Here is a 143,804-nt window from a genome sequence, read left to right as displayed (position 1 = left end):
AAAGGCATCAACATAGAGTTTACAGGAAAAAAAACGAGGCCTTCAAAGAAAAGAACACGGTCCCCACAGTCAAACATGGCGGAGGTTCCCTGATGTTTTGGGGTTGCTTTGCTGCCTCTGGCACTGGACTGCTTGACCGTGTGCATGGCATTATGAAGTTTGAAGACTACCAACAAATTTTGCAGCGTAATGTAGGGCCCAGTGTGAGAAAGCTGGGTCTCCCTCAGAGGTCATGGGTCTTCCAGCAGGACAATGACCCAAAGCACACTTCAAAAAGCACTAGAAAATGGTTTGAGGGAAAGCACTGGAGACTTCTAAAGTGGCCAGCAATGAGTCCAGACCTGAATCCCATAGAACACTTGTGGAGAGATCTGAAAATGGCAGTTTGGAGAAGGCACCCTTCAAATCTCAGGGAGCTGGAGCAGTTTGCCAAAGAAGAATGGTCTAAAATTCCAGCAGAGCATTGTAAGAAACTCACTGATGGATACCGGAAGCGGTTGTTCGCAGTTATTTTGTCCAAAGGTTGTGCTACCAAGTATTAGGCTGAGGGTGCCAATACTTTTGTCCGGTCCATTTTTGGAGTTTTGTGTAAAATGATAATTGATTTAATTTTTTTTTCATTGTCTTTTGTGTTTTTTCATTGCAAGCAAAATAAATGAAGATATTACTACCAAAACATTTGTAATTGCAATCATTTTCTGGGAGAAATTGAGCATTATCTGACAGAATTGCAGGGGTGCCAATACTTTTGGCCAGCACTGTATTTTTCAATTAAATGTTTCTCTAGAATTAAAGTATTGACAGAGTGCCCTTTTATGATTGAACATTAGCCTATCTAATCATGAAAATGAATCACAATTAGTCACAATTCACATTAGTCATATTGTTGAACTCTCTGTTAAAAGCAGCTGATCTTTTTTTTCTGTTTGTCAGAATGTGACATCCATAGCCTTAGAGGAAGATGGTGATTCTGCTGGACATCATACGATCAGTTCTACTGGCTAAAATGTAATCTCTAATGTGTGATGAAGTCAATTCCTGAGAATTTGTTCTCTTATTTTTGCAATATTTATTGACACTATCATATACAACAACGTCTGGCACATATTCGTACAAATGCAATGAGGATGACGGAAGTGTCACGTATCTGCAGTGATGGGGCAGGCAGTCTGCAAGTTAAATCAAACATATGCCACTGGCATTTCTGCTCATGTCCTGAATATTCTTGTGCCTTCCTCCATAAAGCAAAACGGAAAGTTTGTCTTTGTGTAACCACCCATTTATCAGACTGTGTAACTTCTCTTTCTGTACTGCAAAAACAACGTAAACATTCACACATCATACAACATGACATGTATTACATGTACTACATGAACATGGATATATTCTTTTTTTTTTTTTTTTACACAAACACATAATTTGAAGAAGTCTGCTGTTTGATCAGGTATTGCAGGTATTGTATTTGGGGTTAGGCTTCAGGATTCTGCCATATCTGGAACGGGGGGGGGGGGGGGGCTCTCTGGAGTGGCAAGGTGAGTGTTCAGTGTGTGGGGGGGCTGTCCCTCCGGGGATGCTGCGACGCTGGGTATACTCTGGATGTTTTCATTTACAGGTTGTGGATTTGCCGATGATGACAGATCATTTTCTGTAGGCAGTGGCAGTGGTTCTGCCACAGGCAGCAGGTGTTGCCGGTTCCTGCGGTACTCTCTGCCTCGACCAGGTAAGACTTTTGACAATGCCTATTCTGTCATGTCCTTTCTCTCTTTGCAGACGGACTACCTGGGAGTTGAACAGTGGAGTGAGTGACCGGCTGCCACGATTGTAGAATCTTTTCTGTCCTTTTCTCTTCTTTGACAGACGGGTGTGGATTGTCCCGGAGTTCATTGGCTTCGGCTTGAGTAGATGTTTGCTTGCAGGCATGTTGGTGCGCGTTACCCTGGACATCAATCGTTGTGCAGGTGAGCCCAGTGTGGTGTCTCGTGGCACATTCCTGATGTTCAGCAGATTCAGGAACATGTCGGTTCCATCTCTTTTACATGTTTCAAGCAGGCGCTTTGCACTTCACACTGCTCTCTCTGCCAACCCATTTGCTTGATGGTACTCTAGGCTGCTGGTGACGTGAGTGAAGTCCCTATCTTTGGCGAAGTCCCGAAAAGTCTGACTCATGAACTGTGTGCCACAATCAGACAACAACTTGTGGGGAATTCCATGAACAGAGAAATGCCATTTCAGCTTGTTAATTACACACTGTGATGTGATTTTCTTGAGTGGATCAAGCTCAAACCATCTTGATTAGGAGTCTACTAACACAAGGTAGTGACGACCGTTCCATTCAAACAGATCTGTTGCCACTGTTGGCCATGGTAGTTCTGGGACCTCATGTAGCTGTAACGGCTCCTTTTGTTGATGTGGTTTCAAGGCGTTACAGGTGCTACATGATTGTACAAAGCTGTCAATGTCTTCTGTCATTGTTGTCCAAAATACCACATTGCATGCTCGTCGTTTGGTTGCCTCTGCACCTGGATGTCCTTTGTGTAGCATAAGGCATTCTTTGTGCAGCGTTTGTGGAATTACTGTTCATTATGATTCCATCTTCTATGGAGAGCTCATCTCGAAATCTGGCCATCCGTGTCTGATGATGTTGCACAAGATCTGCAAAGAAGCATCTTCTAAAGTGTGGTCACGGAGTTCATCTCACAGACTGGATGAGATGTGCTGTACAGTCATCACTTCAAAGTCCTCCTGCTCTGTGAGGTGTTGTGCTGTACTCTCCCTTGGTGCACGTGACAACGTGTCTGCCAGGTGCAGCTCCTTTCCTTTCTTGTAGACCAGCGTCAGATTGAACTTGTGAAGCTTCAGCATCATGTGTTGTAGGCATGCCGGTGCTGTGTGAAGAGGCTTTTTCAGGATTGAGATCAGGGGTTGATGGTCCGTCTCGATGACCACTGGTTTTCCGTATATGTAACCATAGAATTTGAAGCAAGCAAACACTACAGCAAGCAGCTCTTTTTCAATTTGTGCATACCTCTTCTCTGTTTCAGTGATTTCAGGTACGGGAGGCGTAAGCCACAGGACTGCCGTCCTGGAAACACGCACAGCCAAGGCCATACTGTGAAGCATCACGCGTGAGAATGATGGGTTTGTGCACATCGTAGTACCTCAGCACAGGTGGTGACGTCACGCATTTCTTCAGTATGTCGAATGCATTTTGTTGGTGTTCTGTCCAGGTCCATGCTACGTCATTGTGCAGGAGCTGATGGAGAGGTGCTGCAATGTTGCTGTGGTTGGGAATGAACTTGGCAAGATAGTTTATCATGCCAAGGAAACGTTGCAGTGCAGCTTTATCCTCAGGTGGCAGGATGTCTGTTATTGCCTGAATCTTTGCTGGATCCGGTTTCAGCCCATGTTTGGTGAAAATGTGTCCAACGTAGCGTACTTCCTTCAGTTGGAATTTGCATTTCTGTGGATTCAGCCTCAGCTTGACTTTATGTGCCCTGTCTAGCACTTTCCGCAGGTTTTTGTCATGCTCCTTGAGGTCTCTTCCACCAACAATGATGTCATCAACAATTATGGCACATGGGAGGCCCGCGAATATCTGCTCCATGGATCTCTGAAATGCCTCTGATGCCGCACTGATACCATATGGCATTCTCGAGTAGCGATATCGCCCAAATGGAGTGGCGAAAGTGGTGCGGGATGAGGAATCTTGGTCCAATTTGATTTGCCAAAATGAGCTCTTGGCATCTAGCACTGAAAACACAGTTGGACCTGACATTTGCGTGGCCACCTCCTCAACAGTACGCATGGGGTGATGGGGGCGCATTATTGCTTGATTTAAATCTCTTGGGTCAATGCAAACACGGATTTTGTCAGTGTCTTTTCTGTTGTATGTGGCTACCATTGAGGAGACCCATTCTGTTGGCTCTGAGATGGGTGTTATGACCCCTTGTCTCACCATGTTCTCTAACTCCATTTTCACTTTGTCCATCATAGCTACCGGAATGCGACGAGGTAGGCGGATAACAGGAGTGATGTTTGGATCCAGTTTCATGTGGTATGTTACTGGAAGTGAGCCCAGCTCATCATTGAACAAGTCAGCATAGTCTTTGAACCACTTGTGGGGTGAATTTTGTCTTTCTTGACAGTCTACTTGAAAAACCTCATTTTTCAGAGTTATTAGGTTCATTTTCAAACAGTCAGGCAGCTCTAGTAGAGGTTGGACATTTCCTTTTACCACATGGAATTGTAAGGTGTAGAATCTGTGGTTGTCTGATTGACACTCCAGCAATACAGTTCCTTCAGTGTTCATCACTGTGCCTCCATATGCCACGAGCTTCACCCTCATGTTTTTGTTGATTTTTTCTCCATTTCTCACCCGCTTCAGTGCATCAGCTGAAATGACACTGCACTTTGCGCCAGTGTCAACTTTCAGTTCAAGTGCCTTGCCGTTGACTGTTACGCGGCAGTGCAATTCATCTTTGTTGTTCATGTCATTTGCACTCAGTGGATTTATTTCACTACAATCTAGTGACAGTCCATCTATGTCAAATGACTCCGACTCCTCACTGCTGCTGTCTGAGTTTGTGTGGGCTGTCTGATTTACAGCAGCTAGGTCTTTCTGTTGCTTGCTGGTACCAGACTTGGGCGCCTTCTTGTTATGGCGCGCCTCATCAGCGCTCAGAGATGAGCTGCGCGGCGCTGCTGTTAGTGTTCTGGTGCGCTGTTCAGTTAGCTCGTTGATTTGACAGATTTTGATAGCTTTTGCTAACATTAAGTCACATTCTCTTAACAGTATCTTTCTTACACTGTCAGAGCTAATGCCACAAACAAGCCTGTCTCTGATTAAATCATCTTGTAGCGCTCCAAAGTCACACGTTTTTGCCTTGTTCCTAAGTGCATTTAAATATGATTCGATGGTCTCACCAGGCTTTTGGTTTCTCGTGTTGAAAGAATGCCTCTCCATTATAATATTTGTTTGAGGACTGCAAATCTCTCTGAACTTCCGTTTCAGGCACTCCAGATCTTCCCGTGATTCTGCTGGACGGATTACATCGCCCTCGTCATTCATCAGAGCTGGAGCATAACTGAAAGTCCTTTCTCTCTCGATTGCCTCGCTTCCTGCTAGATTGAGGAGTATGTAGGCTTTTGTTCGATCTGGCTTGTCACTGTGGGCAGCAGCTATGAAAATGTCATATTCTTGTTCAAATACTTGCCAGTTCTCCACAATTTTGTCGTCAAATACTAGCGGATCCGGTCGATGAAATCCATCAGCCATGTTCTCCTCTCTTGTGTTCACAGGGCACAGCCAATTTCTCTCAAACGATGTTCACGGTCTAACTCAAGTAAATACTTACCTAACTATGTAGAATACGAAATAAACTCTTTACTTCTGACACCATGTAGAATAATTTGTTCAGAGGCCTTATTTATGAATTTGTATTTAACAGCTCAAGTGCTGGCTAACATTCAGTGTCCAGTACTCAGTACCCACAGGCCAGCGGGGGAGCCACACGTTCACGTGATGACGTAACTGACTAGAACACATTTCACGCATTATTCTACATGTATTTTGCTGAAATGAGGCTTAAAGTCTCTTAATACTGTATTAGGTAGACCAACCCATTTTCCAAGATGACCTGTTGCACTCATTAGTATCAAAATTTGGATTCAGACTTAAAAGAATAACATTAGATGCACACTAAAGTCAACACTGAATGGAAGGTCATTGAGCACCATAATCAAATGCGGTAAGGCATTGTGATTTGCATGAAAGCCTGTTTTTAAATTTCTTTAAAACTGACTGGAAGAAGGATGGGCTTTGTTGACCCCCTCCTTACGATTAGTCCAGTCTGGTGCTTGAGACAGGGGTGGTGAGCACATAGCTGATCTTCCAGGGACTTTCAGGGCAGAAATGCCAACCTGCACTACTGTATTTTAAGTCAGGGATGAACGCTGTTTCCCCCACAGCGATGTACATCTCTAAGGACTCGCCTTTCATTAACTTGCAGGAGTGCTCTACATCCAAGTTAAAATCACTGTTACCATGAGCAGAGTTCATCTGAGTAGTTGTTGATGAACCTGTGGGGGACAGATGACAGTGGGTCCTTGGCAGACAAGGCCAGATACATTGAGGAATTTGAAAGGCCACCAGCTCTTTTTGAGGCTTAGTGAGACTGGCTTCACTCTGCCAAGGATAAGGGTGCCTTGGTCCCCTTGTTGATCCGCCCTCGACACTCTGGGAGTCACGTGGGCACCTGAGTTACTCACATAGTGTCAAGAGGATGCAGCTGCCCTCTTCTCATTTGCCTTCTGGTGCATTGTAGTGTGAAAGATAGACACAGTAAGTGTGCATATGTATAGGAGGATTACACGTGGCTCGCCTCACACTCCTACAGTCAGTGGATGCCACTGTGGAAGTGGTGAGCCTAAATGCATAACTGGTGACAACTAATGTTGAGTGAAATGGGGGAAAATGCAAAAATGTGAATAACAAAAAAAAAAACATGGGACATTCTAGCAGAATAAGTTAGTAAATACCAGTAAATAACAAAAAGATAGCGTAACAAAAATAGGTAAATACAGTTAAAATTGTAAATTCAGGTGAAGTCTGTTCACAGTGTGATTTGTTCATTACTAAACCTCTGCTATTTTGTGCGATAACAATAAAAATGAAGTACTTCAAAACTGATCATTGCAGACCATTGCAGTGTGTTTTGGACATATGAGGCTTTTTTTCAACAAAATAAAATATATCAAATACACCTACTGCTACAAGTGCTGACACAGACAGAATCAGAGACAGGAATAAAAATCAACAGTAAACTCTAAGACCCACCTGTTTTGTCCACAAGGTGGAGAACTTTCCTAACAATCAGAAAAGCATTCAAGAGTTGCTTAGTCCATCTTCAGACAACCTCAAATGTGTCCTTCCAAAGTGAATTTATAACTAAAACATATGCTCCTGTATCAAAACTTGTTTCTGTATTCCTGTATTGTAGAAGTGTAATGTTCAGTCTGTGTTTTTTCCTGACAAAACATCATGTCTTAAAAAACTAAAATAAAGCATAAAATACTATGTAGACATCGGGATGTAAGGACACAACTGGGGGTGCACTGAGGTCCATCTGGGGGTGCAATGCACCCCTAATTACCGCCATAGCGGAGGCCCTGTATAACAGTGACCTTAGTGTTATCTGTACTTTCATTTTTATAATTGCAATGCTCAGTGTGAAGTGCTAATACAGCACTGAGTGGCAGTGTAATGTAGTGGTGAGGAGCAGGGCTTCTAGCCTGGTTCGCTTCCCCGCTGGGGTACTGTTACATGGGTAACATGTCAAAATTGCAGACTGTAAGTTGCTCTGGATAAGAGCATCTAATTGACAATGTAATGTAACATAGGACTACAACTAAATAGCTGCTCTCCCTGTGTTTCTGTATTTCAACTAATTGTTATATAGTACCCCTGTTTAACAATGCTATACATAAAACTTTTTTTGATTGAGGAAAAAGGCCTCAAATATCTGCTCATACTTCATCAGTAGCCACCTTGTCCATTTAGTCAGAGTGCAGTGTTTGAATGATGTAAGGAAAATGAGATCACTGTCATGCTGAAATAAACTCCCTTTCCCCAGTGAGAACAAAGTTATCTTTCACTCAGGTTCACTTCAAAGTGAACTGTGATCGGTTCTTTATAAGATAACTACCATGTGAAAATATTTGCCTAACCGTGTTACTTTCCTGAGCAGTTCCAAAATTTAATTCAACATACAAATACATAATCACTGCATTCCTTAACAGCTTTTTTATTGTTTAACTTTTAATACTTCCTGAGGAGATTACACAATATAAAGTATTTTCTCTCAACATGACTTTGAATAAATGAAATAAATTCCTAAGTTTAATATGGATTGCTTCCTTATTATTTAAAACAGGAGAATCTAATGTCATGCATAGTCTGTGCATTGGATTTAGGTCAGACTACGTTCATAATCAATGACTTGATTTCATGCTTTCATGTACTCCACGCGATCTTGATACATTTGATTTTTGCATTACTCCCTTACCATTATAAGAAGGCATTTTCACATATTAAATTGAGCTTACTGAGTAGAGTGCTTTATACAAAGGTAGGGTTACAGTCAGATGAACATTCCTTTGGAAAATCCACAGAGGAAGTCCTTACATGGGTCTCCGTGTGGGCGGGCAGTGAGTGCGCACGAGAGAGGAAGCAGCCAGGCTCACTATAACAGCGAGACCTGCATGCTTCACTCACATTTCACAGCAACACCATGGCCCTGCAGAGCGTCTGGGACTTTATCCGAGCACAAGAGGCATACATGCGGTCGCCTTTTTTCCCTGTGCTGTTTTCCCTCACCGTCTACCTGAGCTTCTGTCTGCCTTTCGTGGTGCTGGACCTCCTTTCTTCCAGAGTGGAACTGGTGAGGAAATACAGAATACAGCAGAAGAGTCATGTTACCTGGAGCATGCTGTGGAACTGCCTGGCGCAGTCCCTCTACAACCACGTTGTGTATATTTTCCCTCTGACGGTACTGCACTGGTACTGGAGGCCTGTCAGCTACCCTGCTCAGGCTCCGGGGCTCTTCCGCCTGGTATGGGACATTGCCGCCTGCCTCCTGCTCTTCGACTTCCAGTATTTTATCTGGCACCTGCTGCACCACAAGGTGCCTTGGCTGTACCAGACCTTCCACAAGGTCCACCACAAGTACACGTCCACGTTCGCCCTGACCACCGAGTACTCGGGAGCCTGGGAGACGCTGTCCCTGGGCTTCTTCGCCGCGGTAAACCCCATGCTACTGGGCTGCCACCCCATGACGGAGATGCTCTTCTTCATTGTGAACATCTGGCTGTCCGTGGAGGACCACTCGGGCTACGACTTCCCCTGGTCTACCCACAGGCTGGTGCCCTTTGGACTGTTTGGAGGTGCGCCGCATCATGACCTACACCACCTGAAGTTCAAGACCAACTACGCCCCCTACTTCACCCATTGGGACAGGCTGTTTGGCACACTGCACTCCGAGTGAGCAGCAGCGCCGAGGCAAATCGGGACTGTGATATGAAGGTTATAGCAATGAACTGCATGTTATAGCAAGTCACTGCTGGTAGTAACTGTACTGTTCTCTTCCTTCACCCAATGGGCCAGCTCTTTGGCACCTTGCACTTTGGCTGAACAGCCACACCAAGGCATATCGGAAATCCAATATGAATTTTAGTATTATAAACAGCATAAAGGTCTGTTGTCTCCAGCTATCAGTAACTCTGTCCTGTTTTCTGTATTTGTTTTAATTATCACTGTGAGAGATACTTTAATTGTTGCAGAACTGTTACAGAGGTATATTATGTGCAAACACTTGGATTCATTTTCTTTTATATTAAAAGGTAAAAACGCACAACACAGCTCTGACACTGTTTAAGCTGTTATTTATAACTTCACTTAATGTGTTTATTAAATTATTTAAGTTATTTGAATAAAATATTTTCCTCGTAAATGGAATGTCTGAGCTAATTTTTCCAAGATTCATTGTTGATGTGCCATAATTCATGTACAAGAATATTACTGGGAATAACTGTTTTCTTAGATATCAAAACATGAGATCAGACATAGTACTTGCAACAACTATTTGTAAAGTGTTTAAAATTGGAATATGAAATTCAGTAATTACCATATTAGTATTTTGCATACATATTTATTCAGAGACAATCACTGAATGTCTTTATACTTTTTTACTTATCATATCATATATCAGAAACACCAATTTGTCATCCTTTTCTGTTGAAAGAAAAAAAATGCACTGTGATCAGATAAGCAATTATTTTTCAATTAAATGTTTCTCTAGAATTAAAGTATTGACAGAGTGCCCTTTTATGATTGAACATTAGCCTATCTAATCATGAAAATGAATCGCAATTAGTCACAATTCACATTAGTCATATTGTTGAACTCTCTGTTAAAAGCAGCTGATCTTTTTTTTCTGTTTGTCAGAATGTGACATCCATAGCCTTAGAGGAAGATGGTGATTCTGCTGGACGATCAATTCTACTGGCTGAAATGTAATCACTAATGTGTGATGAAGTCAATTCCTGAGAATTTGTTCTCTTATTTTTGCAATATTTATTGACACTATCATATACAACAACGTCTGGCACATATTCGTACAAATGCAATGAGGATGACGGAAGTGTCACGTATCTGCAGTGATGGGGCAGGCAGTCTGCAAGTTAAATCAAACATACAGTGCTGGCCAAAAGTATTGGCACCCCTGCAATTCTGTCAGATAATGCTCAATTTCTCCCAGAAAATGATTGCAATTACAAATGTTTTGGTAGTAATATCTTCATTTATTTTGCTTGCAATAAAAAAAACACAAAAGAGAAAGAAAAAAAAGTCAAATCAAGTATCAATTTACACAAAACTCCAAAAATGGGCCGGACAAAAGTATTGGCACCCTTTGAAAAATCATGTGATGCTTCTCTAATTTGTGTAATTAACAGCACCTGTTACTTACCTGTGACACATAACAGGTGGTGGCAATCACTAAATCACACTTGCAGCCAGTTAAAATGGATTAAAGTTGACTCAACCTCTGTCCTGTGTCCTTGTGTGTACCACATTGAGTATGGAGAAAAGAAAGAAGACCAAAGAACTGTCTGAGGACTTGAGAAGCAAAATTGTGAGGAAGCATGGGCAATCTCAAGGCTACAAGTCCATCTCCAAAGACCTGAATGTTCCTGTGTCTACCGTGCGCAGTGTCATCAATAGGTTTAAAGCCCATGGCACTGTGGCTAACCTCCCTAGATGTGGACGGAAAAGAAAAATTGACGAGAGATTTCAACGAAAGATTGTGCGGATGGTGGATAAAGAACCTCGACTAACATCCAGACAAGTTCAAGCTGTCCTGCAGTCCGAGGGTACAACAGTGTCAACCCGTACTATCCGTCGGTGTCTGAATGAAAAGGGACTCTATGGTAGGATACCCAGGAAGACTCCACTTCTGACCCAGAGACATAAAAAAGCCAGGCTGGAGTTTGCTAAAACTTACCTGAGAAAGCCAAAAACATTTTGGAAGAATGTTCTCTGGTCAGATGAGACAAAAGTAGAGCTTTTTGGGAAAAGGCATCAACATAGAGTTTACAGGAAAAAAAACGAGGCCTTCAAAGAAAAGAACACGGTCCCCACAGTCAAACATGGCGGAGGTTCCCTGATGTTTTGGGGTTGCTTTGCTGCCTCTGGCACTGGACTGCTTGACCGTGTGCATGGCATTATGAAGTTTGAAGACTACCAACAAATTTTGCAGCGTAATGTAGGGCCCAGTGTGAGAAAGCTGGGTCTCCCTCAGAGGTCATGGGTCTTCCAGCAGGACAATGACCCAAAGCACACTTCAAAAAGCACTAGAAAATGGTTTGAGGGAAAGCACTGGAGACTTCTAAAGTGGCCAGCAATGAGTCCAGACCTGAATCCCATAGAACACTTGTGGAGAGATCTGAAAATGGCAGTTTGGAGAAGGCACCCTTCAAATCTCAGGGAGCTGGAGCAGTTTGCCAAAGAAGAATGGTCTAAAATTCCAGCAGAGCATTGTAAGAAACTCACTGATGGATACCGGAAGCGGTTGTTCGCAGTTATTTTGTCCAAAGGTTGTGCTACCAAGTATTAGGCTGAGGGTGCCAATACTTTTGTCCGGTCCATTTTTGGAGTTTTGTGTAAAATGATAATTGATTTAATTTTTTTTTCATTGTCTTTTGTGTTTTTTCATTGCAAGCAAAATAAATGAAGATATTACTACCAAAACATTTGTAATTGCAATCATTTTCTGGGAGAAATTGAGCATTATCTGACAGAATTGCAGGGGTGCCAATACTTTTGGCCAGCACTGTATGCCACTGGCATTTCTGCTCATGTCCTGAATATTCTTGTGCCTTCCTCCATAAAGCAAAACGGAAATGAAATGAAAATCAAATCTATGCTGGATAATTCAACAACAACTGACACGTTCATGCTACAGCATGCCCCACACCAACAGTCCTTTTTCAAGGCTCAACGAAGGTAATTGTATGGTATTTTACTTTCAGTGGAAAGTGTGATTGAATTAACAATAATGTGCATTAAAATGTATTTGTCTGTTGGGCGCGTTCAAGCAAATAATTGGTTGCCACAAATCACTGTCCACTATACTTATAATTCCAGCTGTTACATTACGCCACATTACGCTATCAAAAATAAAAAAACAACAAATCAAAAATAATCTGCAAGAAATAACTTACCAGGATCCAAGTGCAAACGCAGGCTGTATTATGATTTTGGTATACTGGACTACTACTATACTACAACAACCTGTAAAATATGCTTATTCAACAGAGCTACCATTTGATTGGCCATTAGTACATGCAAATGAACATATACACATAACTCCACAGAGAGATTAAAACCAAGAACGTTCCTTGCTGTGCATCCCATGATAGCCATGTTGATTAACACTGCAGCATTTTAATTTTATTTACCGTAAAAAGCTCAGGTCTTGTGTGAGAATAAATCATTTTCTATAAAGGACTATAAAGACATGGTTTGATGAGTTCAGTGTGGGAGAACTTGACTGGCCCGCACAGAGCCCTGACCTCAACCCCATCAAGCACCTTTGGAATGAACTGGAACGGAGATTGCGAGCCAGGCCTTCTCGTCCAACATCAGTGCCTGACCTCATAAATGTCCTACAGAATGAATGGGCACAAATTCCCACAGAAACACTCCAAATTCTTGTGGAAAGCCTTCCAAGAAGAGTGGAAGCTGTTATAGCTGCAAAAGGGCGACCGACTCCATATTAAAGTATATGTATTTGAATACGATGTCATTACAATGTAATGGTCAGGCGTCCGAATACTTTTGTCCACATAGTATATTTCTGATGTAAGGCCGACATTTAAACAGTAGGTTTCATGGTGCGTCCATATAGGCTATACTGTCTTATATTTGTACAAAGACAGTAACACGCTGACTTGTTAGGTTGCCCTCAAGCTATTTTAGCAACATGGCCTGCTTGATCACTTGCAAGTTGATAACATTGCTGGTTTCCTTGCAAGCAAACTAGTCAATGAAGTCTTGGGCTTGCTTGCTTTGCATTTTGATTGATTGCACATGAAGGTGAAGTAGAGAACTGACAAAACATGTTTGTGCTTGTTAGCAAGCAATACCAGTTAGCCAGCCAAGTTAAGGTTTGTTATGTGTTTTATAAGCAAAAGATCTTATTTGGGAAAGGCTCACGTCACGCTTACTTATTTTACAGGCAGGACTAAAAATGACTAAAATAATCTAGATTAAGTACCATCAAATGCCCATCTGAGATTCAAACCCTCTACTATCTGGTAAAAAAAAACAGCTCCCTAAACATCAATCCACAGTCTTCCAAAACCACCAATCCACAGTGCTGTACTCTGGCAACTGCAGTTTTCTTATATGACTGTCCTGTTCTAATTTCAAGCTCAGTATGGAAAACAGCTTCACTGGAGAGTCTACACCACTAGGAGAGTTGAAATGTTCTTTGGTATGACTGACTGGTGTACAAGTGTAGGCATGACTGTCTCTTTCACTCAAAAATTTACACATGACAACATGTTTTTAATGACATATGTTTTCAGGCTTTTGCTACAAAGAAAAACAAAAAAATCTCATTCATGGATTTACGGAAAACTGATTTATGGATTAGGGCTCTGTGGCTTCAGAATGGAAAGTGATTCAGTGCCCACAGAGCATGATGAAAACCCCGCAAAATTCCCGGTAATAATTAAGACTTGGACCCGTGCTGATTAAGGGAAGCAGACGTTTCCTGACCTTGCACAGTGGGGTGAAATCTGGCACAAGCTAGCGTGTTCTGAGCTCAAAATAAGGCAGACACAGTCTGAGGGGAATTCCCGCCAGAGCATCAAACAGCACAAAAGAACTGGATACATGTACAAGGTCCCTACGGCTGTGAGTCACTTTTAGTGCTAAGGGCAGTAAAATATATATATAAATATATATGTATAAAATCAGTTCACCTGATAAAAAATTACGCTGGATGGGGCGCTGGATTAGACAAACATAGGGAAATTTCCTGTGCCTCTCCTCTGATTCATTCCCTTCACCAGACAGATACGGAAAGACTGCAAATGGGTAATTCTGTGAACACTATTATAAACAAACACCATTTAAGACAAAATAGGCCTTTACAGGAAAGGAAACATCGTGGGGGGAGCTGCCTCCCCACATAATGCACGACAAGCACATTCTTTTTCCTACTCTACCCTGAAAAAAAAAATCCATCTCAATGAGACTACCTGGTTGAGGAATGAAACATAAAAACAGAAATACAAAAGCTGTTCCAGAACCGATTATGCATACATTTGCCAATTCAGTTTATCCACAAAACCAGCGCTGATAAGGTCCAGCTGCTGTCAGTGTTGCAATGTTGACTTACTGTGGGATTTCCTTCAAAGTCCTGAAGCTGTGGATCCTGCAGTGTGGTGCATTCAAAGGAACCACTATACAACTGTTCAATGCCCTGAATCACCACAACTTTATTGACACATGCATTTTAATCTCTAACATGCCTGTGAGATACAAAAAAAACAACCTCCTGTCCAACAACCCTTGGCTGATGTTGGCAAACAGATGAAATAAAAAAAAAAAACTATTTGGAAGGAAGCCAAGCAGGGACTTAGGTTGCAGTGATTCACAGCTCTTGGCTTTGCTACAGGGTAAGGGAGTAAACTCGAGGACTTCAGGTCAGAGGAGGCATGCGTTCCCTGTCAGAATGTGTCCATCCTGTAGCGTAGTGGTGGAGGAGCAGAACTCGTAACAGAAAGGTTGCCGGTTTGATTCCCTGCTGGGGTACCGCTGCTGTACCCTTGGGCAAGGTACTTAACCAAGAAAGGCCTCAGTAAGTACCCAGCTGTATCCATGGATAACATAACAATTGTAACCTATGTAAGTCGCTCTGGATAAGATCATCTGCTAAATGGCATTAACGTAATGTAATGTAATCTGGTTAAGGGAATAAAGCATGCTGGCAGTGGCTGCTCTGTCTTAGCTGTGTCCCTCTCCTCTGGTCTGCCATAGCTGTGGTCACCCAGCATTGTCAGAGTTTCCCTCCTCACTGCAGCATTGGACTGACATGGCAAAACAGGGGCTCAGTCATAGTGCTGTGCTAACAGCAAATAGTACCACACTGAGTAATGCTGGAATCTACCTTCATCAGACATTACTTGCTCATGCCGCCATGGTAGAGGTGGTGCAGAAACCTGTCTGGACTTATCTCTGTAAACAACTTTCACACACCAGAATTTCAAGATCAACCCAATATAACTCATACCATTTTGAACACGTGAGATTCAATACTGTGGACATTTTCAAAGACATTTGTCATGGAAAGGCTAGCTTGTTTAACTTTTGGAGATAAAGGAAGTAAAGGCATGCTGTTGTTGTTGATAAGAAAGGGTCACATCAAACCTTATCAAAATTTTGTTTATCTCCAATGTGATAGTGAAGATTAGGGGTTACCCCCCCACTTCGGAGATATTTGCGGTTTGGCAGGGGGACAGGCCCAGTGGTGTGAGAAACAAATTCCTTATAAATACAACTGGAGCACATCACTGAACACCACAGACCAAAAAACCCTGTTTCTTCATTCTTTATTCTAAATTTTGAGGGGAAATTCTTGATAGTGCTTCATTTTCCAACACTCAGAACAGGAAACCACAGAAACAAGACTTAGCTGATTGATGTAGGCATACAGTCGAACTCATAAACGGACAAAAACACAGGACCTAAAAATAGCATCATCAGATGAGTAAACATGCACTAATTTATTTTTACTCATGTTGTAAAGGACTACGCCTTACCGTTCCTACTGTTCTACTTCCTACTGTTCAACGTATTAAAAACTATGTTGTATGCTAATTTGGGTATAGCGTACACACTCTTCCACTGATATGGCTGACCCCATGTATCACTTGATCACCTCCAAGAAGTGTGGGTGAGCTGAGTACCTTTTTCAAGGTAACTGGAATTGACTGAATCAGCATTGCTTTACTGAGAGTGCAGTTACCAAAATTACTGTAAGGCACACCTTTCTGAATTACTTAAATGAGATACTCATTACTGGGAGAAATGCTATGATACAAAGTATAACCTCAGTTTCACAGACATCCATCATATACAATAAACAATATTGTTCAAACTATTTATGATTTGGAGTCAGATCCATGTCATTGATGAATTGAATTGGAATTGAATTGGTTTGTATTTGTATTGCTTAAACAACTCTATATTATGATGACTGGTGAAAACAGTGGTCTGAAGTACCTGAAACTTAACAATAACAATGAACTGAACAATATTTTTAGCATATTGTGCACATTTGCGCACAAAATGCCTGGAGACTATTAGCCAATGGAAACCGTTACCTCACTGGGTGCTGTTTCCAACAAAACACATATCAGTGTGAAGGAGAAGCCTTCACTTGTCCCCAAAAACTGCTCCAATTTGAAAGGTTTTGATTAGCAATATTCTAACCTGCATATAGTACTGTGAATGTCAACATGCTAGGGGATCCTCAGCTGTTTTTCATTTGTCCTATTCACAGTTTGTTCCATCGGGTTCATCTCAGATTGGATTATTGTAATTTCTGTTATGTGCCTGTATGGAATTTGTGTGGGTGTGAGGTGTAAGAAACCATGTCATAAACATATTAAAAATGTTAATTTACCTGTGATTAAATACAAGTGTGTGGATGGTGAACTGGGAAGATTTGAGTATTTGGGCCTTTTACAAGGTACTGAGAGTGAATGAATGAATGAATGAACGAACGAATGAATGAATGAATGAATGAATGAATGAATGAATGAATGAATGAAATGTATTTTTCAACATTTAAGCAACATTCCAGTTGTTTTTCAGGGATGTGCATCAGTACACAGCATTCGGTATCAATGTCATCTGATTAATATATTGATAGTAACAGATTATGAAATTTAAGAACAATATATTAGTAGTAATAATGAACTACTGTTTCTTGATTTGTGGCATTGAGATTTGCTCTACCTTTTTCTCTTTTTACTGAAAAAGCAAAATTTCTGAAAGGCAATTACTTCAGTATGGCCAATATATCTTTTTTTCATAACTTGCCTACAAAGTAAATGCAAATCCGACCTGAGTCTCAAGCAACTTTTTGTAACTCCACTCAATACACATAGTCAAGGCAAAAGATGGGGATTCTATAGAAGGTGTATAACTTTAGAACACATTTGCCAGGGGGTAACTGATAACTGAGAGTTGATGTTTTTTTCCATGCTGTTTGGTTTGTCACTGTTATTTTCATGTAGATGTGGAAATACCCTTGTTTAAAAGGTCACACATCTGTGTCCAAAGGTTGGAGATCTACTGTACGTGCTTACAGATAGGTCAGCACACAGAACGTGCATTGAGAAAATGGGAACTTGCAAACAGAAAAGGAAATTTCTGTCAGGTGATGCAAACCGAAGAGGTGGAAACTTGAGCAGCGAGGGCTGAGACTGAGAATCTCTGCTCTGCAGTCACAGAGGGACAAAAGATGGAGAAAACATTCTTCTTAATTTGTCTAATTTTTGTGCGTTTATCCATATCTCCCCCATCGATCCTGAACCTGGAGGATGTGGGACCTGTAGATTGTGGTCACACACCCATGCACACGTACGCAAATACCCTCATTAAACACATGACAGAATTCAAAACAAAGCCACAAATGGGAAGTGGTCAAATTAACAATTGTTTATAATATTATCAAATTTACAAATATTTCTCTCTATTTTATTTTACTATCATGAAAAAGGAAAAAGAAACAGGTCGTATGCAGGCAAAGCATTCAGTCAGGGATTAACATGTGTTAACAATCTGTGATCTTCGGTTTACAGGACCAACACCTTACCACTTGGCTAGCATTGCCTGCCCTCTGCACCCTTACTCTACCTGAGGCTAGAGAAACAAAGGAGGTGTGTTTGTGTCTGTGCGTGCATGCTGGGTATCTGACCATTAGGGTGCAGGTGTAAAGCCCGAGCGGAGAAACTGTTGTTTCCTTTGTAGCCTCGAGAGTTATACTTGAACTGAACTGCCTCAATGATTATCCAGCCCTATACATTGATAACATTTAAGTTGTCCTGGATAACAGTATCTAATGTAATGTGAGTGCAGTTGACAATCCTGTACTACTGTATATTCATACAAGGTTGTGGTATGACGCAGAGCATCCGAATCTGCAAGATCCCAGTCAAGAATATATGACGGCAGGCATGCTGGCAATACAGAACGGAAATATGTGTTGTGCAACCAACACTTGACATGTAATGAAGCAACACATACCAGCCACACTACAAATCCTGTAGGCTGTCGGAAGTGTCACCACACCAAGACAGGAGTGTTCTAAGATTAACAGCATCATCACATCCTTTCAATGCTGAGGGCGCAATGCTTAAGATCTGAAATGAAATGTGTAAAAACACTGAAGCACTCTAATATGCTAAGAATTAAATGTTCATGTTTGGAAACAACATTGTCACGGTTATTTGAAAATATTTTTTAAAAATCGCAATGTACTGCATGTAAAGTACCAGTCAGAAGTTTGGACAAACTTTTCTCTCTTTATTTTTAGTGTTTTCCACATTCTAGAGTAATAGTAAAGACGTCACAACTACGAAATAACACAACTGGAATTATGCAGTGACTAAAACAATCTTATATTTTATATTCTTCAAAATAGTCAAAAAATATTTTTTAAAATTAAAACTTTTTATGGAAAGAAATTCATACATAGACATCAATTTCACAATTTATATTCGTCTAAGGAATATATTTCAAGTATTTAAGGAAGAGCCTTTTGATCAAAATGTCTTTGAATTCGTGTTTCCCATTATCTCAATTATGTGTGTCAAAATTTTTTGACTGGTATTACAAGCATGTCTGACAGATGAAGACGGCATGACTGGTGGCATCTGGAAAAGCTTTGGTTATATTCGTCAGTATGGTTCATTATGATGACAGCATAGATGGGCCTCAGGGTTCCTCAATATTCGAGGCACCCTGCGAATGCAGCTAGTTACAAGGATTTACGGTAACCTCATTCTTTCCAAGGAAAAAAGAGCCAATTCTGAAAACACTCTAAATGGCAAGAGAGAAAACTTCATATGGTGTCCATGTTACGAAACACGTGAGCCACAGACATTTCACAAGTTCTCAGGAAGGCGTGAACATTTTGTTAGTAAGGCTGAGTAAGACCATACTAGCTCAATGTAGCCTAGGAATGCTGATGAACCTGGGGCTGGTGTTAAACTCACCAGATCCAGTCAAGATCTGGTTTCATTTTAGCACATTAACACAAAACAGGGAGCAGCCAGTTGGCCCTTAACCCATCAGCAGCTGTTCCTGGTTCAGAAAGCTTCAGCCCAGCGTCAATGAGCACTCGATACTAATTCATCCGTGAAGCATTGTTTCATTTCACACGATCAACAGCCTCTACAAATATTTGCATGCACTAAATGGTGCGCATTCAGACTCACTTCATGTTGAATGAAATTTTAAAATGGTAAAATAAAATTGCTCTTCCAAGAAGTGTGATAATTTGGAGATACTCTGTTTATTTCACTCTCACTGAACAAAAAGAGACACAACTGGCCTCATGACCAATGCAATACATTAATGGGTGATGCTGGTATATCATGCTCAAATGCAAAGTATGAAACAAACACAGTTTTCTCTTTGAATGAACATGCTGTAACTTTGACCTGTGTCACATACCCTCAAGCAATACTGATTGGCTTGCAACAACTCGTTCTCCCCTATATCTGTTCCCACCTGTACTTTTTTCCCAAAAGCATTCATATCTCATTATTGCCACATACCTGAACACTAAAAAGAACTTGTTTCAAGCATGGCCATAAAATAGACAGACACTCACTCACTAAAAAGGTAAGCATGTCTGACAAACATTTAAATATAAAAGTATATGCAGGGACATGTGTTGTCAATTTCCAAACATAATTACCTTGAAAAAAATTGTGATTATCTGGAGATACAACACTTTTATTCCATGTTTAATGGGGAAAGAATAAATTCATGCTGTGTGTCTTATCAAGGAGGAATCAGTCCTTTCTCCTGGAAGTATAAAGGCATATGAACAAATTTCATTTATATATGAGAAGCCGCCTATACTTTTCAAATAAATGTACTAGCATGCATTTTTTTTTACCCACACAATATTATTAAATTCAAGAAATTAAAAAATTCTAATCAAACAGACGTGCATATTTTGAAATATGTGTCAACTGGTGAAGTTTGACCTGATTTACATTACACAAACGCATTATTCAATGGGTGGAATTCACTGTAATTACATTTAGCCGGGGCTATACTGTTGTGGTTGTGACATTCATGTTGCAAGATATGAAAAATTCATGAGGAACAAAGAGCTTTTTTATTTTGTTCCTCTGAGTGGAAAGTTTCGTACTAAATTACTTTCATGGTCATGAGTAAGGTCCACACATTTGTCATGATCTATCAGGAGAGGAACTACAACTCATCAGCTGGAGCAAATTGGAGCATGAGAGCTCTGAAATTCACTTGTGGTTGCTTATTTTTAGCGTATTGCATGGTTAGTGTAAGTATGGCTTTACTATCAGGTAGTGAATGGGTCAACTGAATGATACGTACTTTGTCATACAAGCTTGCAAAAAATGTTTCCCTGAAACTCTTCCAATGAGATTCATCTTTTGTGTGGGCTGTGGGTAGGTTGTGCACAGGAGGTTTTGTAATTTTGTGAACTTTATGACTGGCCTTTCAACAGCTCATCTTCACAGTTTGATGGAATAATACAACTAGAGAACTGTTGATATGCACACAGAAAGGGATTTTGAGTAGGCAGAGTTTTCTATGGGTTATCCATTACATATCTTGATACTGAGCAGACTTAAAAGAAAAAGAGACATTTACAGTAGGTGACCTTTGCTCACCAGCAATGGAAAAACATCAAAATAAAGAGTAAAATGTCTAAATAAGGACTAAAGAAATAAAGCCCACGGCATATTTCCTACTGTACATGCGTTCAGTCAGTTCATGATGGGAAAGCATGCAACACTTGGGGCAGAGCAGAGGAAATAAGCAAAAAGTAGAACAAATAAACTGAAAGAGAGCGTTCGAGAGACCTAACTCATCATCCCAGCATGGTTCCTGGGACCTAGTGACCACCTGACACAGCAAGATACTGCAAATTGCTCAGCTTTATGAATCCATGGCTCAGACATGCAATACAAGCAAAACAGACATTTGTTTAACATTGCCGAGACAGATTTTTAGAAAAAACAAGCAAAGCAGAGAAGAGCAGGGCTTTGAGCTATCTGTCTTGAAATAACAACTGCTTAGACATCAACACCCGTTACAAGAAGTGAAAGGGATCAGGACATATACAGCTGCCAGGACTGTTCTAAATTATCTGTAGGAGGAAGCCCCTCACAGCATTTCTTGCCCAGACATCCGGTCTGGGAAAGTGAAATTAATGTTCCTGTTCCTTGAGTCAGTTCCCCTAAGATGCTGGGCTCCCATAACAAGGAAAGCAAAAGCAAAAATTATTTTTCAGAAACACATCATCTCACTTTTCATTGTGTCTCTGCCCCTGTGAAACTCAACAAGACAGGCTGTCGCCTTAAAAGGGAGAAAATCTGAACCTATCTGAAAAAAAATGGAACCGCCCAGTCATGGATTATGCCGAAAGTAGAACTCAGGCTTCATCTTGCCCTGATGAAATGATTTAAGTTTTGCTTTTCCGAGTTCTGCAGAGCATGGCTGTTTAGCATTAGGGTTATTCTGTGTGAAAATGTCCATGGCATTTTGAATATTCCTGAAATGTAGTACATACAAAAGTCGTTTTGATATTTCACATGTGGTAGCCTTTAATATCTAAAAACATTATTGAGAAATAATCATATTTTGCAATTTCATGCCAGTTTGCAACTGTCCAACTGTCCAAGACACTGTGACATTTGATCTATACATGCCACAAACAGAATCTTCATAGTCATACTTTTGTTTTGCAAGATGTAAATGTGAGTTAATTATACAATTATGATAAATGATGTATTAATGAATGACAATTAATTTTACAAAAGTACCTCCTTGAATTTTGTTCATTTTTTAAATTGTGTGGTATGGACTGGAGGGGTGTTTTTTAGGTCTTTTTGATACATTGCACATGGCCACAATTAGGGGTGCATACAGGAAAGTGAGACTCGATCATCATGTGAGCCTGACTCAGAGGTCGCTTTAACACTCTGTCATTTTCCTTGTGCCTTTTCTACAAAATACTTTTCTACAAAATTCACTGGCAGAGGAGTTTTCCGGTATGCTGTTCAGGATTCTTTCTGTGTTGTGTTATTGTGCAACTTGGCTGTGGCTTGATCCATGTTTTCTTTTCACATATGATACATCCTCCCTTTTCAATGTTAGGGGGGTCTGCTTTTGTCAAAACATGCCCCTAAGGTATAACTAGAATGCCATCACCTCTTGGGTATGAGGATGAGAGAGCTGGTTGAGCTGAATGGGGGAAGCTTCCTCTTACCCCTGATGCATCATTGTGAATTTCCAGAGCACAACCAAGCCACCATTTTTCATCATAATCAACAGCAGCAAAGCCCTCAATGTCCTCTGTGGCTTCCTACTCTGAATCATTTGAGAAAACCCACACATAATGACAGTTTGAATAAGCCTCAACCTGCAGCCTTGACCTTTTGATGCTTGGACAAATGAGCATAACCTTCAAATGTTAGTGATTGTCTTGGCAGCGCGGAGCCTGTCCCTCAACTACACATTCTCATCCTCCCACCCGGCCACTGTGGAATACAACAACCGTACCCCAGATAAGCTGTCTCTTACAAAATCAAACAGCTGTCTCACTGTTCACATCTGGCCCTTGTAATCCCGCTGAAGACCTGCCATTGCTGCTGATGTCATAATGGTCCCCCCGATACCATTACATTCATTTATTCGGTGGAATGAGGAAATGGATTGCCACAGCTTTCATCCTACTATCTTCATCACGGTTACATAAACTGATGATGTTCTTACAGTGTCTGTACTGTGAAGCTGCTCCATCTGAGACATGGATTATTCACTTGTTCCAGTGAAAACATTGGGCTTGAAGGATAAATCATTATTTTGGGAAAAATTGGCAAATACAAGGTATTAGTCTCAAAGATTTCCTGAGTGCCTTTCAATGTCTGCAGTGTTGACTTGTCTGTCAATGTCCCTTACTTGAACTGTATTTCTTCAGATTCAGATTCACATCCAAACTGCTCTAAAGTGTCTCTTCTATAGTGGATGCCTTGTCTTTAAAACCCTCACATTCTCCAATATGGAACTTTGGCAGAGCTTTGTGGCACAATGCAACTGTAATACTGTAATGTGAAGTACACAGCATTTCTGAACCACGACTTTCCTGTTTGGACCCCCCCGGATACATTTGTCATGACTCAAAAAGTCCCTGAGATACCACTCTGGACCTTTATGGCTCTGCACAATACAACTCATACCACAACATTCCAAACACGAAAAAAATTCAAGATGGTACTCTTGTAATAGTAAGTTTCATCATTTTTTTCATAATCATATTATTAATACACATTGACATATTGCAGAATTGAAATGTTACCTGTTTCTTAGAACACAGCATGAGGTTTAAAATGAAATCAGTTTGTATCATTGTGTCTGTGGCAGGTGTAGATCAAAGATTAAAGTGCCTTGTAGTGACCCTGGGTATAGCCACAATAACATGAAAATGCTAGCTTTAATAAAGGATTTCTCAAGAATGCTTTTCAATATGAAAACCAAACATAGGTCAAAAATTCTTTACCCAAAGGATGTTTCTGTGTACTCGGTTTCAGGAAAATCCATTGTAGGGGTCTTAGACTTCCTCTCAAGGGGCACCAATTATGTAGGGAATATCACTATCCCCATAGTAGCACTGGTCATTTGATGAGAATAGCTAAGATTCCTCAACGAATATAAAAATTAATAAAATGAGGTCTTTTAAGCCTGTTAGAGCCCAGTGTGCCAGTACAAAATGAGGCAACAACATAATCAATATAACGAGTTTATTAACACTGCACAGACAAACACTGACAAAATGAAATTAAATAAACTAGTACAGCTAACTAAACAGACGACGACAAAAATGAAATTAATCAGTGAACAAATAATGAAAAAGGTCATTGAAGAACAAAACAACACAAAAAGGGAAGTGGAAGTGTGAGGGTTGGATTGGACTTTCAGCAGCTGAATCAAACTACACAAGATCATGAAGTGATAACCATAGTTTGAAGTGCACTGGCAAAAAATCAATTAAACATGTGTCTAACCATACAAGTTAACTATCTGTAAGCTAATATAATCAGTCTCATCATGTAATTGTAACGGGGTAAAAACTATCATTGTACGAATGACGGATGTGTCTAACATCTTGTACAAGATGAAATTAGCTAAGCTACTAACGATGCCAGTATTAAACAATAAAACTCAATATTTATTGAGGAGGGCCAGTCCATTAGATCTGAGGGGATGGCAGCTCATTTGCTATAGGCCTAGGTCTTGCTAGGTCTTCACTGACAGCCTGTGGCTTTGTGTTGGGTCACACTTATGCATAAGGAAAGGCTACATATTACCCACAGCTAGGTCTTCTGAAGTCCTTTCCAGGTAGAAATGTCATCGACACAGGGGAATGACGAAGAGACACGGCCGTCTTCACATTCAGTTAGATAGCTGTCCTTACTGACAGCCTCCAACTTCACATTGGGTCATTTAGGTCTCCAAGGATGTGTTGATTGTCAAGGGTTGTGGATTCATAATGGAGCATGCTGGAAAAAGCTTGGCCTCCAGAGCTGGAGATCAGTTCAGGGCACATTGATGGTTTAGGATTCTTCCCCTTCCAGAGCTAGCTGAGTAAAAAAAATTAGGTGCATCTGTTTCAGGGGGGGAGAACTCAGAAAGCAACGAGGGGTCCTCTGGCAGAGCAAGCTGAGGTACCACGTCATCAGAGATGGGCTGAGAGGAACCACAGACATTGTTCTTGCTGCACTTACAAAGGGCCACTTCAAAGGTTTACACATGGGCACATGTTCGGTAATTAGTAGCAAACCTGTGCCTCCAATTGGCGTGTGATCTGAAAGGACAATGGGGGCCCATGTAGATGTTGCATGAACTCTGGGTGACCCTCGTTGGAGCTCTCCTTTGAAGTGCCAGGCACAGAGGGGTCACCTACCACACATGCAGGGCTGCGCCAAGATTTTTGTGTTTGTCTTAAATCAAGAGCAGTGTCACAAGTCCAATTATAAATGGTTGTTTTATGGCCTAAAAAGGGTGACAAATCATGCCAAGCACTGTCCCCTCCTTACCAGATGGCCAGGGTCATATACCATAGATTTTGAAGATGCCAAGAGTAAGCATAGTAATAAACTTGGTTTCGGTTGAAAATACGTGTTCATATCCCCCTACGTCATATTCACATGAAATGCCCCTATGTGTATTTGAGTTTCAGAGCACTTCCACATTTGCTATCAGAATTCTGACGCAGTTTCATTTTTGCACATAATGCGCAAGTTCCAGGGAAATGAATGGCATGATTATTTTTCTGCTGTAATCTAACCTGATTCAAGCTCTTGCTGTTAATGATTGGTAAACTCCTGTGGGTGTGTATTTCCTGAATGATAAAGTGGATGACTTTTGGACAGGGAGAGAATAAATTTGGTGAGTATAAGATAAGGTCGTGTGGTTATATGTTGTAGGAGTATTCATGATACACTACATGGGTGAGAGTCCTCCCCATACTCACAAGGGTGGAGGATGAAGGATGGAGAACCACGGAAGGAAAGGGCTGTGTCAGAAAAGCAAAGTGGGTGATCAGATCTTGGCCTATGACGTAAAAAAAATAGCAGAAGTGTATAGTGTGTAAACGTGAAAGACTTCCAAATCTGTTGTGGTTATGTTGAAACTTGCTGCAGATTCTTGGTAAAATGCATGATATTTATTTCTTGTTTTTAATCTGTGATTGGTGTCATATAGATTTTAGTATTGTTTTTTACCTTCAGGATTCTGGGCACACTTCAAGGAGTGACATAAATGGCACATTGAGGAAGATACATCATGGACACTGGGAATAATCGAAAATCAATTCTGGTGTGTTCTGTGCATAAGAATCAATTGCAGGCAAAAATGATAACAAGCTGATGCCTCAGTGATCATAGGTAACAACGAGCGCGCTTAAAAAAAATTCTGAGCAGAGAAAGGAGGGATGGGAGTAAAGATGATGTTTGGCTTGGCAAGAGTTTTCTGCAGCTTAAGGACCACGCTGCTCTTTAGCAATAATGCCAATAACCTGACTGGCCTGTGTCATAACATGTCAGGGCCTCCTTTGATTTTCCTAAGAGGCCCATCGAAGCATGCGATGCAAGAGTCAGGGATTGTAGACTGAATGGTGCCTTAATGAAATGACAGATGTGGTCCTTATCCACCATTAATAGTTTGAGCGTCTAAACAAAACACAAATGCTTACTGTCAATGTCTTTTCTCAGGTCTGTGTCTCCATAATTTCCATGCGTTTTTTTGCATGTTTAACAAAACAACATCATTCCTGTTTTTGAAAAATGAATCAATCTCCTGTGCTTTCCTCACATTTCAAACCAGATTATGATTCACACGCCATTTGATAAAAAGAGTTGTGTAAGACTCGGGCATTTGTTTTTTCTTTTTTTCCCAGTGCTAGTTGTAATGCAGCCAACACACTCTTACAGTGAGTCTGGAATACACTGGAACTCATTGTTTTCTCATAGAGGGAAGCACTAAGGTGTCTTTTGTTGACCTGAGACTGAAACTTGGTGCCAGTATGTGGGCTTACAGTATGAATGTACTGTACACATTATCCTGGCTATATAGCTAAGATATATTGTTAATTATCTATATGGCTATACTATACACTCAGTGACCACTTTATTAGGTACACCTCTCTGATATTGGGTAGGACCCCTCTTTGCCCCCAGAACAGCCTGAATTCTTCGTGGCATGGATTAAACAAGGTGCTGGAAACATTCCTTAGAGATTCTGCTCCATGCTGACATGATAGCATCACACAGTTGCTGCAGATTTGTCAGCTGCATATTCATGCTGTGAATGTCCCGTTCCACCACATCCAAAACGTGCTCTATTGGATTGAGATCTGGTGACTGTGGAGGCCATTGGAGTACACTGAACTGAACTGTCATGTTCCTGGAACCAGTCTGAGATGACATGTGCTTTGTGACATGGCGCGTTATTCTGCTGGAAGTAGCCATTAGAAGATGGGTAGACCATGGTCATAAAGGGATGCACATGGTCAGCAATGATACTCAGGTAGGCTGTGGCATTTAAACGATGCTCAATTGGTATTAAGGCGCCTAATGTGTGCCAAGAAAATGTTCCCCACACCATTACACCACCACCTCCACCCTGAACCGTTGACACAAGGCAGGATGGATCCATGGATTCATGTTGTTTATGCCAAATTCTGACCCTACCATCTGCATGTCACAGCAGAAATCGAGATTCGTTAGACCAGGCAATGTTTTTCCAAACGTCTACTGTCCAGTTTTGGTGAACCTGTGCCCACTGTAGCCTCAGTTTCCTGTTCTTAGCTGACAGGAGTGGTACCCGGAGGGGTCTTCTGCTGCTGTAGCCCATCCACCTCAATGTTCAACGTGTTGTCTGTTCAGAAATGCTTTTCTGCATAGCACTGTTGTAACGTGTGGCTATTTGGGTTACTGTCGTCTTCCTGTCAGCTTGGACCAGTCTGGCCATTCTCCTCTGACCTCTGTCATTAACAAGGCGTTTTCGCCCACAGAACTGCCGCTCGCTGGATGTTTTTTGTTTTTTGCACCATTCTCTATACACTGTAGAGACTGTTGTGCGTGAAAATCCCAGATCAGCAGTTTCTGAGATACTCAAACCACCCCGTCTGGCACCAGCAATCATCCCACTGTCAAAGTCACTTAAATCAAATTTCCTACCCATTCCGATGTGTGGTCTGAACAGCAAATGAACCTCTTGACTATGTCTTATGTGATTTTATGCATTGAGTTGCTGCCAGATGATTGGCTGATATCAGCATCAACGAGCAGGTGCACAGGTGTACCTAATAAAGTGGTCACTGAGTGTTTATTAGCTGTATGGATGTGTGTGTGTGTGTGTGTGTGTGCGCGTGTGTGCGTGTGTGTGTGTGTGTGTGTGTGTGTGTATGCTAGGGCAGTGCAAGGTGCACTTATAAATTGCAGTAATACATTTCCAATGAGAATATTTTAAAGTATTTAGTCGAAGACTTTGACATTTTAAATTTTATTCCTACGGATAATGAGCCACTGAGTAAAACAGTGACAGTCACGTCTCCGCAGTGTACAATCACCTTCTTTTTAGGACGTTATCCAAGGGCCTGTCATTACAAATATCAAGTGATGTTGACAGACCATGTTCTGTCACAGCTGGTAATATCTTAGTTTTTCTCAGAAGAAGTGACTCTGGGAACTTACACAGACATGATAAATGTTCAAATCTGTCCAAATTAAGCAACACACCTTCAGCTGTTTTATTGAACATGGAGAAGGCATTCAACTGGATCAAATAACCACTTTTTGACTATTTGGGGTTTTGAAAAAAAATCTTTATTAATTAGAACAGAACCCTGTATACCTCACCCACAATATGCAAACCCTTCATACCGGTCTGTGGTACAAGGCAAGGTTGCCCACTATCACCATCTCTAGTCACATAGAGCCATTTGTCCTTGCTGTTTGTCAGAACAATACAGTTCATGGTATCCATGTTGTTTCAAATAACCACATGATCAGCCTTTATGCTTATGACGTACTACTACATGTCCAATACCCACACGCATCCCTACTACTTGTCCTCAGACTTATAAATAACTTGGGGAAAATGTCTTGATACAAAATGAACCAAATCTGAAAATCCACCCCTAACTGACATACAGTATATCAAGGTGCATGCCTTAGCACAGAACATCCCTTTGAAATGGATCACATGCGTTTCAGAATAACTTGGTAACCAAGTATCCCCCAATTTTGATGATCTGCATAAGCCTATATAAACTACCTCCCGGTCCCCAAAAGCAATTTGGTTCGATGAAAAACGTCTCTTTAATGGGTCATATCTCAACCATCAGGATGACAAATTTACCAAAAAAAAAGTAATATACCTTTGCCTCCCTGACCCCTCAAATCTAAAAATCTGACTGATTTAAATAATTGGACAAATCTGTGAAAACTTTCTATTATAAAGTCAAAACCCTTCAGAAATGTAAGGAATGTGGCAGTTTTTGTTCCCCCAATGTCTTCTGTGCTGCACGTCCTTCCATCTTCTGTTTCCAATTAGATGGAACCCACTGCATACCATTAATATTGGCCTGGATCACTGCAGAGTAGTCAATTTCTTCTTTAAAAATCTGTTCTTCACAGCGGGAAAGAACAACATTCCTTCCATGATATAAAGTCCCTGTGCTGCATGCACAATTGAGGTATAATGAAAAACTAACACAATCATTTGGCACAAAATGACCCCATGTAATGTAACTCCCATCTGGCAAAACCCTGTCTTCACTCTTAATGATAACCCACTTATTTTCAGGTCCTGGCACCACAGGGAAATAACCCATTTAAAACATTTTTCAACAGTATCTTTTTCTTATCATTCCAGGGGTTGTGGGATAAGTACCTCATAACCAATATGACTCACATCTAATAATAATATGACTCATATCTAAGTCAATTAACCTGAACATCAAGAACCCAGCTCCCACTCTCTTGTCCTCCTGCAGTTATTTAAAATATCTAAACAAAAAACAAATGCCTCAAAGATTTATAATTAACTCATGAATAATACAATAATACACTCCCTTCAACTGACCAAGTTGTATCCTTCCAAATGGATACACGCATTAAGGACATGAAAATAAATGATACTTCCACCCACTCCGGTAAGATCTGCAATAACATTGCTCATCCGAGTACAATTTCTTTCAGAATTCATTATGTACAGCAAATGAGACTCACCGACGTTTAGCGATGCAAGCACTCATTAACATCTAGCAGTGAATTATACAGTCATTCTTTTTACTGCTGTCCACCTGTTACCACCTTGTGACAACCAGCCTGCCGTCCTGTGTCTCGGTATCCCGTCCACACCCTCCCTCTGCCTCTTCGGCAGCCTGGAAAGTAATAATAATCTGCTTTGTTTTGGAAAAGCAAAACCAACACCCTCATCAACCAATGGTAATAAATCACCAACATGAGTAATTTTCACAAGCTAATTAATTCATTTCCACATGTAAACATGGCAGTCTGTGAGGCTTGCAGATTAGAAAAACAAAAAAAAGAAAACTAACAGTTGGAAAAATAGGTCTGCCAGTTAAAGTATTGGTGCCAAAATAAGCCAAGCTATACTTAACAATGTGGGTAACATGATCTTACAAAACACTGTATAAACAGTATTCCAAAGAAAATGTTTCATAAATTTTTCAGTGCAACTTGGTCCTGTGTCTATTTCATTTTCACAGCCGAAACGACAACGGTCTTCAAGTGTCTCAAAGGCAAAAAGTATCAGGATATCATGTACTGCTGTCATAAAACTCCAGAAACTTCATAATAGTCTTACACAGCAATAGACAGACATGAAATTCCTTCATGACCATGTGACCACGAAGAGTCGTCACTGCAAGGATGGAAGCCAACTGACCAAAAATTGATGGTGAGGGAGCACTGCTTTTCAGATTGAATAATATGATGCATATAGGAACTTATTTTATCTGTACAAATATACATGTATGCATGTATGTGTGTGCGTGTGTGTACATGTGTGTTTTGTATAGTGAAAATACAGCACAACTTTTTTTTATTTGTCTTTTCATGCAATACTGTTGAACCTTTCCCTTGTAATCTTATCATTTTTGTTGCTGCACAGATACTTTTTTTTCAATAGGATTTCTTTATCAAATACATGGCTTACACTTAATGATGATGATTTAAAACATTTAGATGTTTTTTACTCATGGCAAGTGCAGAAAAAATATATGCAAATGCAGAAAAAAATCTCAAAATTTTAAGTGACTCCTGCTTGTAATACCGTAAAACTAAATACAATTCAAACCACTGCCTCAGGAAAATTAGTGCATTGCACGTTTGACTGAAATGATGCTTTGTACTTATATGTAAGACTGTCAAAACAGGGCAGAAGATTTCATATTTAAAAAATCCTAAATCCTCTGAAATGTACTTTATGAACTTTTTATGTACTTTATTACTTTTATGTAATTTGTATAAAACAATAAAATGGTACTATTTCTGATCTTGGCCATAAGGTCAAAGTGATACCACTCCCATGAGGCAAGCTTTGGAAAGTCCATGACTTTCCATTATCAGCAAAAGTCAGGTTTTCAATGGCTACAAAGGAAAGGAAACATAGACAGGAATGTTGAGGATAAACAGAAGCTTTTTCTTTAAACTACCAACCCAAACAGGAGATGACATCATCAGGAAGTGACAGAGCCTCATGACTGCTCTGATTGTCTGATAGGGACCGTGTTCACAAGGACTCTCAGGATCTGCACGCATTCACTGATCTTCATTTCACTTGGATGGTCTTGCAATAGGCACATCATGGGAAGAGCCTATCTGGATAACATGAAGGTCATTAAGTCTGCACACATCCCAGCGGAATGAGGCCTCGTGAACACACACAGAAAATTATTATGCAACAGCAGGAAAGTCCCATGCGCTATAGAGAGAGCTTCACATCTTTAAATAGCAGGAAAATATCCACTTTCCACTTTCCAAAGATGGCATAATGCAACATTCTGAAACTGAAATATATTTGGCACTCAATTCTGAATTCTTAATGATTTATGCTATTAGCATTACACATTTTGAATCTTTATTTTTGACATAGGCTTGTGAACTTGTCAAACTTCCAGCAAAACATAATCTTAATGATTCTAAACCTTTGGATCCTGAGGTTCATGCAGTCTATATGCTCCACAATGATCTGTTTTGAATCTGACAGTAATGTCTAACACTCAGGGTGTAGCAGAGCTAGATGTCCCTTCTTGACCCTGTTCAACACAGGTGACAAGATTCACTCCCTCCCTGAGTTAATCTCCTATTTGTGCAAATTCTGGAGAAACTAGAACCACTGCTCAAAAACAGAAATTAATTGCGAGGCACCAGCCACACCTAAAAATGTGTCTAAAGCTTGCTGGACATTACACATTTCATACACACCCATATCTAGTGCAGATGAATTTTATACAGAATTAACAATTACAGCACGAATTGACCAACAACGTCAATAAAGCTAGCTGGCAAAAGCCGAGGACAATAAATACAAGTAAAATGCATGCATACATTTCCATGCTGTTACAGGTAAATTTAGTCACGAAACACCACCTTAATATATGAGAGACAGTGGCTCTGAGCCTGAAAAACACCACCTCTAACTGAAAAAGAGGTACTTGTGTGGGCTTCCCCATTTTGCATGGGTGCTGTTGCAATGGCAGACGTTTAATGGGGCTGTAACCACATAAGGAAGTGCCAGGCTTTTGTCACACCCTAATAAAAAGGTGGGAAATCACCGCCTCCGAGACTTTGGCCTTTGTAGTCGGTCACCGATACTCTCCATTGTCTGAAGGGCTTGTCAGAAGAGCCGCCAACGTTCAAGGCCCTTTTATCAATCCAGTTGTTGTGATCACTGACAATAATTCCCAGAACCTGGACCCGCCCTAATCCTAGTACACAGAACCTGATCACTCCTTCAGCTGCGAATACAGTAGCATTGCGTTCAACTTCTTGCCTTACTGCAGTTCAAACTATTCTGTAACCATGTTCTTGTTGCCCCTGTCATATGTATGTAATGTATCATGCTCAGTGAAACCTGTAAGCCACTCTGGAAATGAGCACATGCCAAATAATAACAATAGCAGTTACTATTATCGTTAATACCCAGTCTGTTCCTGAGTGTATACAAATCTAAGCTTGAATAATCTTCAAGGGGCCATACAAGATCTGGTACCAAACACTTACCCTACGCTTAAATTTCAAAATGACTTTTTTTCATAAAACAGCAAGTTGATTTCAAAAATATATTACATTCAAATACAATATTCATTTTGGATAGGAATATAAAGGTCAAGATTATATTCCCAGTGATTGGATTTAAATGAAGCTGCTTGGCAGGCTGGTTGGCAGTTCCTCAGATTGACAGTGAACCCGATGGGCGCTGGTGCTTTTGCAGCGGTCACATGCAAACAGCAGTTAGGATGTGTGCCAGTTTGGAAAAAAATGTCACACATTATTTTAAACTTTTTCCAGAATTTTCTTCTGCAATTTGTCAGCGATCTTGTTTTTGCCCAATTTACGCAATTCTCTGATCAAATTTGGAAAGGCGTTCTCAAGACCTTGCTGCTCGGTCCAGTCCTTCAGTACGTTGTAGTATTGCTCTGTAGAGTTGTTTTGATTGTTTGTCATGTGAAAGTCGATTCTGGCCTCGGTCATTCCACTGCTGATGGCCAGCTGCTTCGTGAGGTGTGGCCCAAGTTCATCCACAATTTTATAAAGGTGGGGACTGAGGTCAATGCCTGTGAAAGAGAGAATGCATGCCTTAGAGGACTGCTATTGAAATGAGAGTCAAATAAACATACACTCAGGAAATTCACAGCAGTAAATGGTTGCGCAGATTCGTCTTTAACTTCAGCAGCATTACACTAACAAATGCTGTGTGGTCCTTTGTACTGTGCTGTTCTTTGCGACCCAGTAAAAATGGCTTAGGACACTTACGCAAGTAATCAAAAACCAGTCTGGAGGGAAAAGCACATTATAACAAAAGCCAAATTTCATTATTTTCCAACTCATTGGGGAAAAAATGTTTTGAAAGATGTGATGTCCCCTTGTTCGTATGCACAGAAGTGGGGTTAAGAACAGGATTCATCTGTACCGGAAGTGGTTAAATATAATAATAATAATAATAATAATAATAATAAAATACAAAAGTTACAGTTTCAGTTTTGTTACGTCCTGGGACGAAGACGTAGACTATCGTTTGTGTGTCTGCTCCCGCTCTCGCGCCCTCCGTTTTCTTTTTTTTTCTGCAGATTGGCACCCCGCTGTGATTGGGTGAGGAACGAGCGGGAGGATTTAAAAGGAGGAAACGTCGGGATGGAGGGATGGCTTCCCCTCAGATAGATGATGCGCGTTTGTGTGCGTGCGCTCTGTTTTTGTATATATTTGTAATATAATGTAAATACTTTTACCCACAGTTGCCTCAGTAAATATCCAGCTGTATAAATGGATAACATTGTAAAGAACTGTAACCTATGTAAGTCGCTTTGGATAAAAGCGTCTGCCAAATGAATAAATGTAAATGTAAATGTACTTTGTTTTTTTTTTCCTTTTCTCCTGTTTTCGGATAGTTAGGGAGTCAGGGAAGAGATTGTATTTTGTTTTCTTATTTTCTTTGGTTAGGTCATTTATTCCCTTTCTCCTCAGCAAGTTATGATTGTTATTTTGGCCTTGCCCACCCCCCCAAGTTTTGTGTTAATAAAAGAACCCTGGCTTTATTTACAGTGTCTGTGTTCTGGACTGGAGACAAGAAAGCGGGTGGCCACACATTTTATTTTATGTTGCACCTCACCCTAGACGGGGTCGTAACAGTTTCATATAGCAAAAATTAAAGCTGGAGTCACAGAAAGCAATTAATAAAGAAAAAAACTGCTTAATAATGTGAAAATACATACCTTTAAGTGGGGTGTTTTCAGAGATGTCCACATTGACCTGGAATAGGTACAAAAATATAGTGATATTTATACTTTAAACTTGATTTTAGATTATAGTGGTAAAAAAACAACGTTGGTATCCCAAAGGTTGTTTAATTCTCCGGTGGGACAATGTTGTACTTGGGGAAGTTACTTAACCTGCACTACTCCAATAAATACCTAGCTGTATGAGTCTATAACAAGTAAAAGCTGCTATGTAAGTCACTCTAGATAAAAGTGTTAGCTGAGGAACTGCAATGTATTGCAATGCCAGACTGAAATCAGAAGAAGACAGAGGAAAATTGATAATTTCATGAGAAACATATACATGCACTGCACATTCCCGCTAACGGACACTGACACAATTGCAGCCAAACAGGCATAGTAGGGATTTGGCACCATCTAGTGGCTTTTTTATGTATTTAATTTTATGTAGTTGCAGTGGTTTGGAGGTTGTTCAAGAACCATGAGTCAAAATGTTTTTCTCTCTAAACAGCAAAGCATAGTGTGAACTCTTCGTGCGAAAAAATTCTGAGAATGAAGGCATGTAAGCATATCAGCAGGATTACCAGGACAATAAAATTAGCAGGATGGCACAGATAGGACAGCAGTGTAACAAGAACAGCCTGATAATGGATGATGCACTAGTTTGTAATTCTTAAGCTTCACTTCTTGTAATATATACTTCTTCTAATATATATATATATATATATACAGTACTGTGCAAACGTCTTAGGCACGTAAGATTTTTCACAAAACATTTGTCTTAAAACAGTTCTTTTCTATCTTGTCCATTAGTGTGTCAATAATAAATATCGTATTTTAGGTTTCCGAACATTTCTTTTGAAAATAGTGAAATGTGCCACTAAGACTAAATAAAGAAAGAAAGTGGCAAACAAAACCTTCCAGACCCCCCAAACCTTTTTTGTAGGCATATACTCCAATGCATGATAAAACAACTATACCGAACAACTAAACAAAACAGGTGGTAATCATTAGCAACATAAGCAGGTTTAACCACAATTATTAACTGAAACAGAAACACCTGTGTAGAGGGAATAAAACTGGGTGAGGATCAGCCACACTGAAAAGGTGAGGTCGCTGAACAGATTGCTAATCTTACACCATGACAAGGGTGAGCATAGAGACACGACACAAGGTGGTCATCCTGCATCAGCAAGGTCGATCACAAGCAGAAATTTCGAGGCAGACAGGTGTTTCCAGATGTGCTATCCAAGCTCTTCTAAAGAAGCACAAAGAAACAGGCAAGGTTGAGGACCGGTAACAGAGTCGTCGGCCAAGGAAACTTAGTTCAGCAGATGAAAGACACATCAAGTTGACGTCCCTCCGCAATCGGAAGCTGTCAAGCAGTGCCATCAGCACAGAGCTGGCAGCAACCACAGGGACCCTGGTACACCCATCTACAGTCCGGAGAAGTCTGGTCAGAAGTGGTCTGAAGGGAAGACCTGCAGCCAAAAAGCCATTCCTCAGATGTGGAAAAAAGCCAAATGACTCATCTATGCACGAAAACACAAGACCTGGGATGCAGCACAATGGCAGCAGGTGCTCTGGACCAATGAGTCCAAATGTGAAATATTTGGCGCTAGAAAAAGGCAGTTCGTTCGTCGAAGGGCTGGAGAACGCTATAAGGATGAGTGTCTGCAGGACACAGTAAAGCATGGTGGAGGTTCCTTGCAGGTTTGGGGCTGCATTGCTGCAAATGTAGTTGGGGATTTGGTCAGAATTAGTGGTCTCCTCAAATGCTGAGAAATACAAGCATTCTTATCCATCATGCAATACCATCAGGGAGGCGTCTGATTGGTCCTAAATTCATTCTGCAGCATGACAATGACCCCAAACAGCCAGAGTGATAAAAAAACGACCTTCACCAAAAAGAGGAACAAGGGGTCCTGCAACAGATGGCGTGGCCCCCACAAAGCCCTGATCTCAACATCATCGAGTCAGTCTGGGATTACATGAAGAGACAGAAAGAACTGAAACAGCCAAAATCCATAGACGAACTGTGGCAAGTTCTTCAAGATGATTGAAAAAACCTACCTGCCGAGCACCTTACAAAACTGTGCACAAGTATACCTAAGCGAATCAATGTTTTGAAAGGGTGGTCATACCAAATATTGATTTAACTATTGATTTTTCTGTTTCGTGCACTTTGTATGTTGTTAATACATACATTAAAAACTATTTATTTCATTATTTTGAAAGCATTCTGAATTTACATCACTTTTTCACAAGTGCCTAAAACGTTTTCACAGTACTGTATATATATATATACATATATACACATATATATATGTACATGTAGTGTACCATCTCTACTGCATCTATTCTTCTCTGTGACCGGAAATGGAGTGGATTAATTGTTACTTGACACTACAGCAAAAACACAAATAATGCACATACACACATACCATAAATCTACAGCGAAATCACACAATTATAATATTACTTATCCATAAACATCAAATTGAGCCATTTACAGTGTGGAAGTAAGCATTTACCACCACTAGAGGGCGAGAGAGTAGCAGGCACAAATGGGTGGGAAAAATCTGATCTGTTTATCCATATCTCTCTCTGCCTTAATTCTGTTGTATATTTCTGTCAGCCTGCCTATTGTAGGAAGTATTTAAAAGCCTCTTATTTTGGGTACTATACATCAGTACTTTAATTTTGCTCTTGCATGTATGGATATGCGTATTTTATTGCTCATATATCACTTTTTATCATATAATGAATGTTTTTGATTTTCTAAAAAGCAATTTTGTGAAAGGAACATACATACCCCAGGTGAGTCGGTAGGATGAGCTCTGCCTGTTAGGAAAAATTGAGAACTTTATTTAAGATGTTCTCCAATAAAGGGATTGGACTTAGGTATTTAAACACTTCAGTTGCTGAACTACTTACCAAAGCAGTATTTCCTCTTCTTCTTTAGGAAGTAAAGAACACCAACACCAACGCCAGCAGCAATTATTAACGTAATGAAGACTACCCACAAAAGGTCACCTGCATCTAACAAAGACAAAGATCACTTTAACTTATAATAAAGTATGTTGCTCATTCAATTAACTGGTAAGTGTGGAGAAGAATTACCTTAGGTCAACTAAGACCTCTGGGTGATATCTGTAATGAGTTACTGTATGACATGAGTTATGTGCAGTTCCTATTATGACCAGCAGAAGCCATGACATGAGAATGTACTGTTCATTATCATAAGACATAGGTTCGCTAGCCACCTCAGGAATCATACCTACAGTGAGAATATTCTATTTATTTTCAGTCCAATGCATGCAATTTAACTGGGTTTTCATTTTTACCTTTTTTTCGGCAGATGGTATCTTTGGTGGGTGTGCACTCAGTTTCAACAACAGAGCCATCTTCACATCTTTTGTACACATTTTAAAAAGTAATAAAAGTAATTAACCAGCATGTTTAGGAAAATAATTTTAGCAAAAAAAGGATCTCAAACTGCAAATCTCAAAGAAAATATAATACCATGGTTAACTCTAAGATTAAAAATGCTTACAATGAAACCACTTCCCTAGACACATTGTGATTATGCATTAATAAGGATGATTCTTCATTGTGCTGTGATATGTTTATCTACATACACTGAACTATCAATTCATAGTTTATACATTTTAAGCCATTGTTTAAATGGATGCACATACGTTTTGCAGAGATGGCAGGCTTTGCACCCCTCCGATTCACAGTAGTGGCCCTTCTGGCATTTGCACTTTGTGTTGGTACGTGGACTGCAGGCCGATTCCACTTCAAGATTTGCTGAATGAGTGTCAGAAAAAAAAAAAAAAAAAAAAATATATATATATATATATATATATATTTGATGCATCACTCTCTCAACTCAAATAATTGTAATATATATCTGCAATGAGTTTCACCTCATCAGACTGAAAGACAGCTACATCATATTTGTTATGGATATCATCTATAAGGCAATTGTTCCTACTAATCCTCTAGAGATCCATCATTATCTTATAGATGTTTCCTTATTTACGGAGGCAGTTAAAAAGTGATTCTCTGAGTCAGTTTAAAGGTAGCCAAAATATGGATCAAAAGAGAATGAAAAAGCATTTCCTTATTTCAATTTCATCTTTGTGAAAAGGTGCACACCTTTGCTGTCACAGAGCCCGCATGGCTCGCAGGTCATTTCCACATTTTTGTGTTCGTTGAATGTTCCACTCTGACATTCTTCACAGATGGTGTCAGATATGTTTCCAATGCACTTCTTTACAACATGAAAACCTTAAAGAAACAGTTTAATACAATTAGTATCAGCATTCCACCCACAGCTGCACCCCCAACAACGTCTTTCAGCTTTCTACAGCCAAGGATGACCACAACCACAGGAACTTTAAATGGGGGGGTGGGGGGGGTGGGTCTCACAAGTGTCACAGTTTGCGGGTTTATGGGTTGGCAGTGTAACACAGTGATAAAGAGCAGAGCTAGTAACCAAAAGGTTGCTGGTTCGATTTCCTGCTGGGGCACTGCAGCTGTAACCTTGGGCAAGGTATTTAGTCCACAATTGCCTCAGTGAATATAGATCTGTATAAATGGATAAAATGTTCAACATATGTAAGTCACTCTGGATAACAGCATCTGCTAAATGACAAAAATATAACGCATAATTATACTTATATAGTTTCAGCATATGCAGACGTCTGGAAGAGACACCTCCATTTCTCCACCTCACAGGACCCACAAACATAACAGGGCCCACTGTGTTTTATCAAATGGCCTTTTTTAGGAACCCCACTCATTTTATTCAGTATTTGGCAAACTACTTTCCATGCAATGTGAACAAACCACCACTAGGTTGTGTACATGAAGCAATGCATGCATGACCTTGCGAGACATTGAACTGGGAAATAAATAAAGTTCAAATATGTTTGAATGACTCCTGTTGGTATTCACCTTGTACAAAATGGCTCATCTGTCTATACCAGTCTATACTGGTTTTTTTGAGCTCTGTACAATATTTGCACCATCACTTAAACAACTCAGTGTGTATATTTCTTTAAGGGCAATGACCTAAATATTCTGAATTGCAAAACAGTGGTGAGCACATCACTGAAAAAATCATGGTGACACTGTGACCTCCCAGATACAATAAATGAAGAAACGGTAAATTTCATTATAAAGTTAAAAACGCAGAAGGTGGTCACTTTTGGCTAGGCTGAATTTCAGAATACTGCTCGGGTTCACAAACTCTCTGGCTCGTTGATGTGACCGCACCATACAGTCACTCGCTCACACTCAGAAATTGTAATGTAACTTCCTGTTTACCACACTGTCACGGTAACGTCATTGGTACGTTAATGAGTCTTTGTAAACTGCTGGTGTGGTTTCACCATAAAAAACTTTCCTGTTTCCTGCTCTGTCTCCTGCAAAGGCAAAGTGACTTTGGGCATGCTGACATGGCTCAGCGGGCATTAAGACCAACACCAAAATCAGAGAGGTGAGAAATGCCAAATTACACAGAGTAAAGCCCACTTGTTCAGGCGCACAGTGTCATGGCTCTGATAGTATAATACTGTGAAACAACACAAAATAGAATTAAATCAGAATTATTGCAGGGGCATCTCTGTTTCACTTTGCAGATGATCTGTAATATTTGTGTATGGTAAACAGAAAAGGCTTGGATGAGTTATCCTGTCGTGGGCCTCTGCCCGGCATAAAATGAACAATTAAGAGGATTCATACCGGATGGACAAAAACAACACCCTGTGAGCGAATCATATCCCTCCTGGCAGATCTCTCTTTTTACCCGATGTCTGTCTTCAGCAGTGTTGATTGTGACTGCTCTTTTCACTAAACTTGAACTCGCCACATATGTGACAAACTGCAAAAGAATGGGAATATGTTAGGTACTTGTTAGTATTCATCTCTTATACGATGCCTTTAGGAAGAATCATATCGAAAGAAGAAAAAACGACCTGTTTTTCATCTTATCTACGTGTTCCACAGTCAATTGCCTTTTATAATAATTGTACGTTTTCATGTAATGTTATGTTTTACATATTTGACACAATCGTAGCGAATGGAAGACTTTGAAAAGGTTACTCAGAAAATGAAACTAACTCAAACAAACAAGAAATATATCTTTTTGATGTTTTATTTAAATTGTTGACATGTATTTAGGGTTTATGGATCATATTGTTATATTAGTGAAGTGATAATGACTGTGCAGCTAAATAGACGAGATGGTAAAACAGAGACCAAATCCGGCTATGGAACTTACAGTAGGTCTACGGCACAGTAAGTTTGCTGACTGTAACAACATAGACTAAGACTAATCACTCTGACATACCACATAAATATAAGTTATATTTAGTACCATAACGTTATCTACTTACCAAAATACACGCTAAAGGTAGGCAAAAAGAAGTTTTCATTTTCAAGCAGTGACTACACCTTCATAACACACGGCAAGGACTGTCTATACGTTTCCTGTTTGTCACGCGTCTCTGCGAGAAGGCCACGCCCCCGTTTCCACGGTGACTGTGTTGACTCATCTCATGCGTGCTATTCAGTTGATATCTTTTATCAATTCAAGTCACTCGTGAGAAATTTGCGTGAATTGTATGGTGGGACCACTTGGACATTTAGTGCTGCTAAACTAATACATGACTAAACAAAAGTATGACTGAAAATAAAAATGGCGACACGTGAAGTCGTGATCCAAAACTGTACGGTGATTAGTTCAAGAGGTCAATTTCGAGCTCATTTTTAACACAGGCTGTGAACATACAAACTTTAAAAATATTACAAATTTGTAAATTAACCAAATGTGCTCAGAACAGCAGTGAATACAGTCCATGGTACTAACAGCTGTCTTGCACTCAGAACTCGCACACAGTTGTACGCTGTGGTTAGCTGATTCACCCCAGAATACAATCATTTTAATTACCAGAGAACATTATTCTGTGGCTGGTGAGGTCAGATGAAACATTGGTATACCACCGTGCAGTGAAGTTACTGTAAAACACGTAATTTCTTTTCATTTGCTCTAGCAGTGAAGAGTGGGGATTCCCTTCCTCTTTTAAGTCCTGACAGTATACGGGTGCAGCAGGAGGCATGATCGTTCCAACACGACAGGCAGGAAGTGAAAGCGCCCAGACACCGCTCTGCAGCCCGGGAGTCGGCGCAGCATTCCAGGGCTGGTTTTTTTTTTTTTTTTTTTTTGCAGATGCCTGTTGATGCTAGATATCCAATGAGACAGAGGCTGGAGGAGTCCTACTACAGCACAGCTGCCTTGCCATTTTCGGTCAAAGCACATGCCAATTGGGCAGGGGTTCATCAAGCACTCCTCTGCACGGACCACTTAACCTCCCCGACTGGCTCCTAATGTCTCCAACTGAGCTGCTTTGGACTTTTAAAAAGCTGAATTGAAATTACCATTAATGCAAGGCATGATAAGAATAGGCTTTTGGTCCACAGAGTAGGAAATTAATTTAAAACACATTTACATTTTTTTGTTGAAGTGGTTTTGAATCTGGTAGAAAGAATGATCTCCTCTCATGAGTACTTGGACAAATCTATTAAGTAACAGCAATACAAAATCTTAATAATAGCATTGGGTTTTTTATGACTGCGTTAAAAGTGAATTGCCTGAAAGCACTTGTAGCCAGCCACCATCAATTGGAGTTTCAGATATTTTAGGTATGTTATATGAGAAATATTTGATGAGGCATATTCATGTGGATACAGAATATATTTGGCGCTGCGTGTCTTTTAAAAATGAAAATAAAGGCCCCATAGTACTGATACATGACTTGTAATTTTCACATGAAAAGTATTAATAATAATTCAAATGCAATCCTCATCAAATAATGGTTGAAATGTTTACACCCAAAGAAAACTTTTCGTTTCACAAGTAGAATTCATTCAAGAGATCAATGTTGTATGTATCATGCTTTTTATTATATAAAATTATTTTAAGAAAAAGTGCACCCCCCACCCCCCAAAAATTCTGGCAATACAGGAGTGTGTTTCGCCATGTATAAAGTGAATCCCTCTGAGACAAAACTTCCACACACAAAAAAAAGTTTGGATATAGGACGGATTCACAACATCGGAGTGCAACTAAACATGGTCAAAAAGTGCAGAGTGACATATTCCTGTGAAGAATTTCATCAGCCGGGTGTTCTGAACGTAGCGTAAATCGGCGGATCGGAGGAGAACGGGGGAAGCAGGCGCTCTGTACCCGGAGTCGCAGGCTGTTTTCCCAGACCGCGCCTCTGAGGGGGGCGCGCTCTTCCCTTACATGCCTTGAAGAAAAGCAGGCTGCCAAGCCTCTCCTTATTTACTGAACCGCTCCTTTTTTGGTCTGTGCGCACGATGTACGACGGGGTGGAAAAAAAGCTTTCAGCTTCCTTGAATGTGCTAAGATGAACTTTAATGTATTTTGTGTTTTCCGCCAAAGGATTTTGCTCCCAGAAATCATTTGTAAACATAAGGACATTCCTTTTGATTTTTCCTTTTTTTCATGTATCGAAGATGAAAAATAAATGGAGGAGGTTATAACAGATCCAGCATCTTTTTTATTTGTTCTCTTTGGAATGCGACAATCTTAATCTGAGAAAGAATAATTATCATGACATTATCATGTTTTATTGGAAAATGCCATGTGCATGTGTGGAAAAAGTCATGAGGCTAACAGAGGACCATCGTCATCCTTGAAGTTCTAACACTGGGTGAAAAGTAGAGCCTCCCTCAAGGGATTATTGCTCTGATCTGACAGAGAGACAGACAGACAGACAGACAGACCTGTGATGAGCTCAGAGGTGCAATGTAAAGCAATACAGGCCTTTGAATTTCTGGGGACAATGAAGCCAGGTTGTGATTTGCAGCCACAGGTTATAAGCCATGTCATATGTGAGAGTGACCAAAGCTGTGAACACAACCACTGTTGTCCATCTTACAGTATTTCTTTAGTTAATTGCCTTGAAATTTGCCTTCCGAACATGTGCAAACAAGAGAGATTAGTTGATAACACAGTAACCTCTCTAAACACAGGGAGGTCTAAGACACGCAAAATTTGTCTTACAAAAAACAATGAGCATTCCACAAATTTTTCCATGCCACAGTTTTACAGTATGATGTACCAATGGAGAAGACACAAATACCAGATGCCATTTGCTTATGTGTAGACAATATAAAGAACAGGCAGACATACATTCAGAGATATGCTCAAAATGTGGGCTAGCTGCAAAGCATGAAGATGCATTATAGGAGAAGCCTCTTACCAAAAGATGAGCTCATGTGTTTGCATTACTCAGCCTACTGTAAATCATTGCTGTCCTGCAATGAAGTCAGACCTAAACATTTCTCCTACCTGTAGCTTGAATTTGGTTTGTGACCCTAGTTGAGTTTAGTTAAATGTGCCCACGTTTCCTTTTTAGCACATGTAATAGGCCTCGGTCGCAGCCTTTTGCCATTAGTGATAGAGACTAACTCCTCCTAACGCATGGGTTGTGTCAGAGAGTTAGCCACAACTTCATTCATGCTCAGACCAGAAGCAGCTCTGCTATCAGGGACTTCTCATCGTGAGAGTCATTGTGAGATCATTCAGTGAAAGTGAGCTCGATTAACATACATAAAATATAACATACTGTAGTGTATCACACAGTAATAATGTAACTCACAGATGACATTAGGGAAATTAGGGAAAACCTCCATCAGGGTTTAACGTTTGGACTTGTTTCATTTTAAAACTGAAAGTCACAACAACCGGAGACACGCAAATAGGGACAAATAGAATTTTTAAAACATCCCCCTTTATTGTTGAGTGGAATGATACGTAGAAGGAAATGAGCATTTCTTTATTAGAAACTGGGTGTGGTAGTTGCTTTATCTTAAAAGACAGAACTGGGTGCTCGGATGTGTCAAAAACGAAAGTGCAGAGGACTGAAATCTGAACTGTGAACCAAAAAGGAGAGGATGTGCGCACTGACAAAAATACACCACTCTTTCAAATTGAAAGGAAATCTGCGTTTCACCATCTTGTTGAACAACAGGTTTGAATGCTTTGTCCGGATATGAATCACAATGTATTTATAGGGAAATAATCTGTGGAAAATTTAACAGATTATTAACAGAAAATTAAAATGATTGATATGATGCAGCAGTATTGTAGTATTTTTCACAGTCATGTGTCATCCACAATGTGCATTTGTGTATACTAAAGTAGACCCCCGCAACATCCAACACTACATTACATATTTAGTGAGCAGATGAGCAGACATGGTGTTATCCAGGTTTCATTTCATGTGGTCCCATTTATATAAGGTAAATACCTTCCCCAAGGGTGCCATTGTGTCCCCCACCTGGGAATGGAATCCTCAGATCTTCGTACTATAAGCACAGCTCCCTAACCACTGTGCCCTTGAGTGCCCTTGCCTACAGACAAGGTAGTTTTACTGATATGATGCTCACTCGTTGCTGGTGGATGCAATGGGTTCTCAGGCTGGCTGAATGAGGAGTGTCTGCAAGATGTGGGCACGCGTGTCAGCGGATGCTACTCTGTGTTTATGTTCCAGGATGGTGAGGCCTCTGGCTCCTGCGGAGGATGGCCCCTGGAATGCCCCGCATCAGACAGGGGCCTCTGCCGCCCGCCCGGATTGGACTTTTTTCTGCAACCAGCCCTAAAAGGCAGTGCTGGAGTGAGGCAGGGGACAGCCTGAGGCCCTGGCTCCTTGTTTGGGATGTGGGAGGGGGAAGAGCTGGCCGGGGAGCTACATAAACGCTCCCCTGGCAGACGTGTAGTACACCATCCCCGAGCGGCAAACCCCGGCCAGGCGCTGTCAGGGTAAGTGAGACGCACCTTAATCCCGCCGCTTGCCTCGCCACCGCCAAGCGCTGGCTCGCTGTCTGATAATCTCCCGCTAATCTGACCCGGGCAGAATCAGGGTCATCTCAACAACATCACAGCAGCAACTTCAAATCAGAGTGCCAAATAATCTCTAGTGTCTTAGATTTGTGTTATCTGACATGTGCATGCTAATGCAAGACAGGTATATGAGCTAATCTTAAATAGACTAGTACAAGTCTTTGGCTTTATGTTGTTGAAATGTTTTTGAAATGTTTTCATCTGCATGTTTTGTGGCTTCATTCCCCTGTTGGAAGTAGCTGAGGTGAATTGTTTGTGGCATAGCTGGAGAAAGAGTTTGAATTGACATGCAGTTAAAGGAACTGTAATCTATACCCTAATTTCATGATGCATATAAAAGGTTGTTGCTGAGGGATCTCTAATAGGGGATATCTAATAATAGTATCTCTAATAAGGGATGATACAATGCTACCTGCTGCCTCCTATTGTTTTTTAGTAATTTCATCATCATATGCTTGGTGATGCAAGTTGCTAGTTTGATGATATGACAAAAGTGGATGGCTAAAACTAACTCATTTCAATTGCACAATTTTGCTTATGGCAAACAATTCCAATTTCTATCTGAGAAATTGAGATTTGGACTTTGCATCGGTGCATGTGACTGGCAGCTGTTTTAGGGGGTGTGTGCTCTGTCAGAACTTCTAAAATGACTGTCAGAATCCCTCTTGAGGTGGACTGTTCACTGGGGGCTATCTGCGCTGGAGTGTGAAAGAGGGCAGGAGGTGTCCTGCCTAATAGAGTCTTGGCAAAGAGAACGTCAGGGCAGCTGCTCTGGGGGACTTTTCGGTCAGGCTGGAACTCTGGCTTGAGCAGCGTGATTCCTTTGAGTTTTAAGGTTTATTACTAAATATGGTCCTCCAGGATTCCAGCGGAGGCTACGTAGTAACTGCCCTCTCCCCTCTCTCATCCATCCTCTTCTCTTTTTTTTTGGCTGCTGGAGGCAGGCAGGGCCAGGGAGAGGGAGCGTGCTTGCAGCCATAGACAGACATCATTCCACATCATTTCCTAATTAGGAAGTTTTCCCATGATACAACATCCATTCACCAGGGAGAGTAGTACGATCCACTTGATGGTAGTAGCTTTCGGAAAGCACTTTTTTTCCTGGCATGTATTCTTTGCCATGGTATTCTTATCATTTAAACTCAAAGGGATTTTTTTTCATGCCATAATCAATGACAATTTTTAAGCTAAGCAAAGCTATGCTAAGCAAAAATAAAAATCCTTCCTTTCTCATCATTTTTTACTATTTTGAATGTCAAATAAGTTTTGCCATAGTTTTGCAATATTGCAAATTTGCAGTTGTAAAGGATTATATTTTTGCCTTTCAAAGCTAAAAGTGATGAAAATTTTTAAAAAAAATCCTTTTCCACAGGAAATCCACAAGAATAACCTGCAGCATCATTTTCAACCTTAAGGACATTTTTTTTTCAATCATTGAATGAATTCTGCATTCTAAGCTAGACGGGTGTGGTTCCTTCAAAGACAGATGACACATGTGCAGGCACACACACACTTGCTCAAACACACACATACACACACACACACACACATATATATATATATATATATATATATATATATATATATATATATACATACGCACACACACATACACATCCACATACACACATGCACACACACCAAATTTAACCTGATGAAATATTATAGGCACTGCAGCAAGTGTCCTGTGTCTTGTCTTTGTGGCCCAGAGGAACAGAGGCTCATGCATGGCACAGTTTGTTAGATCAGGTGGTGAGTGTGGGGCTGTATAGAGGCACAGAGGTGTATTCATGGCACAGTCTGATAGATCAGGTGGTGAGTGTGGGCGCTCTACTTGCAGTGATTGTTTCCTGTCTGAGTGAAGAAGGCGAAGAGAACCGACAATGTGCGACGAGGAAGAGAGCACTGCCCTCGTGTGTGACAATGGATCAGGTCTCTGTAAGGCAGGCTTCGCCGGGGACGACGCCCCCAGAGCTGTGTTCCCTTCCATCGTGGGCCGTCCCAGACACCAGGTGAGAAGCCATTCGACCCCCGGAGTGGAACGCTGGAATAAACTACCACCTCGTGGGACAACATAAAGCTTAACCTTTGACCTTGCAGATGCAGAAGGAGGACTGACAACAGTTTTTCTCTCATATACAACTGTGGTGTTCACCTTCCCTTTCACTTGTATAAGGATTTATCTCATACTGAATCAGCCTTCATGGTATTGATGTTTTATTTCATTGTTCCACAGAGATACTGATTGCAGTGCTGAATACTGTGCTGCACATGCTTTGCTCGGTTATAGAGAACATGTCTGTTACTCACCACTGCTTCACATTCTCCTGCTACCAGGGCGTGATGGTGGGAATGGGCCAGAAGGACAGTTATGTAGGCGACGAGGCACAGAGCAAGAGAGGTATCCTGACCCTGAAGTACCCCATTGAACATGGCATCATCACCAACTGGGATGACATGGAAAAGGTGAGGACTCTAATCCAGTTACTGCATGCATTTGGCAGGCTCCTTGTGGTCAGGCTTCAGTTGAGGCATGATACTGACATACCATACAGTCAAATAGAGAGAGCTGCCGGAATTCACCTAAAAGAAACTGACATGGGAGAGGTCAAGCGGAACACGGAAATGGGGAAATGAACAGAGCAAGCGAATAAACAAGCTAATGATCGACATCGACCATTAGAGCTAAGGGATTGTGACATGTTGTAGATGCTACCCAAACCCTTGCCACCAAAGTTCTTAGATTGTTTATGATAAGTCACGGCCCTTATCTTACTTCATTGAAAGCCACGGGAGGTTGTGAAAAAGTTTCTAATCAGGTTTATTAAACTGGAATCAACACCATTTGACTTTCCATGACTCAGTCCTGATGACTAAGAGTGAAACACATGTTGTGCAACCTCGTCCAAGTACAGCCAGTTATGCCTCACCAGATGGTACTACAGATGGTTTGGTCTAGTTATCTTTTTACCGTTTTAATATTTATGTTGCGGTTGCACAATATTTTCATGTTGAGCTCTGCAAAGCCCTCTGCCGTAATTCTATTGTGGACGTGCAATAATACATGAAACCCATCTGACTGATCACTCACTTGTATCCTTGGATTCACTCGTTTGTGTTGCTCATCAGATCTGGCATCACTCATTCTACAACGAGCTGCGCGTGGCCCCAGAGGAGCATCCTACTCTGCTGACCGAGGCTCCCCTAAACCCCAAAGCCAACAGGGAGAAGATGACCCAGGTGATGCTCGCACAGACCCAATGCATAGCATGGCTGGGAACTCACTGTACTCAATCACAGGGTCCAATGAAAAGAACTCTGCGTTCACTAAAATGAAAGTAAAGGTTCAATCGCACACATATGAGAAACTGTGCAGCTGGATTAATGTGTGAAAAATCAAGATCACAAATGTTGCTATTGGCAAGAGAATTTTATGTGTTGGGTTGATTGTTCTTTAAGTTAAAATCGCAGCTGTGTTGAGGATAACTGGTCTGTACCAGCCACTCGTGAATAGTTTAATTGTCTCCTCATTTTAGATCATGTTCGAGACCTTCAATGTACCGGCCATGTATGTGGCCATCCAGGCAGTGCTGTCCCTGTACGCTTCTGGCCGCACCACAGGTTAGTTCACCTATGGCCTTGTGACATTGTATCTCACTGGCCACTCAGACAGGTGTGTAACCCAGTGCTCCACTCGGTAGGAATCGTCCTTGACTCCGGTGATGGTGTCACCCACAACGTGCCCATTTATGAGGGCTACGCCCTGCCCCACGCCATCATGCGCTTGGACCTGGCTGGCCGCGATCTCACAGACTACCTCATGAAGATCCTGACCGAGAGGGGCTACTCCTTTGTCACGACTGGTGAGTAGAGCCCAGCAGTACATTGAGTGCGTGGCTAATGTTCTTTACAGCCAAGTCCACATGCTGTAGAACCAAGGGCTAGCAGCTGCTCAGAGTCACAGGCTCTGTCAGTAGAATCATGGTATTGGCCTCTGTATGGTTTACAGTGAAAAGTATGCCCCTTCAATTGTTAAACCAAACCTTTGCTCCTCAGGACTCCTTAGTTCAAAGATTCAGACAGCAGCCAAACAGCTTACACAATGCGTGGTCTCATTACTGAGAAACAGTTTCTTTCAGTACATCACTAGAATCATCAGGTCTTTCATATCAGTAGCTGGACCTGAAACACTCATACATTAGAGTTTCCTGGACTTCATGTGAGTACCTCACTGCTTTCATCTCCCGCCTACAGCTGAAAGAGAAATTGTCCGTGACATCAAGGAGAAGCTGTGCTATGTTGCCCTGGACTTTGAGAATGAGATGGCCACCGCCGCCTCCTCCTCCTCTTTAGAGAAGAGCTACGAGCTCCCCGATGGCCAGGTCATAACCATTGGCAACGAGAGGTTCCGCTGCCCTGAGACCCTCTTCCAGCCCTCCTTTATCGGTACTTTTATTCCACCACCTGTGCTCTTTTAAATACATTCACATTAAGTCATGATCTCTGTCCACTGAACTTCAGACTTAAGCCATGTTGATGATTTACAACACATGCTTGACATCCATGGTAAATGACAGATTGTTGTCATTGACCTACAGTGTGTGTGAACTGCCCTCTTCACAGTTTCTCCTTGGGAACCTATTTCTGGATGACTTGACAATCTCTTGTGATCCCCAGGTATGGAATCTGCTGGCATTCATGAAACCACCTACAACAGCATCATGAAGTGTGACATTGACATCCGTAAGGATCTCTATGCCAACAACGTCCTGTCTGGAGGCACCACCATGTACCCTGGGATTGCTGACAGAATGCAGAAGGAGATCACAGCTTTGGCCCCAAGCACCATGAAGATCAAGGTGTGTATTCAAACACTGGGATGACGACCCTTCCCAAACCTTGATAATGTGCTTGAAATATGTCTTTTTCACATTTGAAATAATTTTTTAAAGACTCACCAAGCAGTAGTCTAAACAATTGTGTCTCATGGGAGGGAAGCCAGCCAATCCTTTTATTGAAACAGTTTGTGAAGCCCTGTTGTGATGATGCAAGCCTTTTTAACACAACCGAGTTATCCTGCTGGCTTATTTTTTGTTGCGTTTATGAATGAAAAGCACGATCAAGAACAAAAGTTTACAGAATTATTAGAGAGCACTGACCTTTAATCTGACTTTCCATGACACATTCTTACACATTCCCAGATCATCGCACCACCCGAGCGCAAGTATTCCGTCTGGATCGGAGGCTCCATCCTGGCCTCCCTCTCCACCTTCCAGCAGATGTGGATCAGCAAGCAGGAGTATGATGAAGCCGGCCCTTCCATTGTTCACCGCAAATGTTTCTAAAAGCCCCCCTCCCCAACCTCTCACTGTCTTGCTTCTTTGCCTGTAAACTGTGAATGTATCTTTTCCCTCTCCTTCCATCTTTGCACTGCCAACTACTGAGTGAATGGTTTGTTTTGTTTTTTTTTTTTCCCTCTTCCGGAATGAATAAAGCTTGAATGTTCTGCCATTGTAAACAGCTGGGGAAGTTTCTGTAGGGAAAGTTAAAAGAGTTCCACCCTGCTGGAAACTCCCAGACCGATGCTGGCACTGTGTCCTCACCTGTTGCAAGAACACAGATCACAGTCTCCCTCTTGTGTTCAAATGCAGTAAATGTCCCTGGATTCTGCAAGTATTGCATGAGTTCAATCACCGCTGTATGCTTTCCATAACAGTTTTTAAAGGATGGTTACATTGTGAACACTCCAGGAAGGAATAAAGCTCTTCAAAAATGATCTGTGCTTCTGACCAGTATGTTTAATTTTATAAATTTTGTATGAATCTCAGTAAAAATCTTAATTTCATCAAAAAACACAATTCTATATGTGTGGTACCTCAAGTTTTACTAAAAAAATATTCTATGTATAAGAGAAAATTCTATGCATACCAGTAGTCACTAATTCAGTATGGAATAACTCAACTCAAATGATGACTCATTTGGAAGCATAAACCCCCCATCAATGTCATCACAAGACCAATCATTTAACTAGCAAGATGTTCTCCTTCATTTGTCTGTGTTACAACCAGCCTCTTCACAGTCTGTTATTATTCCCATTTGACAAGTAGTATCCAAGGCACTCGGGCAGACATTTCATCAAAATTCCACACATTTTTTCATTTTAATTGTACAGCATTCCTTCCCATGTGTGAGGGAAACAGGCCCCAATGGAAACCATGCACTGTGAATGAGGCAAAATAGTCCATGCCCCACATTCCTGACAGACAGGTTCTGCCATTGTAACCTGTTTTCAATGTGCATCTTCCTTCTCACACATGGCCAGTGCTCTCTACCCCTAACAGGCAGATTAAGCATTAATCTTAATGTCAAACTCCATTTATACAACCGTGTTCATTGCACTTAAGTAACTAAACAATGTTACCCAACTTCTGTGTTGTGGCACATGTATACAGGAAATTGCTAGGCAACAAAAGTGTTCCTAAGACACTTTTCACTGTGAGTTCAACAGACAGACAAGAAGACAAGATGTAAGTTATTATTTATTATTAAAACAGCAGTAAAACCAGTGAACTGTAACTGTAAACCTGCGAACTCGGATCTGACTATGTATGTCATCAGTTTTCACTTTCACACAACGCCACGACAATGGTGTATTGCATGTATTCGGCTATGCCACTGGGTCAGTTTACAGCAGTTAGCCAAACAACACACCGCACGACTGGATTAAAAAACAAAAAACAAAAACAGAGGCTAGAGCCACTTCCTGGAGCGCTGGGTGGAGCTACAAGCAAGGAGCAGGGTTTGGTAGAGGGCTTCCGGTTTCACACAGGCCCACGGTGAAAATGGCAGCTTGTTTTCAGCATGGGGCGAAGAGAGTGGAGGCAAACGTTGATGTGTCAGGACGTGAAATGTGGGTTCATACCTGAGCTGTTTGTGGCTGCCGAGGGCCTACTGCCAGGGGGAAAGCACTCTTCCACTGTAAGGCTTCTTGGGTTTCTTTGCTTGTGACATTCTAAGCACTTTGGTTTAGATTCCCCATCCTAAACAAGCCACTCTCAAGGCTATTCCTGGGCCCTTTTTCACCTCCTCCTCAAATCACTAAAAAGGTCAAGTTACCCACGTTAAGTCTGGAATGACTCACATGAGATTTTACACTTAATTTCCAAAAATGTGACACGCTACTGGCTAAAAAAAAAAAAAAAAACCTGTAATAGATACTGGATAGCAATCTGAAAATATCCTAAACCAACCAATATGAAGAGAAACAAAAATGGTTTAGATCATTTTGCGTTTGTATAATGTTAGCTGATTTTTTTTCTTCAGTAGAATGCACAACTACTGACATGATCAATCAAACCTCTCCACAGAACCTTTGCATATTATTAGAATGATAAAACTCTAGTTAGCTAGTCTTGCTTCCAGTAACATCTAATGTCCTTTCAGGAAAGCAAGAACCTTTCACTTTTACGTCTGAAAACACCTGCCTGACTGAGAAGAGAAGCCGCAGGTGGTCTTTCCTGGTGCTAACACTGTGACACCGTACTCTGAACACGTATGCATTACATACAAGTACATGAATGCTGATACCCGGTATTGTTTAAAAACTGCAAATTTATCAATCTATTTTTTTTTGAAAGGTTTAAACATTTCCCATTTATGTAGGGTGGGCCACTTTACCATCATTTACAATCCACATATACCTTCTCATGCTAAATCTTTTCATCTGAAGGGTTTTCTATTTAAAAAAAAAAAAAAACCTGTTGGGCTGATAAAACATGACCACGGGGAAAAAAATATCTCAAGCTCCCCTCTGCCATGATAGAGAGAACAAGCCACTAAAAACCAAGCTGATAATAAAGGTAGAGAAGGAAAGCCAGAGAACACCACCGTTTTAGCAATTCCACAGCTTCACAACGAACGTTCACATCATTCTGTGCAGCAAAGCAATATTAATTCACAGTACCTTTGTTTTTTTCTTTTAAAAATAAATAAATACAAAAAACCCTTCAAGTAAACAAAGATATAAATAAAAACTCTGGTCTGTGAGAAGTGTCTCAGTGGATTTGGAGGTCCCCCGCGGTCGACTGTCACCTGAGATCCAGAACCATCGTTTTCGTGTCCTTCACGACAACATGCCTACAGACCTGCAGACAGAGGGCAAGGGGGGGGGTCACTGCCTGAACTGCTGCGTTCCACATGCATCTGAACAGGGTTGCCAAATTTTCAGATTGTCTGTGCAGGGTTTTGAAAACTCATGCCAGGCAGTGCTGTCCCCAGCTGCACTCTTTGTAGAGAGCGCAGCGTTGATGCCTGTGCTTGTGCATCCGTTTCACATATTACACGTGTTTATTCAAATTCTTCATGAATAAACATACTCATTCTTCTAATCCCACTATTACATTGTATGTGTTTTTTTTTTCAGGAACAAATCCCCTTTCTGTATAAGTTTATTATCAGTACAGTACAGTATCCTCAGATATCCCCATTGGTGGGGATCCCAAGAAAATATCCCCCTTGAAAGGAAGGGGTCTCCTGTCTATCAAATCACTCTTTCCCTGTCCCACACGGGGTAACAGGCTAATCACGGTTCACGCTGCTGGTCACTTACACTGAACAATGGAGGGTCCTTGGAGTGGGGGTGAAAGCCCTTCATTCGGCAGCCTGCCACCTCTCCCATACCCGAGCTGGTCAACCTGAAGACCCCAGTGCTAAAGGCCACAGACAGGAGAACATTGAGTCACACACACACACACACACAGTGCAATTCAGCACACGGCGGTGGTCTACCGCTTTGTGGCTGAGCTGTTGTTGCTCCTAGACACTTCCACTTGACAATAATAGCACTTACAGTTGACCGGGGCAGATCTAGCAGGGCAGAAATTTCACGAACTGACTTGTGGCAAAGATGGCATCCTATGACAGTGCCACGTTTAAAGTCGCTGAGCTCTCCAGTACGACCCATTCTACTTCCAGGGTTTGTCTATGGAGATTGCACGGCTATGTGCTTTATTTTATGCACCTGTTAACAATTGGTGTGGCTGCAACACCTGAACTCAATAATTAGGAGGGGTATCCATATACTTTTGGCCATGTAGTGTATGTCTTAATATCCCTGCATGACAGGAAGAATGCTGATCCCAATAAAAATCAACTAAATATGATGTAACACTGGCGGTCCAGAAAAAGGAGCATCTCATAGGGCAATAGGATTCCTATGGCAAGACCTATGGGTGACCAGATGTAGTCATGCATTAAATTCTAGATGTCCTGCATTGCTTTGAGGAAAATCAGGAGTAGGATGTTACTGTCCTTTAGTGGCAAATGTCACTGAAGCCAGAAAATCTCCAAATACAGCTCTGCACATCACCAAGGTATCTGAGTTTCATACATTGAATTTTAACAAGTGTTACTATTTTATTTCTTACAGTTTTGAGTTTTTCATTGCATGCTATAATACGTTGATGCCATAATAATAATACTTAAATAATTGAAAAAATGTAACACTTGTTTAAATTTGTTATTGAAAATTAAGGACAAAACCGCACTGCAGTTAGATTGAATTTAGGCCTTTATGTTCCTAAGTTTAGCTGTATGGCAGCTGGGAGATGTTTATGTCTCCCATGCAGATTACTCTGTACTTCTCTGAGAAGCTCATTTAGACCTGAACTGCAGTGTTAGGTGTCCTGTTAAACACGCACACTGTCTGGGCCATGCACCCGGGACGGCCCTGTTTCTTGCAGAGCAGGTGCGACCGGAAACAGACAGGGGGGTCGGACTCACTCGTTGTGCTTGGGAGAGCACACAATGGCGATGGCCTCGGGCAGCATGAGCTGATAGGAGCAGTGTGTGTGAAGATCCACGCTGGAGAGGAACGCTGTCTGCGTCGGGTGCGTCTGTTGGGGGACCACAATGACGTCTCTCGTTACACTCTCAGACCCGCGCCTAGTACTTCTCAGACTACACTATGAGTGTTCCGTGGGCTACCAGCAGTGCTATGAATAACTGAACTATTGTATCCATTTGAAGTCGGTTGCCATAGTGAACGCTTTACAAATAATGCACCACAGCCAGGTGAAGATTTGATTATACAAACACAGGAGCAACTCTCAGCACCATGTTCCAACCATTTCAACAATGCAGACAAACCTCTCTTCTTCTTAACACCTGTGCTGCGTGCTTCTCTATGTCTAAAATCACGTACTTACAATATTGACCTACACATCCACTGTGATTCTTCTTTTCTTACATTACGGAGGTCATACATCTTCTACATAACATCAGATAATTCAGAGGAGCAAACAATAAATACTTTCTGCAGTCAAAAAGGCAGTTTCTCAGGTCACCGCTATGAACGTGCAGCCTGGGCTGGAGGCGGTTCTTTTCTGTGCTCAGACAGGCCGGAGGAAGACGACTCACGTGAATCCAGCCCAGGGTCAGAAGGTCATGCTGGTCCTGGAAGCTGAAAAGCTCCTCCACATTCTCCATGTCGCAGTAGTCTGGGCCGGCAGTTTGCTTGGGCACGATCACGTGGGTCAGCACAAACTCGTTATGGGTCTGCGAAAACCAAAACAACAGCTGCTCGGTTTTTGTTTTTCAAATAAAGTCCTCCCACTCCCCTTCCCTCAGGGACCCATATTCTATTCCACAATACACAATACCCAGCAAGAGGAAAAATCACCACCTTCCCCAAGCCATCCTATTCCCTCCCGCTAGCATTACAGCTCACAGGATACATTTACAGAGAGCAAGTCCTCCCACCCACACGTATACTATAATTGTTATCATCATAATTGGCCAACGCTGCGGTATTTGTAGTAGTAGCAGGAATACAAGTCAATATGAACCAAAAACTCTGCCAAAAACTGCTCTGCCCAAATCGTTGATAAACAACAAATAAATATACAGATTCTGTTGTGCAGAATGTTCAGGCTCCTTCTCCGCTGCAGAAGCACGCAGCTGTTATGGTATTCTAAATGAATCAAAGCATTTAGTAAATCCTAAAACATTGCATTACACTCTGATACTCCTCTTGTGGGCACCAACAGGAATGTAAAGAGGTTTCTGGCACATTCTGAAAAAGGATTTGAGTTTCTCTCTCACCAGCTTTCCACAGAGAACGCCACAGGTCTCAATCCCCCGAGCTGTATTGGCATCTGCCAGGAGCAGAAACTTGTAGGTCAGGTCCCTGGGAATCACCACACGTCTCAAGCCCTCTACACGCTGATCTGCAGAGGAACACAAAGCCACGGGCTTTTTAATTTTTTTTCTTCAGCTTTCAGCAAACGTCAATAAATTTTTGGCGGTGAAGCCCAGGGGCAGTGTGTGAATGGACATGCCAAGAACGCACACACTCAGTGGCGGTTTCAAGACCGATTTATGAATGCACGTTCTCTCCAAACCAGCCCTTTCCATTGCCTTTTATTCTCATATAAAAACACCCTTTTAAAGAAAAAAATCTGCACTTAACGCGCAGTAAGGGCCTTATGTGCATTTTTCACAAAAACTCAAAAACAGTTATTATTATTGAGATAGTTCACAACAAAAAGAAAGAAGTGGTCGAGTAGACACCCTTCACAAACGAGCCTGTAGGTTTGTTGCTGCTTCGAGACTCACTCTGTATAGCGCCCAGCGTGGCCGCTGGTTTTGTTACAGGGGCAGGCTGCTTGTTGCGGTTTGGATCGAGGCGGACGTGGTTTTTAGGTGGCTGCGTCAAACAGGACCCGTCTGTTTGTTCGGGCACTTTGGGGACGGCCTCCTCCTTCCTGTTGGCCAGCTCCTGCCTGCGCAGCTGGTCCTCGAAGTAGCGGAACTGCTCTGATTCAATCTGCATCCTGCGCAGCCGGGCCACGCGTTGCCGCTCCTCCTCCAGCAGCGACAGCCTCTGCAGCTGCTGGCCGCAGCCTTCCGCAGCCTGGCTCTGTGCACAGACAACAGGGTTCATCTGCTGTCGAACAGCTTCAGAGTGTTGCTGCCTTGCTAACACACACACACACAGTTAACGTGCTGCCATGTTGATTCAACATAATGAATTCGCCCAAATTTATGGATAGCAAAATACCTAGAGGCTGAGTGTTATGCTGCCCTCCGCAGCCTGGCTCTGCACACAGACAACAGAGCCACCCAAATTTATGTTTATGATTTTTGTGTCTCCTGTATAACCATTTTGGATCCTTAGTACAATGCTATAATTCTAATGAGCACTCCTCACTGTATTTCATTCTATTAAAAAACATTCACAAATTATAAATAGGACTTGCATGATCAGATAAAGAAATGTGACATTAACAACACATCAATTAATAAAAAAAATGCTGTGAGTAGCACTTACAACAGTCTGAAAGTAAAAACAAATTAACTGAACAGCTGAGAAATACTGAAGCCCAGTGGTGCTTACACCTAAAGAAGACCTTAATGCCTTCATATGTAACTAGCGTGAGTAGGTGTTGGACTAACACTTGGCTTAGTTCTGCAAATAGCCACCAGCCTTACAGTTAATCTGATTTGGGTGTGATGTAAATTGTAGACTACTCACCTGGTTCTTCAAATACTCCATGTGTTCTTTATTGTACTTCTCATGAAGAAGCTTTTTCAATTGATCCTTTCTTGGAAATGCGACATCTTGCAATTTCTGGGAACAACAAAGATGAGAGCAAAGTGAAAACAGCAAAATAGACTCCAAATTTAATTTTCATTATATGATCAAATTAATCAACTAACTGTTATTATGGCAATTAATACAAAATGAAAATAATATAAATTCCAAGATAACACAAGCACACACCAGCAGCCAATAATTCCCAAAAACCTATCAAAAGAACTTCAATGACGTGAGTCTTTTGAGGAGTTCAGTCTTCTTGTTCCAGATGACCACCTTATTTGGAATGAGGCTGAGTGTTATGCAAAAATCGGGAACATTTTAGCGTTTCGGTCATGTTTGTGAGGCCAACTTGATCCCTTGCTGTGGTCAGGCAGGTTGAACACAGGCTTTTGTTACTGTGTCGCTGACAACTGCTTAATCTTTGGTGTGAATCGTGACACGCATAATTAATTTGGCACAGGGCCACGATAAGACGCTGACCTGAATCCTCAGAAAGTGGCAGCACTGCATTACACCCAAACTTCTTTGAGGCCTCTCCCGCCGTCACTGGGTGGGCTAATTTTGCGCGATGCTAATCAGATTGCCATCGGGATAAGAAGCCCTGGTTTACCTTCATTATGACCTGCTTCTCCGGAACGCTGCACTGCTGGTAGTCCCGATGGCTGGGGAGTTTCTCTACAAACAGCCTGAAAATCAAAAGCATCCAGTAAATCATCCAGTAATGAGACAGCAGTTTAGAGCACTCCATTTTCATCTACAATGACCTCATTTCAGAGTTTTCGCATTTGTCTTGATGGGATTTGATTGTTTGATTATTACGCGTTTAATTCTTGGTAGCGGGCATTGTAGCAGTGGATGTAATGGATTGCTTAGGATAAATACTTCCTGATTCTTACTCCCCAGCTATATACAGAATATAGAATATAATATTTAGCTGGTCCTGCAATCTATTGGGATTGTCTTATAGAAAATGTTAGCTAGTTACAGGTGTAGCTACAGAAATTCTTCTGTGACATTACTGGGCGAAAAGCATGGAACATCTTTACAGCAACCTCTGCCGGAAGCATACGGGAGCGGTGGGGGGCGGCTGGTGTCGGTCTTACGTGATGAATTTGTTGTAGAGGACGAAGGCGTTCTCCAGGCTGCCCTCCTCCAGGTAGACGGCCGCCATGCGCTCCATCTCCACGCCGGAGCGGAAGTAGCGCCGCGGGGTGATGTCCTCATTGATCTCAATGCTGCAGCCCATCTTGCTCAGGGCCCGGACGCGCTCTACCGCCGACAGACTGACGTCAGTGTGGTCCGGTTCCGCCGCCAGCTTCTTCTGCAAGGGGAGAGCACCCCCACCCCCCCAGAGCCCGTTACTGCCAGAGCAGTACCCCTCCCACCCCCCAACCCCCACCCCCACACACACACCAACCTAAAACTACCCCCCAGGATGTCACATGACAGCTGTGCTTCATGGGCCCTGTTCACTCCTCACAGGCCCGCAGAGCCACACTGAGAGCTGACCGGAAAAGCGAACTGTGCCCACGCTTTGCAGCCCTGTTTGACACATACTAATGAACCGATGGAGCCCCCCCCCTGCATCAGGTTACTAAGGAACGCCGGCTTCTTATTAGCATTCTGCGGTATGAAAGCAACAGGAAAGGGTCCCGCTGAGGCACTGATGCACATGGGAAGAAATCACAACCCGGCGAGTGTAATAAGAGACAAAATAGAAAAAAAAATCCCCCCGAGAACATCAGGATCCGAGACGCTGAGACGTGTGACGACTGCAGCCCTTGGCCCGCACAAGTGGGGGCTTTCATTGAGGCTGTGACGAGAACGCTCTCTGTATGATCTATTCATGAGAGCAGGCCGCTGAGTGTGGAGGGGCTTCACATCCGCTCCGCCCCTCCCTCCCTCTCCTGTGGCTGAGAAATGCGAATGGCCAGCCAGCTGTACTGGGAATACTAATGGGAGTGACTCAGAGGAGAGTGATTCTGACCCCCCCCCCCCCCTCACCGCGCCTCCAGTGCCCGCGCCCGTGCCCACGGTGCGGACCCTCACCAGTGCGCTGAAACTGAGACCCTGCTCCACGGTGTCCCTGGGCTGCAGGGTGGGGGGAGGATCCGATCTTCCCCATGCGTCCATCTGTCATTTCCCACAACGGTGCGCTCACTGAGGGTCCAGGGGATGGGAACTCGATCTCAGCTGATTAAGGTGGGGGCGGGGGGGGGAGAAAAAAGCAAGATCTCATGAGAATAACAGAATCAATACCTCCCTCCCACCCTTGCAAAACAACGCAGCACGCTGCGCCCGCCGCAAGCTTTAATCGACGACAGAAACGCAACGTAGACAACTTAGAGCTTTTGGCGTATTGTCTTTTTACCTCGTCTTATTCCCGAGAGCAGCATATTTTCTTTTCAGATCACAATGTTTTGTTTTTTTTTTTTTTTTACTCTTTAAATGCACACAAACACTTAACACGTACAGCTCCGGTACGTAGTTGATTTCACAATCTAGCGCATGATGTTACGTGTTGCATAAAGAAAAAAAAACGTGTTACAGTTGCTATGACAGCTTGTATCCATGCAGAGAAATATGATGACTCATGGATATCTTTTTATCTGGATGAAAAGGCAATGGAAGCCTTGGCTATTATTGGGGAAGGGGGCTGAGATAAATTGCACCAGTCTATTCCCAAATCATTTGCTGCGCTTTAAAAGACTGAAATATTGAATTTATCTCCCTGTAGGTTATTTCATTAAGTACACAGGAAAACTGTTCCTCCTTGTTGTAGATAGTGACATTCTAACTGATGCTACCGTAGCAACAGGCTGAGAAAATAATAAAGAAAGCATGTGCAGAATGTGTAGTATTGGTGCAATTCACACCTTGAGAAAGCATGATTGTGCTATAAAATGTAAAATGGTTGAATGGTTTGCATCCACCAGTAGTCAGCATGCATTTTACTGATTATATATATTTAATATATTGCATTGCATTACATTCATTTAGCAGACGTTCTTACCCAGAGCGACTTCCAGCACGATAGAACATGAATTTATCCATCCAAGATGAGCAACAGTGTCAGACCAGGCTAACAACAGTCACAGTGAGTGTGAGCATCACACTATTCAAGCCCTACAAAAAGTTAACTTGTCCAATCTGACTAGAAAAGGGAAGCCAAGTATACTACCACACATCACTCACTAGATCACAGAATCCAAAATTTTGAAACATGGGGGACAGACTCTCGATGAAAATAATGCTCTGTTGGCTAACAGGCCCATGGTGAATGAGGTAATATCTATTTGCATAAAAATTGGATAATGTATGAAAATTGGAAAATCAGATAATCTAGAGTTTGCCAATTGCTCGACATGCTCACTCTCCACTTACAACCAATTTGTGGCCATCTAAGACAATATACATAAGGACTATTACTAAAATTACGTCATGCAACTCAAAACTAATTCCTCTCTAGTGACCTCTGATGACATCATTACTTCATCTACAATACTTTCAATGGGAAAGTACTGGGTCATTTGGTGACTGATGTAAAGTCAAGCATGAAGTCAACACACCTTCAGTCAAACAAAGAGGGAAAACTAGGACATTCATAAAAGATTCCACTACATATAGCTGAGCTCAGTGTGTATGCACAGCGGAGAGATGCATCTCTGGTCATGGTAAGAATAATAATATTCCCCAAACTGTGTGACCTGGGTCATTTACACAGTGAGCTAATCATGACTTAACAGAGCAGCGCTTGCAAAGTTTGCTCATAGATCTCCACTCTGTCCAAACCATTTACTCATGCACCATGTAATCCTCTAAGACCCTGATATTAGCCCACAGTAGCAACCAGGCAGCATACCAGCCAGCCAGAGTCATTAACTGGGCATGCTTGATTTCACCGCTACGCTTCGGTGAATGGAGAAGAACGGAGCCCAAAACATTGTTTAATCGCAAGATCCGGGCTTATCACCCCTTTCACACTGTCTTCCAACAGCACCACACAACCGGAGCAAGAGGAGAATGGAAGGGCCTGTCAACAATCATTAAATTCTTACAAGTGATTATGCTCACTTGAAAATAAAGATCTGCATCACAACTGAACCAAAAACAGAAAACCGTGGCGATACTTTGTGAAAGCCACAAAGGATGTGCCTGCTGACACTTATGTCGAACTGAAATGGCCTAATCAAAATCTTGTTTATTATTCAGATATTTGTCCATGACACCAACCCCATTCATAAGGCTGAAAGCTCATACAGGATGTGAGACATATAATATGTAAGACGAAACCATTCAATGTTATTTGTTTTGATGATGGAGCAGAACTTCCTTGCAAAGAAATATTCATGATGCCAGCAGGGAAGGTTCACAATACTGAGAGCAGTTTTGCAGCATACCTTTAGAGTCATGTCATTGTGCTAGAGCTATACTGGAGCTCTACACCCATGACTTTTAATTGTCAGACCTGCTCATAATAAGCCAGTGATTTTCCTTACCATTAGTACGACATATCTGCCAATGGATCTATTCAACACACCTAAGGCTGCAACCATGATCTGCGCAGGGAGTGTTCACATCAACGGTAAAAGACAAACTGAAAATACGAGATTTCCCTGTGCTTGACCATCCTGCAGTCTTCATGCAGTTTTGAAGACTGAAGTGATGGTAATCGATTATAGAATTAAATATGGTTATTATCTACAAGTATACGTTGTATTATTATGCATGCTTACTATCTGAACGTATTGCCGTGAAGCCCACAGTATAAGTCTTATTGCCTCTGCAATAAGTACTAAAGTGTCATACCCTTGACTCTGTACTCAGATAAGACTGAACCATGTGAAGGAACCGAGATATAATTAAAGTACAGTAAGGCACCATTCAAACACTCCCCTTGAGCAGACTCACTCTTGATTCCAAAGGTTCAATTTATCACCAGTGTAAATAACCCATTAAGGTACTACGCCAGATTAGAATTTCATGGCCATGCAGTGACATGTTGAACCTCCATTTCTGCACACAGAAATGGAGGATGAGTTGTACATAAGTCATTCAAGTTATTCTAAATGAGCTGTACATAAGTCATTCAAGTTATTCTACACAGAGGTATGGATGTATGATCATTTTCTTAATACACGTCATAATGTATTATTATCATCATAATTATTACTTTTACATACCATGAACTGTGATGACTTGTTCTTGGTGAAAGGTGAAAAAACACCCTCTGTGTAGTATGACGTCACTCTTTCCGATTCTAAAGAGCAAATTCTACTTTATTTTGATCTAATAAAATGGCTTAACTTAGTGAGAAAAAGTGAGTTTCACTTCCTACTTAAGGCATGTTTCCTGTATGCGCACGTTACCTTACACGACTGATAAAATACCTATATTGATCCCAGTTTGGGGACTGGTTAAATGATTCGAATTATACTTATACAGTGTATATCTGGAGACTATAATTTACGTAATTGTGCGTTAAATACACATCGCTGTTCAATAAACATTCTCCTGCACACGTTGAACGGGGACTCAGACGTTAAATATACGTAGAACGCCAAATTAAGATATCGGGACTTCGGATTACATTCTAAATATTACCTAATTTAAATTGTACATATTAAAGGACTTGGTGCGCAATGTGTAAAATCGCGAACATACATGTACGAAATACTATGCGATTGGCTGTTTCGAGCATGTCCGCGCCTTTGAAATAGCTTTATTCTAACACTGACGAAAACGCATTCCTTCTGAAAAGCGTTAATTACGTTATATTACCAAAGCAACCCTCTGACAACACTAATGCAAATAGCTCGCATAGATTCGCATGTTGACACACACAGACGACATCTCCAGCTTCTTCCACTTTAGTAGTGAATAAAATAAATGAAAACGCTTACCGGTTATTCACCTGAGTCTGGTGCCTGTCCCATGCCTCGCATCCGTATCGTCACATGTAGCACATGCTAGAATTCAATGCAAAAAAGGAAACTCGCGTCAATAATAGGCACTGTTCTCTTATATCCAAACCTCGCGTTTTTGTTCGCCTTTGTGCTTCATAAAACCATTGTTCAAAATGAAAAGAGAATCGGAGGGCGAAACTTTACTACTGATAAAATGGCTGAAAGCTGTCTTTCAAGCCGAATATCCTATAAGGAAGGAGACACTACTACCTCAGCCTCCCAATGAAATCAGCGCAAATGCAACAGTGGTTTCAATGTAGGGATGTGCCAGATTAGGCGGGGGGAGGGGTTTTAAATCCACTGTACTAATCGACAACAGAATGCACAACACAACTACGACTACAAATGCTCTTATCCTCTAAAATTCATATTGATGTTCTACCACAAAGCGCGTCGACAGACCGCCGAACTAATGCTGTGCGTGTAACACAATGATGATGCAAGAATATGGCAGATGTAGGCTACTGGCTGTAAATAAGACTAAAATACACGCACATAGGTGTATGCCGGTTCCGTTCGGACACAAATCTGCAAATACTTTATCACAAGAACACTAATTTACATTTTAACAAAGCAAGATAAGAATTTATATTCAACACAGGCCTGTAATAAATTACATTTTTAAGTGGGGAAACGCACCCATAATTTGGAGGCATTTGTTCTAATCAGGCAGGATTTATCTTAAGTGTTCGAATGACCACTAAGGTGAAATGTCACTTTCTAAGTGACGACACTTTTGCGATTTGACGACGGTTTGATAAACGTGTACCACATTGTTGTATCCAGATATTGCAGACGTAAAAAGATGCTATATGTCACTATGCAACTTTTGCACTAGAGGGCGCACACTATCTAATGTTCGCATGTTCACGTCTGTGGTCAGCGGTGTTACGTAACAACCGCTGAAATTCACTACAGTATAAAATTGCTGTCTGTCATTCATCACTACATAGTTACTATTATAAACACGATAAAATAATACGTTTCAGACCTAATAGCCTAATTCAACACACACCCATTGTGGTTTGTTGTCTAATGCCGTGTTTTCGCTGTCTGAACAAAAATCGTCGTGGGCCTATTTGAGTGGCGATCTTTACTGGGCAGCCACAGAGAAAATTTCATGATCATATTTCATCGACGGTTCATTGGTCTTCCAAACCTCAGATTACTTCTCGAGGAACACTTAAAAAGCAGAAGCCCTTTCTAACATAGGTCTTTGGCATAGAGGTTACCCTGCCACTGCGGCAATATTTACTAACGAAAGGCAGACGTTCTACGAATAGAAAGGAAACATCAACATTATGAATTATTGTTCAGAATGATAGGTTAGGAACGGTCTTATTGAGCAGTCACTAGTCAACAACATCATCACAATGTAAAAAAAAATCTAGTTCCTCAGCCATGGGTTTACAGAGTTGGGGTCACTGGTAAAGACCAAACTGAGGGAAAAAAAAACGTTTAGTTAGACTGCTGGTCACTTTGTGACGTGATCACTGTTGGAACGCTGTGCCAATCATCTGAAGTGAACATAAAACCAAAATTCCACAGGTGTAGGCCTATTGTAGATGAGACACCTTTTTTTGAAAACTGAAATAATGTTACTTTTGAACAAGGCATAATCATATTAGCTGTGTCGATATCATGATTTCATGTCCCGAAATAACGAAACAAATAATCTGTAAAACAATCCCAGAAAAATCGTATTCCCGTCTACCTGTAGGCTATTATCACTCCATATTACATGTGAACAGTACTGACCTTCAGTATTAACAGTATTGTCTTCAAATGCAACTCGAAAAATGAGCCCTGAGCACAACTCCCCTACTACAGTACTTAAATAAGGTACACTTGGTCATAGGATTCTTGTGACAGTAGTCAACCGTGACAGATGACAATAAAATTTGAAATGGAAAAAATGAATAGATAAATGAATAACACAACGTCATAGCCTACTGTTTGAAACAGAATTCAAATAGTGAATGTTTGAACCCAATCATTTCCACCATATCATTTCACTGATGTTAGGCTTATGTCATCGTAAATCACAATTCCAAAAACTTTGAAGAGTAATAAGCAAATAAATAACTACAATAATTATAAACTGTGTTTAGATACTGGGGAACAATAGAAGACGTTATTTCAGAGAATGTTGTGTTATGTCAACATTGTGTTGTGTCAAATAAACGAAGTGGGACATACTTGAGGACATGAGCCAATAAAAAACTCCTCCCCCTTGCATAGGTGCGTTTCGCCACATCCTGTTTCACCTTAAGATTCGTAAACCTTGCACTGTTACTTGCTTGTCGGAACATGCTGGAACGCACTGTTGAAAACTTCTGCGATTCAGACTCAGTTATTCAGCAGAGGTTCGGCCTACGTCCTCTGTGGTTTCAACAGGTTTGCCGTATGCCTACCTGAAAAAAGGGATGATTTCGTTTCAATGACTCACCATTAAACGGATCTAAAGCCACACCCTCTGAAGGTTGGGACGACAAATGTAACTGGTACATCAAATGTTTGTTGGGTCTCGGAGCGTCTCATCGACGTGACAAATTTGTGTCTTTGAGTGTTCAGCTGTACGAAAAACGAACACTTTGAAAGGGGTCTTTGCTTACCGGCGAAGTTGCCAGGCATACTAAGAAGGCCAAAAAAAAAAAAAAAAAAGATGGGAATATTGTATTCGGAGGTATTGTATCACTTATTGCTGTGTTTTTCATTTGTATACAATGTTGGATTTAACGTGTAGGCAATTAGTGTAATTAGTGTACATTGGTTAAACTGCTTTTTAAAATAACAAATTAACTTGTAGACTTTGTTTAACTTCTGACTTGTTCTGAAGATGAAGCAATAACATTACTCACCACACAATAGAATAGGCGAAGTAGCCTAATTGATTTGTAGTGGTTTTGACAATGCTTGTTTTGAGTGAAACCATTTGAAAATCTTCGCCGCATTTTCTGCCTATTTTCAACTAAGGTGCGTTCTCGGTGTACCGGTTTAACAAGATTCCTTGGAAGGCAAGGGACATGTTAAGAGAAGACTTAACGCAAGCAAAATCCACTAGAATTGTAGAACTGGAGAACAGCTTTTCATGTTTTCATAATATAGAACTGCAACATTTCAGAACTGTGAATATTTTGTCAGGTATGGTGCTATAGTAAGGTTTATAGCTGGGCGGATATAACAGGCCCGAGACTAGCTAAAATGAGTGTGCTGTGTGGTCGTTGAGAATATAGTCGGCATGTGATGGTAAGGGTAAATAGAACATGTTTAATATGGTAAACGTTTGAAGGCTGGAGATAATATCACGTATGGTAAGGCTGTTTTATTACTGATTGTCAATTTTTATTAAGCAATCTCTCTTGCTAGAAATGAACTATTTTGCAAAATAAAATTGCCTTTGATTTGGGATGTCAATAGAGGGAAGGAGACCTTCCCTGAGGCCATTCCAAGTGATACGCCACAGGAGGTGCAAATACACTGGAAATTCCTACTGCCCGCAAGGAGTAGGTCTTATGGGAAAGTAGAGTGTGGACACTGAGGGCCAAGCGTTTACATAGCTAGCTATCTAACAAGTAGTGAAAACATAAAAGCAATAATTGGAAAACAGGATTTTAAATCTCAGAATTAAAAATGTGTGTACACCCTACTTGGCTCCTGTCTTGGTTAGGGAAATTGAATGAATTTGACAAGTTTTATTGTATTCTCAATGTGAACGGTCCAGTAATAACCTCCAAAGCACAGAATGCAACAACAGGGATGGTAGATATGCATCGTGTGAACTTATTTATTATCAGCCTATTGAAAGACAAAACCATCTGATGGGACACTGTGGCTTTGCCTTTGTATCCAGTGACAGTGTCTATAATTGAGACTGCCAGCAAGGCTATGCAGCTACAACAAACAAATGTATGAAGCTGTGTCTGTATTTAGTTTCTTCAGGTGAAGTTAGTTGGTGCATAAATCAATGTTGGAAGGAGTCAGACTTCATGGTTGTTGTGGTTATGTCTGTAGGAAACCCCCAGTAATGGCTTATCTCACAGGTCTGCAGAGGTATGGGGTACAGGTGTTTCCAACTTGCAGTATGGTGAATGATATGCTTACTGTCCCAATAATGGAAAGAAAGACCCTCCAAATAATATTTTGTATATTATTCTCATTAAATTTAACAACAAAATTCAATGAAGAATAAAATATGTTTGTACTCATTGTAAACACAGACAAATTTATTCCTGTACAGGGCCTAACTTACTATCCCCTTGCCATACCCCAAACACTAAATGTAGTTTAAGCTTTTATCACAATGTCCTCACGCCAGTATCAGGAATAGGAATGGGCTAACAGCTGTATGTTGGATAATGGTGGTTGTACTGGGTGAAGGATTTGAGAAAGCATATGCGCACTGCATTGAAATAAAATCCATTTAAGTTTATAATGTCGTTTTCTTTGTATGTGTGTTTGTACCAAATAACATTTTTGGTACGTATTTGGAAAATTGAACAAACTGAATTCAAAGCACTCTACTTGCAGAAACAGTGCAGCAGTTATGGTCACCAACACTGATCTCACACTAACACACACTAACAACACCACGTTGTTATTGTCATTGTTGGACTTTGCTTGTCTTACGGCTGTTGACAGAATCTGGCAGGAAGAAAGAGATGTAGACATTTTTGCCCTCTCAGTTTTCTTACAAAATTCACTGTTATTTATGAAATTCCAAAGGCAAACTTTAATCTGCCTGTTCATTTTCTGAGGGAGTTTAGGATTTTTTTAAACAGAGGACACTATTGTTTTACTCCCCACAAGTTCTCACATGCCAGAGAAGAATGTACATGTGGTAACCATCTAGGTGAAACTGTTTATTGTTCTGTGTGCCAGACAGCAGGTGTTGGGCATGATTTTTGGGAGATGGCCATACTCCCAAGGCTTTACAGACTGGCACTGGTAAATGCCACAGAATCAGTTACCCTGCCCATCTTAGTGTTTATCTTATTCTTTCTATGTTCTTAAAATATTTAACAACAGAAACGTCATGTGTCCTTACTGAAATTCATTTCTCCTGTTTCCGGTTGTTTTCTTCCTTATCCTCCACTATTTAGCTGTTGGCTCTTGACATTGCCAGATTTGTCTCTGATTGGACACGCTTATTAGTTGTGATTGTGTGTACAATATTTATTCTGTGACCTAGGTCCAACAACACCCAATGTGGGTGTATTTTGTATTTTTTACAGATGTCATTAGCTTTTCCCTCCATTTACTTAGTCATCTTCAATTTGGCACTTTTTGTCAAGCGTGGACTGTAACAGCACGTGAACTGCTTGGTTACAAAACCTTCTACAACATTGCTTCATAAAGCACAAGTTTGGGTCATGTGTCTGCGTAATACCTCCCACAGCCCTCGGTCATAGGTGACACTCATTACTACCACCATACACATTTTTTTTCCACAAATCAGTAACTTCTGACTGTAATCACTTATTTATCTCATATTTGACAGGTTTTAAATGGTTCTGTCATCTGCAGATTTCTAATCAAGATTCATGCACATCTTTTAGTAATTAACTAATTTGACTAATATTTCCCCACATCACTCAAGCTTAGTTTCTAAATGTAGCCTTGTCCAGATCTCAAGTCACCAGCCGTTCAGCTTGAAAGCCCTCCGATAGCCTGCAACCTCTGGTATCCGTTGTGTTTTTATTGCGTCTTGGTTTGAGGTATCCCAACAATGCTTTGAAGTGTCTAAAACATGTGAACAGAAGAGTATAACCTTAATGCTTTTTCAAACAGTTGATATTTCTCATCTGTTTCTGTGTTGTTTCTCTTTAGCCCATCTGCCAGGCAGCTTATGACAATGACATCCACCGGGTGTACCGTCTACTCGTCTCAGATGGCAAGAATTTAAATGTTCAAGATAAAATTACAGGAGACACACCCATCATAGCCGCCAGCAGACAGGGGAACACCAGGATAGTCGATTACCTCCTGCGTCAAAATGCAGAAGTCGCCATCCGGAACAAGGTAGTGGCCCGAAACGAGTGCTGGTTCGATGTTGCTCGTGCAAGCGGGCTGAGTTTTTTCATTCGTTTCGCTACGAAGCAAATGTCCCTGCATTATTTATGATGCAGAATCAGTCAACCTTAGATGAGCTCTGCAGCACAGAATGTTTTGGCACATGTTAATGAGAGCATTGAAGGACCAAGCCAGGATGAGTCACTCATGAAACGTGTGGCCCTAACTGTTCATGTATTCTGTCCACAGAAGCAGAGGACATGCTTGCACTATGCTGCGAAGAAGACGTTCTCTCTCCTGGATTACCTGATGATTGCTATTCTGATGCCCATTTTATTAATTGGATACTTCATCATGGTACGCTTACGAAAGATAGCAGTGATGCAGACAGTGGTGTTTAATATGCTCTTTGCCTCAGTTTCCAAGTAAATGCCAAGGTGGTTCCTCTGAATACTCCCTTTAGAGTCATGTGGAATACTGAAAGGCTATAAGTATTAGCCTCTTTTTTTCTGGATAACCTGTGCTTCTGAAATTACAGTTAGTGAGCATGTAGAGGATTCTAAAAATACACATCACTTAAGTGCTGGATTAAAGTACACTTTCCCTATGTTGCGGCAAGGGCAAGTTGACCACCTGGTGCAACAAGCTTTTAGGAAAATGTGACCGCAGTTGAATCACTTCAGCTGTTGGTAAATTCATTCTGTTCTCCCCTTTTTAAACAGGAGGAAAAGCTGAGAAAGAATGTTAATTTGATGAAGGTGGTTCTGAGCAGCAAGGTGAACATTGATGCTGTAGACTACGTAAGTACTCGGCATTCGGTGTAACCGTTTTCTGTACTGGAGGTTTGCTTTCCTTGATATAACAGTATGGAAACCATTAGTGGTTAGACCAGTCAGTGAACATCAATGTGGGAAGCTACACCAAATGAATGTTCCATTGACCTTTTCCTTTATTGTTTCTATTGTGCTTTTCAGAAAGGGAACACCGCGCTTCATTATGCCTGTCAGAGAAAAAGTCACCGCATTGTCCCGCTATTATTGGAGAAAAATGCAGACATTTCCATAAAAAACAAAGTAAGCCTTAGTTTACTTCCCGTATTGCATGAAATTTGTTTTGCATTTGCTTAAATTGATTTTAAGACATTTCTTTGTCTTTCTATGTCACTTGTTTCAGGATGGTGAGACTCCATTGGATATTGCACGGAGGTTAAAATTCATCAAGATTGTAAAAATGCTGAGGAAATCAGACTGAAAGCAGTAATGAGAGAAGGATGGGAATGTTTTACCCATGGCAGCACTGTCCCCATCAGGGCGTCTTTGAACTGCAAGAGGGAAGATTATAAGTCAAGTGCATGAATTTGGGTTGCTGAAAGTGCCTTGCTATTCAAGGAGACTGACCTCTCACTTCGAAACATGATACACATACGAGTTACACACATAAAATTTGATTTGTTTCACAGTATTATTCTCAGACCTGCCATTTGAGAAATGATCAACTCAGCCTCCACGTCCAACTACTTCTATAGTTGTCTTTAGTCCACGGTTAGATTATTGTTACTGCAAAAAGTTATTGCACCCTGCCGAACAATATTTTTACACAATTGTATTTAATGAAAGCACGTATGTAAACACTATTTAAGTTAAGCACTTAATTTCCCATGTGGATGTGGCTCTTTGGTTGCACTTCACCGCCGAGGCAAAGTGAAGACACAGAAATGACTCATAAGTGTGAGCCAACATTCCTCTATGAATGCGTGCTATGAGTTTTTAGATGTTGTGATTGTATCAGATTGTCTTTTTCTATACTGCAGGATGTGCAGAAGCTTTAATAAATAACACTGACATAATGCCACCGCTTCACTTGCCCAGCATATGAACAGAGTGCAGACAAGGGAGTAGGTTTTGAAGGACGTCATTAGTAGTTTGTGAACACAAACACACACACTAGGGATTGTTTGTGCTATTTGCCCATGAGGATATTAACTAGAGCTACACACCTCATTGGTGATAGAGACCTTAATTACCTGTGGCTGGTGAAAATTACACTCAGTGTTATGGTATTAGCATATGAAGCTAGTACGGTATCCTGGTGGGTGGCTTCGTGTCCTCTGCCTTCGTGTCAGTACCTCCAGGACTGCAATACATCGCAATCGCTTCACTCATAACTGATTTGGATGTCTTACACCAAACTGTCTTCTTGGTCTTTGTCTTCCAAAGACAAATAAAAACCTAGATGCAAATAACAGGAACATAAATATAAAGCATTGATGCTCCTGTTGTTCTGTTAATCATTTCATGGGTACTCCTGAGAGGCTGAAAGATGACCTTCTAGAAAGAAAGGGGTTTGCTGGTTTTATTGACTTGTTAGGTTCACAGAGCAGGTGTTAGTGAAAATATAAAGTTCAATGTCAACAATAAGATATTCTTTGATCAGTGCACCAGCAGGTGTGGACACCACTGAATTAGAAATTACATTCTTAATGTCAAAATGAAAATACATCATTGAAATAATAGTGGTTTACATTAAAATAAGTTTTAATTGCATCAAAATCATTAAGACTGAACTGCACAGCAATAAAACTACAATGCTGGTAAGAAATGCACTTGTATTCGAGGTAAAACTGGACCACCATATTCAATACAGTATCCCAAAATGAACCAAACATGCACAGCTGTTCAAGATGTATGTACCAACAAGTACATTATTCACATACCTTTGAGGTTTCTAACACACTGTCTTTCTTAAAACATTCCCTGGAAGCACAGTGGAAAGTTCACTCCCACACAAAGCAGCAGGTTACCAAAAACACTAACGATCCTGAGTGGACGGCTGACTGACAGAAATGTCACACGGATAACTGTCACTGCTTTAAAAGAAAGTAAAATCAGACACAGACACACACACACACACACACACACACACACAGACTCACAAAGGCACTGCTTATATCTCTTGTGACAAGCCAGGTGCCTGCATCAAGTGTGCAGCAGGCCAAGAGGTGTCATGAGGTTAAGACTAAGGGTGTTAGAGATGCTGGCTCATGAGTTTCACCATCTCGCTGTACATCTCCTGCGGGGCGTCCAGGCCCCAGATGAAATCCAGGTGCTCCCAGTGGGGGATGTGCTTGTGGTAGACCAGGTTGGAGACCTGGGTGAGGAGCACGGCCACGTCTTTGGGGTCGGCCAGCGTGTCGTGGCCACCCGACCACAGCGCGGTGGGCACCTTCATGTCGCGCACGTGGTACAGAGGCGGGGTCGACTGCCGGGAACAGAGAAAATGAGATCGGGTCAGAGGTTCAGCGGCAGCGGCGAGAACTCTTGAGAGACGAGTGAGGAGGCCACGTTAAAACGCAGCCTGAAAACTGACACCAGGATCGTTTTCACATCAAAAAAAGAAAAAAAAAATCACAGGCCGCCTTCGGATCCTGAAGTCAAACGTGTGAATTCTCACCTAGTTTTGCTCGAGAGCACATTTATCAAACTGCTGTTCAGCTCTAATGTGGTCCGAGTGGTGTGTGCAAGGCATCGTTTTCGTGTGGAAGTGAGCACAACCAATCACTGTGAAACAACTACTGCAGATCACTAATCATACCCAGAAATGTAAAGATATGTCCACTCTAAAGCCACTCTAAAGCCCATAAACACGACCCGAGCAGTCGAATATTTGCCACTTCTTTGTCATTTATAGATGTATATCTGGGTACATAAGCCAAAATGAATGAGGAACATATGTGGTTGTTCCTGTGTGGTTAGTGGCATCCTGTTTGCGCAGTTTTTCTTGCCACTTCATTAGATGCACTGTGTAAGTCCCTCTGGATAAGAGCAACTGCTAAATGACAATAATGTAATAATGTAGTAATGAAAATCATGGTTCCAAACGACTCCTCCACTCCTTACAATCTTCAGACAAACTGATCTAATCAGTGTTTGGAAAGCTAGTGCCCCATCACTACTACTCAGCGAGCTGAGCACTGATTCAAGAACAGTAATTCAGAAGGAGATAGGAATCAGCTAAGTGTCTGGTAACCATCATTTGTATGGGCAAAACCTCTATTTGTGATTAACATCTCTTGTTGTTCAACATACCCTAAGAGATCTTATCCAAATTTGGCAGTAATTTAAGCATAGGCACTGACATATTCTACTTCATTCTCCTGAGTATGTGAGAAAGTGAGAATAAGGCCAGGTTCACACTACATGATTTTAGCCCTGATTTTCCACTCGCTGACAGTTTTTGAAGATCGCTGAGAAAAGCCCAAGATCAGAGGCAAATCAGCGTTTACTCGGAGCTCGCAAATCGGCTCTCGATCGCTATGTGTGAATTGTTCAAAGACGCCATCCGAGAGACTTGCCGATGCCTCACAGACGCCCGAAAGATATCTAGCAGGCTAAATATCTGGACCTGTTGGGGAGTCCAAATCCTGTAGTGTGAAAAGTGTTGTGATCCAGTTGTGACTGGCAGTTAGTGCGGCGACGAGCTACAGCCAATGACAGCGCAAGACACGGGGTGAGGGGAAACCCGGGGGGGGAGTTGTACAACTCCAACAAGCATGGCTTCAACAAAAGTTCCGCGGTCTGCTTGGACCTTACAAATTTCTGCAGTACTGTGAATATGAATTCATGACTTAAAACTGTGATTCTTACATTACAATTTAATTGCATAAACAATATCAATAATAGCAGTACCCTGTCAAAATACAAATATTGTGAGATGAGATTTTGGCCATATTGCTTACAGAGCATATTATCTTTTGTCTATAGTAGCCATTTTTGGAAGAAAAAAATCTCGCACACGGTATGGCGTCATTCCCCGTGTGTTTTTGTGACAAAACGTAGTTTGGAGACCGGACAGACTCATCGGAGATTCCTTCTGGTGAAAGATCTTGTAATGTGTGACACCCTGTCGCTGGTCATGTAGTGTGCAAACCACAACGACTTCAAAATTCCCGATTACAAGACAGCAAGTTGTGTAGTGTGAACAGTCCAGCGATCTGACGACTTTGAAAGTCATGTAGTGTGAACCTGGCCTAAGTGAGAAAGCTGATAAAATTTAGGAAGATGGAACATCCCTCTCCAGACAGACAGTTTTAAAAACAACATTTCAGTCTCACCTGGTTGTAATGTGCCATGTTCCCAGCTCTCCCATAGTCATACGCCATTAGCTTCCCACGGTGCACTGCCTGGGAGAAGACATGCATATATCTTACAATGCAAAACAATACAACAAATGCCTTGACATACTCCTTGTGGTCCTTACAAGGACAATGGCAGTGCTTTTAAGTACAATGCCAATACACAGGATTAAATGTTGACAGTACAGGTCGACAGAGGCAGAAGAATAGAGATGAATCAGAGACGAATGTCATATCTGCACTGTGTGACATCTACAATTACCAGTACACAATGTAATTGAGGCTGTGGCCTTGTGGCAATTGTTACCATGGAGACAATTAAAATTTTCCATAACACAGAATCAGAGGAAGAAGTTAGAACCCGTTCCTGTGACGAGAGTGTCACACTGATGACACCGAGAGCAACAGCGATGTCTTAAGATAAGAGCCGCGCCCATGCACTCAGTGGAATGCTGAAGGTGTGCAAACGTTGGGGGAAGCGCGCCACTGTGGCAGACTGTCGACGCCCCAGCACAGACTGTTATTCACTTCGCTGTTCCTTTTTTTAGGCGTTGCCAGCTGAAGTTTTCATACCAAATTACAGCATGCCAAGTAATACACACAAAAAAAGAGTCCCCAACTTTCTCAGCTAGCTAGGCATTAATTAAACACCAAGTCAGACTCCTTCCTCCTCCCATCCCTTCCATTTTTATTCAAATGAAAGTCTTCACTGTAGAAAACTCAGCGGCATGACAAGTGTGACATGGCACAAGGCATTAATTTTATAATCAGCAAAGTGGGAATCCTCCACAGCCCCCACCCCCCACCCCCCCCCAAAAAAATGTAGTCATTAAAAAAAATCCTCACTGCAGGCAATTTGCTGACATGAAAGGTGACGCAATACAAGTTCAGACATCCTCAGAGCAAAGACTGCAATTGTGCGGGATAAGGATGGAGAGTACGGTAACAGTGTAGGAGAACATCAAAGGCTGCAGCTGGGGACTGAGAGCAGGGCTGCCAGGAGGCCTGTGTTAGGCCCCGGGGAGGGATGAATACCATTTAATCTGTGAGCCTAATCCAGATTCCAGAGGATGTATTTTTGGGAGGGTTGGGGGGGGGGGGGGTGAATGCTCTGCCCTGGACTCTGTGATCAGGGGTGATGTCTTACTCTGCGGCAGAGCACAGAAGCGGAGAGCCGTGACACTGTTTATGCCAAAGGAGCTTCGAAAAGATCAATCGCCCCCTACCCCCCACCCCCATCCCCCTCCAGCTTTAACCAAAATGAATGAACTCTAGCCGCTCTAGGCTGCTTATATTAGATGGATGGGCTCTACACTGAATACAGAGAAAGATACATAGTGGTGGAAATAGGGTTTTTAAGAGACCACTTTGATCTCCAAGTACCTGAGACCAGTGAATCATGTTCTGTACAGACGTCCCAGCAGGGCAGTGAGTGGTGTACACAGGGGTACGGGACTGGAAGAGAGAGGAAGACACCAGAACAACGTCAGAACAACATCAAAGACATGCCAAAACAGTGAGCCATGCACATCATCAGGTATAATTCAGCAAGACAAACATTAAGTGAAATTTACGCTTTAATTACTTTTTCAACTCAATAGTTGAAATTAAGGTAGAACAGATACAACACTGGCTATCTGCTAGTTCAAAATATAAGGTACTGCACAACCTCTGATTCAATTATACTACAGACTACCATTATAGTTGCCATACCTGTAGCTGCCAAGCTAGTCAAACGATACAATGTTATACAATGTATTGCTGTACACAATACTTGTAATGTCCTTTCTCTCCTCCATTTCTCAACTCAAAATAAGCACAGAACCAGCCTGTCACAAAGCTAATTTGTGGTCATGACATTACTCCTAAAAACTGTGGTCATTTAACCTAATGTGACAAATGAACAGGCACAGCAAGAGTGATAGCTGACCATGTTGAGGTTCTTCTCATCAAAGCCACAGAGGACGAAGAAGATGTTTCCACAGAGCTCGCTCAGTGGGTCATGGCTGCAGAACTTGGTGGCAAACCACTTGATCAGAGGACTCTGTGGGAAGAAGTCCTTCCTTCCAAACAGGTCCTGCAAATAATGAAGTAGGGGCCACGTCAGCAAGCAATGCAGTAATCCCACAATCTGGCTGTATAACTGTAATGCCCCTAACTTTGAAGCAGTACAGTCATCATTTTAAAGGAGTCCTAATAAATTGTGAATCACATCTATATCCTTAGCTGGTTCATCACCATATTGATGTCTATGGTACTTTTTCAGTGGTGGAAGAGTCTGTGTGGCTTACCCAGATCAGGAACTCTGGGAAGATGGAGAGTTTGGTCATGGGGCTCTCAGTAAAGGCCACAGTTGCCACTGGGGCCAAACCAAAGAACATCTTGATTTTGCTGGCCAGCTCGGGCATGGTGGAGAAAGCTATGAAAGCTGAAACCACAACAGGGTCAGACAGGTTAAACGACATGACCGAGTCCTGAGGTGTTTTGAGACAGCATTTGAGACATTTTTTTAATTATATTCTAGACGTTGTAGCTTATTATAACACAATTTTGGGCTCAGCTTGGAAAAGTAAAGATAAAAACAGGAGAGGACTTGGGTTAAAATACCATTTTACTGAACTGATATCAGAACAGTGTTACCCTCAGAACATCAAACCGTTCAATGGAATCAACCCATCTAATTAAGACGCAGCGAAACATGAGAGAACAAACAGCTTGCCATATGTTACATGCCAATGGTTTCTTACTTTCTGCAGGACAGAGCTCCACATGAATTATACGGATTTTAACATTGTGATAATGTATACAGCTATCATGTGAGGCCTACACATTTACAACAACAGAGCTCCACTCTACTCAACGCAAATTGAGAACCCAGTGCCATTATTATCCGCATGCATACACCACATACACACAATTAAGACACTATCACAAACGATAGATAAGAAATTATAACCCATACGCATGATTATGATCTAATTAAAATTAACACAGATTAAAAACAGGTGGACTATATTAGAAGGACTATATTAGGAAAGTGCATCATACCAATGGTGGTGCCTTGGGAATGTCCTACATAGAAAATCTGCTCCTGTCCTGTGACCTTTGTGATGTGGTTCACCACTGCTGGAAGGTCCTTCTTTGCCATCTCATCATAGCTGTAATACAGGGAGAGCAGCACGACACTGTGGCATTCCCTTTACACAGGCTTAACATGTTTCCAACAAAATTAATGCTTTTTACCAAATGAATCCTTGCTGTGTCGGAGAGATAGTTTCTGCAGATCCATCATGTGGAGAACAATCTTTATATAATTTCTGACACACTACAGGTGATATAAATGGAGTCATGATGGATCCTTAAAGGAGGTGGAATACCATAGTAGAAAAACACTGAAGGACAGAGGTACATCCTCTGGCACACTATGGGGTTTTACAGACTCCAGGCAAAAACTCCCAAGATGAACACCTCCAAATGCAGGCAGCATTGTAACATAGTGGAGCTCGTACCCGAAAGGTTTGCGTAACCCACAAATGCCTCAGTAAATATCAAGATGTATAAATGAACAACATCTGCTAAATGACAATAATGTAATACAATGTGTAATGTAAATATTAGTGTGGCCCACTAGCTAGCTAAGTAAATCCTATCAAAAGATAGTTTTGATTAGTTTAACATTTTTTTGGTCACTGCATAATTCCATTTGTGTTATTTAATAGTTTTGATGTTTTTACTATTATTCTAAAATGTGGAAAATAGTAAAAATGAAGAAAATCCATTCTATGAGTAGGTGTGTCCAAACTTTTGACAGGCATCGTAAACATTGCAGGCTGGGAGTGTGGGGGCTGCCGGTACCTGAACTCCCAAAATGCGTCCTGGTCCGGGGTCAGTGTGACATGTTTCCTGGACCAGGTGTTCCCGCGGCTGTTGCCTATCCACACGTCGTAGCCGGCATCGGCCAAGATGAAGCCCAGGCTGCCGTTGGGCAGGTTGGTCACCCAGTTGCTCCCGGCTGCTAGCAGGCCGTGCTGAAGGAATACCACGGGTCTTGGACCTGAATGACAGGCAGGGACACAAAGCGTGACGCACCTATCACTTGAACCTCAAGTGATGCTCGACACAGAAAAATTGCTGTCTAGTTGTTGAGACATCAAAATTATATATGACATAAAATATATCCTCCATTATATATTATATACAGGAGTGGCAGTGTAGCATAGTGGCAAACAGCCGGGCTCGTAACCGAACGGTCGCTGGTTCGATTTCCCACCGGGGCACTGTTGTGCTTAACCCATTTGAGCAAAACCTTGCAGAAAATGTGTTCAACCTCTGTTAAACAGTTTCACTGTCGGTGGAGATTTTAATTCTCCCACCAGATGGCGCAAACCCACCACGCCATATGAGCCTTGCTGCTTCGGCTGCCTGACGGCATTTTTTCACCGGAGCTCCCTATTCTTTCGTTTTCTTTTTTGGGAACTTTATCGCTGCGATCCGTTGGAGGCAGGATATGCGCTGGGTCTTTTCAGTAAAACAAACAGCCCTGTGGCTGATTGGATTGTTTTACCTCATACCAGCCACTTTGCCCATCCCCCCCCCCGCCCCCCCCTTCCCCTTACTAGAGCCTGTAAGGCTCGCATTAGGAGCGCACTGGTGAAATTTTAGGATTTACATAACTGCCGGGTGAGCTCAATAGGCAAAATGTTGCACAACGATTTGCCAAAGTGCTGCTGGGAAGTGAAGTCTGGAGGCAGAACTTATGAAATCTGATTAAATTTGCTCAGTATTTCACCCCCCCCCCCCCCCCATCAGTGGTCTCTCCCTGTAAAAATGCCTATCTTGTTAAAGATTTTTTTTGTTGGGGATGGGTGACAGCTTGATCTCTAAAAATAAATGAAATAAACTAATTCATGAGCAATAGGGGACACCCACAGATCCATGCTTCTGCAAAATACATCATCTTCTGCAATGCAAGTAAGTCAGTCTACCAAGATTGTGGCATTCAAGGGCTGGCCTTGTGTCTCACTTAAAAGGCATCTGAATTAATTCTATGCTAAAATAAATACCAAGATATGTGTTAGGTTAAACATAACAAGCACTTATAAATCAGCCCAACATGGCCTGTTGGCTCGGTGTATGTGTCGTAAGTCCAACTACACGTATTCACTCTCAACAATACAAAATGTTACATTAATCTTGACATCTTATTCAACATTTATTTTAAATGATGGAGCCTTAGGTGCCCTTTCAATAAGACTCATTTCATTTTATTTCACTTTCATTCAAAGACCACAGGAACGTCTGACAAAACCCACTTAGGAGTATCCCCATAAGGTCCAATCTCAGTCAGGATGCTGGACAGGAAAAATGGCCTTTTTGCGGTTTTTAGGGCAGCTTGCTACTTTTTTACATCTCGAACATTTTTCTAAAACGGGTCTGGAAATGAATTATTGCAAAAAATATCTGTAATACTTTGAGTGGTACACACACCATCCCCTGTGATTTGGAGAAGTGGGACATGAAGAAATGAGGTGCTTTTCCATCAGCGAGCTTCAAATCCCAAGAATGTTCTCACTGCCATACTCTAGCGAGCAAGGGGGCACAGAGGGAAACAAACAGCTTGATGGGTGTTTACTTATTAATCGGATATCAGAATATATTATTGAGATTTACCAGGGAGTCTTCAAATCTACCCCCAGACAGCCTGACGAGCAGCGCTGGGGGATTAAACAAAACAACAACAAGAAAAAAAAAACGAAACCCCCTGCCTGCTTGGTAAAGCGTTTCTAATGACATACCGATCTCAGCATTAGCACTAAGCGTGTTGTGCATCTGAAATGAAGCCAATTTAAAAATCAAGAAATCTCTGGCTCTGTCAATATGGGGAGCGAAATGTATATTTTTAAAATAAGGCTTATGGCCAAAATCCTCCAGAAGCAGTGGGGTCCTCTTACAGAGGGATTTGTGTCAGCAGAAAGTGTTCGTATTTCAGTACATACCAGGCGTTGTGCTGAGGAGAGGGAAACCGGAGGGTGGGATATAGTCTAATGGTGTGTTTTGCTCAGACAGATGAGATTAGACTGTGGTGTGGTGATTGCTCAGTTCATAAATTAAATATAAGCAGCACAAAGGAGAGGATACTGAACACCGATCCCCGGGGGCTCGGGCTGGACCATATTTGTGTCCGACCTAAGCCAGGTATCGCACTAACAAGAGCAACCTTGGGTAATCAAAGACTGCCATTTGCAGCCACAACAGCAGTCAAGAAAATGCCGAGACACTTCAGCTTTGTAGACAGAGATTCTCGTACAGCCCTCAGGTGGTGTCAGTCAGGGTTGATGGCTGTCGAGGCTCATTCTAGTTATTGCTGCTGAGAGTGCTGGGGAGGGCCTTCGGTTGGCGATGTGGAAGTGGCAGTAGGCCAAATCTCCTGCACGGGGCCGGAGTGGCCATGATTCGTAAGTGGGACAGAGGTTCTCCACTCCCCTAACCAGCTGCAGTGAAGAATGTGCTTGTCCTGCAGTGTAGACCCCTTCCCCTTTCCTCCAGCGCTCCCTTATCAACACCACAAACAGCCAATACAAAGGGCCGCAGCTTGTCAACAAAGCCAAAGTGCCCCTCAGCAGGACCTCGGCTCTGCAATTTTCACCGTAAAGAAACTTCCTCTAGAGTGACTTCAGTCTTTACAGTCTACCTCAATACTCAGCTGCATGGTAGGCACCTCTGTTTAAATTAACAAGTGGGTCAGCGAGCTTCCCTAGTTACTTCTGTCCAAAAGCCAAACATCTGTTTAGCAAAGTTAAGGCCCACTTGACAGCTATGAATATTACATTTGCTTCATATATTCAGCTTCATTTGCTCCTTGCACCAGATAAAATTTTAATATCTGAAAGAGAGGTAGAACTAGCCACTCACTACCATTCCAAAGACTAAAAACACACTAAACTGTGCCATCCAGCACCATGCTTTGTTGTGATCTACTCTACAAGAAAAGAAAACATACATATTGTTTCACCTTAAGATGCGAGTAGTAATTCTGACCTGGACCTCTATGTAATAGGGCCAGGGCAACTGTTTGGCAGTGATGTACTGAACACGTAAAATTAAATTAACATTATGTGATTTAAAAAATACATATGATTCACCTGAATTTTAACACAGCAGTCATTTCCTCACTTACATTGAACTTCATATATTATATATCATAACAAAAAGGCACAGGAAAAAGAGAGAGCAATATGTTATATATCAAAAAAGCTACAGTGGAAATACATGGCACACTTTCAAGAGGGCTGAAGGACTGTCAGCTGACAAAGTGCCATATCTTCTGACAACTGAATCATGTGATCGAGTCTCATTAATAAGGAAAGGAATCCATTTATGGATGACAAAGGCCAGGGGCAGGCTGAATGCCCTGTTCACTAAATTCAGTACCAGACAGGCTCAGTTTAACCCTGCACGGTTTGCCAATACAGAGACTCCCATTTTTTTTCCCATTTGATAGCTGGTGTGACAGTCATCTGATGGTGTGGTCAAACAGGGAAATTGTGTGGTGCAACCACATCAGACTTTCCTTAGCATCATGCCCTCTCTCCTTGTCTGTGTGGGAGGCAGGGCAACATTTCTCTTTTGTCCTATGATCTTGTAATGGCACAGCACTCACATGCTTAAAAATGACTCACACTGATGAAGGCCATCAACTGAAACTCTTCTACTTTTCTCCACTAGAGGAACTGGAAGAGTAAATTACAAGGCTGCACACCTTTGCTCCCTAGCTTGGGTCTCCTTTTTGAAATAACTGGCTTGTTAAGCCCACACATGTCTATTCCTAGCCTGTGAATGAGTGGACCAGACATACTGCAGAGAGAACCAGAAACATCTCATTATAAAAATGTAACGTAGCCCTATACATATTATGTATAACATAGCATGCTAGGCATACTAAAAAACATATACCTCCCCCACCAGTTGACATTAGGGGCGGTAGTTTGGTGTATTGATAAGGAGCAGGGCTTGTAAGTGAAAGGTTGCTAGTTTGATTCCCCACTGTGGCACTGCTTCTGTACCCTTGGGCAGAATTTCCTCAGTAAATATCCAGCTGCATAAATGGGTAACATGCAAAGTTGTAACCTATGTAAGTCGCTCTGAATAAGAGCATCTGCTAAATGACAATAATGTAATGTAATGTACTGCTGGTGACTGACAATGAAACAACGGAAGAGATCAAAGGGTCGCAGATGGCTCTATATGGTATCTGCAGCCTGAAGCTCCCACCCTCGGCGGGTCACCCCGGGGTCGCACCGCACGCACCGTCACACGCCTTGCTCCCCGCGCCGCAGGAGATCCTGTTGATGCTCAGGATGTAGCCGTCCTCCGTGACCACTTCGTGCTCCTCCGCCGGGTAGCCCCAGTACTTGATGATCTCGCTCTGCGGGCGAGAGGCAGCAAGCAGATCAACCATCTGACCGAGATCAAAGACCAGGAAAAACCTGAACAGGATTAGCACCAGACATCGGCTGTCCCGACATACCCAGCCAATGTAAACGTGCTGCTGGGAGGATGTGCAGAGCTTTTCTATACCAAAGTGCAAAGTGCAGCGCAAGCAGAAAACACAAAACACTGTGTGTACCACACACTACGGTCAAAATAAGAAGTCAGAGGGTTCACCATGTGATTGCTAGCCCCCCCACAATATTCTAAGCAGACATTGTCTCCTTGGAGTCTTTTCCCCTACTTATCTTTTCCAATAGTGGCCTTATCTTCACAGATTAATAAAGCTGAGTCACAACGTGCAGAAATTCGAAATGCTCGAATTGTACCGGTTTCCATGCAGTCAGTGCTCTGCAACAAATTCCCTTTAAACAGGGAGCCTTCTTTCTGTCAAGATGCCTGCTTCCACAAAATAATTAGCTGCTTGTCACTTGAAGAATCCATTCTTCCCCCCAGCACAGTCACACTCCTTCCCTCCCAGATATGATATAAATTCTAATCAGAAACTTCAAAGGAAATGTATGAGCTTGTTGGTTCCAGCCTCGCCATGCAATCTGTCCATGCATAATTAAAGGCACCGCAATTTCCCGCTCCCCCCGGGCTCACAGTCTGCACATTCTACTTTGGGCCACTTAAGGATAAACCCATCTCTCCTTCAACAAACATTAAGGAGGGAGGCAGGGAGGGAGGGCCTCCGCTCAGCCTCATTGGGGGGGTGGGGTGGGGGGCTGTGTATGAAAAATACCATCCTGCATTACCACGAGAAGGAGACGCTAACGGGGGCCTCCGCTCAGTCTAACATGACTACAGCCTTGGTGTGGACTTTTGAGTAATGGAGCTGCGCATTTCCCGTTTCCCTTTTCATGTCCTGTGCAATGCAGTGAGCTCGGCAGGTCACTGAAATTGTTGGAAAAGGTTTTGTAAGAAAAAAAAAAACATTTCCTTTGTGATTTCTTTTGTGTACTTTTTGTAAATTTGTGAATGAGGCTAACTGTGGTTACATGAAATAGGTGCCTGTGAAAAGTGAAGGGGCTAATATGCTAAATTATACAATCCAACAATACTAAATTATGTGGGCTACTCCAATATATCAATACACAACTCCTTCTTCTCTTGCCTTTTGCAATGTGTAATTTATCATTCTTTGCTTTTGTTAAGAAAGGCTGTGTAAAGGTACAACAGGATCCAATAAAGCTGACAAAAAGACAGTACTTATCCAACAATTAACTGTATCTTTCTACTTAGAGGTACGCTTGTTTGGGATCAAAATCTTGTTTGCTTTTCCTCAAAGATAGGCATAGTTTGGATATGAAAACTTTCATAGACTTATCTCTTCACACCCACATTATAAGTTATCAATTATTGTGATGGATGTGGTATACCTGAATAACCTAAGAATGTACCATTCTGTATATATTGATAAGATTAAGCCCACACCTTAACATGGCCATACAATTTTGTAGTTTGTTAATCATACTTGGGTTAATGTATACCTTAAAAAACAGCACTCAATCAAAAACAAACAGTAAGAAAGAAAAAAAAAAAACCAAGGCTTCCTCATATTGCGTTAAGTGCTTCCGTTCTGATAACATGCAGAGGGTACTCAAATTTATTTTTGGCTGCATTTTGCTGAAACCTGAAACTTTTCTTTTCCAAACAGCAAATCACACCAGCCAATCTCAAACCAGTATCATGTTTTCCCTTTCTGTGGCAGAACTGCATCCTTTTGGGCCTTGTCTCACATCTCTGGTCATGTGCCACCTTTCATGCTGCAAGCTGTCACAGGAAATGAAAGGGCAAAGGACAATATGTGGGCCACAAAAGCAGAACCACCTTGTGCAGCTGTGGGCACAGGGAGAGAGTTGCGTAAAACACTGGAGGTCACAGTAATGCAAATGGTCCACCAATGTACACATATGGTGAATAAGCTTTTCTTTTTTCAGTACCACAAATACTGTTTTGGCTACACATTGTGTGAATCATTCTATTTGTGGCTCTGTCTTGAGGTGCTAGCAATTAACATGAAATCACTTTGCACAAAACAAACTACACATACAATAAGGTAGCACTTAGAAGATGGTAGTTAAGTAGACTGCTGTCATCTAAAAGGCCCACTAATGTTATCTGATGCATTTTTGCCTTTATAAACAATATGACAGCAAATTTGTGTTGCGAGAACTGTGCACTCCTGTTTTTAACTCGAAATCAATTGCGAATGTGGTCTGAATTTCTTGTGAATTTCTACTTCTAACGGCACTCATAAGTGGAAGGCAAAGGAAGAATTTCATTGTACAGGGAACTTGTTTCTTTACTGTGCATATGACAATAAAACTTTGAAACTTGAAAACTTTGAAATCTGCCCATCTGCCAAGCAGCATGTCTCCTGAGGCCCAGCTTTGACATTCTTTGTTATGTCACCGCTGTTGAAGGCAGAAATCATAGCTTCATCCCCACCACATGACTGAATTTTAAAGCCCTGTCCAAAAATATTTTTCAGAACATTTGCACAGCAGTTGCTGGAATGTTCACCCAACACAGCTGGCTGGGAGACATGGTTATGGGGGCAGTGCTTTGACCGGCTGTTGCATGTGATCATGTTTTTGACAAAATCTCTCTGCTTACAATGCTGTTTGCAGGGAAAGTACAACTTACGATGTTCATGTTGACTTCAGGGTCCAGTCCTGCAATGTCTCTCCTCATAAGACCCTTACACTGGACTGCCCCTTGGACAAGGAAGGCCACACACAGCAGTAACCAGGACATTTTCACCCTGAAAAGCATTAGAGATGTGTCAAAAACATTTACATTTACATTTATTTATTTAGCAGACGCTTTTATCCAAAGCGACTTACAAAAGTGCATACAGCAAGTATAGCGACAGTACGGGGACAGGATGTGTACAGTTCCACAATAAGGAACGTGCCCATTATAATCTTTGACCTTTTCCCAATTCCAGCCGACATTAAAAAGCAGATCACAAAATTTCAAGGCCACTGCTTCGTACTACCCTTCTGATACACACTCACACATCTGCTTTGTTACCTTCACTAAGCCCATTTTCAAGAGTGGTCACCCTTTTTTTCCATAAAAAAAACAGCATATAGGAATCCCCAAGCGTGTATCTTTTGTATCTGATGTTTCAATAATTTCTGAACTGCGGCAAGTTTCTAGCAATTTCTTTTTATTTACCGTGGGAGTCTTGGGAATCTGTTGAAACCCAGAATTTCAAGGGTACATTGGGAGAAGGTGCAAACCATGATTTTTATTTATTTATTTATTTATTTATTTTCCAGAAGCATGCTCAAATATACAACGGCTATGAAGAGAACCCGTACGGTGCACAATAATTTAACAGCCATTAACCTAGCGTGCAGTCTTATTTTATTTAATAGCTCCGTGAAGGCTGAAAAGGTGCCCATTTGCCCGTATAATCATCCATGCCTTTTCTAAATTAAAGTCGTAAACTAATTTACGCCTAAACCCTGCGTTCATGATCATGAGTCACTACATTAAAAGCCTACAAATAATTAAGGGACATAAAGGAGCTTGAATTCAGTCCAGGCGGTTTCCATTATCTGACCTGTAGCCAACGATGAGGCTAGTGATACTATCATTACACCGAAAGAAAATGACCGTACGCATGTCTGAGGCATACTGGTTTAAACAATGATTCGTACATGATTACATTAACCTTTGAGAGACCACACTATAAAGATAGTTTTCACAGGGTAAAGTCAACCATAGGAAGTGACCACATCTCCTAAGGCCTACAGTAATACACAGATACGGTAAACTTCAGCTGTATAGCTAGTTTCCTGTTTTTACCATTTGATCGTCGCTCAACCCACTTACAATACAATATCTCAATGACAAATCGTATTTGAGTTATTTCTACGTTGTCTGACAAGTTTGTAAGCATGTACAATGTAACAAAGTTACGTACTTATCACCTGTTTTGAAAAACAGTGCCACAGAACCACTGACAGGTTAGTGACTAGCTGCACGTGACAGCCGATCGTGTTCCCTTTAAATTCATTGTTTCTTTGAACACAAGCTTGCCTCTTGGATTCTCCTTGATTGATAACATTACAAAATTAAAACTTACAGTTTAGCGATAATCGAAGTATCACCACTGTCAAGGCGCAAACTTTCACAAAAACAAGCTAATGAACAACGACCGCGCAATATTCGATTTTTTTCGCTCAACAATCTTCGTTATGTCCCGTTCTAAGATGACAAAACCTACACTTACTGGAGAGTGCTAGTTATTTGTTATCGATAAACTAGTAAAGGAAAAACACATACTCTGAATTTTAAACTCACCCCGCTGAGGTTCCTTGTCTTTCTTTGAGAATAAACTGTCCGCCGAACACAAGACTAAAGGCAGGGGGTGTCGTCATTAGCCCTGCCCACTATTGTTGGATTGTCTGTTTCCGAAGTTGCGTACAGCGGTAAATTGGAAGAATATGGTCAATTGTGATTAGCCACTGAGTTTGGAAAGAGACACATTCTGCAAATATTTCACAAATGTTGTTGTTTACACAAGATCGTGCTAGTCCTTGAGTCTCTTGTTTAGCCAGCAAGCTAGCTTAGCTAACGTTAACGTTTAATAACTCAGCATTGTAATACCAGCCCCCCTTACGTCGGCTTAATAACGATGTCAGCAGACGTTGTCATTATGCAGTGTCAGAGCTCAGAACAACACAATACACCTATTTGACGAAATTTCAACAATATCGATTCGGTCTGAAAGCTTGATTGTCCGTGTGGTGTAAAAAGCACGCCGACAGTGCTCTGCTATAGCATTTCGACTGAATTAAACCATCGATAAGTAGAAAGAATATCTCTTAAGATAGCCATGACCCCTCTCCAGTCATATTATGAAGCGATTTCATAGTACGGTAACGATATAATTATGACTTGGGGGTCAAATATTTTCTCAGGTAGGAATGTTTGCACAGTCGCCCATGTTTTAAACACAGGGACAGGTTCTGGTCGGCCACCCATATATTTCGTTTTACAAGTCTAAGAGGTCAAAGTTCAACATGATTTGAAAGCGGCTACTGGTGCCGAGTCATTTACGTCAACTATCTGCCGTGCTAGTTAGCGTACTACAACTACATTGTTGATATTTATTTGTTGTTAGTTTGTCATTATGTCACGAGTACTTATAGTCGGTGCCGGTCTTACGGGCAGTTTATGCGCTTGTCTTCTGCGAAGGGAAATGCCAAATAAAGTTAAAATTGTTGTATGGGATAAAGCGCGGGGAGCAGGTTAGTCCTAAACCGGCTCGCTAGCCATCAAAGCATTTTACCTAGCTCAGGTAACTGATGTGAGGTGTTTTCTCGACGGCGTCATTTGATCAAATCAGTGACCTTAGCTAGCTATTAGGTAACGTTACATTAGTTCACCAGCTATTGTCAGATGCAGTTGGGGAGCTGTAGTAGCTCGGTAACATTAGCTAGGCTAGTTCGTGACATTGACATTACACAACAGAGAACATGTGCATAGCTTAATACACTCGCTTAGAAATAACTCAAGTTATCTTTAGCCAACTAGCAAATTATTTAAAATAGGAACTCTTTGTTTAAGAAGATGTTGTCTGTCTGATATCTTTTGTGTAACTAGCTAAACAGCTAACCAAAGCAGATAGCTTGATCACGTTAGTTTACGAAAACATTTTCTGAACACTTAAAAGAAATCATGTCAATGTGTTGATGAGAAAGCCTTATTCACTGAGGAACCTAGAATAACGCATCAAATATGTGATCGATGGTTTATAAGGAAAAACAGAAATATTAATAGTTCTGCTTACACTGACTGTGGAAGGAGAAATATGTATGTAAGATTTTTTTTCATATTTAAATTATGAAAAAGTTAAATATATATTAGTTGGTATGACGGGGTTAAATGAAATGTTAATAAATTTGTACTGAAAAAGTGTTATTTTGTGAAGGACTGTACTGTAATTAATCTGTGCTATAGAGGGGTGCTTTAATATGAAGGCGACTGCTATGAATTTCAGTTTGTCTCATTCACCGATAGATGAATATATGTAGGCAGTCAGATGGATCAAAACGAGAGATCCTTGGCACGTCCTGTTTCCTGCCCAGCGGTAAATGAGCCCATCTTTGTGTTATAGGAGGAAGAATGTCCACAAGCAGAAGCCCTAGCCATGCCACGTGCACAGTTGATCTTGGAGCACAGTACATAACTGCCACGCCGTACTATGCCCAAATACATCACAGGTATCGTGCCAGAATTTAATATAGGTATTTGTGTTACCTATGACTCTGTACCAAGTACTGAGTTCAGAGTCAGAGGAGTTCTACAGTTTTTTGTTTTGTTTTTTTTTTTTTTTTTGGTGACCTTTACCATAACAGTGAAATTGTGGTTGACAGAAATTGTCCAGTAAGTTGACGTAAGTAATAACTGGGGAAAAAATAGTGCATTAGAATTGGAGAGTATACAGCTAGTATTTCAGGATTGTTTTGCTCTTGTACATGTATTTATGAAAGCACAGAGGGTAGCTGCAAAAGGTTGTAATGTCACTGTCGTGCCATTACATCAATCACTATTCTGTTCTGTAGGTCCATTAGTGAATAGCGCAACTGAGTTTAACTCAAATATTGCTACCAGTTAATCAGTATGATTTGTGGAAAAGGTCAGTACGGCAAACATATACTGTTGCTTTGTTTTATTGCTGTGCGTTTTCATGGGAATGTACCCAAGCATTTACAAAATTTATGTTTTGCAATTTTATTAAGTTTATGAATCTTGTGATGATGCCTCTGGCTATGCATAAAGGACTTAAATTAATTTTACTGCCATGTGTATTCTGTCTGAGAGTAATTAGAGTCATATGGATTTGTGTTACAAAAGTGCTGAGCAGAAGAATCAAAGGGGCTTCTTTAGGGAAGAGTTTACCATTTCACAAAGCAAGTATGTTGTCTGTTAAGCGTGAATCCCCCATAAATAACTTTTTGTTATTGTTGTTGTTAAAATATTCTTATTAACATCCATTCTCTGCGTCCTTATTCATATTCATATCCTCATCACATTTTCCAGAAAAAAAGTATATCTGGGATGTTGCTAAAATAACAAATTTGATCTTCCTCAACAGGAGAGGGCATGTCTCAGTCTAAATCAATCGATGTGTCCTCAGCCATGCCGTTCAAATTGCAATCTTAATATAGATTAATTTTTAGCAAGACTACAGATTTCGGTATCGAAATATCCAACATTTATATGTTTGTTTTTTTTTGGAAGTGATCATTTTGCACTCGGGGTTACCTTCCTGTAATATTTCCTGTAGGTTGCCATTATAGAGCTTGTTGTACTGCTTTGAAACCTGTAGGTGGCAATGAAAACAGTACATCATGCCCCATTTTAGTCGCAGTAGGGTAGCCATTCTTCTGTGTACCTCAGAAAATGGTGCGTATCAATTGCTTTTGATGAATGTACTCTGGGTGCAAGTGGAATTCAGCGGAAGTTATGACGATTGTATGTTCCTCTAGTATTTACAGCGACAGAAAACAAAACTTTGTGGTTTTTTCCACAATCACTTGCCAGATTATAGACAAAAGCATTTTACTTTCACATCTCTTCCATAGTTGTGCAAGTATTAATTAACATGTCATATTAACAGACACACAGTTCTTAAAACTGCAGCTTTTGTTGTAATATCGTCACATTGTATGTCAAATGAATACACATGCAGAATTCTTTATTTGTTTTTTTTATCTTCTGCCAGAGCTACATTAAGACAGAGTTTTTCCTTTCTGCCATGATCTCTTCATTTCTTTTTTTCATTAGATAGGAACCAGCCGTCACATTCCTCTCAGCTACATGATGGAGAGGGTGGGCAGTGCTGGAATCTGAATCAGCTCATCCTCCTTTCAGGAGAGCTGAGTGCCTTTCAAAGGATTGCGATGTTCGTTCTTTTCTTTTTTATTAACACTCTTTTTGATTCACAGTTTCTATGAAGAGCTGCTTGCACGTGAGATACTGAAGCCGCTGGTGGCTGCTGTCGAGGGGATGAATGTGAAAGAGGAGGGCCTACGCAACTTTGTTACCCCAAAGGGTGTCTCCTCCATCGTCAAGCATTATCTGAGAGAATCAGGTAGTGCCCCGAAATTTACCGCCTTCCACTTCTGAAGCAAACACAATTCCTCGCAAAAATCTCAATGACAAATGGCTCTGACAAACTGTTTTCCCCCTTTCATTTATGAAGGCACAAATTATATTGCATGAGCCAATCCCAGAAGAAAGGAGCGCTCTTCTGCTTTCTAACAATCACAGCATGTATGCATGTGCTTTGACCAAACTAATCGCTTCTTTTCTTTTTACTCCTATTGATTTTTGTGAGAGGGATGTGAGGAGCCCTGACATGTATGGCTGTGTGCAGTTTTAAGCTTTATTCTCATTGGATTCCCCCGCGTCTCAGTGACGGGAAGGCCTGCGTGTAGGGGCAGTTTTAATCCAGTCGCAGTCATTCACTGGATGGAAAATATCAGTTGATGTCATCATTGGAGTATTGACTAAATGTCTGTTTAGTTTTCAAACTACTCAAGATAGCTCCTAATGCAGCTGTAGGATTTATTTCTGGTTTCTATTGAAGGTCAAAGGATTCTTATTATTAAGTGATTTACTTGTCTTGCTGGTAGTAAAGATAACACAGATGTTCTGTTTTTCTAAAGAAATATGTTGCAAGAAAATGATTTAGAGCGGCTTGTGAGAATTCTGGTTTTGTACAAGAATCGTTTCTGCATATTGTCATTTCCAGTTTCCTAGAGAGAGAGTGAATTTTGCCAAGGTTAGCTGCATGATTTATATGGTGCTAAGACCAGAGAAAGAGCTTTGGATCCCTCCAGTTTGGATGAGCGTTAGGTAGAAATCCAGAATCATTTGAGAAGGCCGTAGCACTTCATTCACATGGGGGTCATGGGCCTTTCAATAACAACAGGTCGGAAGAAAATGTTTACTCAAGGATTATTTTTACGTTCTGCTTCGTTGCAAATGTTGCATAACTTCATTGCGAGTGTTGCGTAATGTCAGAGGCTGAAAATAAGACATGCTGTCAAACTTCCCCCTCGGTCACAATGTTCTTAAAGTTCTCCTTGTCCCGACTGCATGTGGCTCGGGAAGTGAAATAGGGTGAAGAACGCATGCGGACAGAGACAAGCCTATACTTCCCCCGCTGCTTTATTTAGGAAGTGGGTGTAACACGCTCATGTATCATTACACCCAGTCTTGACACCCTGCCCAGCAACACACAGTCAGACTCTCTGCTCCGTGCTCTCCGCTCTCTGCGTGACCCCCCCTCTCTGGATCTCTCCCCCTCTCTTCCGCCGCCACATCACTGCCAACTCTGCCCCGTTCACATCCAAGCAGGAGCCGAGGTGTGCTACGAGCACCACGTCACCCACATCCACCAGAGGGGGGCAGGCTGGGAGGTGCGGCGCGCCGGCGGGGCGGCGGAGCAGTTCGACGCGGTGGTCCTCACCATGCCCGTCCCCCAGATCCTACAGCTGCAGGGGGACGTGAGCTCCTGTGAGTACACCCCTCCGAAATGCTTGAGGAAGCAGCAGGCCTGCCAGCTGTGTAGCACCCTGGCCTCACTCTTGCAAGCCTCATCCCATGGTTAGCACATTCACAGACCTGTCTCAGCAGGCCATTTGCTTGGCGTGTCCAAGAAGCCACTTTCCCTGGGGGTTCATTTTCAAATACATTTCGACTTAAAACAACGTTACAATGTTCAGATTCAAGTGCACATGTTGAATTGTGTTTATAGGTGTAATACTGTAATGTAATGTATGTAATGTAAACCACTGCCAACGGTTTGGGGTGAATGTTGGGTGCCTTTTAACATGGATACTTGCTGAGCATCACATTATGGAAGAAACACCTGCATGCTTTGTTACACCTTGCTTCTAGATTTATACAACATGTTTTCCTTATTTTTTTTTTTGGGAATTTTACCAGAGATTGGTCGCATCTGATGTGACATCGCCATGATAGGTGAAAGTCAGAGAAGCAGCACACATGGGTCTCTTAGTCTTGCTCAATTACAACCTTTTCATGTGCATAAAGCATCTTCTTTTCACAAACGCATCATCTTGTGTTTGAGTGAAAATGGGCAGTTGTTGGGGTGTGTTTTTGTGTCATTTCTCATTGCAATAAGTAAGAATAAATATTTGGCTTCATTCGGCAGTGCAGCAATTAGGATGACAGCAAGCCCGTTCCCAGCCGCTTTAATGCTGGGTGTCTCCTCTAAAGCCTAAATTGGTCTCCAGCTGTCTAGTTACCACCATTGGCTCATATTGGGATCCATATTGGTATTCTCTGAATGAAGTTCTAAACCTAACATGTTTTTTTTTTTTCCTTTTTTATTTATTTATTTTTTTTTTTTGAAATGCTAAAATGTTACTCCTGAAGGAGTTTGCCTCACTCACTCTGGTGCAAATACTGAGGATTGAGATTGAAGTGTAAGGCCTCAACCCCTGGGATGAGTGGAGTTTCTGGGAAATTGTGAGTAATGCAGAATGAGAGCAGAGTGACTGCAATCGAAACACCACATTATCCTCATCATCCGTGCGGTACTGTACTATACACCAGGTAGCGCATGGAGAGTGACACAGGTGGTTAAAGCAGTTTTGGTCTTGGCTGGAACTACAGGAGCGTGTGATGGTTTAACCTGAAAGGAGCCTCAGTCTGCAGACTTACAGTAAGAAATACATTAGTCTCAGTGCTCATGCACTGTGTTCATCAGTGAGGGTTGGCAGAAGTCAGAACAGTAAGGAGGGAATAGAAACCTGTGGTTACTTACCATGTCACTTAGATTACATTACATTACAGTATTGTCATTTAGAAGATGCTCTTATCCAGACATTTTTGACGTTATCCATTTATACAGCTGGATATATTTACTGAGGCAATTGTGGGTTAAGTGCCTTGCCCAGGGGTATCACAACAGTGCCCCAGTGGGGAATCGAACCAGCAAATTTTTGGTTATGAGCTGCTCCTTAGATGATGAACATTCTAGACTGAAAGCAGTGGCAAGAGGTGGATCGGCTGTGCTGCGAGTTAGGTGTGAATAAAGATATCAGGGGATGTTCAGAGGATGAAATTCCGATTTTGCCGTTACACGGGCAGCAGTTGATGAGCTATAGAAAGATACAGTGCTGGAGTTTGGTGAAGGAATGAAAGAAACATTTTTAAGGGCTTAATCTGAAGCCACAGAAATGACATCCCAAGCTGCCCCTAAATTTAGCTGTATGCTTGTGGAGCCATTTTAGAAATGGAGCTTGTACTGTTTTCGCATAGTTTTGCTGTGGGATACTCTATCTGTATCTATGATTTATTCCACAAAGACAGGCTATAGTAATTCTGTAGATTTTTTGAGTATATTTTATGAGTATCCCTCCCCCCCCGTTTCTTTTGTTGTGTATAACATTCTTTTGATTATAGTGCTAGCAACAATTTTCCCTCATTTAGTTCTTCAAACAAAATTCAACTTTTGCGTGATCCATTTAACCCAGTAAAAGGAGGTTGCAATATATTTCTTCAGGCCAGTGGCAGGCTTGCTAGCAATTTTATTTCTGGGATAGAGTATTGTGGAGCGCATTCGTCAGGCATGGGAATTAAGGGTATCAACCTTATGGCACAGCTTCCACCCCAACACTTAAAGTAGGATATTTCTCTTCATTTTCACAACCTGTTCCAGCAAAACCTACACAATTATGAGGGCGTTCAGTGTTCCTGTTCATCTTCACATAAAGGCAGTGTTATCCACGGTAAGATATATTTCACACTCACCTTTGGCACTGTGAGGGAGTGAATTGTTTGCCTTGGGAGATTCTTGTTGAGGCACAGTGCCATGTTTCTATGAGCGTATCCTAAGATCCTGATACACACCAGTACTGGAAACGTAACTGCTGCCATTCATTGTGTTCAAATAAGGAGCTTATTTTGAGGGGAGAGAGTTTTTTGCTGTAAGAAAGAATGTATTGCATTATCTTTGGATAAGTATCGTTGGGTGGTTGTCTCTCCTAACATCCTGGCCCATAATGCGCGTGGGTGTGTGTAATTCCATACCGTCTTGTCCATACAGTATAATCCTTGTGTCACCTTGTGACTGTGTTCTGCATAGCAGGACCTGGTGACTTTGGTCACATTTGGCACACATTGGTGTTTCTTTTTAATGAGAAGACCTAAACATGCAGTATTATGATGTATGCGCTCCCAACACAAACACATCTGTAATTACGGCTTAAAAAGTATTTTGGTCAATACTCTCTTTTCTGTTGTAATGAGAACTTCTCTTTACTACAGTTTGCAGAATGAATTAAATTTGATGATAAAGCACAATTTTGGAGTGATCTGCCAAAAACTACGCAGAAGCACAATTTTAAACATTCAGGTGATATTACCCCTCAGAGTTTATTTCTTTGAAAGCAGTGTCTCAACAGATGCATTGTTGCTGTATACCAGTACCTTTTCTGAGCTCTTTTTCAGTACTGTGTGTTGAACTATATTTTTGATTAGTAGTTGTTAATATAACAGAATGTGATAAAATTGTGATAAAGTTTCCATTCACATGCATGACTAAGGACACATTAGTGCATTGATGTTTGGACTAAACAATACGGTTTACTGTATGTAAAAATAAATGCATGGAAATATGGCAACCACAGGGTTAATCAGCTTTTGACCCTGGAAGTGTCCGACACCAAATGGAGTCAAGGAGGAAGTGATGACAGAGACCTGCAGTAGCAGGGATTAGACAGTGGGTGGCAGCAGCCAGGTGTTAGCCAAGGCCAGCTGCACATGCAAGAGGATGCAATCTGGAAATCATTTGAACAGAATCAAGCTGCAAAAAAAAAAAGAAAAAGAAAAGAAAAAACCGACATGGTTCACACTTCCTCTTTTATCAGAGTTCTTCAAAATTCAGGAACAAACACAATGAGCCTTGTCTGTATATTTGTTTCCACATAGATTTAACTGAAGATCTGTCCCTAATATAATTCTGCCAAAAAATCAGTACTTATACACACATATATGGTGTCAAATTAGGACAGGTGGTCAAGACAGTATGAGCATGCAAAATGTTACAGAAATGGCTGATGCTGGAGAATGATGCTAACCAGTTGAGTCTTTTGAAAAGGGTAGAGTGTGTGTGTGTGTTTGTGTGTGTGTGTGTGTGTGTGTGTGTGTGTGTGTGTGTGTGTGTGTGTGTGTGTGTGTGTGGAAGGGAAGAGTCCCAATTGTTATTTAGTCCTTTCAAAAAAGTCATTTTAAAAAATGAAGAATTTCAGTGCTCATTCTGTTCATGCTCAGCAAGATATGTTTCTGAATGTCCAGTCTATGTTGAGGTTCTTTGTAGATACCATGTGCCTTGTACACCTTGTGCCACATGTACACCTGTGTCTCAGGGACCTGTGGGTGTGCACTATGGTTTCTCAACTGGAGGCTCTGTGTTCAGTCCACACTGCAAAAGTGTGCCAGCGACCAACAATTAGGTTATGTGAGCTCATCTCCCCACTCCCCCCCCCCCCCCCCCCCCCCCTCCCACACACACACACACACACACACACACACTCACCACAGGCTATTTTAGACATGCCCATCTGAACCGTTCATAATCCTCCCTCCTGTGTGTGTGTATGATTGCACATTCCATCTCTACATTAGTCAGCTGTCTAATTTTGAGTGTCCTGAAACAGGCCAGGTGAGCTGTAACAGGGAGATGCCCTGAACTCCCTCCACGTGTGAGCCAGCAGCCCTAGGGGTGAATTACATCTAAAAAAAAAAAAAGCGTTCTGCTCTAAGATGAGTCATTAGGTTACCAAAAACCTGAAGCTGGCTGCATGAATAAGCTGCAAAGCCAGTTCCATTCCACATTTTCAATGATTGCATGCTGGAATAAGACAATAAATCAGTCAAAGCCTATCTGGGTCAAAAATCTGTGAGATGCATTGCTGTTTATTTTACATTGTTTGCTAATACATTCTTCTAGTTTTCCAGCTTCTAGTTTTTTGCTAAAGCAGTTTCCGTTGTATCCCTCACTCATTCTGTAACCACATTATACACTGTATTTTGTACCAGAGTGAGTGAGTACTAAAGTAGCTTACTCATGAGCTCAAGAGCTGGATCAACCACCACAACTATTAGATTCAAAGCCCTGTGAGAAACAATTGTTGACCATGTACATAAACAATGAGAGTATAGGGCCTAGATGTAAACCTAAGTTTCCCCCGATGAAGCTTGGCTTTTTTTGTTACTTCATCACATATTTCACAAATCCCAGGAAAATCTCTTTGCCTTTGTCTGATCTTGCCAGACGGAGTCAATGTGGACTTATCATTTCTCTGAAGGTCTTTTTTTTTAAAGAAATGTAATTCTGGCCAAACTGTCAGAACTCACTTGAAAGAGCCTCCATTGGGATTGGACTGTTTTTCCAAGCATCGTAAATGTCCAGCTCTTTGTAGTTGCAGCATAACTCTTAGCAGAACCAGCTTTGTTTTATGTCTTAGTTTAGAGGAAGGACACCTTGCAGATAAACACACAGAAATAAGTTTTCATCAACATTTCATTGTAAACATTTGTGTTGAGGTCCCTCTCTTTTATATTCAGTATTAGACAATTTGGATGATGATTAGATGACTACTAAGTAATATTGTTTTTCTGGCCATGTGGTGACATGCTCAAGTAAGGGAAACACAAATCCACCATGAATATTTTTATTCAAAATTAGACTTCAGTGACATACATATCTGCAGTTTACAGGAAACCGATGTTAGATCCAAGCACATGGACAACTTTAGGAAACGCAATCCCCTGATTCAGAGAACATACAGGAGAAACCAAAAAGAGGTTAATCAAGAGCTGTCGGTTTCTCGTCAGTGAATATGAAGATTTTCTTTCATGTTAAAGCCTTTAAATTAACTGTCACAGCAAAAAAAAAGACCATGGTGCTGTGTCCTAGTGAGGCTGAGGACAGTTCCATCTTCCATCCCTCTTCCATCTTTGAGCTGTACTATCACTACAGTACCACCTCCCAAGGTTTCACTTCAGTGTTAATATCCTGCACGACAGGCACTACTACACAGATAATTGACCATACTGACGGTTGCTGTTAGTCATGGATTAAAAAAAAAGAAATAATAAAGGCATTATAATGGAAAGCCAAGGCCTATGGTACAGACCGTTAATAACATTATTATCTGGGCACGTTTTTCTGTCAACAGATTTTTTTAATCATTATCATTATTTACTTTGTGGGTTACTTAAGATGCATGAAGCCTTGCAAAGGGAGGAAAACTCTTAGAGTTCCTATTCAAGTTGCATACGCTCATGAGAGAAATGTCGCTGCTTTGCCCAGTACCTCACTCGCTTAAAGACCAAATCCAAACCAAGCGGTTTTGTAACCTGCTAATCCGAGGTCAGTCTTAATAAACCGATCAACTGTTTTATCTGTAATATTATTGTTTTTTGTTTTTTTTATTTAGGAATTAAACTGTTTGTGGAGGCTGACATTTACATTGCTTCAGACATCCTGAATGCTTAAAAATTAAATATATGACATATTTAGTATTTGCTCAGTAGTCTATCAGCCATGGTTAATAACATTGAATGTGAATCAGCTGGATGAAGCTGTGGATGCTCTGGATAAGTCTTACAGGACAGCAGGGTCATTCACCTATTACCAAATTTTAAAAGTTCACCGGTTTCCCAAACACTATGATCAGAGCTAGGGTAATGCTTGAGTCTCTCTTGAGAAGCCTGGGTCTCTTTAGAGGACTGTAGATCACATTATAGAGCCATTCCTTTGTATTAGAAAAGATGGGGCCAAATTCTGTCTTGACTGGTGGTTGTTTATCCCAGTGAGTAATAAAAACATTAGACATGAAAGCAAATCAGCTTTCTTGATATATAATTAGTTTAATGTAAGTTTGATGTAGCCAAAATCAACAGAGGAAGAATATGGAGCTTCTTGAATTTCTATTAAAACCTCATGTGCAAGAGAAAGTGTTTGTGAATGTTTTCTTAATGACTGTGAGTCATCTCGGTTCATAGCATTTTTTTTTATTTGTTGTTTTTGGAAAGGCAATAACAGTATTAAATATTCAGAAAACTGAACATGAGATGTGCAAATAGCCAGAGCAAGTGAATTTCGGTTCTATCAGTTCTGTTCTTTTTTATTTTAGATATCTTGATGGAATAATGAGTCACTTTTAGGAAGCTGTGGTTAGCCTATAATGGATTCATTTTCTCAGTTAAAGACAGGTTTCAACAGACCACAGATGATCAAGGAGTTACGAACTCTTGAGAGGTAGAGAGTTCACATGGGCTTTTTTTATAGCTGTATCTGTGGTAAGACTATTGCTGGGTCCGTTTTTACCTCTGGTGTTCTCAAATCTGCAATATGGCCATGCATATGGTGATGGTTGTGTGGCAGCGGCTGGGGTCATTTTCCCCAAGAAACCTCTTAAATTTCCTTGAGTCCCATCTCCTACAATTAGCCAGGATTGAATTGATGCCGCTTGTTGAGCTGAGAAAATAACCCAAAACAGACAGGGCCTAATGGTACGGAACACAGCTATTCCACATTATCATGAACTGACCATTTTAAGCTCGAATTCTCCGGGATTCATTTCAACATTATTGGCACTTGGATTGCCAGCGCGTCTATTTAAAGTCGTAATTCCATGAGTACATTTCATTTGCTGTTAAAGCAAATGGAATTTGAAGAAGCTGAGTGTTCAGATTGGCACAGTTGTGGGCTGAAGATTAATTGTTGAAACCGGAATACAGCTTCTCAGCGCTTTCCCCCTGTGATGGGGAAATTAAAAGGAAGTATGGGGTTTGTATCATTTACAGAAGATGAATGAACTCAGTAAGCGCTCCTAGGCTGTGACATGCCTGCTGTACATGAATGCAATCCTCAGGCATATTTGTTCCCTGGAATATATCGTTGAACATATTGGGCCAGTAGTTTGACTGGGTTCTTGGAGCAGAGGTTCAGGGAAGAAGTGTGCTTTTTTTTTAGACTGCAGCTGCCAGCTGTAGTGCCATAACCTTAAGACAGTCTTTATAGCCAATTGCCTGACATTCTTTTTTAATTCTTGGAAGGAAATGGCCCGCTGAATGTTGGACGTTTGGATGCTTTTCATCATGTTGCAAAATGTCTTTTTTTAAACTCTGGCCAAATGTCTTTCATTGACAACTGCAGCAAGCTGCCAAAATTAACAAGAGGATCAAGAATGTTGGTTTTGCAAGAACTGGCAGAAATCTCTTAAATCCCATGTATAAAATGACAGTGGAGGTGAGTGTGCTCAGGGATCAATGGGTCTACTCTGACCATTCCACTGTATGCCTCTCCCTCCACAGTGACACCTACTGGTCGGGGGCCCTTCCTGCAAGCAAGGCCACTTACTTGTACCTGCTATTGCTTACATTCATTGGGAAGTGTCCATAATGTCAAGCCATGGAAAAAGCATTACGTAAACCTCTGCTTGCCAAGTTCTGGCTAGAGCTCAGCTATACTTTGTTGAGTACACAGAGACCTGGCAGAAGTACGGTACTATCTGTGTTCCTACATCAGAGGATGTAATTGCTAACAGGTGGCCGACCTGGTCTTCAAACAATGCAGAAGAGCTGAATATGTGCATTTTAAAATTAGAATCTGATACAAATTCACTTCCAGTTTGGCAGGCACAGTAAACGCATAAAAGGGACCATTTCTGCTTTTGTGGGGAAAGAAAGAATAGATCAAAAGAGGAAGCTGACCTTCTGCTTATAAGAACATTATTGAGGTCTGTTCCTACAGAAAATGGTTTTGGGCAGTTGACAAGGTGCACTGTAGCACGCAGTAATGCTAAGGTGTTTCATGGCTGTTGAGGCCACTACAGACAGAGTAGTCTCCACCCTGTGGGAAAATGGGAATGATTCACCTCTTTGCCAGCGGATCAGATGAGTGTGAATGCTAAGAACCTGTAGAGCGAGTGTCAGTGAGTGTCAGTTTGTGATTTACTGCCTGGTAGAGGCTATAATGTCTCTGCAAAAATAGTTTGGGCTCGGCTATCTGGAGCTAAGAGGAATAAGCGTACTTTGATCTGAAGGATCTGTGGCTAATTTGTTTGACAGATTATAAAGCCGGTGCAGAGGAAACAGGGAGTGACTACAAAGTGGTAACCTTTCAGAGATCACTTCCTCTATTTTGACTTTCCCCTTTTAGTAAAGCTAATTTATAAAGTTATTAAGTGTGCCACACTAAAAATAGCATTAATTATGCCAATGAATTCACCCTCTGCCTCACAGTAAACGCAAGAAACAATCACCTTGATGATGACAGTGATATGGTTTGTAACCAGCAGCCTAGCTGACCCTTAAGTCCAGTGGTGGGAATGTGTATGTTCAGGCTTTGAGAAACAACATAAACAAATTGTCATGCGATTGAACAGCTCAAGGGACAAAAGCATTGATGCCAAGGAAAACATTTAATTGTTATAGCTAACAGCCCAGGTCGTCAGGTAATACAATGTGAGAATTTTTAGAACCTTCAGTGCACCACGCAAAGCCGTGATCTTCATTTCTCAGTTCACTATTTTGTCATCTGTCCCCACTTTTGTGTGAGTGTGTGAGCGTGTGTGCGTGTGTGCGTGTGTGTGTGTGTGTGTGTGTGTGTGTGGTGTGTTTGTCGTTATGACTTGTGTGAAAGACCTGCTGCCCCCAGCCTCATCTCATTTCTCTGCTTCCATTTTGCTGATATCATCTGTCCTATGGCTGATATTGTGCAAAATGTGAGTGTTTTGCTGGAGCAGGGAGAATTCCCTGCTTGTGTGCATTCCAGGGCTCCTTTGCTTCAGTTTCCAATGGTTAACAAAGAGACCACATGGAAATATGACTGCAACAATGAGCAGAGTTATCAAAAGCAAAGCATGCTCTTCCAGCTGAGATATCACCTGCAAAGCATGCTCTTACACCTGCAGAGCATGCTCTTCCAGCAGAGATATCACTTGCAAAGCATGCTCTTCCAGCTGAGATATCACCTGCAGAGCGTGCTCTTCCAGCAGAGATATCACTTGCAAAGCAAGCTCTTACAGCTGAGGTATCACCTGCAAAGCATGCTCTTCCAGCTGAGATATCACCTGCAGAGCGTGCTCTTCCAGCAGAGATATCACTTGCAAAGCAAGCTCTTACAGCTGAGATATCACTTGCAAAGCAAGCTCTTACAGCTGAGATATCACCTGCAAAGCATGCTCTTCCAGCAGAGATATCACCTGCAAAGCAAGCTCTTACAGCTGAGATATCACCTACAAAGCATGCTCTTACAGCTGAGGTATCACCTGCAAAGCATGCTCTTCCAGCTGAGATATCACCTGCAGAGCGTGCTCTTCCAGCAGAGATATCACTTGCAAAGCATGCTCTTACACCTGCAAAGCATGCTCTTCCAGCAGAGATATCACATGCAAAGCATGCTGTTACAGCTGAGATATCACCTGCAAAGCATGCTCTTACACCTGCAAAGAATGCTTTTACAGCAGAGGTGTCATCTGCAAAGCATGCTCTTCCAGCAGAGGTGTCACCCGCAAAGCGCCCTTTCCCAGCAAAGGTATCAACAGCACACATTTGCTTCTTTGCATACAGTTGTTTGAATTTTCTACTCCATCCCACGAGCCAAGGGATCCTTTCTATTTTTTGGCAAGTTTGGGAAAACATGCTGATTTTGGGCAGGATAATTCCTCAGTTTTTAATGGAATTACAGTTTTGGCGGGCAAGTTGCCTTGTGTTTACTCTTTTTGGCACTGGTCTCGATTGTAGCTTGATAATATGTGATAAATAGCTTATTGAATTGTTTTGGAATTGCTTTTAGGGTTACCTTTCAAAAGAAATCTAGGATTATGTTGAAACGTTGTGATATGATACAGCAATTAATCGAATAGCAAACAAGAAGCTGACTTTTAAAATTGTAATATATCAGGGCACATTTTTATTCATGGACATTATTTAACAGACAGAAAATGTCAGACTTGGCTTCCCAGTTCCTTTGATATACAGGCAGTGCTTTACTGTTGCGTCCAATCCGTTTCTCCTCCAAAATATTTCAACCTGTTCCCCCTCTCGCTTTAAGACTCTCTGTCTGGGTCATCGCTTTCAAGTCTGTGAATCTGGAATGATGTCATTTCTAATTCAGCTTTGACCATCTGACTGCTGCTGGCAATGCCTGGCTTGTCTCAGCCTATCAGAGCGCTGATTCTCTCCGCAAATTGTGTGGGTGCTGCGCACTCGCAAGAGCCGAGTGGCCAGACTGGTCGCCATCGACCAGACTTTGCGTTCCTGGTGTGGTCTGCTCCAGCCTTCGGTGTTGCATTGCCGTCTCCCCATGATCCCAGAAAGTCTGTGGTCCTTTTTTGGTCATTTCGTTCAAGTCTTTCGTTTCACGTGGCGCTTATTAGGACAGTAGAGTGAAAATCTGCAACAGTGCTTTGCAGGTTTACTGTTGAAGGACTGACTGTCGTAGTACTGTGTACATGGTGCCACGTGCTCTCTGCTGGCGCTGGCCCAGGCAGTGACAAGGCTCGCCCACCTCAATGCTGGCAAACGTTGATGGGGGACGTAGGGCCAAATGGCACCAGCGGTCCTAGCCAGTGAGAATCCGGACACCATTCTTAATGTCAGAGTGGTAATACCAGGGAACACCAGCTACCGCAGAAGACATGTTTGTAGTAGACTATTGCTGTTTTTTTCCTACAGACTGTAAAGGAATCATCAGGCTTAGTGTACGTGTATATAAGTTTGTATAATAAAAAGTGTAATAAGTTTTTCCATTGATTTGAGAAGAAAGACATGTATGTTGCATGACGGTATATGTGAACAGTGTGAGTGTATTTCTTAAATCTTCCTCTTCTTTTGTATAAAAAGTGTCCCTCCTCCAACATTTAAACTCTCCCCAGATTCTTTTAGAGACATATTTCATGCACTTAATGTACCTCAGAATGGCAGCCTATGAATGCCATGCACTGACTATCTGGGTTTTGGATTTGACAGCTGTCAATGGAAGGTATACTTGCCTACACGCCGTGGGGTGCCTACAGGCATCAGTCACAACTGTGAACTTTCAGCTCATACTAAGAGTGGCATCTCATTTGACACCGCCGGTTCATGTGAAGTTCACCGGAACACATATTTTCCGTTGTTTAAAACTAGGTAAGATGTGAAATAAAACTGAACCCACCTCTTTTTGATCATTTTGATAAGCAGTATTTTAAATCTGTCAGTTATTTTAAGTGTGTGAGCGGTACCAAATTTTGCTTATTATTTTCAGGTATACATCAGCCTTACAGTCTGGAGGTTTCAGATGTGTTCAGGATAATTTCAGGCTGTTGAAGACTGCTAACACATTAAGAAGTGTGCATCTGTACTGCAAAGTATCCAGGCAATGTTGGCATAATTCTAGGAAGAGGCTTGGATTATATACTTGGTCAGTAATGTAAAGTACACCTGAACTCTGAACTCGGTCCTTTTTTTACCATTCTGCCCAATTGTAGGAATCTTTTCCTGAAACTTGATTGAGAGCTGAAAATATGAACACAGCAGTTCCTGGAAAAGCGCACTGTACTCTATATAATCCCGCTTCCCAGAGTGCCAAGAAAGGCTCCTGTTGAATATCTTGGAAAAATGACACGATCCACCCTTGGATTTAGTTTTCAGCTGAATGGAGGCATTTTCAGCCTTTAAAGAATTAAATCGCTCCTAACTTGAGTGGCATTTTACGATAAATGTTTCTGTCTACCTGAAAAGGGAGGCTGCCAAAGATGGGCATTTGAAAAGCCCAGCCTTGTGCTGTATGGATTTCTTGTCAGGGTCCACAGTGACTTCACCCTGAACCAAAATAGTCCAGGTAGGATTAATGGCTTAGAATGGACATTTGTGTCACAATTAGTTGCTGAATTTTTGAATTTCGCATCCATGATATGGCTTGTGCTGCCTCCTTTACTTAACCCTCCCATGAAAAAGGAAATGCACCTTAAAATAGCCTTTCTGAAATATAAAAATACATTTCCTCTGATGCAAAGGCATTATTTCCCAATGCACAGAAAGCAAGTTGGGCTTGACTGCGCAGTATCGTGTGTTCTAGGAAACACATTTTGACACCTTGTTCCAGCATGTACTCTGAGCTTCCTGGCTCTGCCCCGCCCGTTCACTGGGGCAATCAGAAGTCATTACAACACAATGAGGTTCTCTTATAAAAAATCAGATAATCTAAGCCGTTACTCTCAGAGGCAGTGGCTGTTCTGTGTGTTCATTCGTGTTCTAAGATTCTAGCGTTGCACTGTGAGGGAAGTGCCCGTGATCTCAGACACACCCCTGCCTGTCGTCTGAGCCTGCCCTTGGAGGATTTAGGCCCGTTGACTCGATCGGGTCTGATTTCTCCGCGGTGAGAGAGTCCGTCGCGTGGCCCATGCGCTGGTTGTCTGAGGCACAGCCCGCAGCAGAAACATAAAACTTTAAATCTAGCGTGTGTCGGCTGCACTTACTGCTGCGACCCAGTTTGAGGAGGGCGTGGAGAGCGCCGGGCTGAGCTCCTCTCCGAAAATGTCATTGCTTATTTCCAAAAACTTCAATTTTGAAAAAATAGAACATTTTTTAGGCACCCATCACTTGCTGAGAGCATCGTTCACATTGCCCTCTCCCTGAACGTTGAGTGCAGGTTTCCATTAGTTCGCCCTTTCCTTCACAGAGTGAACTATAACAGGACCAGAAGAAGGTGCAGAAAGTTCTAGAACTGTATCGGTGTAGCTCTTTTGAATGTAGTTTCCTTTCTTTCTTCTTCTGTGTCTTTCCCTCCCTCCTTCTGTCCCTCCTTAGCACCTTGCCATTTTTCAGCATACAGGGTAGTTCTTCCTTGCTGCAGCACCACACCAGGCATGACCAAAAAATGGGACTAGCGTTAAAGGTTTAAAGTGGTGCTTGTCATTCCCTGTTCATTCACAATACTCGTGGTAATTTCAGCTTGTTTCCATCAACCACCCATTACCTTGACTGCTTTCTTTCGACTGTGTGGTCCCATATTTTACGCACCTCAAATTGTGAAAATATCAAAGTTCAAGCGCAGTGAGAAATGTCATAGTAATAAAAGCGTCCACTTAAAAATAGACCATCTGACTAGCATGGTGAAACGGAAGAAAGGAGCGTGCATTTTGCGATGTAAGAAATATCCTCTGGTAGTAAACGTTTCATACCCCGGCGTGTGTTCGTCTTAATCTGCGAAACTCAAGCCATAATCGTGGAAAGTTCAAGGTCCCGTCTTCTTTTCACTCAGACGGGACTCGGTTCAAAAGTACGGTAACCCCAACCCGCTGGCCTCTGTACAGTACATGACTGATTAGAGGAATCCTTCTAAAAGTACAGCTGGATCTCCCTGTCTTTTTCTGGCTGGTCCTGAGTGTACTGGCATTGGGCGTTCCTTGTGATATCAACGACGTCCCTGCCCAGTGTTGCCAGGGATTTCCTGAGGGTGAAACTTCCAAGCTGAGCTAACGGACTAACAAACTGAAAAAAAAAACTGCAAAACCTGCAAAAAAAAAAATATATGGTATTCAAATACATGAATACATTAGTACTCTATTTGTATTGTGGATATTATTCTGATGCCAGGATGCCTGAAGACCAGAGAAAGTACCAGAGAAATTATAACAGGCGATCTTTGACCTATTACTAAAAATATCTGCAGACTTTACATCGCTGGTGGAACCTTAGGGTTGTAACTATGACTCTTTCTGTTTGGTATCGATTTTTAAAGCCAAAATATCTCTTAAAATAAACTGTATGGTACATGCCCTGCAGTGCTCTATATCCCCCAAAAAAGTTTATCTGACATCAAAGCAACGCCGGCTTCATTCGGTTCACTACACAAAGGCATCCATTATGTCTTGTGTGTGCAGAAAACAAAAGCCTGTAGCAAGGGCATTAATAAACATCCCTGAAAACTTGCACTTTAAAATAGGCTGCAGCCACGGTGTTAGTGAGATAGATTTTCTACCAGTGCAGGGCCAACCCCGGAGATAAAGAAACAAATGGTCCTCTTTTATAAAACTGTCAGAAAGTTTTTACGGCTTGGTTAGTCTTTGCCGTCAGAAAGCGCCTGCAACTTGGTTACACAGCCGAAGATGGAGCCGTGATGAGATGTGGCGGCGCGGCGGGACGTATTTGCTCGTTTCTCTCCCCGTTTTATTTTAGAGGCCTTTGCGGGTTTGACGTTCAATAATGCAGAAGACGCATAAACAGGAACACGGCGAAAAATACAGTCCAAGAGAAATAATGCATGAACGCAGCTCCACATTCAGGAGCCGTGAGTTTGACCCGTCGTTGCCGTAATCCAGCCTCGGTCCAGGCACGTTTGCACTGTCCTGCAACACCGCCCTGACTTATAGCTGACCCTGCGCTAGCCGCGCAGGTGGAAGCGGTATCTAATCAGAGCCTCCAACGCTTGCAAAATACCTCCATCATTGGTCATTCCAGCAAATTAGTACTCAAAGGGGCACATTAGGAAGCTTAGCTAATGAGGGCCGCGCTCCTGTGCGGCACCCTCCCCCCCCCTTCCCTGTCCAAAGATGCACCGCGTTCAGCCAGCCCCTCTCCTAGAGCGCTGCAATGCATCAGCCCGCCCTATAAATATTTTACTTATTGTTGGACACAGTTCACGTACAAGTGCATTAAAGGTTAGCAAAACAACCACGATTTTGGGAGCCGTTCCAAAACTTCTCAGGCAAATATTAAATCAACCTTTAAAGGGCTCAGAGATCATAAATTGGGAAACGGTGGAGCTCTTAGGCTCTGAATAACTTTTTCAGCGCGCCGCCACGCCGCTGCTTGGGCCAATTCCCCCGAGAGCCAGAAAAGGCCAGGTCCTCACCAGGAACAATGAAGAATACAGGGGAGTAGGGGCCCATCAGACCTTTGTGCTCATTCTTAACAATGTTGCTTTAAACAATACTAACATGAAATAAATCAGCCCCCCATTTAAAAATAAACATTATTTCAGTTGCCCTTTTTTTCCCTTAATTCTCCTGGGGGGGTTTTGAGAATGAGCTCTGTGTAATTTTCTTTTGTGCGGTATTTCATCTTAAATTACAGCGCTCGCTTTAAAAGTCAGTGGAAATACATTACTGTTAAGCGCACTTTTTGGTTGATGCTTGGAACGGTGTACTGCAAGCTTAGAAACGCATGGGTGAATTTCACCACCCCCCCCCCCCCCCCCCCCTTCATCGTTTAGTTATCTGCATTTGCAAAATGAAGCCTTGCCCACATGCTTAAATGATTAATACAGACACACTTTAATTAGGTCATTCAAACGATGAGCTAGGATAATGTTGAAGAGGGGCACGTCTGGTTCTGAGTCCACCGGGCAGGTGACAAGCCAATCCCAAACCAGCAGAAGGCCTTGGGTTCTAAGCCAGATATCAGCTACAGTGGGAGCGAGTTAAAGAGGTCTGCATATCCATTAGGTGCCAGGGTCACTCCTCTGTTTTACGTATTCTTTGTTATTCAAGATAAAATTCCTCCGTCCAGGGTAAGTCAGTGGTGAGCAGAACAGTTGTCCCATAGCATGTCTGTGGGATTCAGATGTCAGACAGGGAATCAGAATGGGTCTTTAATTGGCTTTCCTTCACCCTTCTGCTCTGTGCTGCCATGAACATGGGCCTTGTGTGGGAAGCCTGTTCTGTCCTGTCGTCGGAGAGGGGGACTACAATGATGGTTTGCTGTTTCTTTTTCACCGCCCAGCGTGCCCATATGCTGCTTGGGTTAAAGCAGTGACAACTGTATTCTCCGACGCCGTTAGATCAGATCACAAAGGGTGAAAATAAAAGATAGAAGAAAGGATATTTTCAATTGTTTTTTGCAAAAGCATCTTGAGTGCATTGAGCTGAAGTGGGCACTGTCAGAATACAGCATAGCGCACAGTGTACATTTGACTCTGATTGCATCTCACCCCGGTGGTCGGGAGGCTTTGTAAAGCCAGCTTCCTGGTTCACTCCTGTGCCTCAACACCCCACAAATGGCCTGCTTGTAACCTCTAGCCTGTGTGGTAATGCTGAGGGTCCATCCATTAGCGATCAGCAGGTGGCCACAGTGAAAGCTTCAGTCCAATGAAGCCGTCAGGTAATGTACCTGTTCCTGCTGACAAAGACAAGGCACGGACAGGGGTTTATGAGCGGTAATTACAGACCCCAGTCAGACCACAGCAGCGTAAAGGAGATGCGAGGAGTATCCAGATTGGGGAACACGCCCTTAGCCGTGCCCCTAAAAACGAAACGGAGAAGCATTGATTAATTGTCCTAGCGCGCACTCCAGCTCCATTTCCTATCTAATATGGCAGGGCCGTGGTGCTGTGGGAGACCCGGTGTGGCTGCGGGTGTCTATAAATCTTCTCAACTATGAGCTTTGCATCGCGTTGCAGACACCCGAAAATGCAGAAGACAAGCCATATATTTCCTGCGCGGAGGAGACGTGCGTCTGCTGTTCCTGGCAGCTCGTGCACTCCGCTCCACTCCGCTGACATTTGAAAGCAGGCCTCCCGTTAAAGTGCACAGAATCTGATTCCAGCGAGGTCTGGAGCATTCTCAGGCCCCCTCAGGCCCTCTCTCCTCCATGCTGCAAGCCGTCAGAGCAGCCGGTAGACTGCACCCTCCCACTGTCTGCTTTTAAAGGCCACCTCAGGCAGTGTAAAAAAAAAAAAAATACAAATCTGTGGTTCACCCTCCACATATCATTTAACATATATTTATTTGAGTTTAAAATTAGCCTTAAGCCATATAGAAAAAGGCTGGGAGTACTTCAGAATGAACCCAAGAGAGAATGAGGCCTTGGACATGCTGTACCAAGTACACAGCAGCCCATTGGTCCTTACAACAGTGATATATAAATGCTTGGTTAGTTCCAACCAAGAACTTTACTGAGGTGTTCTCACCGGGCCTCCATAGGTGCCTCACACCGGCCAATCGCTGCGAGGTGGGAGTGGAGGCTGGAACCAATACTCAACAATGAGCTTTGTTTGCGGAGACATGCCCTTGTCGTCCATTGCTTTTCCCTTTTCCACTTCATTAATCGGCCCTGAGCCGTGTAGCGTGTTTCACAATAACATTCTTTTACGGCCTTGCCCCTGCCAGATGGTAAGAGGTATCACTGTTTATGATGTGTAACCAGGCCCCTGCAAGTGATGTGTGACTCCATCACTCCGGCTCGGATATCGGGCTGCTTCTCTTTACAAGGTTTGAACCAAACGCAATAAGGTGAGAAAGCAGGATGGTGTTTGAAGGACGAACATGTGGGCCCGTCGAAGGCAACACGTGGAAGAACATGGCTGCCTCGGCAGAGAGGACAGGTGAACAGGGAGGCTCTCATCATGGAGTGGTCTTGTGTGAGGAGTCATTTCATTTGTGTTTTTAGTCTGTGGTTTAGAGGTGAATTCAGCAGTCCAGCAATGATGAAAATAGCGTACATCCTTTAAGAAAAAATGCTTTTAGAAAATCTTGATGTATTAAATACCAATGTAACTTTGGAAGAAGTTAAAGTTGCTTTTACTTTGAAAAGTAAAAATTGGACCTGTGTGTTAGAGGCCATTATTTGTAGTGCCACACACAGTCTTTGAATTGTGTTAGAACAATGGCCACCAAGCCTAAACCAGAAGCACCACGCCTAACCCAAAAACCCATTTGCTGCCGGACATTGGCGTTGCGCTCGCCAGCTTCTTGCTATGGGAACCTTTTGGCTGTTTCAATATGCCAGGACCTGGTAATTAAGACATTTAGCTTTGCAATGTATCAGATATGCGGCCAAAATTCCTTAGCTTCCGGAAACGTCTGTATTTCCCAGGAGATGCAGTGAGCAGGCCAACATCGCGTATCAAAGCACATATCAAAGCACAGCATCCGCATCTACATTTTACTCAAACAGGGGCCTCTGATAATATGTAGGAAAACAGCACTATATTTAGACACGGTTTTAAGTCATTGCAATTGTACCTTTCCTTAGCCCAGTCCTTCTCGTAGTGCTTTTTGCCATATTATTGTAACACGCTCCTGTCTGTGGATTGAGTGAGGGCAAGAATAATTAAGGGGAAGGCCGCGCTCGAAAGTTTGTGTGTGTGCTGTGAAATGTGACCTAATGCCTGAGAGTAGGACCCTCTCTCCGCCTGTAGATTTGATACAGATGTGAACCCAGAGATAGTTGGGCTGGAGCCAGACTAACTCTTGCTAGTTCCCTCTTGCACTCATAGCCCCCCCCCCCCAACCTCCCCACCCCCAACCTCCCTTTCGCCTGATTCTTGGAAGGCGCGGAGGAGAGGAGGCACTGAGGAACAGTTGCAATACCCCGAAGCCACTCTCACACTGCTTTGAGAGCAGGAAGTCCTGGGAGCTTTTCATTTGCCATAGGAAGTGACCTCACCATTGAGGACTTCAGACGAGCAAAATTTGGAGTGGAAGTTGTTTTTTTTTTTTGTTTTTTTTTTTCTTCTTTTTTCGTGTTCCAAAAAATAGGGGTCCCCTTCTACACAAGTACACCAGGTTTACAGCCAAGAATACATGAGAAGTGTACACAAAGTTCCTATACCTCTCTCTTTTGTGAGGGGTAGACTGAACGTAATGAGGTTTAGTTGATTTGTGCCCACACGGATTTAATGTGGCTGTTTTCTCGCAGCGTAGTCACGTGTTAGAGTGGGGTTTGCAGCTAAGGGAGCATGAATTATCACATGAAAGATCACATTTAAATGTTTATCGCATTAAACATCAGTCCTCAATGCACCCCGCCCAACCCCAAAAGAGCTAGCGGTCAGAATGGAGTAGCTGTTTCGTGTGGAGCCGTTTTTAAGCCAAAGGTTACTTGAAAGTTGTTTTTCGGTACTTGCTCTTTGTCTTTAATTTCATTATTGCTAAACCCACACCTGCTCATAATGGTGTAATCCAAAGTTTTTTTGGCAGGAAAAAGAGCGTTTCTCTTGGAATTAGTGCACGAGTGTCGTGTTGTCGTATTATTTTGTATGGTGTTTAATGTTTTGCTGTGCTTTTTGAACATTTCTTTTCCCAAAAATGCAGAATTAACAAGATTAAGGAGTGGGGTTTTTTCTTCACTGATTCTGGACATTCATTGTTTTGACTAAATGTGAAACGGCTACATGCTTTCCATTAGTCTGAATGACTTTGGGAATTTTAACACAAAAAAAGTAGTGGTTAGAAAAACATTACTGATTGTGTCATATCTCTCTTGTTAGATCTTTACACAGGCACTTGGTGTCTTTGAACTCTAATAAACTATACATCTGAACTGCAGTGCTTATTCGGTGCATCTCCATTTAAAGACAAGGACAACAGGCATGCAGGAGTAGAACGGGCCATACAAAAGCCCTCTTCACATATGGTGCCTTGTCCATGTGTTAGTTTGACGATTTAGAAACATTGCTCACGCTGCTAAGCATTCCGGTAAAGAGATGTGGAGACAGGTAGCGTCGATCATCCAAAGCAGTTGCCTATAGCAATGCTGGAGAAGAGTTACAGAGACGTGCCACAGTTTGGCGTGATCTTTATCACAGCACACCGAGAGGGCAGGGGAGATCTGATCTACACAGGATTTCCAGGAACATGTTTGGTTTTTAGCTCTCGGACACGAGACTTCAAAGGAGCTCCTGCCTGTATAAGGTATGGAGGAGAAACCCCGGGGCTGGCCATACCCGTGGAGCGGGACCAAGCCTGACGCAGGTTACATCTGCAGTCCACTCTATGCAGGGAGATTCAGAGTATGGCGGAGGGGACCAGGCTGCAGGCTCTGTCTGACGAACGCTCCGGCGAGCAGAATTTGGACAAATAATCCCCTGCGAGAGCCCGGAGGCGACGCGTTTACTGGACTGACGCGGTGAGCATTCACATTAGTAATCCAGTTACTGCTTCAGTCAAAGTGGGGACAAGGCATCCTAACAAATGCGCCGCCATCTTCAAAGCCGGATTCAAACCTCCATTGCACCGGCTGCCAGACAGCCCCTCCCTCCATTTCCAGCCCCAACCCCCCCCCCCGCGCCCTGGCGGGTATCTTCTGCTCTGACAGCATGTATGCATGTGATCGCATCTTTAGCACCATAAAACCTCTCTCCGGCCCCTCTCTGAGATTACCCCCGAAAAGCTATTGTTCAGCAGCAATAGCGATAAAAGAGCGCGGAACGTCTCCGCTAGAAGACGTCCCCTGCGAGAGCGCTTCGACTCGCTCTGGGCCCACGGGGGGGTCGTCCCGGAGAGAGCCGCTCCGCCTGGGCCTGCGACCCGCGAGGCTCGGGGGTAGAGGGCTGTCAGCACCCCGCGCTGTCTCAGAGCAGAGCGCGCCGACCGCCACATCAAAGGCCGGCGCGCAGACTGGAAAATGTTAACCTTCTCATCTCAGAAGAGCTTCACACGCTCACACACGCTCTCGTTAACCTTCTCATCTCAGAACAGCCCCGCACACTTGCATACACTGTCTTGTAAGTAGGTGTAAAGATGTTTCCAGTCCGGTGACGGGCCGCGTTGCCCTCTTCCTCTTTTTCTCCTCTAGCGCCATCGTCATCGTTGTCTCACACGAAGGCAGTAATGCCATGAGATTAAAAATGTGATCACCAGCCTCAGTGTGAAATGACTGATGTGAAAAAACATATCCTGCAAGGCAGCCATAGCCTGTCTGGAGTGCTGTACTCAAGAGCTATACTATCAGTGTGTTGTAGCAGAACACGAGCACTTAACACTACCCTTGTGTGTGTGTGTGTGTGTGTGTGTGTGTGTGTGTGTGTCTGTATCTGTGTCTTTGTGTGTGTGTGTCTGTGTGTGTGTCTGTGTGTATGTGTGTGTCTGTGTGTATGTGTGTGTGTGTGTGTATGTGTGTGTATGTGTGTGTCTGTGTCTGTGTGTGTGTGTGTCTGTGTGTGTGCGTGTCTGTGTGTGTATGTGTGTGTCTGTGTCTGTGTGTGTGTCTGTGTCTGTGTCTGTGTGTGTGTCTGTGTGTCTGTGTGTGTATGTGTGTGTCTGTGTGTGTGTGTCTGTGTCTGTGTGTGTGTGTCTGTGTCTGTGTGTGTGTGTGTCTGTGTGTGTGTGTGTCTGTGTCTGTGTCTGTGTCTGTGTGTGTGTGTGTGCACTGATGTGTTTGGATGTGTGTACAGCTGGTACGTGCATTGCGTTTCTGTTGGTGTACGTGTGTGTCTGCCAGTGCATGCATGTGCTTGTATAGTTGTGAAAGCGTTGGATTTCTGTTCTGTGTGCATGCATGTTTACGTGTGTGTAAATTAGTGAGTGTGTGTGAGTGAATGAGAGAGAGTCTGTGTGGAAAAGCCCTAACTTCAGCCGCTCTCTGATAAACTGTACACTCCGAATGTGTTTTATAGGTGCAGTAAAGTATTGCTTCAAAGCTGTGAGGGCAAGGGGTTACTGTCTCAAGTCTCCTCCAGCACAGAGCCCACAGCTGTTCATAACATAGCAGAAGTGTCTGTGGAGATTTATAATGTACGGACAGACAGAGAGCAGGCATCCACCCTCCAAGGCCAGTGCGGTGACCAGTGCAGAGAGGGGGAATGGCCCAGCAAAGGGATGGGTGGGGGGGGGCACGTGGCTTACCCCCTTCTGATGGAGCAGCAGTGCTGGGACAGGCCTTGCTCTTCAGGAAGGACCCCCACAGTGTACAAAATGAAACCTGGAAACCTGTCAGGCTGCTTAGATATTTTTATACTGTGGCATTCATGCGCGTGATATTGTATGGATAAAACACAGTTGTGTGTGATTTATTTGTCTGCAAATGCACAAAAGATGGAAGCCAGAGATAATCGCGTAGTCACAGAGTCTCCATAAGGGGGACCTTTTCTCCCTTTATTCTCTGGGACAATGAAAATATGTAGACAATGTTTTGAATTCCTTTTGGTCTATTAAAGAAAATTTATTGTGGTGACAATTTTAGAAGTAGAGACCATAATAGCTTGAAAGGAAAAACTCCCCATGTTCACCCATTTGTTTGTTTTTTTTTTTCCTGATTTTTTTTTTCTTCATTTTTAATCCTTAACTGGTTTGTGAGCTCAGCCTGTGTCAGTTTTCTGGTTAGCACCAAAACGAAGAGTTGTACAGGTCAGTATGTCCAGTTCCAGGCCCAGAGTCTCCTGCCCTCCCCGGGTTTTCGGAGTCCTGTGTCTGGAGAGATTCGAGAGCCTGATGGACTCCGATGAGGTCTGCTTCGTAACGCTGCGGAACTCTGTTTGCCTGTGGGCGGCATGTGTACATTTCTGCCCCGGGATGATAAATCCAGGGCCCAGGAAACAGGAAGTGAGCAAAAAATTTCCAATTTCCCACTGGCAGGAGCTATTGATGGGTGCAGCGGAGAACGGTGCAAAGAGCTGACCTAACAGCGTGGCCAGCGGGGCTCCGGCTGATGGCCCGCGCTGTATTTCTCAGAAGGTCTCCCGTCTCGCTCTCGGTTTCATATTTCTGACGTTCGGTCCACAGCCCTTCATGTTTCGGCTCCACTAGTGAGCCCCACACCATTACAGCAAATGCCCACCATTACATTACATTACATTACATTCATTTAGCAGACACTCTTATCCAGAGTGACTTCCGGCACGATAGAACATAAGTGTGTTGGGCCGACCATCGCCAGTGCGACCCAAAGGTGTCTGCAGGGTTTCAGTTACATGCGCGTGCATGGATTGATTTGTGTCTGATGCTTGTTTCCAGGAACGGCAGAAACACGTCCCTCCACCTGCATTTTCCATGAGAGAAAAGAAAACCTTTTTATGGATTCATCAGATAGCGTTTGTTTTGTCCCCATACAGTCTCCTTGCAGATACAACAGCAGATTGCCTACACCAAGGGGCACATTTAGACGGTCTTAATGTTACCCAGATGTTGTTGGATGACACGGAAAATGATAAAAGGGGTGTCATGGGGAAGTCATGTGACCCCTGACTCTGCTGTTCTATTCCCCGTCGTCAGCTGTGCCCTGTTTTAATGAACATTTGGCAAAGTGCTCTCTGTATCATCTGAATAGCAATGGCGTCCACGGGGAGGGAGGTCGCCATGATACTCTTGAGCTTCTCTCCTTCATAGCACAGAGAGGGAGGCCACCATGATACTCTTCATTTCTCTGCTTCATAGCCACAGGAGAGCAGTGCAGGGTGACCTCACAGTCTCCAAAGCTGTGTACCAGCGCCTTCCCACACAGCAAAACAGATACTTTCCTTTTGGGTAATTTCAGTCAGCACATTGGTTCAAAAATATGTAGATTCTAATAGATGAGGTTTTTTGTGTGTAGGTGTGTGTGTGTGTGACTATATAAACAATGTGATATGTTTTCATTGTTTACTAGTAATGATTCTAATTTTATCATTTGACACATGACACTCATTTCAAGGTCTAGATGACCAAACTGAAAATGTGACAGCCCACACTCTCCATGACATCCAGTTTCACAAGTGCGATCTTTGTGTGGGTTTGATTGTGTCTTCCTCTTCTGGCTCGCCCCTGTTTGCATTACGAGAAACCATCTAGCATGTTTTTAAACATGGGAATTCCGGTTTTTGATTTTAGTTTAATTTGGTTTAGTTTGAGAATACCCCACTAGGCCATTTGCCCTGTATTGACGGTTAGATAAATTGAACACAATCTTGTCTAAAGGCAAAAAAAAGATAGTTAGTGGAAATGTCCGCCGCTCTGACAGTAGTGCTACACTTTGAGGAACGTGAGCACTGCTATATAATTCAGGACCGGTGAAGGTCTGGCCTGCTAGCCGATTTGTGTAAACATCCGATTGGTTTTATTTGAAACGGCGACTTTTGTCTCTTCACAGAAATATGTATTTGAATCCACAGAGATGAACTTCAACCTCTGTATACTCAGTACTCTGGGGCCTTAAATAACTAAAGCAGAGCCAACACAGAACAGCGGAGGCCAATAAACAACAGATGTTCCAGACAGGAAACAAGGGCAGCTTTGCTTTAAAAAAAAGAAAAAGCTCCAAAACCGTATAAATAAAATAAGTTAGACTATCCCTCTGCTCATACTCACAGTATCGAAGCTGAAATTTCAGTTGCACAAAACTTACTTGCTGTGTAGTTAATACTTACAAAGTGATTATACTGTGAACATAAACAGGCAGTATTAATCATTTTATGTGGGTCAGCTTGCCTTCCAGTTCTTATATTTTACCCTTGATTAAAGACATGGCATAAAGTATGCTTTTTGTCAGTATACAATACAGTACAATATATCTGTATTGCAATGCTAGTTTCCACTGAACCGCAGCAGTGTAAAAAAATGTAAGGAAGGTACATAATGTAAGATATGTACTGAATGGAAATATTGTCCAGCAATGAAATATCTGGAGGTCACACACAGAAGCCCAGCTGAAATGTGGGAGCGTTTTACAGTGTGAGCGGGACCTTGAATGAGTTCAGCTGGCCTGGTTCTGCCGGGGTCGGAGAACAGGGCAGGGCCAGTTCGGATAGAACACTGATCCTGTTTCTTTGGGGGGGGGGGTTCTCTCTCCCCCTGCAGTAATTGACGAGAGCCAGAGGCAGAGGCTGGAGACCGTGAGCTACTCCTCGCGCTACGCTCTGGGACTCTTCTACGACGCCGGCGTGCAGATTGACGTCCCCTGGGCGGCAAAGTACATCACCGATAATCCCTGCATCCGCTTCATCTCCATCGATGATAAAAAGCGCAATTTAGGTCAGTGCTCCCATTCTCTCTCTTAAGCAGGGCACCAATGGAGGGCTGACGGCACGTAAAGTGCTGTCTAATTGAGTGTTGCTGCTCAGCGTGTAGCAGGCGTCTAGCTCAGAGCCGCATGGGGTCCAGCTTTGAATGTGAGGAGCAGGTGTGTAATAAATAACAAGAGGTAAGGTTTTCATTAAAACACTCCCCTTCTGTCGTGCTATGGTTTTTGATCAGAATTATCGGAAGGGGCGGAGCAGTTGGTTCCATCATTACATTACATTATTGTCATTTAGCAGACTTTCTTATCCAGAGTGACTTACATAGATTACAGTTTTTACATGTTATCCATTTATACAGCTGGATATTTACTGGGGCAGTTCTGGGTTAAGTACCCAAGGGTACAGCAGCAGTGCCCCAGCAGGGAATCGAACCAGCAACCTTTCGGTTACAAGCCCTGCACCTTACCACGATACACTGCCGCCAAAAAACGATGGCTCCACCAATAGCTGGTGTGAGCCAATGAAGCCTGGAAGCTTCTATCATTCTTTTCTTGTGCAATATAGCAAAAGTAGATTCAGACAGACAGGTCGGGAGACGAACGGCCGTGAAATCAGGCCCCTAAGTGCAAGTGGGTCTTCATTAGTAGCTCTGGCAAAACTTTTTTTTCCCCTGCTGTTATCTGAAGAAAAATATCAAACCTTTTTAACTAACTGCCAACCTGGAGCTATACTGCCTTCATGAATGAGGAATATACAGCGTGTATGGAAAGAGAGCTCTTTGAAAACCCTGCTGCACATGTCACCTTGCATACACCCCAGCGTCTTGAAGGCAACATCATAATTAGCAGGGCTGTTGAATTTTGCATTCTGCGTTCCGCATTCTTCTTCCAGCGTGGAAGGGTTCTGAATCATTATCCTCTCTGAGGCTCTGTCTCCATTTTGCCGCGCGTAATGTGTTTTACTTGTAGCTGAAGTCAGTGGGGGTGTTATCTTTCAGGGAGGATTTGGAATCGCCTTTGAATCAAGAGTCAGGAACAGCGGTGGATTTTTCCACTGGCTGACGGTGGCCTTAAGGTGACCGTGACCAGGGATGCTTAGATGTCAGGTCACACTCATCACACCACAGACTGCAAAAGGCAGAGCAAATGTCCTGTGCCGTCCCGAAGAAAGAGAGTCCGGTGTCCTAGGCAGAGGCAGTCTTTCAATGAGTGACAGGACCACAAGCATTGTGCTGGCCTCTGCCCCCCCTGTATGCCCCACCTGTATGGTTTTCAGTTTTAATTGGTAAAAACTCACACTCGCGCATTATAGAAAGGCACGCAAGATGCACTATTTGGAGGCAAAGGCTGTCCTTCTGTGCTGTGCAGTGAAGGAGCCCAGTCTTTCCCCAGTCTTCCAGTGAACTATGTGACCTGTGCCTCTCTCCCTACCAGGGGAGTGAGTCAGAGAGCGGGCATGACTCCAGTGTCTCGCCCACGCACCCTGCCCTGCTCTCTCTCTGCTCCCCCCCCCCCTTTTTCGCTCGCCCTCTCTCCCTCTCTCCCTCTCCCTCTCTCTCCCCTCCTCTCATTTCGCGCCCTCGCTGGGGCTGGGGCGGGGCCAGGGCCAGGGCGCTGATCTGCAGAGGGAGCAGCCGTGCTTCTTTTATTCATGAGTGTGCCAACCGGGGTGCATCGATTAGCAGTCTCACGGCACCGCCGAAGGACTCCGTGCTTGAACGCGCAGAGATGCCCGTCTCCCACCACCAGCATCCTCGTCCTTGTCCCTCGTCCTTGTTCCCCGTCCCCAGCCCAGCAGACAGGTGTCCGTCACTCACTGTTTCACACCACCCCCACTGCCCCTCCTGCCCAACGCCCCCCCCCTCCCTTGAGGCTCCATCTGGAAAGGTGCATTTATCGCGAGTCAAATCGTATTCCGTCTCGAGCGAAAAACACGTGTGTTTGTTTGCGGCTGGGGCCGGCGTCGGATTGCACTTCTCATCTGCCTCTGAAAATGAGAAATGAGGAAATGATTGACCTGCCGGTAACTCTACTCTCGCTGAGCAGGTCAACCAGGGGCCGTGTTTATTAAATGCAGTAAAACCTTATTTTCTGCAATCAGTTTAAACATGTTTTGAGACAATGTCATTGCAGCGATGACTTCACAATGCACAAGGCTAATAAATTAGCTTAAGCGTCAGCCATGGGTCAGAGCCCAGACTATTGAGTGGGTTATATCTGAAATCCATGAGCTCACGGCCTTGAAGGCAAACGTCTGCGCATGATGTCAATCTCGAATATGATCTACGGTCGGCAGGGCTGGACAGTTTGTGCGCTTGTTATTAAACAAATGCAAACAGACCACAGACAGGCTCAAATATTTGTCTAATAAATAAAGCTGGTCATGTTACACTTATGTAGAAAGAGTCTTCTAATTCATCTCAGTTTATTAAAGACACATGATTGGCCTTAAAGAAAGACACGCAAGCTCCTTATATCCCATTTATCATTTGTGCAGTGTTTAATAAAACATCAGGACCTAGATATAAACTTTTCTTCTTTGAATCAGAATCTTTTCAAAGCCTTTACAGTCAGAATGTGGGAATAGTTAGGCCTACATTTAAATTCTTTTTAAAGTGCAATGCATCCAATTCTTAATGATGTCTCCATGATTTGAACATGACCGAAGTTTGCACCTCTGAGTGGAATATTTTTATGCTTTAGAGCGTAGAACCTTTCGCCCACTGTATTGGCACATTGGAAATCACATCGAGGAAGTATAACCACGGTCACAGTGGTGTTTGGCTCCACTTGTTCTCATTTTGTCATCGCTTGGCCGTTGTCCTTTCAGAGTCGCCGGACTGCGGGCCGTCCGTGGTGGTCCACACCAGCGTGCCCTTCGGACTCCGGCACCTGGAGGAGGCCAAGGAGGAGGTGGAGCCTCTCATTCTGGAGGAGCTGCAGAAGGTCCTGCCCGGCCTTCCCCAGCCAATCAGCATCAAGTGCCAGAAGTGGAGATACTCACAGGTGAGGAGTGATCTGGGCGCGGAGCACTGATCCTGGGTCAGTTCCGCTGGAGACGCACAGCCTGCGGCGACCTCTTTCCAGCTCCATTCTCTCCATTCTTCCCCCTCAGCAGGTGAGGAGTGATCTGGGCGCGGAGCGCTGATCCTGGGTCAGTTCCGCTGGAGACGCGCAGCTCCATTCTCTCCATTCTTCCCCCTCAGCAGACACTTCCTTATTGTGAAATGAGCTGTGTAGCCGGTTGCGTTTGATCGTATGAAAGTGTATTTTTGGTTCAGATCCATGACAAAGATTTGTTTGGTAAGCTGGGACAAATTTGCTCGGCATTCCAGTGCAAGAGTGCGCGTCTGAAGAATATGACTATTCAGGACTGTCTGTTTGATGTTGCTCCAGTGTCCTGTTTAGTTGAAGCAATCTTCTTTTACACTTTTCATCTCCGTCTTGAAACAGATACCGAAGGATTGTCTGTGTAGAGCTTGTTAAATGCTGCACTCTGCGCTCAGCAAGAGAAAGGCAATTTTTGCAGCCTTTCCCTTTACACTTCTGATGTCGCTTAATATTCTGCATTACTTTAATAATGAACTAAGAACACGCTTAAGTGGAGTTAATGAGGAGCTTGCCTGGTATGCTGCAGAACAAATCCATTTATTAAAGAGGAACAAGATGCATGGCGGATTTGAACGGTGTGGAGCGACTTTGTTTAAGGAAGGTGCGCGCGGCTGATAGGCTTCCTGATTAAAGGTTATGAGAAGAGAAGAGCTCCGGCCATTGAGGCTGCATTTCCCTGCTCTGCCAGCCCGGTCCCACAGTGTTGTGCAGTGGCTTATGGGCCGTGAGTTCCATGCCCGCGCTTTGCTGCCAGCTTCCACGGCGAGAGAGCCGCGGTGCCGGATTCTGCCCAGCGATCCCCCAGTTTGAAGAAGCCCTCTCCCTTAGAGCGTCTCTCTGTCCTCAGCTACACCGCACAGCTGTGAGAAAAAAGGCACGAGCACACATACGCACCCACGCACACACTCATCCTGTCCTTGGAGAGATGACTCCCCTGATAGAGAAGAAAACGAACACGCGCATGTACACACACACACAAAACCGCATACTGTAACTGTCACATACACTCACTTATGCACATACACACGGTCATGCACCCTTGTTTGCTTTCAGGGGCACCCACACATTCTGATTTGTACAGTCTTACTCATGAAGGCTATAGTCTTCCTCACCCACGGACACACACATGCAGCACACTCCCTCGCTGTCATGCACCCACTCACTCGCTCTCCCTCACATGCACTTTCACACACATGCATGCTCTGACTCACACTATCCTTCCCTGTCTCTCTCTCTCTCTCTCTCTCTCTCTCTCTCTCTGTCTCTCTGTCTCTCTCTCTCGCTCACTCGCTCTCTCACTTTCTCACACACGCACTCTTCTGTGACATGCAGCGTTGGGCCTCAGCATAGGGTCAGAGGTCACGGAACATCTGCGCGGGAGACCTGGTCGCTGTGAGCACCAGAGCATGGGCCAAGGCCTGCCTGGGCTGGACGGGCCATGGTGGAGCTCACACACACACACACACACACACACACACACACGGCCCCCAGCAGTCTGTCCACATGCCACAGAACAGACGAGCCCTGTGCCCCACAGCACAGGGAGCGCTCAGGAGTCTGCTCCACAGAGACAGCTCAAACATGTCCCCTGATAGAGGAGGGAACAGCTCCATCCCCATGATTCATCAGGCTGCTTTCTTTTTTGTACGTCATTAGCGGCTGAAATAGCATCTGTTTGGCCCTGCTCTCGTCCATGAATATCCCTTTCTTCAGTATGCTATAGGAATTTACAGGAAGCAGCTTACAAAAAATAAGTGTTAGTAAATTCTTATTTGGGGGTGCTGAAGATTTATAGTTGTTATAAAGGCATGACATCTGAAATGTCATGGAATATGTTGATAAAATTTGACAGTGGTGATGGTGATTTTTTTTTTTTTTGGTCAGTCTTCCTTGTCGCATCCAAGTAGTTTCACAACAGCACCCTCTATCTGGTCCCAGAGGAACACATGTCGGGTGCTGAGGTCTCTGGGTTTGGCCAGGAGGCATGCCAAAGCCACAAGGTTTTTGTGGTTTTGGATTCTTGGTTTTTCACCTGATTCTGGTTCTGGGTTTTTCACGGGGACCCGTGTCCAAAAAGCTTTGTGACGGAATCTGCTGACTAGGAATCCAAAAAGGCAACATCAGTGCTTTCCCGATGTAGAGCTTGTTCTCTAACAGTGTAGTACACTGCCCATGCTTGGACCAGGGGAAAACGTGGGCCATAGGTGAGCTTGATGGCTTGGTTCTGCATCTTCCCTGTCTTCTTGTTTTGTAACCTGTATGGCTTCTTCTAAGTTCTGCCAGTGCTCCTTCTTCACTACTGTGTGTCGTAGCTTATACTGCCATGTGGCAAGTTGCTTGCCTCTGAGGGTCCAGTTTAGCATCTCTTTTCTGTATGGGTAGTGAGTCAGCTAGACTCGCCCCCTCTTGTAGGTGTACAGGACGGTAGTCTACCTCTGTGCGTCGGACTTCTGTGGAGTTCACTTACTTCATGTTAACAAAGGCAGCATTGCAGGAAAAAATTTCAGTTCTGTTATTGCTCAACATTGTGTTCAGTAGAAGCTGAATAGCAACTTGCCACCAAGATACTTGTGTTGCTGTTACATTTGATGCTTGTGACTCTGTTCAGAGGTTGACAGTGTTTTCACATTTATCTTGGAATCCTCACGCCCCCCCCCCCCCCCCCCCCCCCACCTGGGCTCATTTCCTACACACAAGTGGACATGTGCATATGGGGTATCCTTGTGTGTGAGAGAGGAGGGGTTATAACCTCTAATATCAACTCGCTACCACAGCAAACCAAACAATTTGTTCTTGGCCACATTTCAGCATGGGCGTTTATCAATTGATTTACAGAGATTACGGTTTAAAGATACAAAAAAAAAAAGTTTGGGAAAATAATGATAACGGATAGTCTTTAACTATGCCTATTAAAAGCCCCAGGAAATGGATACTATTTCCTTACACTACTGAAATGTACCTCGATGTTTATCTTAAACCTCTTAGGCCAGGGAAGGCCATTGAAATGGGGCATGCACGTACGTGGAATGTGTTTACTCAGAGAAGTCATTACCGCGCTAAACTTTCAGATTCGGGTTTTAAACATTGCTGGAAAGCTTTGGCTTGCAGGACCTATTTGATATCAGTGGCAAAGGGCCTAAGCCCTGCTTGCAGCCAAATTGCCCTCTGCACATATAAATCACAGGTCTTAAAGCCACCGCAAGCCCCAAGGATTTCATCATTTGTTTCAAAATTATATTCAGCTCTGAAACATTCCTGGCCTCCCCCTTACCTCCATGAAACACTGTGTGCTGAAACCACCACGTCCAGAGCACGTCTGCCCGATGAGGTCTGCGCTTGTCTGGGAACAGTCACTCCTTACTGGCATCTATTAATACTCCCAGAGGCCAAATCAACCTGATTATTACTGGGGAGAGCATGGATTGCTTATCATTTTATCTTAAGCCTTTTTATAGCAAAGATTCCCCTTTTGTTTATCAGAGGAAAAGTGCTGCTTCAGGCGAACTGGGCTTTAAATTTTGGCAGCATGTCAGGACCTAAGGTATCTGCCCCACTGTACATTTCTTTTAGCAGATGGTCTTGTCCAGAGTAACTTACATAGGTTGCAATTTTACTAATTTATACAGCTGGATACTTACTAAGGCAATTGTGGGTTAAGTACCTTGTCCAAGGGTACAGCAGCAGTGCCCCGGGGGGAATCGAACCAGCAACCTTTCAGTTACCAGCCCTGCTCCTGACAACTATGCTACACTCCCACCCATGCCACTGTAGTGCAGCATCACATAGACCTCAACTCTACACTTATCTAAAGACAGGTCACGATTACTGTTCATTATACACAGCCAGTAAAAGAAACTCAAAAACACAGACACCATTGTGTTGTAAAGGGTGGATCAAATGTATCCATGAGCAATCGAAAAGGTAGATATTCTTATATGATGTGATCTTACCCGTTTGGACGTCAGGATAGTCAGACTTTGCAAAGCAGCATCTCTTCATGGAAGCAGCCGGTCACCTCCTTGGACACGGATCTCGCTTGTAAACATGCAGCGTGGCCAGGCTGTGCACTCTTACTTACACTGGGATTCCAACCAGAAGAGCCTCACATTATGGACAGTGCTGAGGACAGTGGTACAGTGAGTACCCTAACAAACATTATAAATAGGCATCAGCCACAAAAAAGGAAAAATAATAATAATAATAATAATAATTGCAGAGCACATCCTCCTCTCGTTGCAACATGTATCATTCTAGTTTTTTTTCAATTCACACCAACACCAAGAGGGTTTCTGGGTAATTTCAAACTCAATAACTGTTCAGGATGAGAGAAATCTCAAGTGTAAAGTTCCTTAAAATGAATGTGGATGACTGGTGATGAACTCCAACATCAGTTCTTTCTTTGGAGAAACAGACCCAATTTACCTCTCTCAATTTGTAGTGCCAAGTAGAGAAGCAGTGGGTACCATATCCCACCGCTACCGGCAAGTGGTACCACAAACCATTAGTGTTAAGGCCAGAGAATTGATTCTCGTAAACATTCACATGAATACAGTAAAAGTCAAAAGTTTGGACACACTTTTCTTTCTGTATTTTTTTCTGTTTTCCACATTTTAGAATAATTGTAAAGCCATCGAAACTATTAAATAACACAAATAGAATTATGCCGTGACAAAAAAGGGTTATAAACAAATCAAAACTGTTTTATATTTTAGACTCTTCAAAATGGCAAAAAAAAAAAAAAAAGATTTTTCTGGAAAGAAATACATGCATGGGCGTCAACTTCACTGCTTATATTTGTCTAAGAAACAAATGTCAAGCTTTTAAGCATAAGTCTTCAGATCAAAATGTCTTTGAATGCATGTTTCCCATTATCTTAATTAGGTGTGTCCAAACTTTTTACTGGTATTGTAGGTGTGTAGCCTATTCTATAGGGTTTTTTTTTTTCCAGAATGGAAAAATTCCAAAACAAGATGCTTACACACTCCTGGATAAAAGTCAAAGTGCATAAATTAACAAAAACTGGGTTAGTGATGAAAATGAATATATTTACAGATTGAATATATTGCCCAGTGATGCAACAGCAGTGCCTAATGGGAAATGGAGCCAGCAGCCTTTGGGTTATGGGCCCTTAGCACCGCACCACGCTGTTGCCCAGCTGTTGACTTCCTCTCATGCAGATTCCAGAGCCAGTGGCAGGCTCTCTGGGCTCAGACCAAAAGCTATCTTGCAAGGAGTCCTGCCCATTTCAGAACCAGCATCTCGGGCAGTTCCAAATTCGAAATCCCGAGAAGCCAAAGAGCTATCTGTATTTATGTTTCAGCAAGGCGTTTCTCCTGATATCTTTATTCCCAGTCCTCTGCCTTTGTAATTATTTATCTCTCTGGATCGCTCTGAGTTTGGTTGCAAAGCAAGCAGTCCGCTCTGGCTGTGCTAGCGGGTGGGTGAGTCCCTGTTCATCCCGATAGCATGCAGTCGAAAGCGCATCGCGCGTCCAGGGATTTCTCCAGCACTGAACGCTCCCCTGTTCCTCTACACATCCCTGCTTATCTTTGAGGCTTCACTCCCTCAGTTTCCAGTAACTTTCCAACTGAGTTCAGCTCCAACTTATCCTCCCCTCGTTTACTCCATTTATATTTAAGTATATATCGCTCTGATCTGGATTTGCTCGGCTGCGCAGGATGTCCTTTCCTGTATAAAATGGAACTTGACATATTGAATCTGATCTGAGCGCACAAACTGTTTTCACAGATACCTTATTGATCAGGCTGGAGCAGCGAGTGACCGCACTCACTCAATAGTCAAGCAATATCGAACGCGCCCTGCCATTGGCCCGCTGATCATTACTGTCACACTAATGCTCTTCAATCATTTTTTTTTCTCCCATAATTAGGTGATGGGCGCAGTAGCCGATTGCCCAGGGCAGATGACGCTGCTCTCCAAGCCTCTGCTGGTGTGCGGGGGCGATGGATTCACGCACTCCAACTTCGACGGCTGCATTGAGTCGGCTCTGAAGGTCTTAGACGTTCTGAAGTCCTCGCTCTGACGAGAAAGGGCCTGGCGATCCTGAAACCGCCCAGCCTCGCTTCGGTCCACCCTGCTCCGCTCTCCGACACGGACAGCGCGGAGACTCCACCATGCCTTCTGCAGAGGCGGCCGCTCCTAGACTGTTGCAAAACCCGCAGTGCCAAGGTCTGTGATGGCCAGACCGGCGTGAAACCCACTCTCCAGCATTCAGGACAAGAAGCGGTGGCGCACCTGTAACCGGAGCGGCCCACGAAAGGTTCACACCAATACAGCCATCCTTCCGTCGCCACGGTTTCTGAAGTACCATTTTGTCCTAATTTTGACTGATGATCTGTTTTGTTCTAATTATGATCTCACATATGTAATATTCCTCCATGTTTAGTGTGTCTTTGGTCAGATAATAAAAGAAATATTGTATTATGAGCTATGGTGTTTCTATGCATATGCTTTTGGCTGAAGAGCTCTGATGGCTGAAGTTTCACAGCAGCGAAAGGAAAGGCGGGGCGCTGTTGGTAAATTGATTTTGCGTCAGTCGCATTAGAGGAGGTAATTTACCACATCCTTTTTTGTTTGACAGAGTCAGACAGTTCTCCCCCAGAGTTTTAAACAATTTTTTAATTCACCTTGGATGTGCATAAAAATGAGCACATAACTGATTTCTTCCGTGTAAAATTAAATTCTCGTTCACACTAACATTCCACTTCTATTTTATTATTTATTTCTGCATATTGCACTTTATTTGACAGAGGTCTCCATGTGTCCGTGCATCAGTGGACCTCCAGAATGTATAAGTCACTGTTTATCCCACAGGCAAGAAGGAAATCAAAAAATCTAATGACAGCTCCATAAGAGAGCAAGGGGGTGTGTATCTCCAGTGTCCAGAGCTCTGAGCTGGAGCTGGCTCATCAAAGCCCCTGGCATAAGGAGTGCAGGGCCCGGATCTGCCAGGAGCACATGAATATCGGTGCCCCCCCCCCCCCTTCCCACAGAGGCCCAGTTCTCTCCAGCACCCCCGCCCACTCCCCCCCTACAGATTCCATAGTGGTGTAATTCTATAGAGCAGGGTGGTGGCTGACCGATTTCTGCAGCTTAGTGGAAGTGCATCTGGGCTCTAATCTGGGACAAAATGTTTGGCCACTGGTCTTGAGAGAGCCCCACTAATCCGGCTGTAATTACAGCAGCGCGGGCCTGACGCCGGCGCACAGACTCTCGGGCAGCTGGGGCCGGTCGCACTGCAACGCGCAGAGCGCAGGATTCAGTGCGGTGCAAATTTATGGCATCTATGCATTATTTATGTTCATTACGCCGAAGAAAGTGTCTGTTACAGCGCCATTCTCCGCCTCCCTCAGTGGAAAAAGCCTGTTTATGATTAGGTATACCCCTCTCGCGTGCTGGCATTATCAACATTCTGTGCCACTAAACCCCCAGAATGCTGATTTATGAAAACCGGCTTATTAAATGGCAAACAGATTTCAGGCGCTTACCATAAAAATGGTCAGATCTGTCTGAAAAATGAGAGAAAAAGCCGTTTGAAAGGATCGTATCATATTGCATCATTCCGTTTTTTTTTTTTTTTTTGCTTTATTTTTTATTTTCACAGTTTCAGTTTGCTCACACTGGTGTGGCCTGCAACACCAATAGGTAATTTCACTATCTTTAAAAAATATATATAAAAAACAAGGTTACATTACAGTACAGTCACTGGTGTCAATTCTGATCTACTCCGATACATGATCATCAAGCTTGGTTCGATTTCTTTCCCATCACTTCCCTGCTTCCACTCTACTGTGATAGAAATCCATCAATACTAATATACTCATGGACCAGCACATGGGCTGCCCCAAAATCACTCACATTACATAATTGTAGTATGGGCAAACGATGTGAAAATCGTGGCTGTCACAGACAAATGTAGCCATCCTGTGGGGGGCATGTTATTTTTGGTCAAACAGAAACTGCTGTGGGTATTTTATATATCTGAGTGAAGAATAAAGATAGGGCAAGCAACAAGAGATGATGAAGGTTCTGCTTTTCTGAAAATGATTTTGAAAAAGCCAATACCAAGTATCTCTTGAAGACGAACACCCGTTGTGCATTATTGGTCAGCTCTGATCTTTGTATAAGTTTCACGGCTAACATGTGCACAGAACGACCTAAAGCTCCAAGCAATTTTTAAATTTTTCTTCCGTTTTGTAAATATGAAGTCTTCCAAATTCAAAAGCTCTAGTTACTTCCAAAGTAACCCTGAATTGAGGTCATTGAAGTTGGAGTGTCTGAGCTGAAACCCTGTGTATTTTATTCCATTTAAAAGACAGCACACTGATGATTATATTTGATGTGGTTAGAAGCTGAGCTCACCTCTTATTACGAGACTTAATATGAAATCGCTATCAAGTTTTCACAATGAATAATAGGAAATGGAATCCGTGTAATTTGCCCAGTGTTAATAGCTGTGGTCAAGATGACACAGAAGAGAGGACAATGAATACTGATTAAGTCAGACCTCTACTGCATTAGATTTTTTTAAATGAACTTTTCCATCAGTATTTAATAGTGTTTCACAATCAACAGGATTGCCTTTTGACTAAAGCCACGCTCTAGAGTGAAATTGATCATTGGCTTTCAAACTCACGTAAATGTTTTCAAAGGAGAGAAATGAGAACAGTCAGTAAATAATATATGCTCTGGTTCGGACTCCGAGAGTGGAGAATCACATAAAATGGATTTACCCAATACTCCCATTTCCCATCCCATCGCCTCAGGCCGGAGTGTAAAACCCCTGGGTCACCCTGAAATGGATGAGCAGTCTGTTGAAGGACGTGGCTCTGGTGACCATACCTGGCCATAACCGTGGTGAAGAGGCCTTCAGAATGCTAATGGCCATCAGCACCGTTGTGGTCAATTGCTCATTGGTACAAACATACCATAAACATGATCGGCCACACTGTTGTGGGAGGCCCATGAAAACAGCAGGAAGTAGGGATTGAGCCCAGTCATCCCCCTTTATTCCAACATACCCATGCAGCAGATCAGGTGATTTCATAAACACAGACAAACACATATACACACAAAAAAAGAACAAAGAATCCCATCTCGGCGAATGAACACATTCGTGTCTCGCTTTCACAGAGCCGAAAGTGTGCGAGAGAAGCGCGATTATGAAACGTTAAAGCTCATTTGGGCTAGAGAAAATGGGTGGAACTACAGTGGGAGAACAGCTCGGTGGTGCGAGCTGCATAATTCATACGAGTCACCCTGCGAGAAATAGAACTCAGCTGCCTGGATTGCAATAGCCTTGCTACAATGTTGCATCAGCTGCCTGGCTTTCATTAATGCGCTCATTACCAGCTGGGGGTCTTTTATCTTTTTTTAGCAACCGATAAGAAAGAATTGGATACGGGCGAACAGTCTGCCCGGTGAAAAACGCTTGTTTTTGTTGTGTCTTGCACCCAGTTGACTTGTGCACAGGAATCACTGGGTGATTACAGCCAGCAGAAGACAGTGTTTTTTTTTTCTTTTCGATGAGGCAGGGGAGGGAATTCGCTGCACCACTTCAACCAACTGGCAGAGCCGTTGGTGAATGGCAAGTCCGAGCTGCCCCCTTTGTTTCGATGCCAGTGCTCGTTTGAAACGTTCCCCGAGTCATTTCTCTGTTTTATCCTCCACACCCCCCACCACCCCCCCCCCCCCCAGATTTTCTCGCTCACTCACATGCACGCGATAGTCCCGGCAGATTCCCTGGCCACGAAGCCCTCGTCACACAAAGGCTACAGTGCGTGCCGGAGACACAAGGGCTCATCGCGCGTCTGACCTATTTTTGTAGGCTATTCCGATGGAACATGCCGGCTGCTGTGCACTGTGGGTAGCTGATTTGCATTTTTGCAAAGTCACTGGCAGATGGCACCAGAGGTTGAGGAGATATTGGGCTTCCCCCCGGGCCACTGGGGCAGCAAGATTCAAGTCCCGCGTGACACGTGACTCCTCGTAAAGGTGGACACCCTTTGAATGGGATAAAAAGGCCAGCCGTTCAACTGCGTTTGCACTCATCTGCTACAAAGCTGAGGGGGAGGGGAGGAGAGGGAGGGGAATGGGGGGAAGAGATTAATTATTGCATTTACATGTGGTTGGACTCAAGTGCATTGCTAATAATAAGATTACTTTTGTATATTCTTTGGCGGGGGGGGCTGGTCCTTTCAGTGAGGAAATGAGTGAAAATGGGCCATGTGAGGGGGAAGATGTGAGTTGCCCTTTGTGCGCTCAGAGAGCCAGACAGAAAATTGTGATGTTTAGACTCCTCTCCCGATCCCGTGAGACTGCAGGTCTAGTGGAGCCGAGACCGCAGTGGCTGCCGGGAGCTGATGTCACCGGCAGCTGTCTCCAGCAGAACAGCATAACCCTCTCAGAGCAGTCGATAGCCCGGAGAGCCGGTATTGATCTGGGAGTGGAAATCAGACCCGTACAGACAGCGATGGCTTGCCAGTCTAAAGCATGTGTTTCTGTGTTAATGCCGCACAGGTATTTCATGGAGAGGTACAGAAATACTGATTTACTCCTTCTTGTCTCTCAGACCGAGTGCCATGCCACTCGCAGACCTTTCCCAAAATAGTTTGATCGTGGCTGTGATTTAACCCATCAGACGACCAATTAACCATCAGCTATTTCTGCTGTTTTGGCAACCGCACTGTTAAACACGACTGACATTTCTATCCCACATCAAGAATACCAAGAACCCACGTGGACCTCAAGGTGACTCAACGGCAGCCTGTCTGACAAGTGGAAAACCTCATGCCTGCGGTTTGCAGGAATTGTTTAGGGAGTGGACGGGGAGCAGGAGACGAGCTTGCTCGTTGCGCAATGCAGCGTGCGCGCCTCTTGGAAGCAGAGAAAAAAAAACCCCGCCACACCTCAAAGCAGTCCTCGTCAGGGATGTTTCTGCTTCACCCACCACCATGGCAGGCCGCGGTCGGTTATTCCTCGCAGTTCTCTTACTTTTGCCCTCACAAAAGGAAACTACCTTTCAGGTGAGGTCGTCGTGGGCTGCCTAGCCGAGCGGCATCACATCCCGCCAAGCCCGCTGCACTTTCAGCGCCAAGGCTGCCGTGATTTTAAAGGGAAGGATGCAGAGTGTCACTGCACGCTCGCTAACTTGACAGAGAAGGAGAGACACTGACTGGAGACCCAGAGGCACTCAGGAAACGATAACGGCAGCTGGCTTTGAAGGAGTCGGCTTTCAGGATTTCATTGCCAAACGCGCAGCTCAAGCACCGACGGCGGGGGGGATAAGTGACAGGGCTTTGTTTCTTACAGTAAGAGCACCACCACATAAGTGGGTAATGTGCATTCTGAATGGGAATTTCAACAGAGACTGCGCTCCATTGTAAGAGCCTGGCGACTCTCCGGCAAAGCTTGTTAATTCCCTGAGTAAACACGCTCGGGGTGCCCTGAGGGTCGTCTCAGTGTGCCCCAGACGAGCTGAACTTTTTTGGTAGTCTCAGGAACGTGGTGACACCAGTTTTCTGTTATCGGAGTTGGGCCAAGAGGCGGCTTTGACCGAGCAGCACCACACCCTCTGAGTTGGGTGTTAGAGGAAGTGAGCTACGTCGACCTCCCGAGGGAAAGGAACCAGCATGTGCACACGCATACACACACACGCACATACACACACACACACAGACACACGCAAAAATGAGAACTGTGCTCTCAGAAATCTAGAGAGGAACAGAGTTTCCCTATCTTCTCCGTTGCGCTTCAGGTCCACACCGTCCAAACCAGCGCACCAAGAGCAAAGGGCACTCCTTGATTGATTACTGTGGATGTTAACGCTGAAATATAGGCCAGCAACAATGACCGGACAATTTGGTTGGATAAAAGTCACTGATCCTCTTTTTTTCTTTACTGAAACTGCTATAAATAGCTTTCACGTTTACCCAAAGTAGTTCATTTAGGACAGAAGTGTCATCAGGGGCTCCATCCCAGTACATTGTGAAAAAGAATATTCCTCCTGAATTAACTAACTTATCTTACAATAAGAGAATATAAGATGAACTTCCCTAAATTTGCCTTTTCTTACGTGCCTTCAACAAAGGAATTTTTTTCTTTTCATTTAGAAAAAAAAAGCCTCAAGAATGTATACATCATTATTTTTAAGATATGCAGCCTTGTCTTGAGAAAATCTAGTCTAGTGTGTTACATCTACTTTGTCATGTAAGTTTATTGTGTGTGTGGTCTTGTGTTTACAGCTCAAGCAGCAGAAAAGTTAATGTAACATACCCAAACCAAACAAATAATTGCAATGTAGGCAAAAGCAGGATCCCTCCTAGAACGCTCCTGGCTGAGGGATGCTGTGATGTTTTGTAAAGAGACAGAATGAGGGAAATGGTCATTAAACTCCCCAGTGTGAGTAATTATGTAAACATTTATTGTACAGTTTCCACTGCTGCTGTGCTACACATTTAGACTCTGGACCTGATAATGCAGTGTATGTGTGTGTGTGTGTGCGTGTGCGTGCGCTTGTGTGTGCGCGTGTGTATATGTCGTGTGTTTTGTGTGGTGTTGGTGGGGGGGGGGGGGGGTATGGGTATGGGTATTATCAGTACTGTGCAACTGCCTCTCGTCCTGAGATTAATGCTGTGTGCCTTGTACCGTTGGCCATATTCTGAAAGTTGGGTGAGTTTCTGGGATGCCCCACGGTATTATTGGATCTCTCCCAGTGCTGGTGATAAAGCACTGTGGATAATTGATCAGAAGCCCGATGAAAGCAGAGGCTGATTGCGTGGAGCGTACAGCCTTAGCAGAAATGTGCTCCTGTTTGTGGGCCGTCAGAGAGCCGCTAAGCTTTCAGTGCAGATTAAACTCACATACTGCATAATACACTCACAATACCCTCCCCGGCTGTAAATCTATAACTGCCTTGGACTTTAGACTTTGTGGAAAGAGGACAAAATCTGCCAGTGAAAGCAGCTTGCAGTGATATTCGGTGGGCAGGAGCTGCTGGGAAGCGCAGGCTGAGAGGCAGGGCGGCTGACCAATCAGGGGTAGTGCTCTCGGTGTCCAATCCCTGCGTTCCACTTTGATCGGCTATAGAGGGCTGATGAAACTGCAGCCAAAAATCACTGAGAGGAAGAGACGGAGGAAACGCTCATGTTAGGCATCGGGCCACAGCCTTTGTAGCATGCATTTCTTGACGTGTTCATTTGTTTGTAGGTTTATTTAAGGCCCAATAACAATATACATGACAATTCTCCATTGTAATCATTCTAGTCAATTAAAAGTACTGTACAATACACATATAATGGTGGTAGTTGTACTGCCTGACTTGACATTCTGTTACTGACTATTTATGTGATTGTCTTCCTTTGAATTCCGTGAATCGTCTTTCATTTCTGATACAATATTGACACAGCTGGTTGTCCTAAACGGTCTTGGCACCTTTACATACTACCTAATTCCTTACACTTGTCATGTTACAAAGATGAATGAAATAGATTCAGTCAGTTTAAAAAATTAAGTCTAACTTCCAGCACTATCTGGGGCACTCAAATTTGACCTCTAATCAAAGAAACAAAATCACTGCCCAGATTATCTCAAATTATCTCAAAACAATGCATATAAGGGCACAGCATTTGGCACAAGAAATGCTGAGGCTGGAACATGTATCAAGCTTTCTCAGTGTTGACTGAACTCATCTCGCGGTGCCAGAATTACCTGCACGCAGTGTGTGGGGAGCTCCTTTTCAAAGAGAGCTCCGCTTTCACGAAGGGTTTTGTGTGTGCGTGGCAGCACAACCGTGTGCTCCCTCTGTCAGCTTGTAGTCTGTGAGCAGGAAGCAGGGTCGAGTGGGAGTTCTGAGAAGGTCAGCTGAGGGAACACCACCTTTCATACGAGGTTGGGGAGCTCTCAGGAGCGCAAGGCATGAGCACACACATGCAAACGGATGAGCACACACACACGCATGCACGAACACGCATGTACAAACGCACACATGCGTACAGTCTCATGCACATATGCGCACGTACACATGCACATACCTACATACATCCACGCTCACGCACACGCACACACACACACACACACACACACACACAAACATGCACATGCATTCATACTCGCACACGCAGATGCACAAGCATGCATATCCCAGCCACAAACGGACACACACCCATACACATGCATCAGACTCTGTAGAACAGCAGGAAATGTCACATGTGTCAACCAGCAGAAGCTGCTGAAACCACTATCACTGCTCTGAGGTGTGGAGATGGGAGGGGCCTCTTCCTGAGTGGCACCTGACAGATTTAACCTCAAAGCTTATGCAGCACTTTGGTTTAAAGTGTTATATTATGTGCTCTGACTGCCACACACAAAATGCATGCTCCACACTAACTAAACAAAAATTACTAACAACAGCAAACATCACTGCATCATCATGTACAACACTGGCTAATGGGTCAGCTTTGCACGCTACATGTTTGACTAGCTCCTTTCTGTGAATGCACACAACATGTAAAGTCATTTGGCAAAACAGTAGCTATACTTTATTAAATAAACTCTGCTTTACTTTGAATAAAATAAATTTTCACTGCTGATTATCTTTCAGTGCTAATTATCTTGTATTAACTTTTTATTAGGTAATTATTGCGTTTTTATTATGCAGTGTCGTGTTATCTGAATGATTTCTGAAATGCCTCGATCCTTTCAATTTGTAACCTATACTTGGTGGGATGAGTGATTTTCAAAGTTTGACATAAAAAGAAAAAAGGAGAAAAAAACCGCACAGAAAAAAGTGCACAGATAAGCCACTTTTTACATGTCTGAAACTTGAATGCATGTCTCCCTGCCTGTCTCTCTCTCTCGCTTTCTCTTTCGGCTCTTTTTCCTTTTTTATGACTGAGAGAACAAGAGCTTCTTTTTTGAGTGACCCATACCATCTGACTTATCCTTCGCTGATCACGAGTGTTTTGCGGTAAACCGCCGCTGAGCGCGAACTGGGCTCGCTCTCTCGCTGCCTGCGTCTCTTGCGGCCGGCAGCGCAGCGCAGCAGGGGGGCTGTGTGCGCTACCTCCCAGGTACTGAAAGCACCGCGCGGGAGCCAGCAAAACCCGGGGCCCACTAAACAGCTTAGAGCAGTTTTGCATCGCAGGACCCAGAGGAAAGTGGGCGATCTCATTCTTCGCCCCAAATTAGAAGCTAATCTAAAAGCCCCGCGATGCAGTCCCTCGCATCCCGGCACCGAGCACATGATTTACTTGAAACAGGCACCGTTGCACCATTTTTGAACCATCCCCGAAGCAGTGAGCGTTTTTAAATAGCTGCTTTATGCCTCTGCGGGAGCTGGCTCGTACCGCTCCCTCGCGCGTCACGTGAACGCGCGAGCACCGCAGCGTTTGTGGAACGGAGTTGTGCGTACGTGTGTGTGTGTGTCCGTGTGAGATTACAAAGTGGGTGAGTGGGTGAGCGGCGGTTGGCTGTGTTGTAGTTACAGTTGCCGGGTATTTCCTGTGGAGGGGCGCGTCCCCCAGCTCGGCCCACCGCACTGACCTCCCGCGCCTCTAACTCCAGGGGCTTTTATGGCTGTGGGAAAGGCCACTGGGTCATCCGAATTTCGTCATACAAACTTTTTTTTTCCAAACGAACTTCAGACAACGCTCCTGTTTTTTCTTGTTTTTTTTTTTTGAGCCTGTTTGCTGTTAGTTGCTGTTAGCTATCTGTTCCCCTGTGTGATTCTGTCCAGCAGTTTAGGGGATGTGCAATCTCTGTTTGACCCAGGCTAGTAAGAATGATCACAACCTTTTTGATCTCTAGATCTTTGAATACACCATGTGTACAAATTTATGAAGTATAATCAGACTACACCTTTTCTGTTTCTCCACTGCACCTAGTTGTAGCTGATAAGACACGTGGCCTGGGCTCAGTGTTCGAAAGGGGGGCCATTATTATTTCATCCGTATCGCAGTGGTCTGTTGCAGACTGCCTCGCTGCTGGTGCGGGTGCGGTAATGATGGGTTAGAGGGACTCAAGGCCGCTTGGAGCTCGCTGCCTTCTCCAGGAAGAGGGAAGAAGTGTTAGGTTTCATAAGACAGGACAAGAAAAACACGACTTCTACTCAACTGGAAATCTCATTAGCAACGAAACAACTCCGGAATAACAATGTGCTGGCTGGACTGCGAAAGGAGCAGGAGAGAATCAAAGAGTGTTGCCCCCTACTCCATATGGTACTCTCTCTCGTCCTCACAAAGCATCGGAGGTTTGATTTAATGTCCCCCGAGGTGCTAAGACTATAACAATCGCTCCCTCTAACACAGCACTAATGCCGGGTGAGTAATTATCCTTGCCAGAAACTATACACTCAAACTTCTCTTCTCTCAAGGAATGAGGTGAAACATGCATGTGTATGTGTGTATGTGTGTGTGTGTGTGTGCTGGGGGGGTGTCGGAAAGAAGGAGGCCTTGTTTGAAGAGGAGCAGGCCTTTGTGTGGACGTGATCTCCTTCTTTTTGAAAGAGGGGGTTTATGGTGAAATGAAAGGCATGTTTGCTGTGCCTATACGCTCAGCGGAGTGGAGTGTGAGCGCGGGCTAATCTGCAGGATGACTCCCTTGCCCGCGCTGGGTCCTCCGCGCGCCGCTGCTAGACAAGGCCCTCGGAGGCCTTAGACAAACAGCTGGCTATTGAGGGGGGCCGAGATGCGAGATGAACTGCGCTTAGCCCCCTGCTCTGGAAGGCGCTCATGGGAAAATGAGCAGAAGCGTCTCCTTTATCTGTTGAGCAGATGTTCTTCATCTCGGAGGCGCGCAGGCTACCCCCCCACCCCCCCCGCCGGCCTGTGTTGTGCCCCGGCTCTCGTCCGAAGCACCTGACTCATAAGAAGGATTTGTTTCTCGTTCCTTTCATTTCGGTAAACTGCGTCTGCTGCTACTGTGGGTGGGGACCGTGGTTTGTTTGAAGGAAAGGAAGGGACTGGCTGCTTTGGGAGTGATGCAGCCGTGGATAAGGGGAGCTGAACGGCAAGGGATTGGGGGAGGGGGTGTCTGGGAGAGCGGCATAGCCCCCCCCCCAATACACACACACACACACACACACACACACTCTCTCTCTCTCTTTCTCTCTCTTTCTTTCTCTCTCTCTCTCTCTCTCTCTCTCTCTCTCTCTCTCTGCAGCCAGGGGGACCAGATAGCTGTGAGACGTGGTCTCAGTGGGCTTAGCTCCAAATGGGGCTTCACCGCAATCTTTACATCTGCTAAGTAGCAGAGATGGCCCTCCTTTTCCTTCCTCCTCCTACAGAAAATATTTTCACACAGAAAAACGAGAAAAAGATCCTACAGGAGCTGGGACATGTGTGCCCCCCACGGACGTGCTGGTCAGGGACTGCGTGCGCGCACGAGTGTAGCCACTTCCCATTGTGTACTTTAAACACTGGAGTACACCATGGAAACAGTGGGAAGATTCAGGGTCCTCAGCCCAGAGACATACGTGCATAAATAATGGAGGGCTGCCCAAACTGAGGAGTGGCGTTTGTGGTATTGACTTCTCAATGGGTGACAGCAACTCAATACTCGTGATCAGGATAAGAAAAGAAACTTTGAAAGCATATTGATTGTATCTTTGTTCTTACTCTATGCTATGTATGGATTTCTGCTCTGGGGAAAGGAAATGACATCAGAGGAGAACAGAAATGACAGCATGCGCCTGTGAATGTGCTTACTATTAAGTGTAATTTGCTGTGGTCAATACAGTGATGACTGTGGAGAGACGCAGTGGTCGACTTCCATTCAACTCATTATTAAGTAACAGTAAATATGTTGTTGTGGATAAATTGTGGATGGACGCTTCAGTCACGACTGGGTGTGTGTGTAGGGAGGGTGTCCATGTGTTTGTCTGAATGGAGGGGGCCCCACGGTGGTCTCCCAGCGGCACAGAGTGAAACCATTCCACCAGAGTGACCAAGAGAGAGGGCCAAATGCAGATATTTTCTCGGACAGAGGGAACCCCTTGTGTAGCATTCAGCTGTCCACCAGCAACTGGGGGCAAAAGTGTAGCATAGTGGTAAGGAGATGGACTTGTAACTGAAAGGTTCCCAGTTTGGTTCCCCACTGGGGCACTGCTGTTGTCCCTTTGGACACAGTACTTAACCTAGAGTAAATATCCAGCTGCATGAACGCATAACATGTAAAAAACTGTAACCCGTGTAAGTTGCCGTGTAAATAAGAACGTCTGCTAAATGCCAATAACATAATGTAATGTAACTTACCACAGCACTTTGGTTTGTGACCATATAAGTACTTCCCCAGAGCGGCTGGATTAGATACGCGGCAGCTCTAAAATGAATGGAGGGAGGGGGCTGAGATAAGTGGCATTCTGGAGAGCACGCCACACCCATGCTGAGCACACTCTTACTTCACACAACTGTTGTCCAAAATGCTCCGCAGGTTAGCCCCTGGCTCCCTCTGTGTTGAAATGATATTTTACATCCATCCTGAGGGGTCGGTCAGTCCCAGAGCAGATGGCTTTTAATAGGCTCACGGTAAAGAGACTTATTACTTTGTTGTCGGGTTAAAATATTCCATCTCACGGGGTGTTAATGTGGGTTATCTAAACCCGATCTGGTTTATTGTACTAAAGGCAGTTTAATCTGGGTATTGCTTTCCCCATTAAAAACATTTTAACCCTTTCATGCCACCCTGGTCTGCCTGGAGCTCGTCCCTGTCACTTTGATGCTCTTTTTTAAAGTCTTTATTTTTCATGTTGTCTGATGCGATTAGCAGCTAAGACCATATTTTCACAAGATGGATTCAGGGAAAATCGCATCAATCTTGACCTGTATTTGCCTGGACTCAAAGACATATTTAAGTATATCTCTGAAAAAAAAACAACACTATTTTTATTTCTATTTCTATTACTATGTAATTTATTCAAGGTCACTTTAGTTTATCTCTCAAATTGTTTAAATATACAGTGCAAAAGGCAGACCATTAATTTAACCGTATTGGATTACATAAGATTATACAGATTCTATATTTAATTGTACAGTTGACCCTCTCTGATGCTAAGTACAAACCAAGGACAAAGCAAGTGCAGAATTCTAATCAAGGGTATGTTGTTCTAGCAGTTGACGTTTATTCACAGAAAGCATGGGCAGTGAGGGGCTTGAGTGAGGTTGGATTTATTAAAGAGAGGGGGCGTAGAGAAAGTGGAACTCCACATATTGCTAAGTTAAATGCTTCATATATCAAGCATTCAGCGCAGCACACGTCATTGTGCTTATAGGAATGTGTGCATACGCTCCTGTGGGAGGGCAGAGAAACTGAACGGTGGTCAGTCTGGAAGGAGAAATTCGGAGAAAAGGCCGTTTCTGCCACAACAAAAATGGGTCTGTTGCGACGAACTGGGGGGCATGGGGAGGAGGTGAAGTAAATGGCACATTGTGCTACAGCCGTGACCTTGTGGCTGGTTAACGACGCTTGAGTTATGGGGGGGTCAACCGCACGAGGGCATTGTTAGAATGCTGCGACTGTGGGGTGGACGTGGGAGAGCTGATGCCGGGCCTGGGCCTGTCTCTGCTACGCCGCACGTGTGGGCCCCGTCATAACGGACGCGACGGGCCGCTGCTCTCACCGCCTCCAGGTCGCCACCGGGCCCAGACTGCGAGGCGGCAGGGCCGGCTGGAGCTGCTTTAGCTGCGGCTACATATTCAAAACCGCCGCCGTGATATGTAAATTCCATATGTAAAAAAGAAAAATGTTCAAATGTAAATCGAACTCTCACAGACAGCGATGCTTCAGTTCCACCTTCCTCTCAGCTTGCAGGATGAGCGCGATGATGGAGCAGAAGCAGACAAAAAGCTGTAAGGCAAGTTGTGAGATGAAGCCCAGACGTTCGATGGTGACTCCCTAGAACAGAAGCATGGCCTTCAGAGAGGAAGATTTCGTTTCACCTTTCCACAGGTGAATGAAACTTAGTTCAGCGAAGCCCAGGACTCAGTGGCTGGTTCTCCTACAGGTCGTCTCCATGTGGGTCGCACCAAAGTACAGCCCAACGTCGACTATCACTGCTGTGTGTGCCGAGTGCTCGGGGCACATCGCATGCAAAAGAAAAAAAGCCTGTTCTGGCATCATCAGACTGCATTACAGGCTTTTACAGGACTCATTTTCTTTCAAAACTGATTTCAGGAGAAATATGCCTCCACACATTGCAGTGAGAAGGGCTTTGCACCCCTCTCCCCTCCTTCCCTCCTGTGCTGGAGTGTGCCTCCTCCACTGTTTTATACAAGTGTAGTTTCAGTGTCCTTATGGTCTTGCCATCAGGACACAGAAACTACACTCAAACACTACTACCGTTATGCACTAAAGACATTTCTGTCTCTCTTTGTTTCTACCTGGAAATTCGTCAAGAAATTAATTCTACAGGGCAAGTTGAACAGGTTAATAGTTGCAGGTGTCGACATATATGAATGTCGGCAACACTAACTGGTATTGTATTATGCAGGTAAATCAATGGTAAAAGAGTGTTGACAGAGAGTGAAACTGCACCCTTCTCATTTACTTTCTCTAAATTTAATGTTTTGCAGGGCAATTTATGCATTTTCCACATCAACACGTGGACCTGTTATGCAGGTGGACTGTAGGACACTGGATTTGACAAGTGAATATTGCTTACATGCACAGAACATGCCAACACTGCACACAACCCAGAGTAATATAGATTTGTAGGACAAAATCCGACAAATTGAGCCTGCAAGATTTCCGATGACAAGAATTTTTCTGTTTCGCTGTCTGTTACATTTGACAAAGTGCCTGCATGTCCCCTCTGGGTCCCAACATCTGGCTTACCCTGCTGGCTGTGGTTAGAACACCCACCTCAAAACACAAAGACAGGGCTGCTAATAGATTGCAAAGCTCAGGATGGATGTCCTACCCCACCCTCTGAAGCATGGGTTTCTCAGCCAGTAAAAAAATAAGTGAGAAAGAACGAGCCGGTAGAGATTCCTGGGGTCCTCTTAGTTTTCCCCCACGAGGCTAGCAGCAGTCATTCAAATTGTGAAATCATACTCCACAAAGCAATGAGGACATCACTTCCCCCTTCGCAAGGTCTCTCTCAAAAGATCCAGTTTGTCTTGTTCTGCCGACTGGGGCTGATTGACAGGTACGTTGCCGACATCTGTGAAGAAAACGAGCAGGTGTGGTTGAGATCCCCGTCCATCACACACTTTACAACATTTCTGAAATGTTAACCCATCGTCATTTACCTCTCAGAAAGGTATATGACCATGAATTTGGACAAACACTTCTTCCTGTAGATGTTGGATATATTATCCAGTACACAGCGAATTCCTCATTGTTAAATATATTTGAAAATATTCATTTTGTATTGAACAAAGTGCAGCTTTACGTACATTTTTTTCACAAGGGAAGGCAAATTGAGGACTGGTGGTTCTTACATTGTTTCAGTACATGTGAGTTGTTTTCCTCCCCCTCCCCCTTCTCTCTCTCTCTTTCCCTTCCACTCCCCCATCTCTCTGTCTTTCTCTCTCTCTCTCCCCTCCACTCCCCCATCTCTCTGTCTTTCTCTCTCTCTCTCCCCTCCACTCCCCCATCTCTCTGTCTTTCTCTCCCTCTCTCTCCCTGTGCTCTCTGCACTTGTGCTGAACTTTGAGCTCCACATCTGGCAGAGGGAAATAGCTGATATTCCCAGTGGAGAGCTGGGAGTTCACTCGGTTTGGCCTGGCTCGGAGGGCATCTTGCCTCAGTGTCCGTGGGGCCCGAATGGCTGAACACAGTCCCATTATTTGCGCCGGCCAGCCCATCCTGGGCCTTATCAACCCGGCGCATGTTCCTGCGAAAAACCCCCCTGACCAGACACCTGAGCAAGCACAGATTACAACACATCTCGCATCCAATCCCCTGCCTCGGGAGGCACCCCCACACACTGTCCCCAGAAGCAACC

General features: G+C 42.9%; 7 protein-coding genes across 10 annotated transcripts; 4 read left to right on the top strand and 3 right to left on the bottom strand.

Annotated features, from left to right (window-relative positions):
• Nucleotides 1–8,287: 8,287 nt before the first annotated feature.
• ch25h (cholesterol 25-hydroxylase) lies at nt 8,288–9,402 on the top strand. Its single transcript, XM_036543397.1, has one exon. The coding sequence runs from the start codon at nt 8,289–8,291 to the stop codon at nt 9,039–9,041; it is 753 nt and encodes a 250-aa protein (XP_036399290.1). The 5' UTR covers nt 8,288; the 3' UTR covers nt 9,042–9,402.
• Nucleotides 9,403–33,263: 23,861 nt separating this feature from the next.
• Nucleotides 33,264–36,076, bottom strand: LOC118789241 (tumor necrosis factor receptor superfamily member 6-like). The gene is made up of 3 exons (XM_036545589.1): nt 36,019–36,076; nt 34,878–34,914; nt 33,264–33,722 (listed from the first exon to the last, which is right to left on the bottom strand). The coding sequence occupies exons 1-3, from the start codon at nt 36,067–36,069 to the stop codon at nt 33,442–33,444; spliced, it is 369 nt and encodes a 122-aa protein (XP_036401482.1). The 5' UTR covers nt 36,070–36,076; the 3' UTR covers nt 33,264–33,441.
• Nucleotides 36,077–45,670: 9,594 nt separating this feature from the next.
• Nucleotides 45,671–51,598, top strand: acta2 (actin alpha 2, smooth muscle). The gene is made up of 9 exons (XM_036520631.1): nt 45,671–45,741; nt 47,663–47,834; nt 48,160–48,288; nt 48,952–49,062; nt 49,359–49,443; nt 49,524–49,685; nt 50,077–50,268; nt 50,500–50,681; nt 51,024–51,598. Exons 2-9 carry the CDS (start codon nt 47,706–47,708, stop codon nt 51,165–51,167), a joined length of 1,134 nt encoding a protein of 377 aa, XP_036376524.1. The 5' UTR covers nt 45,671–45,741; nt 47,663–47,705; the 3' UTR covers nt 51,168–51,598.
• A 2,234-nt stretch (nt 51,599–53,832) lies between these two features.
• stambpl1 (STAM binding protein-like 1) lies at nt 53,833–64,748 on the bottom strand. 2 transcript variants are annotated; one of them, XM_036532032.1, is made up of 12 exons: nt 64,597–64,748; nt 64,324–64,389; nt 60,470–60,613; nt 59,524–59,741; nt 59,031–59,106; nt 58,355–58,450; nt 57,436–57,739; nt 56,923–57,047; nt 56,239–56,376; nt 55,603–55,715; nt 54,431–54,530; nt 53,833–53,966 (listed from the first exon to the last, which is right to left on the bottom strand). In XM_036532032.1, the coding sequence occupies exons 3-12, from the start codon at nt 60,551–60,553 to the stop codon at nt 53,910–53,912; spliced, it is 1,311 nt and encodes a 436-aa protein (XP_036387925.1). In that variant the 5' UTR covers nt 60,554–60,613; nt 64,324–64,389; nt 64,597–64,748; the 3' UTR covers nt 53,833–53,909. The 2 variants fall into 2 exon arrangements, with proteins under 2 accessions (XP_036387925.1, XP_036387916.1); XM_036532023.1 differs by having other exon boundaries at nt 64,324–64,608.
• Nucleotides 64,749–66,675: 1,927 nt separating this feature from the next.
• On the top strand, nt 66,676–72,595 carry ankrd22 (ankyrin repeat domain 22). Its single transcript, XM_036531211.1, has 6 exons — nt 66,676–67,072; nt 70,216–70,407; nt 70,648–70,755; nt 71,121–71,198; nt 71,373–71,471; nt 71,572–72,595. The coding sequence occupies exons 1-6, from the start codon at nt 67,052–67,054 to the stop codon at nt 71,647–71,649; spliced, it is 576 nt and encodes a 191-aa protein (XP_036387104.1). The 5' UTR covers nt 66,676–67,051; the 3' UTR covers nt 71,650–72,595.
• Nucleotides 72,596–72,722: 127 nt separating this feature from the next.
• lipf (lipase, gastric) lies at nt 72,723–88,423 on the bottom strand. Its single transcript, XM_036531198.1, has 10 exons — nt 88,340–88,423; nt 86,669–86,786; nt 83,837–83,954; nt 79,385–79,583; nt 78,578–78,687; nt 77,821–77,957; nt 77,460–77,606; nt 76,913–76,984; nt 75,509–75,577; nt 72,723–73,656 (listed from the first exon to the last, which is right to left on the bottom strand). The coding sequence occupies exons 1-10, from the start codon at nt 88,414–88,416 to the stop codon at nt 73,423–73,425; spliced, it is 1,281 nt and encodes a 426-aa protein (XP_036387091.1). The 5' UTR covers nt 88,417–88,423; the 3' UTR covers nt 72,723–73,422.
• A 662-nt stretch (nt 88,424–89,085) lies between these two features.
• On the top strand, nt 89,086–128,315 carry rnls (renalase, FAD-dependent amine oxidase). Of its 3 annotated transcripts, none has more exons than XM_036527800.1 (7): nt 89,086–89,289; nt 90,159–90,264; nt 91,993–92,138; nt 93,410–93,568; nt 118,573–118,746; nt 121,563–121,738; nt 127,734–128,315. In XM_036527800.1, exons 1-7 carry the CDS (start codon nt 89,172–89,174, stop codon nt 127,884–127,886), a joined length of 1,032 nt encoding a protein of 343 aa, XP_036383693.1. In that variant the 5' UTR covers nt 89,086–89,171; the 3' UTR covers nt 127,887–128,315. The 3 variants fall into 3 exon arrangements, with proteins under 3 accessions (XP_036383693.1, XP_036383685.1, XP_036383700.1); XM_036527792.1 differs by having other exon boundaries at nt 93,407–93,568; nt 127,734–128,314; XM_036527807.1 differs by lacking the exon at nt 127,734–128,315 and having other exon boundaries at nt 93,407–93,568; nt 121,563–121,925.
• Nucleotides 128,316–143,804: the final 15,489 nt, after the last annotated feature.

The sequence above is a fragment of the Megalops cyprinoides genome, chromosome 1, assembly GCF_013368585.1.
Source record: "Megalops cyprinoides isolate fMegCyp1 chromosome 1, fMegCyp1.pri, whole genome shotgun sequence".
NCBI classification, from domain to species: Eukaryota; Metazoa; Chordata; class Actinopteri; order Elopiformes; family Megalopidae; genus Megalops; species Megalops cyprinoides.
Note: the sequence above shows the minus strand (reverse complement) of the source record. Positions and strands in the feature narration are given on the sequence as shown.

What these genes read in the sequence shown, in the direction of transcription:
- lipf (XM_036531198.1), bottom strand. Translation starts at nt 88,416, where the DNA reads ATGACGACACCCCCTGCCTTTAGTCTTGTGTTCGGCGGACAGTTTATT. An exon ending in GGGGAGCAAGGCGTGTGACG is followed by an intron (nt 79,584 to 83,836) that starts GTGCGTGCGGTG and finishes CCTGTCATTCAG; the next exon opens with GTCCAAGACCCGTGGTATTC. An exon ending in ACATGGCACATTACAACCAG is followed by an intron (nt 73,657 to 75,508) that starts GTGAGACTGAAA and finishes TGTTCCCGGCAG; the next exon opens with TCGACCCCGCCTCTGTACCA.
- rnls (XM_036527792.1), top strand. Translation starts at nt 89,172, where the DNA reads ATGTCACGAGTACTTATAGTCGGTGCCGGTCTTACGGGCAGTTTATGC. An exon ending in GCATTATCTGAGAGAATCAG is followed by an intron (nt 92,139 to 93,406) that starts GTAGTGCCCCGA and finishes TTCACATCCAAG; the next exon opens with CAGGAGCCGAGGTGTGCTAC. An exon ending in GCAGGGGGACGTGAGCTCCT is followed by an intron (nt 93,569 to 118,572) that starts GTGAGTACACCC and finishes CTCCCCCTGCAG; the next exon opens with TAATTGACGAGAGCCAGAGG.
- ankrd22 (XM_036531211.1), top strand. Translation starts at nt 67,052, where the DNA reads ATGGGAATATTGTATTCGGAG. An exon ending in TGGGAATATTGTATTCGGAG is followed by an intron (nt 67,073 to 70,215) that starts GTATTGTATCAC and finishes GTTTCTCTTTAG; the next exon opens with CCCATCTGCCAGGCAGCTTA. An exon ending in ACATTTCCATAAAAAACAAA is followed by an intron (nt 71,472 to 71,571) that starts GTAAGCCTTAGT and finishes CACTTGTTTCAG; the next exon opens with GATGGTGAGACTCCATTGGA.
- stambpl1 (XM_036532032.1), bottom strand. Translation starts at nt 60,553, where the DNA reads ATGGACGCATGGGGAAGATCGGATCCTCCCCCCACCCTGCAGCCCAGG. An exon ending in AGAAGCAGGTCATAATGAAG is followed by an intron (nt 58,451 to 59,030) that starts GTAAACCAGGGC and finishes TGTTGTTCCCAG; the next exon opens with AAATTGCAAGATGTCGCATT. An exon ending in TGGAGTATTTGAAGAACCAG is followed by an intron (nt 57,740 to 58,354) that starts GTGAGTAGTCTA and finishes GTCTGTGCACAG; the next exon opens with AGCCAGGCTGCGGAAGGCTG.
- LOC118789241 (XM_036545589.1), bottom strand. Translation starts at nt 36,069, where the DNA reads ATGCAGGATGACCACCTTGTGTCGTGTCTCTATGCTCACCCTTGTCAT. An exon ending in ATGCTCACCCTTGTCATGGT is followed by an intron (nt 34,915 to 36,018) that starts GTAAGATTAGCA and finishes TACCTATTCCAG; the next exon opens with GTCAATGTGGACATCTCTGA. An exon ending in TGAAAACACCCCACTTAAAG is followed by an intron (nt 33,723 to 34,877) that starts GTATGTATTTTC and finishes TCTCTTTCACAG; the next exon opens with GCATTGACCTCAGTCCCCAC.
- acta2 (XM_036520631.1), top strand. Translation starts at nt 47,706, where the DNA reads ATGTGCGACGAGGAAGAGAGCACTGCCCTCGTGTGTGACAATGGATCA. An exon ending in TGGGCCGTCCCAGACACCAG is followed by an intron (nt 47,835 to 48,159) that starts GTGAGAAGCCAT and finishes TCCTGCTACCAG; the next exon opens with GGCGTGATGGTGGGAATGGG. An exon ending in ACTGGGATGACATGGAAAAG is followed by an intron (nt 48,289 to 48,951) that starts GTGAGGACTCTA and finishes GTTGCTCATCAG; the next exon opens with ATCTGGCATCACTCATTCTA.
- ch25h (XM_036543397.1), top strand. Translation starts at nt 8,289, where the DNA reads ATGGCCCTGCAGAGCGTCTGGGACTTTATCCGAGCACAAGAGGCATAC.